At 29.4% G+C, this 121,896-nt stretch overlaps 4 protein-coding genes across 5 annotated transcripts in view; 1 reads left to right on the top strand and 3 right to left on the bottom strand.

The window, feature by feature from the left end:
* Window positions 1–8,793: 8,793 nt before the first annotated feature.
* Window positions 8,794–59,347, bottom strand: LOC129959088 (amine oxidase [flavin-containing] B-like). The gene is made up of 14 exons (XM_056071895.1): window positions 59,187–59,347; window positions 40,395–40,489; window positions 36,199–36,336; window positions 32,309–32,416; window positions 31,324–31,415; window positions 29,231–29,372; window positions 26,350–26,410; window positions 24,370–24,464; window positions 23,430–23,589; window positions 22,926–23,025; window positions 20,139–20,250; window positions 18,132–18,229; window positions 15,842–16,016; window positions 8,794–9,216 (listed from the first exon to the last, which is right to left on the bottom strand). The coding sequence occupies exons 1-14, from the start codon at window positions 59,224–59,226 to the stop codon at window positions 9,055–9,057; spliced, it is 1,578 nt and encodes a 525-aa protein (XP_055927870.1). The 5' UTR covers window positions 59,227–59,347; the 3' UTR covers window positions 8,794–9,054.
* Window positions 59,348–80,117: 20,770 nt separating this feature from the next.
* Window positions 80,118–99,003, bottom strand: LOC129959048 (angiotensin-converting enzyme-like). Its single transcript, XM_056071838.1, has 6 exons — window positions 98,760–99,003; window positions 96,022–96,242; window positions 95,010–95,154; window positions 86,844–86,942; window positions 81,281–81,397; window positions 80,118–80,353 (listed from the first exon to the last, which is right to left on the bottom strand). The coding sequence occupies exons 1-6, from the start codon at window positions 98,879–98,881 to the stop codon at window positions 80,191–80,193; spliced, it is 867 nt and encodes a 288-aa protein (XP_055927813.1). The 5' UTR covers window positions 98,882–99,003; the 3' UTR covers window positions 80,118–80,190.
* A 2,554-nt stretch (window positions 99,004–101,557) lies between these two features.
* LOC129959190 (angiotensin-converting enzyme-like) lies at window positions 101,558–109,452 on the bottom strand. Its single transcript, XM_056072013.1, has 5 exons — window positions 109,384–109,452; window positions 108,242–108,296; window positions 107,800–108,073; window positions 106,065–106,303; window positions 101,558–101,757 (listed from the first exon to the last, which is right to left on the bottom strand). Exons 1-5 carry the CDS (start codon window positions 109,402–109,404, stop codon window positions 101,558–101,560), a joined length of 789 nt encoding a protein of 262 aa, XP_055927988.1. The 5' UTR covers window positions 109,405–109,452.
* An 11,260-nt stretch (window positions 109,453–120,712) lies between these two features.
* LOC129958647 (putative ferric-chelate reductase 1) overlaps window positions 120,713–121,896 on the top strand; it is a 22,478-nt gene continuing 21,294 nt past the window's right edge. Inside the window, exon 1 of one of the 2 annotated variants that reach the window (XM_056071252.1) lies at window positions 120,713–120,833. The gene's annotated coding sequence lies outside the window, so the exon portion shown is untranslated. Of the gene's footprint in view, window positions 120,892–121,896 lie in introns of both variants that reach the window. The other variant, XM_056071250.1, reaches the window with a different exon arrangement.

Raw genomic sequence — 121,896 nt, 5'->3', positions numbered from 1 at the left:
AATATTATATTCATTTTTTTCTCAAATTCTCTAATAGATGGCACCTGATCTCAAAATTCTCTCAAATTCTCTAATAGATCTGATATGAATTCAAAATTTCTTTAAAATTAGCACATTAAGTTCTGGAAAATATTATGATGTAATAGGTTATATTCAATTATACAAAATGACCGAACTATGATAACTCAAAAAGGGAAGAATTGATTACAAATATCCATTTTTACAAGCACGAAACAAGTCATATAATGTTGTGGAAAGAATGTTTGAAAATAAAGCACTTTCTTTTCTTTTTCTTTTTTAAGGAAGAGGGATTTTTTCCCTAAAAATGATAATTTAAAATATTTCACTTTGCATAGAAAGAGATACAATAAATATAAATAGTCGAAGAGTAAATTCTCCTAACGTTGTGTTTCATTAGTAATTTTTAGTAATAAGCCTCAATTTGGATTAGACTTATATTAAAAATAAACATAAATAATAAGCATGATTAAATTCTTAAGTGAACACTCATAATGAAAAAATTAAGATAAATTTATTGAATTCTGTAATCAATAAATCAATTGCAGAAATAATAAGTATGAATAAATTCTTAAGGCTTTTTGAGCATTTTTTTTCTGGAGTATAAAATTAATGCGTTCGATTCTTTTTAAAAAAATTAATTTAAGAAATAAAAATCAGATTGCTACTCAGTCACAGCAAAGTTGAATTAGATTATGCAATTGTTCAGAACATCCACAATCTTATCAAGAATTGCACGGATAGATAAAACGAGTGCATTTACAGAATATATAGCCCAGTAAGATAAGTCATATCACTGACTCTCCGACCCACCCGAAGGCAGACGGATAAAAAAAAGTGAATGACCGAACCACCGCAACAGCAACATCGGCGGGAACTGTGGTTGAGTCCCAAGGGTCATCACCGGCCACGGTACAACCCTTCCCGAAGGAAGTACGTCCCGTCATCGATGGGAGGAGCCAGTTCCCCCACCTATTTATGTATCCACCAGGGTGGCTAGATCTAACCATGATACCGGAATCATCTCATCCTCTTTTCGAGGTGCCCCCTGGGGTCAAGCCCAATAAGATAAGATAAAGTTTCAGCTGTGAAATTTAATCACCGGTTTATTAGTCAGTAGTCGTAGGCTAAGTACGTGAACTTGTCCTACTATTGACGTAACGTGAAAGTTTGGATTAGGTGCTGCCTTGGTCTCTGACTATAGTTCAAAATGACAAGATTCGCTCTACAATAGTTCTTTTATAATAAGTTATAAATATCTGAGATATAAATGGAGGGAGACATTTGCTTGTTCCTTTTTATTAAGAATTAAACAATGTATTGAAACGCAAAATGTTTACCTTGTCTTCATGATATCGCTTTGATAATATGGTGAAACTACTTATCCATTGATCAGCTCTCTTAAATCCTAATTTTTCATTAGATACAATAGCAGCCACAACCAAAATTCCAGTTAAAAACATTTCTGATTCTTTTTAACAATTTTTTTTTTTAATTTTCTCAGTCTCTTCTTTAGCAATAATGGAACTTTTTAAATCACAGTTGTTTATATCTGTAAAAGTTTCATTGGATTCTGTATTATTTTTGTAGTTTTCAACTGATAAATCCTCTTTATGAAAAATGCGGATGGAACTATATTTGCTGTTACATGCCTAACAGCAACAATATAAGAGCTATATTTTTATCTTTTTTATTTCATTTGTGATTATTATTTTTACTATCATTATTTTTTGCAACAATTCTTTTTGTCTGTAGAGTTTAATTTAAAATATGATATTATATTTAAACAATATTTAAAGAAGTGTTTTTCCTTTTTACTTTTTCGTATATGAAGTTTACAAAGAGAAAGTATTGCAATCGTAAAAACATCAGAATTTGAGATTTTGACGAATCTATGTTTTACATATTTTTGGGATTATGTCTGTATGTCTGTCTATATGAGCACAATAGATAAAAATTGCTTTGAATGAAAAAGATAGAATTTGGTATATGGTCTTTACATTAAATTTCTAGATATCTAGATTTTGAACGAAATACATTCAGAGGAAATCTGTTGGTCTGGCTTTCCAAATGCAAGCGAACACAATTATTACAAAACGCAAAAGTCTAGATAAATGAAATAGGGTGCATAGGTTTAACATCTGCATTCTAGGTCCGTATCAAATTTTGAACAAAATCTTTCAATGGGTTGACCGTCTGTATGTTTGTACATTTATATGCATGTAAACCTGATTATTCAAAACACGTTAGGTAAATGAAATTTGGTTCATAATTTTAACATCTAAGCTGAAGATTTTTATCATATTTTAACCAAATTTGTCCAAAGGATGATCGTCTATCGGTCTCTATTTCCTCTGCCATGTAAATGCGATAACGCTCCAAAACATAATTACTTAAATAACTCAGATATGGTACGTGACTACAATCGTAGTTCTTTGTCAAAATTATTGCTGGTATTTGTCTATTAACTTCTGGTATTTGTCAATTTTTCTGGTATTTGTCTATTAACTTTATATTAGAGATTAATCATCTAAAATGTCGCCTAAAATCGCAAGCTAGATTCACAATTAAAATCAATCTTTAGCAAGAAACTACTGCTCGCCAATAACCTACAGTTAATACATAAGTGCTACGAAGCACACAAATCTCATACATGAAAATGAAACTCTGAAAATTTATCAGTATGATATATGATATGCGTAAAATTATTATTTAAAATACTAACAATCATTTTATTTTGGGTAGATCCATGGTAGACGCATGGGTAGATCTGCAATTAGGTTTGTCAGGTGACTTGACTCGATCACGTAATTTATTCACATTTTACATCATTCATTTTACGTTTTCATCATTTACGCTTGTTTTAATTCATTATCATTTATCATTTTTACAAATTTGTCTTATGAGTATCGGAATGAGGGAAAGGTTATTTCAAAATGTTAATATTTTATTCAATCCTAATACAACAATTATTTTCATTCTTTTTATTATTGGACAAAGAGCGCAGAAAGAAACAGATTTATATTTTATTATTTCAAAAAATACTATAGTTTCACTACAAAAGAAAGTAAGTCTATTTCATCTTTTTTCTCAGCACTAAAATCAACTTCCACTATTAAAAAATTCAGATCAATAAAAGAAAGAAGTCTCAGCACAGAAATTCCGTGTTTAAATAGATTAAAATATTTTAAAAAGCCAGCCAAAAAGCTATCTCTTTCAACAAAGACATATGCTAAAATGATTCAGAAAAATCGAGAATGTTTGTTTTAAATAAATTTTTAAAATTAAATTTCTAAAAGAAAAATACTTCAATCTTCCTATCCAATTCATTCTATCATATTCAGACATTCTTTTTATCAACAAAATTTCATGAATTTTAACCCCGTAACTTCATAGACAATGAAAATATAATTATTTGGAAACATTTTTGAGATGTTGACTCTAATTTGCTTTTAGGGATTTCCACTCTATTTTTTGATAATATAATGTCATTATATTATAGATTATGGTCCTTTATAACAAGAAATCAAAAATTTTATTTTATCCACTTAAGATTGCTTATTTTGAAGTTGTAAATCGATACCTCATAGCTGTTTTTGTTTGTTAAAGCAGGGTAAGATAAATATACAACCTAAACTTTGAACAAGCAATTGAATGTGTAAATAATAAAGCAATGAAGTGCTGTTTTCATAAATTGTAACATGATTTGTTTCTGTGCTTGGTACAAAATAATTTATGTCGGTTTATAAAATAGTTAGTTTATAAAACTGAGCCCTTGAGACAGGTCTAAAATTCTTTTTCATCTTTTTTCTTGAGTGCAAACTTTAATTTTTTTATTATTATTTACAATATTACTTTCACGGATTTTAGATATGCAAATTCTTTGGCTTTTATGGCTTTCTTAAATAACAGAGTAGAGCTACTTTTCTTCTGTATCTGCACAATGATTCAATAATATCCTTATCTGCATTCAGCTGAAATCAACTACTTGTTTTCTACTAAATGTCCTTTCATCCAATTTGAATAATACGAATTTGACCTTTGATAACACTTTAAAATGTCTTTGACCTTTTATCATACGTTAAAATGCTTTTGATCTTTTGCCTTACTTTATATTTTCGTTACTTTTATCTAAATATGTAAAATTCGCCAAAGCACAAAAAAATTGTAGCTAGTTTTAAAAATTTCATATTGTCATTTCATTTCATTATTTTCTCTTCAGTACAAATAGTCATAATCTTCGAATTAAAGAACAGCAGTATATGAATGGAAAGCATTAAATAATATAAAATAATGATTCAAAAGGCATGAATTGATTAAATGGGCTCTTCTTTGATCGAGCGAAACGTAGTGGTAATTGAAAAAAAAAAATTCTCAATTAACATTTTATATGGGATACCTTAAATATTAAATTCCTCAAGTTTTTCTTCTTTATTATGGCAAAGTTGCAACTGGCAACCACTAAATGTGAACAACAATATGTATGAGTACCAAACTTCATTCAAATCATTATGATTGATGAGTTATGAATCTAATTTATATATTACTTGACAAATGTGTGTTAAAACAATTTTTATGTATTGAATAATTTTGCAATTCTAAAAGCACTGCTTCCATCTAAATTTGTAACAAACCCTTCTAAATTTAAAAATAAGCATATATATATATTCCACCTGATCTTGTTAGATTCTTCCTAAAATGCTAATTTCGTTTGATATTTCTGTGCAGGAATCGTAAATCAGTGGGGATTGACTGGCCTGTTTGTAAAGTCCAACAGACGATAGCAGATTCAACACTTGATTTCGCCGTATTCGCCGTTGTCAGTGCTAAGTTTATCGAGGTCAAATGATCTTCGGCTTATATGACATACAATAATAAAGAAGGGGTTCAATTATTATCACAGTTTTCTGATCTCGTTTCAAGGCTGTAAAATCAAATAAGCAACTTCCGGTTCTCCAGAATCTTTTCCTAATCATTATTCTACCGATATATTGAAATATTAGAAAATTAAATTTTAAGTAAATTTGCAAATAATAATAATCTTACTAATAATTCTTCAGTAGATAACAATTTATTTAATTTTTTTATCCCTTTTCATTCAAGATCCTTCACAAAAGTGCTCCTTGAATGTCCATAAGATTAAACAATGAACAAAGATAGTGATAAAGTGTGTGAAACATGTGTGCACTGGTTTCTTTTCATAACGAAATATGATTTTTCAGTATTTTTTTACCTACATTCTTTAAGGCCAATGATTCAATTTGCATACACGTGTATTATAAACGATTTGATGTGTTGAAATTCCTAAATAAGCCTCTTTATATCCAGATTAGATACGGCAGAGACGATAAAAAACAATACGAATTACACAGATTATAAAAGACGCAAAGAGAATAGATATGATATTCAACTCTAAATATAAAATTTCCCCACAACTAGACAATTGGGAAACGAGACATTAAAATATTAGGATAAGACCTGAGATAAAAGAACAATGATAACATTGGTAAACAATATAATGTTTAGCAAAAAAACAGAAATTTTGTCAACAATTTTATAACACAAAGAAATTATGATAGAACCTTATATAAGAGAACATAATCTTTCTTTAAAAAAATCCATTCATCAAACTGGAATGCGACGGCAGATTCCATTTATTAGGATATGTTAGGAAAAAGAACATTTCATTCACCCCTGCAATTTCCTCCTATGAGAGTTATAGCTATGAGAATGAAAAAGAAATGACAAGAATATAACTAATGAGATCTTTCCGGAAAAGTGTCACAAGATGGAAATCACTTTTCAACCAATACTCAGATAATTTATACTTTTCAGATAATTAGCATTTTACGTGATTTCCGAATAATAGCTCTAGCTTATCTATGCTTCAATATCAGATTTTAGGTACAAATGTAAACTGACGGCAATGGTCTCCCCGCCACTTTATCGTCTGCTTTCTAATAAATGACTATTATTAATCGCATGCCATTGCCGAATAATAGCTACTAAAAAACCCATTAGTGTGCAATCTCAGGCGATTAATCGCTGAGATGCATTTATTACATAAGCACCAGAACTCCGAATGCATAGTTTGGCACTTTTTTTTCTGATCGATTGAAATCAAATTATGGCATAGATCTTCACTTGTAATCATAAATTTCCTAAATTTCCTAAAACCTAAATTTCCTTTATTTAAGTCATTACGTTTTTCAGTGATCACGTTTACATGCATACAGAAATACAGATCAACAGTGGGTCAATTCCGTGACGAACATGAATCAACATCTGATTTATAATTTAGATGATGAATCTATGTACCTAATTTGATCCATCTTGCTCTTTTCGTTTGATAGTTATCGTATTCTATTCAGACAATTGAACAGATAGACTTCTTCGGTAATGGATTTCTTTTGAAATTTGATAGAAATTTTCAAATTGGGTATACCATTATACCAAAATTCCTCCTTCTAGCTTAAAGTCTTTTTGAGGTTTCGTCTTCAAGACTGGCAGACATAATTCCAAGAATGTTATTTTTGAGTTCAAAGATGTCTGAAACATAAAAATTCGCCAATATCTCGCATTCGGATGCTTTGATGATTATTATACTTCCTCTTTGTATAGATCATATATATGAAAGTAAATATTGGTGATTTAAAGCTATGTCTATTGAAAGTAAATATTGGTAAGATTTAAAGCTATGCCGTAACACATTCCGATATTAAAGTGAATATATGATAATCTGCTTATAGTGAGCACTCAATGCCTTATTCTTATGAGTGTTCCAACTAGATCAAAGGTTTCTTATAATTTTTATTATATTGCTTTTTTATGATGTTGCAAGATTACAAGATACTTATTAAGTTAAAAAGTATTAGCCCCAAAGTAGCATAGAATAAATATTTATTTGTCCTTGAAAAATGGAATGAATTTGTGTTATCGTAGTATTTTTGTAATAGTTATATTTCAGTGCTCTTCTCAGAAACGAGAGTTCTAGCAAAAAATTTATTTTAGAATTCCTTGGAAAATAATAAAAAAGGTTATATGATGTTTAGAATTGATTTATATACGATAAACTTTTATAGGTCCAAAACATAAATGTATCTGTAATAAAAAATGGGTTGAAAAATTCAGGGTTTTGAAAATAATATTATTCGAAAACATAAAATAGTTATTAAAATTATAAAAATTATTAAAAATTAAATTATTTTACTTATTGTTAAAAAGCATTTGATGACCATCAATGTAATATCAAGTATTTTTACAACTCAAGCATTTTTATATCTATGCGTGCAATCTTGTAGATAAATCCTGTCAATAAATTTTCATGGAAATAAATATATATCAGCTCAATCAATATCGTATTTTTCCAAAAATTATTTGATTTCATTGATTTGTTTTATATATTCCCATTTGATTTGTTTAACAATGTCTGATAATGAATATGCTATTGAAATGTACTGAAAAAAATAATTAATCCCCCCCCCATAAAGAAATTTTGCTGAAAAATTTCGAACTTCGTGCTTTTACAGAAATGTAAAAGCACCCAAGGGGAAAAAAAACTAGATAAACCCTCTTTTAAGAGAAATACGTGCATATACGTTTTCTTGAAATTAATTTTCAGAAAATAGGATTTATTGAAAATTGGTGCAAAGTAACCCAGACTAAAGCATCAAAGTCAAAATAAATTCACACATTTGAGATTTTCTGAAATTATAAAAAATAAATACTTTCATAAGCTTGTTTCTAAATGAAAAAAAAAACTTTTGAAAATATCAAAATTTGGTTTTAAAGATACTTTTTAAATAGTTCTACTCAAGAAATCTTAATTAAAACAGTGGGACGATTCTTTAAGCAAAACATTATTTAAAGAAATCATTCACGGAATAAACTAAATAAAAGTAAATTGGGAAAAATAAAATCTACCTTCTATGTATAAAAATGTAATTTGACTTCAGTCATTCCTTCATATAACGCGTTATAGTGGACTTGTTTCAAATTTTGTATAGGTTAAGTATCAAGGGTAAAGACATTATAACACTTCACTTATATAACTTAAAAATAATACTGTCAATTTGACGAGGCCACTGAGTACAATGACTATGAAGTTGAACAGTCTATTGCCTGACGGAAGTTGGGCAATGGCATGGGACAAAGAGTGATCGATTTCAAAACAGAAATAATAAGCAGTCATTTTACATTTAACATTTTTGATGGTTTTCAGTATGTATTATTCAGGAACTTTTATCTTTTAGTTTTAAACATTATGTAATATTTTACACCAATTATCTAAATGAAAACTTGCAGACAAACATATATTTCGTTCAGATTAAATCAACCTGCCCTTAAGAATATTGCAATTTGAGATTCGAGGTATGATATAGAAAAAAAATTTAGATTATAAAAAATAAATAATTTGTGAAAAGATATAAAACTGTTTATATCATGTAAAACTTTTACGTAAAAATATTGATGAAATTAGGTCATGGTTCCGTGACACAATTCAAGAGCAACCCATCGTATAAACTGTAGTATTCATTGAAAATTTTACCTAAAGAGAGATAGGTTAAAAGAAAAGTTATAGAAAATACAGGTTATAGAACAGGAATAGGTTATAGAAAAGATATATGTGGCATTCCCATACAGCATGCAATATTTTCAGTTGCATACTAGATAACATACGCATTTATAGTTGTTATGTGATGTGATGTGTGCCTGACTCTATTTCAACAACTTCTTAACTTGCAGTTGCCTCCCTGAAAGAAAACGGATTTCAAATTAATTTTGTGACATCTTTATTACCATATGAAAAATATTTTTTAAACTTTAGTTACGCATTGAATAATATCTGAATCAAATTATTAGAAAAGTGAATTCAGTTTCCAATATTCCTGAAGATATTTTTTGACTTCATTGTACTTTGATAACAACGGGTTTGATAGACACTAGAAATTAAATTTATAATTATTTTAATCAAAATTTATGAAAAATCTATTATTCATGATGCTTGAGTATTTCCAAGAACTCCGAAGTCAATCTTCATCGTCGGAGGAATCTTTCACAGCCTTTTAAGGGATTTCTCATGGAATATAAAGCCACGGCTCCTACGACAGAAGACGCAGCAACTATCTTGAGGAATCCTGGCACAGATGGTGTATATTTTTCTGCAAATGTTGGGTGAAAAGGTTTGGCAACAACATCCTGCAAAATGCATAGAGTAAAAAATCAATTATGAAAAAGGAAAAAAAAATGATTTATAACTATTTCTGAAATATCACCCTTACTCTGAACACTGATGTACTTTTGTTGTAAAAATTTTCTTGGTTCCAAGAAAAATAATTTTTGGTGCATAAATTATGCTATGTATAACTGCGGCACTCTATTTTTATCGCATAATTTAAACTTCTTCAGATTTCATTTTTGAAACCTTTCTCGGCGTTCGTTTTCGAAGATGGGAACTTTATTATTATTGATCTTACTTTGTACAACAATGCATACGAGTTCCCTTCCATTTTCACTGTGTTGAAGCTTACATGATTCTACGATGAACATCTTCAACAATACATAAGTAGTCATCTTGTCTATAAACTTCAAGCTTTATTCTCAGATTAATAATATTATGTAGTAAGTCGCTTTGCGCGAAGTAAGCAAAATATCGCTATCTTTTGTGCAAAATAATTCTAAATGCTTTTAAAATATTTTGTAATAAAAAAACGTGAAATTTGTAAACTTCCCATACACATGGGAAATGAATTATATTTCGTTTCAGTTAATGTTAATTTTAAATTATTTCTCATACAATTCTGTCACTAATATGTTTAGAATTAAATTATTACTGTTTCGAACTAGAAAACTGCGTAAAGAAGGAATTATAAAAATCACTGCAAGCTGGCCATTTCTATTTCATAGAAAACTTAGATTTCGAACAAGTGAACCGACACTCGAAGTTAGTAAGGAAATTGATTTCAATTAAAAATATTCTTGTCAAGCAGTTGTACTTATTTAGTGATAAACCACAAACAGTTTCAAAAACGCTCATCAAAATTAAAATTTGCTTATATTTTGAAGTTTCTTTTCAATTTATAAATGATTTAAAATTACTAAATAAAATTTATTTTAACAGAGAATGTAAACCGGTACAATCCCTAGTAACTAATTTAATTAGTTTAATTTAGTTAGATTACAATCCCGTTTTGAAATGACGACAGATCTATCTTGGGATAGACTTCATAAACTTGAAGCGCCTCTCTCCTTTCACCAAATTTCCATACCGCTCCAGAGTGAGAACCTAAGACTTTCGAAATCAGATCTAACAGAATCATGTCCGTATAGGTGGTAAACGTTTGGTGGTATCAAGATTCGAATATGAACTTCTCTAGTTCCAAAACCAGTACCTAATCATTGGGCCACCAAGGCCCAAACTGCTAAGTAAATCTTATAATCTTATGACATCACAAGGAAGACTGTCGATTATGGGGAGAGTCTAGACGGCAATTAATAAGTACCTTTGTTTCACTTTTTCTGACCAAATATGGATATAGGAGAAGAAAAATAGGACTATGCCCTTGGAGATATTTGGTCATGTTATCAAAATGGGATACAAACAACAGATTTTTAATTCATAGGTGAATGAGAAATAGATTTTGAAATTTAAGAAAGTTTGAAATTCTTTATAAAATGATAAAAATTAGGAAAACCCCAGTAAATAAAAACACCACTTTCAATTTCCAAGAAACTCCAGTCTATTAAAATTTTAAAAGGCAAATGCAGTTGTAAGTAACGATTCTAAGCATTCTTGCAACTTACAATATTTCTTTTTACCAAATCTTCGAAATAGAAAAAAATAACAAAGAAACAGCTTTAACATTCAAGCTGGAAACTGTGTATTTTTTAAGGATTTAAAAAATAGACGGAATAAGAGACTTCGGTTACATAATTCCATTTATTGCGTGGATTTCACCTGGAAATGAATAACTAGAGGAAGAGACTTATTTTGATTGAATGTGGTTCTTAATTTTCTTTCAAAAGACAACATTCACATAAAACAATCCTTTCTTTTATTTCAGTCTGTCTGCTTAAAATCAATAAACATATTTTATTTGACATATAGAGATAGATATTTATAACCATGACCAAAACAAAACTATAAACTGAGCCAGAAATATTTGCTGTAACTACTTGGTTTGTATTGTTTGAAGGCTGTCTGACTCAATTCGTTAACAATTTCCAGTATATCCGCTATGGAGCGGTCGTGTTTTCTCTTCACGATGTCCAATGTTATCAATGCTATGACAGAAAAATGCAAAGTATTTTCTTGATCAAAAAAATAACCCAAATCAACGTATTCGAAACTCCTTAAATTTCTATATTACAAAGGGTGTTTGTTCAAATGAAAATGTACGAAATGACACTGTGGGTATAAATGAAGACTTTATTCAAAGTATACACCATAGACCTAGGCACAATGATCCCACTGATTAACGAGCCGAAGGATTCCACGTTCCCAGAATTCCTGTAGCCATGACGAGACTCAGTCCTTCAGAGCGTCCTTTAGTTCGCCGCCCGAGTTGAAGCGCTTCCCTTTCACATGTTTTTTTCAGGGGACCAACTGATGAAAATCGCAGGGAGACATGTCCGGGCTGTAGGGCGGATGGTCGAGCTGCTCCCACTTGAACTTGGCCAGTTCCGCGTCTGTGACCCTGGTGACGTGTGACCGCGCGTTATCATGAAACAGATCCACATCCTCCGTGAGTAGCCCCGTTTTTTGTTCTTGATGGACCTGCGTAGTCTCCGGAATGTCTAACAGTACACTAGCAGTCAATGGTTCTTCTGTGCACGAGAAATTCAACAAGTGGCGGACCTTGGATGTCGAAAAAGACGGTGAGCAACACCTTGCCTGCTGATGCCACGGCTTTGGACTTTTTAGGGGGAGGTGACGACGTATGCTTCCAATGCATGCTGTCCCGCTTTGTCTCTGGCCCGTAGTGATGGTACCAGCTCTCATCACCTGTAACGATCCGCTTCAGGAAAACGGGGTCTTCATGATACCGCATCAGATGTTGAAATGTTAGCCCCATACGCAGTTCCTTGTGCTGGTCGATCAGCTGTTTCGGAACCCACTGGGCGCACATCTTCTGATAACGCAATTTGTCTTGAAAATTTGTCCACACTGTTCCAACGCTGACACCCACCTTCACCGCCAACATTCGCAATGTGACACGCCGATCACTTCTCATTAGGTCGTCCACCTTGTCGATGAGATCGGCGTGATGGCTGTGTTTGCCTGATCTGGTCTCGGATCATCAACCAAACTCTCAAGGCCTGCATGAAAACGGGCACTCCATTTTTTCACTGACTTGTCTGACACACAGTCTTCCCCGTATAGAGTGGCCATCCGGCTATGAATAGCGGCCGGTGTAACACCTTCCGCTGTCAGAAATCGGATAACACCGCGCTGCTTCTCAATCATCGAATTTTGAAATGTGAACGCCATCCTGTCTTCACTTGCACTGCCACGTCAATTGGACAGTGCTCTTTATAAGAGCCTCTGCTATATCCTGAGTATACAGGCTCCCGCGTATGCTCCGATCTACGCCGGAGACTCCAATCGTATCCCTAGATGTGTTGTTACGTTCTCCCATAGCGGCATAGGCAAATATGTTAACGGTTATGTTGTTACGACGTTTCGTACCTTTTTGTTTGAACACCCCTTGTAGTTCTCATATTTTAGGATTATATGCGTATATATTTGCGTAAGCTAATATAATTTCAGGTTAGAGTGTAATAATTTTGCAAAAGGCATTTACATTTGTTATATTGCGTCAACTAAATTTAATAATTTTAAGCTGGCTGTATTTAGGCATTTATTTCAGTTAAGATTTTTATTTATTTAGGTTAAAATAGGCAGTTTAATGCAATATGTGAAGTCACCATATGTTGTACAATGAACATCGATAAATGTGATCACGGAAAATATTATCATTTGCTTAATATTATCGAATTCCTTTGGTACCGAGCCGGCAATATATACAAAATGTGATCTCGGAAAGCATTATCATTTGCTTAATATTATCGAATTGTTTTGGTCCCGAGCCGACAATATATACAAAATGTGATCACTCAAAGCATTATCATTTGCTTAATATTATCGAATTCCTTTGGTCTCGAGCCGACATATTCACGTATATATAAAAATATTCGTTTAATGTGATTATTATATTGTTCAATGTTATCAGCTTTGAATTAAAACTTTTCACTCCATTTGTAAAGAAATATCTGAGAATCATTTACCCATGAAAAGTATTCATAATCTTTTATCTGTACTAGAGCGATCTGGATTAATTTGAAAGGATAGCAACACTGTCCATTGAATTACGAAAGTAAAATAGATAAAAAAAAGAACTGAATATTAAAGACGAAATAGAGATTGTTAACAGGCATGAAAGTTTAAATAAAATGAGTCAACACAAAGCTGCATCGCAGCTGAAAAAAGAGTATCTTCTTTGTGAAATTTTAAAAAGCCATTAGTTTTTAGGAAATAAACTAATTAGTAAACGTTGATGATTCCGAAGTGGATGGATGTGTTGGAGAACACCCACCAGAAAACCCCCAAGATGACTCAAGCTCTTGTTATTTACAGCATCGTTAATTTTAAAATTTAAAAAAAAATACATAAAAAATTTTAAACAACAATACTACGAATAGTATATAAGTGAGGAGTAATTGCCGTTATGGACTTTGTTATTTAAAAAATAAATTATAGATAACTCTATGAAAAGTCTTTTGATCTTCTCCCTTGATGTGATGAAAATATAGATGATTTTACCAAATTCCGTTATTGTTATCAGTAGGTTAATCTTATCAAAATTTTTAATTCCCGAAATTATCAGATTAAGCTGTAACTACTGTAAAACGCAATCAAACTGATTGAAATGTCAATATGAAACCATGTGACAGAAAAAGCATGTGACAGTACGTTTAAATATTACTGCAAGGAAAAATGGTAAATAACGTCGAATGTAAAATAATGATAATAGAGAAAGATGATTATGAAACTAAAGTTGACTTTATCTTAGGAGTTCAAAGAACCTGCAACTGAAGTGCTGCCAGTTTTCTGTTTTGAAAAGAAGCATAGTTGTGTACAACAGAAATAATTTAATGCGTTTTTACTGCCATAACTTTTATTTAAATTTTGTTACCTTCTGTTTTATTAGTGACTAGCCGCCTTTGGCGACCAGCCGGTTCACCAATCTTAATGTTCGTTAAAATTTTAATAATAAAATATTTTTTGCAATTCCTACTTTAATAGCTTCTTCATCAAAATATTTTAAAACTTCAAATTTTGATTGTCATATAATTCATTCATAATATTATAAAGGCCTTCAGTTATAACGTAATATGTATCTCTCTAATTTTCTGTTAGCACCCTTAGAATTTATGCTTTAAATTAAAGTGGAAAGAATTAATCTTCAATTAATATAATAATATGTTTTACTGAAACAAAGCATTTTTTTTATAATCTGATTACTGAAAATAGAGTCACTCAGCGTTTAAACTTTATGGGCACTAAAGAATCTTTTTTAATTTATGTAATATCTCAAGAATTTGTCAACAAAATTTTCTTAGATTCATCATGAACAGATCGATTAATTAACAATGTTTTATTTTAAATGAATCAAACACTAAGAAAATAAAACGAATCATTTAAAATAAACGGTTGAAAACAGGTTTTAAAAAACTACTTAAAAAAACGATGTACTTAAAACTATAAGCATATACAAAAAATATATAACTAACATAAATACATTTTAATTACAAAAGCATACAACGAACCTAAAAATAATTTAAATCCAGTCCGCATCTGTTGATAATAATTGTCAACACAATGCGGAATTCAGAACACAATGCGCATGCGTGAATTTTCCACGCCAGTTACGTAACGCAAATACGTGATTTTTTCTACACTAGTTGGGGTAACGCTATGCGGATTAGAAATTTTTAATTTCCTTTATTCTGTTTTATTTTAATTCAAAAGTACTTCAGAATGAATCTGAAAGATCGATTAATTAACAATGTTTAATTTTAAATGCATCAAACATTAAGATAATAAACAGAATCATTTGAAATAATCTGCCGAAAAATATTAACCCTAGCCTCATTACTGTTGGGAGAAAAAAAACTGAAGCCTTACTCATTTGGCGGTGGGGAAAATGGAAGATTTTTTTGGCGGGAAAGTTAGTTTTTAATTAATAATTAAAATTCTAATTAAAAATTCGAAAAATGGAACCCCAGGTGCACATTCCCAACCTCCAAGGTATACATGTACCAAATTTGGTAGCTGCAGGGCAAACGGTCTGGCCTGTACAGCGCCAACACACACACACATTGAGCTTTATTATAAGTATAGATAAATGAAGAAAGTTGGTAATAGATATATTTAAACCTTTTTCCTTATCCGTATCCGTTACTTTTACTATTCTGTAAGTCTCTTTAGTTAAGTGTGATTGACTAAATGCGCATGACGCATACTTTGTTCGTTAGAGATGCTCGCCCAGATGGTTTGAAGATCAAAGAACTCTCAAATGTTGTCCGAGCATATATTTACTTAGTAGTCATTATCTAAGCATGGCCCTCTTTTGTATATCAATCCCTTAAGAACGTAGGCAGTTATTGCGGTTTTTGTGGAGGTTGGGGATTTTATTAATAACCTTCAAGTATTATGAGGTACTAAACTCGAAAGATCTTAGGAATGAGAGGGTTAAGAAATATTTCACAAAACATTAATTCACAAAGGCAGTTTACCAATAAAACATGTTTCCTTGCATACCTGAGAGGGTGGTTCTTTCAGCCAAATTTGATCTCTAGTGATTTTCCCCATTGCATAGAGTATTTCACGAGCAGCTCTTTCTCCGGCTTCTATAGCTCCTTCCATGTATCCAGACCATTTCACTGCTGTTTCAGTACCCGCAAAATACAATCTATCGATTGGAGTTCGCAACGCTCTGCAATAAAAAAACAAAACAGATTCCATTTAAATACCGATAACGAAGCATTTATATATATAATTCTTCTTCAATAGATCGATGAATTTTAAAACCTGCTGAAATCCTTCGTATAGTATTAATTTAATTGCAATAGGGTCCTGTTTTAAAGGTATATTTAGACTATTTTGCGTGGTCAGAAGAAGGCAACGTCACTTGGGCTTGAGGTTTTTTTTCAAACATAAACATCACACTTGAATACAAGTTTAATGTGCACCAGATTTACATTCACAATGAATATGTGAGAGTAAATCTGGTGGAAATGAGTCACGAACTTCCAATCCACCAATTCTGTTTTACGTGACATATTAGGTCAATTTATTTTTGCATGAAATTAGAAATGTTCACTATAAGGTAGAGCATTATACGAGGCTTTTAGAAAGAAATTAAAAAAAATTACTGATGAAACAATATTGACAGACACGACATTTGAAGCATGATGATAAAAATCAAGAAAGTATAGCAAATAAAACATTTCATTAAATTAAATATAAAGAAATTTAGTAGAGCAGATAAAGCTATTTTTTTTTCTAATTGACGAAAATAAGTGGATTTTCTAAGTGCTAATGCCGTGCAAAGAAATTTATAAAGATCTAAAAGCAGCCTAAAATAGCTGCTTTTTACAAAGAGTTTAGCAATGTAAGGCAAGGAAAAAAACATGATTTAATGTACATTCTAGCTGTGCTATAGGAAAGGAAGACTCCCAATAAACACCCTGCAGCCTCACATAAACTTCATCTGATGATTTTATAAATCAAAAATAAAATTCCAATGTATTTGTCGAGTTTCGCATCCATTTTTGTCATTGGTGAAAGTGAAACAATGAGTACTTGACCGACTGCCAAAGCCATAGTAGTTAAGTCAAACCATGAAATATGGGGTATCTATTCTTCACTTATTCCTTCACACATGTAATATTTATTTAATATTTCTTTATGTTTTAAACACTTCTAAAAAAATTACGATCATTTTTTCTTGAGCAGCCCTCGTATATTAGCAAGAACTTTAACATATAGCATTTGCATCACTTATAAAAACCTTAAAAGCGTACTATAATAGACTTTATCAATCATTTTAAAATATCACATAACTTAAAAAACATAAATAAACACATTAAAAAGAGTAACTTGTAAGAAACAACTGTAGACTGTTTATTTTAGGAAATGATACGTTTTCATTCACTAATTTTTCGATCCAAAGTTCTTATAAGAAAATAATCACCATATATGATTTTTACATACTAATTCATAAAAATGTGATGTGACATACTATGGTAGTTTGTCAGAACTCTTTCATATATGTAGAAGAAAGATTGACCTTCTACTTATCCTATTATTGTACACTAATTAAAATGCCATTCCTTTACAATGCATGAAAATGAGAGAGAAATATTTCATAGGCATTTATTCAATTTTCAAAAAAGCTTCAACGATTGCAAATTTTTGAAATTTATTATTGCTTTGTGATTTTATTTATATATATAAAATACTGATATTTATCGTTTCGCTCCGTATAGAATCAATGAAAATTTAAAAATTTTATTTATCTCATTATTTTTCTTAGAATTTTTTTGCCTGTTCATTGATTACCGATTGTTAGTTTATAATGTCGAAATAATATAATAATTTTTTTCCGAATCATATTGCGATTATTTATAGAAGTACGTAATAAGGCCCTATATACAGGTTTATAAAGTATTTTGTCTTTCCATGCATTTTAAGGAAAAATTAAATTATGTGTTTTAAGGTTCCATAAAAATTTATGAATTTTAGCTTTAAATATAGAATTTTATTATACACAATATAGGTAACCAGTTACAGAACGTATTTCTGCTTAAATGAATATATTCCTTTTGAAAATGTGGTCATATTTGGAACTATTTGATTAAGTATAAGGATATAACCCTTTAGCTTTCACCGTTCTATCATCTAATCAACGTTCTATCTTCATTTGACTATACGACGAGTAGATAGAAAGACGTGTTGCTTTCTTCTAAAATGCAGCTATTTTAATTTGTATACTTAGCATAGTAAAATTATTGGATAGCTAATTTTATTTCCTCTCATAAAGAGTTACCTTCCGTATCTAGTGAAAAATCCAGGTGGATACATGGCAGTGTAACAGCCACCAGAATATTGTTCATCCATCCAATTTTTTTCTTCGTAGTGAATGGGCTGAAAGAAAAAAAAACTCGTTTAGTTTCAGCATTTTTACAATTATTTAAAAAAATTATATATCACAGAGAAATCACAACATGGAATAACTTGCATGTAGATTTTCTCAGACTTTTAGAGACATGTTTATATGAAAAATAGAAAGTAAAAGCATTTACAATATGTTAAAAATATTATTTTTTTCAACGTTTGAGCTTTCATCCTATGATTGCATAAAATAACCCAATAAAATAATTTTAGGTCATTAGTTATTCATTTGAGTTAATATACATTTGTTAAAAAATTTAACATGTGAATAAAATTCGAAATCTTAAAAATTAATTCATAAACAAAAAGTGTCAAGAGTGGTATTTTAAAATTATATCAATAACAAAATACAGGAGGTATCACTTCTAAAAAATATTTTTTGTTATTGTTATATGTTACAGTTCCTGAGCCAAATACATTCTAATGCCAAAAATCGAATTTCTACTTCAGAAATGACATAGACCTTGTGTGAAATTCGACACACGTTTAAAATTAAGGCTTTACCAGTGTTTTGAAATTTAAAAAAAAATATGAACTTAAAATTTTATGTTTTGTGTATGCAAAAAAGGTGATTGTTGTTTCGACAAATTTTAACGTACAAATATACAATATTTGCGTGTGGAGAGATCCCAATATTAACAAACAAAGAAATAATAAAATAAAAAAAGAAACACGAAACGATGGGAAGTCTTAATATAGGATTGGATGATCTCTTAAGGTTGCGCATGACTGATTATGACTAAATAAATAATTATTTACTCAATGCTTTTATTTATTTCTTTCGGCAAATATCACCAGTTTCAAAGCAGTCAATTACAATGAAATTCGGGCCTACATTTCCTCAAACTATGCGAAAATAATTTCTTATCTCGCTAGCGAGATGAATTGGTGATGGCATATACATCGAAGACAGATTCTTGACTCACCTTCAAGAAGAAATAAAAGTCACTCATAGTCCTTTCAAGAAAGGCTTTAATAGCCTAAAATGAATCGGAAGATGATTAAATACGGATCAACTAGACATAATTTTTAAAACATTGTTATGAGTGATATATTTCCCTGAATGGCTGCTGTGAACTAACCCCTCCCCCAGAAAAAAAAAGCGATATTCTATATTTCTTTAATAATGTTAGATAGGAGCTCTTGACTATGTAAATCTCGGATGGCCTTGATGAAGTCAATAATACCAGATCCTAGATGAAGAGCCTAGTCTTATGATACTGTTGTCATAATTCTGACAACACTTTAGGGTGAATTTATATTGGAGGAAAATTTAGAATCAACACGTAAATTTGTTATATTAGATAATGAAATTTAGTAGGCATGTTTGCTCATCTGATAAACGATGGTCATTTAAAGTTCGAACCAGAGGAAAAAAGAGTTGGTAAGTCACTATGAACATTCAAATATAAACTAGGGTTTGCTTCAAATACCAACTTAGATATAAGCTTCGCGCACATATCTCGTCGCGTGGGCATGTAACAGCATAGCTTCAAATCGATCCACTCCTAGATATTGAATAGCTGCTGAAACGTATATACCAGAAATAACATTTTCACTTAATCAAAATTAATCTTTTATTAACAACATTGATTTGCAAATAACATGCAAAAATCACAATGATCTTACATTAACTGGTTAAGACTTTCAAAATCATCTATTTCAGCCGATCCCATATGCTTCAAGTTTTTGCATTAAAACTACTTGTATTTATTTCCGTTATGGTAATACGACTTTTGCTAGTGCAATGTATTTTTTTGACTCAAAATAGCATAGGGAGTATAATTTTAGGCATGCATATAGTTCAATTATCCTGTAAATTAGAAAATGTTTTGCTTTAAAAATATAAAGAGAAATGGCATTTAAATTTCTTTTGAAGTACCTTTAGAGCTTCAGAATTGCCAATAACTTCTGCTAAGCTTCGGGCAATTCTATTTTTCCGTTCTTCGGGAGTTAAAACGCACATTCGACGACATTTATCCGCTAGGATGAATCTGTAAGTAGATTTTATGGATCAATATATCAGTACAGCGTAAGTATTTGAAAAAGATAGAGGTTTTTGGAATAGGTACATTATTGCATTAGTTTGTAAAAGATTCGATATTTTTACAATACATGCACATATGCAAAAATCGTCTTTAAATGATTTAATCATATATATAAGATTTCAAACGGTAATTATGTAAAAAACTTTATCATATTGAACAAAAGATAAGTTTTATGGAAAATATGGTACTTATTAATTTTAATTATAATGTCTGGAAGACTGAGCTTCGCTAGGTAATTTGTTTTTCGGAGAAATTATTTAGATACAAATCACATACTGATTACATATGAATATTTTTCAGTCTTACCTACATATGAACGGGTCATTTAAATAAAAAAATCTGCTATATTACAATCAGAGATATTATATATGCGAAACAATCTGCTATATTACAATATTCATTTTACAATTTTAAAATATAAGTAATGATAGAATTACTTATATTTTTGAACTTATACTAAATTTTACCATGGTGAAATCGGGTCCGAGATGGTGCTGTACGACATTGTCAACTTGAGAGCAGATAGAAAAAGGCTTTTTTTATAACTAACAGTTTGTTATTTAAAAAAATACTTTTTGTGTGAAATCTTGTTCTCGTTTTTTGTGTAAAATCTCGTTTTACCTATATAGATAAACTTAGAAAAAATATTAAATGTAAGTGCATATGTAAAAAATAATGCAAAAACTGCGACTCGAACGCAACACACGCATCATTCATGTTGTTGTGATTACCATATTGCACTTCCCACACTTCGAAGCGGAAGTTGAATATACTTATTCTAATAATTAGTTATAAAAAAATTGTGTGTGCAAAAACATGTTTATTGAGGAAAGACACCTATATTGATAAACTTAAAAAGCAAAACCTTATCTAAATAAAAAAATTTGAATTCAATCGTTAGAGCTGTTTACGAGATACCCGAAATAAATTTATATATATACAAGAATTGCTCGTTTAAATTTATAACTCGAGAATCATATTAAAATTAAAGACCAAACTTTTACAGTTTCGAGTAAGAAGTGAAATTTCTAATATCTCCAGTGAAAGCTATTTTATGCATTGCTAATTTAATGATACAATAAGAAAAACATGGATAATTTTATAATTGTGCTTGTAGTACAAACACTGCGATAAGATAAAGACGAAAACAAAAAATAATGTCAGTGAAACGACACGAAAGCAAAGTCTTTCAATTCCTTTATAGAAATGCTACTTTTCATTGCATGATGACATTATGTACGTACATTGGAAATCGTGAGAAATATGAACCATGATAAAGTGAATATAAATTTTATTCCTGCTTATTTGAAAAGGAACATTAAGATTTTTTCGTTCACTGCTATCCAGATCGTGAAAAACAATAAACCACGTCAAAATGATTCTGTTGAATTTCATATCTTATGGCTTCAAATATAGTTTGCGGTTGTGTACACTTTGATTCTAGGTATCTCCAGGCCAGAAATACTTCGATAAAATCAAAGACCAGCAATAATCACGGCAACATGAAATGGCAGGGAATAAATCCCTCATCAGTTACTATGTTAAGAAATGTTTGATAGAAAATCCCACAAGAAGCAGGGCACCATCTTGAATACATATGACGTCAGCTGGAATATCTCTTTTTGTAATTTAGAAATGGCCTAACTCATCATTATAGTTTCCTAGCAGTAAATCATAACCGCATTCCTGGGCTCTAATGGAAGCATACTCTTCAAACAAGAAAATGCGAGAAGAAAGAGTGTTATTTTTTACACTTTAGCCCGTTATCACTCACTATAGTTGAGCAAACGACTTGCTCATTTCTTTTCATTGGTTATTATCTCTCTCTCTCCTTTTTTTTTTTTTTTTTTTTTGTATTTTACATCGACATTTGTCATGCTATAAGTATCATTAAAACGCTATTCATATTTCATCTACTCCGATCACTAAGAAATGTATAAAAGTAGGTAGAAGCAATTGAAACTTCAGTAATTTTGATGCTACGGCTGAAACTGTAATGACTCGCTTTTTATAACTCAACTCAATCTCGAGAAGACATCTTCAAACACAAAAATCAACGCACTTCATTCCCATTCGTGGATCATTGAGAACACTAAGGGGTCCTATATTGACAAAGTTATTTTATGTCCATGTGCATTGTATTTTTTTATTAAATTAATGGCATTTATTTTATTAAATTAATTATATTTATTTTATTTGAATGCCTGAAATCCCAAGCAGTTTTATGGTTTATGAATAAATAAGAAGGGGAAATAATAGAAGTACATTAGATAGCATCTATTAAATCAAACTAAAGTTTTGAAATTCAGTTAGTAGATTCTTTTTAAACTTTCAAGGAATGAAGATATTTGTAAATACAGATATGCGTAAATTTTGCATGTGTGTACAAAATGTAGTATGATGATAAAACAAATTGGGAAATCACTTCAACCTTATATAAATTTGGTGACATTTGTTTTACAATGTATATTTCATATTTTGAAACCTATACATAGTAAAATTCGTGAAAGTATCACCCATCAATTAGATTAGAAAAAAACTTATTAAAAGAGAAAATAAGTTTATGACATTTGTAATACAATAAAAAATTGTAGTGTAATAAAATTCTGTGAATATTTTACCCGATGATTGCAGGATAGCTTCCATCTGGTTTTGTATCATCCAATGCATAGAACATAGGATGTTCATCGCTGCCTTCCATCAACAAGGAACCACAAAGTCCTGAAATTAAATTTCATATATTACAATGAGCATTTAAAAGATAACATGGCAATAAAATTTCCTTTTTCTAAAAATGTGAGAAAAAAATTGAAAATCAAAGTGAGTGCTTAGTTCTTGATGGTCATGGGGGACTCCTCAAGCCATGAGACTTGAGTGCATTATTCCTCCCCTCCCCTCCCTCCACTAAATGGCCATTTCTAGGCTTTGATTTTAAACAAGTCTTCTTTGCACAACAATATCCTGAAAAATTAAATTAGAATTTTTTTTCCAGGAAAGGGTTATATCTTCTTTTCGAAATTTTTGAGGTCAGTTTTACAAATGATGCATATTTAATTAAAACTAGAGCATAGAAATTGATAAAGAATGTTAACACATTATTAAAAATGGATTAAGATGTTTTTTACCCATTTCTTTCCAAAATGCTTTTTTGTAATAAAGAATGACTTTCATAACAGTTCCCATAGGCATTCTTTGCATGAGCTGACTTCGTAGAGGGGGTAATTCTGGAGTAAAATGGATCTTGAGTTGTACCACTGGAGGGCAGGCCAAAATGATGTATTTAGTCTGTCAAAAAAACCAAGCATATAATTACTAGTCTTTATCTAAATCCTAGGTTATCTTTAAATTAAATCTCTGAAATTTCTCTTATATTGATAGGGTGTCAGGAATTATAAAAATAAAAACAGTCTGATACAGTATGTAGCAAAAAAATAATTTGTCGTAAAAGCTAGGTTTGCTGTTTGCTCGAATGAATTAGCTATGAAGAAATACAACACTGAAAACAGGTCATATGCTGAAATGAAATAATCTTTATTCTAAAATGAAACTAATAGCTCTTGGATGTGTTCATGTAGCTAATGGGGTATCCTGAATTATCCAAGGTTTATTACCGTGACAACATTTCATATTACAATTACTGAAATACAAATGAAATTGGAAGCTTCAGGATGCTCCTATTTCCACACTAGTGTGACCAGAAGTGACCAAAACTTATTACGGTCATAACTTCCCCTGATCATGCACATAATCATGCGATACATAGAGAAAATGATACATTCATGGGAAGGCTTGGGCCAGTGATTTGACTTACACGTTCTTCGGCGTTTTTGGACCTACCGCATTTAGTTTCACCTGAGAGCCAATCGAAGCTCAAAATATCAATTGTTTATTTCTCTAATAAAGTACGAACATGCACAAATAATATCCTTTTCTACCAGTGAGGGTAAATTTTGATTCTAGGTTCTATGGTAAACATTATGCGTCTAACTGTGCTCTATGAACAAACTCTTTTCTTGCTAGAGTTCACGAAGACCCTAGATAAAGAATTAGCAACTATGGACTCACTTTATATTCTTTTCCATTTAGAGTTTTCACTAAGACGAAGTCTTTAGATTCTTGATTTATTCCAACAACGGGACTGTTCTTAATCACCACAGAATCTGAAAAGCAAACAGTATCTTTGTTTACAAAATAAATACAAATATTCTTACGGAAATTGTGCAAAAAATGAGTAGAATTTTTTCTAGAAGGAGTTATGAACATGACAATCGGTTAAAAATTAATATTCTATTCTCATGATACTTTTGAAAGTATTTTAAGTCATCACTGTTATGAAAAGTTAGAAAACTTTAGATCACACATTAAAATGTGCAGTCAAAACAAAGAGGATAGGGAAGGTAAAATGCTATCTTCAAATTAATGTTTACTGTGACTTATATTTCAACTATTCTACAGATTATTCAGCTATTATTTTCTGCTAACAGCATATTAACAATGCGTTCTTTTCGTTGCATAATTACATTCTAAAATATCTTCAAGAACTTACATTACTATCCAAAATAACTTTCTTTTTCAGTGTAATCTACAAGAAAGGAATCAAAACAAAACTATTCTCGGATGAAATGAGGAAATCCATAATTTAATATCTAATATTACCTTATGAAATCAAATATGTAGTTTAAGATACGGAAACTACGTAAAAATATTTTTAAACTTTTATCTGGGTCTGAAGAAAGAATCTCAAGTTAATTCATTTCGGTCTCGAGGTATTTTATTGCCAGTTGAAAACAATTTGGAATCAATTTCAACTTTCAGATTTTTGGAATCAATTTTCAACTGGTACTTGGGACAAAAACCAGTTGAAAACAATTTGGAATTGTTTTAGTTCTACTTTTTTCAATTTTTCATAAGCACATAATTTCTCTTTATCAATATATGTATTATTTTATTTCTGTAGAAAAATTTCGGAATTCTGCGATTACTATCACGTATAAAGGATGAATGCTATATAATGAGCTTAATAACAACTAAAACGCAGAAGATTCCATTAAATCAAAGGAAGTGAATGTTTCATTGTATTTCAAAAATCAATTCTTTCGATTCCTAATGCGAGTTATAAAATATGCTAGAGTTTTGACAATTTTAAAAATACCCGTAATGCATAACTTCCACTGAATTTGTTAAACAGATAGAAAACCTTTCATTTTTGCCTTGTATAGTTTATGCAGATAAACATTAGCTATTATTTAACCTTTGTAGATTAGCTTATTTTTAACCAATAAATTAAGGACTAAGCTAAATCACCAATAATCTTTTAAGACGAGGATATAAAGAAAAAATGGAAAGTCGCCTTTTCTGGAATAAAGCTTCCTATAAAGCATTTAGGTGAGCATTCATACCTTAATGATACAATTACTACTATCCGTACCAGAGGAAAAAATCTATTGCTACACAATCTGCATTGATTGCGAACTAATGATTATAAATCATAGGTTGCATTGCTTTCATAATATTTTACATCCAGACTAACTAAAATGTCAGCTTCATGCTGAAAACTAAAACTGCTTATTTTCATATGCACAAATGACGTTAAGTCTTTTGTAATCTGCATCTAATAATGGGTATCAGATTGAAGGATAGTGACTGATCGAATTCTTTTAGATTCACAGTTTTTTTTTTTTTTTTTTTCATTCTAGCATGTCAATCTCCTTGTGAACGCGCTAATTTTCTTTCATAATAATTGAAGAAATCTTAATGAAGAATTGTATAATACTTCAGAGAGTCTTTAAGAAAAATCAAAGCCCTCTATAAGTGACAAAATATTCTCTAAAAGTTAATAAAAAGGGTATTATCACAAAAATACTATTTTGGCTTTCAGAAAATTGAGTTATGCATTTTAATTTTTCTAACAATTTTTTTTCGGGCAGGTAATGGTATAATGGTTGTGAAATGATATATATGCATACATTCAAAGGTGAAGTAAGAATGAAAAGAATTTATTAAATAAGAATTTTATAAATAATTTAGCTCAAAGAGACGATTTACCTCCAAGTTTTTCAGCCACCTTTTCACAAATCTGCTGGGTTCCACCTTTAAACTTTCTTTCCTAATAAAATAGAAATATTTTATTTGATAGATCAAAAGTATAATTTACATGAATCTGCAACGCCGTGGCATTTTATTTCAAATTCTATCTGCAGACTATGATATAAATACTATCATAATACTTTTAGAATGATCAAGCTTCATTTGTTTATTTTTCCCAAACTAAAGAGGGAAGTCAACATTTCGATTCTACTTTTAATCATGCAGCTAATGAAGTCTACTTTCTTGTGTACAAATACAAATAAAAAAATCTTAATTTTTAAATGTCTTTAAAATATATTACATATAGCTAATTATTTTAATTTATTCATACAATATAAAAAAATTCTTGCATGCTATGAATATTATATAGACGTATTCGAAACAAATGTACCGATTACAGAACTTTCTTCTAAAAAATAGTAGTAAGGAAAATGTAAGCACGATACAAAGAAGATGAAAGATTTATCTGCGTTTGTGTTAACTCACTTTGATTGCATGGGCAATACATATGCATTACATGGTAGACGCTATGAAATCTAATCATGAACATTATCGCATGTTCATAGACATCGATGTGCGTTTCATAGCCACATATAATCTAAATTTTGCTTTGCTTGTAAAAAATAAAACGCTTGTTAAATGCAAAAGAAAATGCTTATTAAAATAGTTTTGAATAATTTTCTACTTTCATACTTGATGCATCATATACTTCTCTTCAAGTAATGATCATTCCCTATCGCATTATCCAATAACTCTAAATGGTGAACCGATGATTTAGGCATTTTTTTTCTTTTCATTTTAATAGTTTAGGATAGAGGGTCAGCAAGATAATCTCGGCAAAAAATAAAACCTTGAAAAAAAAATAACATTTCCAACGGTTTTGAAAAATATATTGCATTGTATCATTGTCAGTAATATTATATTTCTGTTGTTTCTCGAATTATCAAACTGGACGAAAGAATTTAAGAAAGATAGGGTTTATCGTATAGCAAGAAAAAATGTATTTGAGCGTTAGAAATGCATGCTAGTATTTTAGGATTTCAGATTAGAGTTTAATTTTTGACATCCATGCGGGTTTTTTTTTTCTTATTATTAGTAAGCATGACCTTAGTACGTACTTAATTTTTTTGCTCAGGCAGGTACGCCGAGGAGCAGCTGAAACGTATTGATATGGAAACGATAGAAACTAGATGTTGAAAACTTGTTCGTAAAATAAACCCTATACTTAAATTTTTATACTTTACCTAATGCTTCATGTGCCTTGCGCTATCGCTATTTACTTTGAAATGCATGCCTACATTGTAGTGATGATGATATCGTGTCCGCGTTACCATGGAAAAGGGGTGCAGTAGCTTCTGAGGGTAAAGACCCCTGAGCACCCGAGGGCAGAAGTCTGACTTCTAGCTCATATGAGGATGAAACTCATACATTCGCTTGCACAACCCCTTTTTACGGGGGGACACATTCACACACTTCACAGATAGAACACAGATGAAGAACAGCCATGCCCGAGCCGGGATTCGAATGCGTGGCGCCCAGATCACGAGGAAGATGCGCTACCCCTACGCCAAGACACAGGTGCCTACACTGTAGTCACCTATTCAAATGGCATTGCTCGAAAATATGGTAGTTCTTTCAGGACAGCTTAACTCCAAATCACTGATTTATTTCCCTGATTTTATTTCTACACAAGGTTAAAAATCTAAGTAGTATGACAACGATGGTTCTATATATACAGATATAAAGTATTCCAAATAGATATAAAAACGTGTGTTTTTATGTATAAAATTATCCTTTTATTTTGAAGTCATGCAGTGTATGGAATGAATGTCAAAATAAGAAGGAAATGAAAAGCATTCAGGCAAGTTTAATAAATATGAAAAAAACTATTACAATAAAATTGATTCCAAATATACATAAAATAAATGAATGAATGTATGGCAAAATAGAGAATTTCAATATTAGCTTTTAATTGATCCTTCTGTATAAAACTTTTGCCTTTATTCACAATCAAAACGTCTTCTCACATAAATCAGTTTCTTAAATACCATCCTTGCACCCAAAAAGAAAAACATGCCATACTTAGAGAATTTCAGAGCAACTACATTAAAATTCAAATTAGAAATAGATAGTTTGCATTTTTGGTTGAGGGTAAGGTTTCTTCGGAACGTGCGATTGCCGTCAATAGCCTTATTTCACAAAGCCATCAAGGCCACTCCAGACGATGAGAAAAAGATGAGTTTACGAGATTCAAAAATCAATAAATATTTTTCGATATCAAGCTTAAATTAGAGCATTTGGAACATTAAAAATCGAATCAAGCACAAATCAATATTCATTGACTACTTTATACTTTTTCATACACGAACTATACAGAGAGAAAATATCGTACTTATCAAAAAAAAAATTCGAACTCGAAATTTCGACGAAACGTACATTTTTAGAATTATATCTGTCTCTGTTAACCAATGAACATGATAACTTAAAAACGCTTTGAGCTAGACGGATGAAATTCGGCATGTGGACTTAATACCAAATTTGTAGATTTCTATCAAGTTTTACGAAATTCATTCACGGAGAAAGACTGTATATGCAGCTGACCGAATACTATAGAATATGGTAAGAAGAAGAAAAAAGAATTTATTCCATAAACGTTCAAACATGTTCTTAAAAATTAATTGTAAAAATTGGATAACTATATGTGCAGCATTTTTAAAGAAGGGTTGCAGTTCTGTGTCATTCGCAGTGCGGTTTTTATGCCAAAATATATATAATAGGTTTATTTCATACATATTTCACTAAATTCTTCCATTAATTCAAAATAAAAAGTGTTCATTACTTGTCCTCCATTTGTAGTCGAAAATATCCTCTTTGTTCCTCCACACTGCTTGATATACCACAAGAAACTCAACAACGATGCCTCGTAGGATTCAGTCGTAACATTAATGTTGACAAAGTTCTTGAAAAATTCTAACCCGCCTCTGGAAAAAAGAGTAATACAACATGTTAAAAAAAATTAAATTACTTTTGAATAGAATATCAGGCTATAATAATTCATAGAAAATTATAAATATATTTATTGTTTCGATAAATCATTGTTCAACTTTGAAGTTCAATATGAAGTTCAACTCTTTGAAGAGAGTTAATTGTAGACGAACTAAATAATTTTGCACCGGTATTAGATGGTAAGGATGATTCTTAAACGGAATATCCCAATTTCAAAACTTCTTTGGAACAACATTTTAAAGATTTCTGAATTAGATGTTAGATTTTAACCCTTTCAGTTGCATAAACAATTCATTTTTTTTCTTCATAAGAACAATGTCAATGAGTCTTAAATGCAGAACAAAATCAGCTTGTGCTGCCATCTGTTGTATTTATTAGATACTAAATATTTATATCTGATTGTAAAATTATGAAATGGCTTGAAAGATTCGTTTAGCTATGGGGGGAAAAAAAGAAAGAGGGAGATCTGCTAAATGTTTAGTGACTCACCTATAAAATTTATCATCAATCAATTAATCACGAGAACGAAACCGAAATCGCTACCAAATCACACTACCTTATTCTAAGTACAATAGCTAATGACCATAAGATAAGCTTACAATAGCATCTAGATACATTGCACTTAATTTAGAGCTAAAAAATAAACATGCTACTGTAATTGAAAAATCAAGTAAGCAAAATATCATTCCATTAGACGTAGTATATTAATCAAAGTAAAGCATATTTTCACATTTGACATGAATAATATAAAAAAAAGCATACATGAGTTAAAAAAAAAAAAAGATTTTAGCAGTCAGTATATCATGAAAGCTTTTAATCTGGAACTAAACGAAGTTCTTCAAATTAGAATGATAGTAACGTATTCGTATGTTCTAGGAAATCATAAATTCATTGCATGTACTCTCGATGATACTATTGCAATCTTTGAACTCTCTTTAGTCGCGTCTGTTTTCTTGGAAGAAACGTTATCATTCGGTTAACATCAATAAAACAGTTTCTTAAAGATACAATTCAAGATTCATAATTTCATCAATGTTTTCTATTATAAATGTATTCCGAATATGCGGAAGTTTCACTGACGTGAAAGCCGCATGTTGCTGTACATAATTTGTCACACTAATTTATGGTTATCCAACAAGCTCTTCGAGTGTTTGACTTGGAAAATTTAAATAGTGGAATGAATGTATATGTTTCGTTTAATATAGTTTAATAAATATCGAGATAAATGTTCATTGTTTGTCAAATATCGTATAATAATCGTATATATCATCTAATATTGTTCATCTATCTTCACCTATTAAATATTAGGATAAATATGCAGTAGCTCGTCTAATAAGTATTGAGATAAATATGTATGATTCTATTCAAGGTCGTCTACATTTCTTCCCTATTTTGTATTATATGCTTCGATGCTGTGAAAATCGATGTTGCCATATATATCTGTCCAGCCGATTTATAGTTATCGAATTGAAACTTAAAGACTGCGGTAGAGTGAGGGTAAAATCTCGGTTTCGAGACCGGAAGGTCTGAAATCCGATTACTCAGAAGAATTGTCGAGAGGCAGGTTCACGACAAATCTATCCTCCCGAATGCCCTTCCGCTGATGAGGCGCAGAAGTTTGGAGAGGGAAACCAACCCAGGCATCACCTTCATCATCCGGCAATGGTTGAGAACTAAATGGCCCGCCCCAACATAGCCCTAGCCTCATAATAATGAAATATTTTATCATTATTATTTGTGTTTTTATATTTTGTTGTGATAGATTAAATAAAAAAATAAAGCCCACAATAATTACATAAAGAAAGTTCGTTTCCTGAAATGCTGAACATTATTTCCTCACATGCTGAAAGAAGTTTATGATTTATCTTTCATTATAAAATAAAATACATTCAATCATTTTTTTATTTTAATAAAACGAATGCTTACTTAGTCCAGCAGTTTTTCTCTAAAAATTCTTTATATGTCATGGTATCCCATTCATCTGCATGATTGGCATTCCAAGGTGCGTCAGCTGGTATCTGTAAACAGTGAATTTATATGATCAATTATAAAACTGGTACAAATATACATGAACATTCAATAGCTATTCCACAATGCAGTTTACATTCAGAGGAAGAAGAAAGATATCTATAAAAAATACTCAAAAAGGCAATGGAGAAAAAATGTTTGAATTTACAAAATAATTATAAGTTAATGATTTAATAGCTTCATTTTATCAATCATGGGAATGAAGATAACAAAGAAACAATAAATGCCGATCATCAGATTGACCATACAGTTTGCCTCAAAAATGTATACACACTTTCGAAGCTGTTACACGAACCTCCATTAATATATATCAAAGCTTTAAATTTGGAATTTATTAATATATAAATGATAATGATATTGTTTTGGAGATTGATGTTAATGGATAAAACAGTAGGTAGCATTTAGTTCCTGTCATGCTCATCTTTTGTGAAAATATATGTTACATAATTTTTATAATTCTGCAGCTACTACAAGTGACGAACTGAATGTATGAAAAAGTACTTGAATTAAAATTGATATGCTTAATAGTTTATACAATTCCTTCCATCAGCATTATGAATAATGCCTTAAATTATAATCCCTGTACTTTCACTGAGATTACATCAATGTACAAATAACTTTCACAACTATAATGCATCCGAAACCAAGCGAAATTTTATTATAAAATTTCATCTTTAGAAACAGGGAACAAATTGTTCGATAAAAGTGTTTAAAAATAAAACTTTTCAGTACATGATATTAAATGCTTATGTAATAGTTATCCTAATTATGTACACTTTTTTGGGGGTACTTGTATTGCAAACAATATTGTAATTTGTGTTTCATTTTGGTGCTTAGTGTTCAAATCATGCCACAGAATATCACACTAAGTCACATTCATTACCTGTTCTCCCATTTTGTCCATGAGATAAAAGATGTTATTGATATCCATGGCAACCAAAGGATTCCTTCGTTTTGGTAATGTGCCAGAACTGAAACGCGTTCGACGTCCCTGAAAGAAAAAGGAAGAGTGAAATGAGTTAAGTTACAGGAATTACCATTTCTCATGAATAAGGATCAAATAATTGTTTAAAAAAAAGGAACTGAGTATCATTTTCCCATTACTTAATGGTAAGAAATTAATTTAAGAGTGCCAGAACAAATAATTTTCTTAAGAGCACTGAATTGCGGATTTACTGAAATGCTTTAAGCTGTCAAAATTACTGCGAAGTTAGGATTAAATTATTTCAATTCAAAGCACAGTTTAAAAAAAATCTAGTGATCATAAGATGAAAAAAGTAAAGATTTGAGGAAGATAAATGAGGAATCCTTAATATGGCGTTAATTCGAGCTTATAATTCCTTATACATATAAACTAGGTATTGTAGGATACATATTAGTGCAATAAATGTTAAAAATTATCATAAGCAACCAATATTAATTTATTCAAACATGTATAGTAAAGATCTTTAGAATAAAAAAATGGTTATTTTCAAAAAGAGTTTCATCTTTCTTTTAATTGCTTATTTCACCATATTTTCAAATGCGTACCACTTGAGATCGCAATATTTACCTAGTTAATCAACAAATTAATTTATCCCTTCGTTAGTAGGATATTTATATCATTCTTATAAGTAGTGATATTATCAAAGTTTGTGTATCATGAGCAATTATTTTTTCTTTCCTATTAAATAAATTGTTTTAATTTAAGAATAAAGTATTGATTATTTTGTAGGGGAAATGTTTTTTTTACAAGATGAACTCCTTCATCGAATCAGGCTTACGAAAGTCATATCATGTCAACTCTTCAGCAGAGAATAAAATCTAAAAAGAATTTATTCTCCGGCTATGAGAATTTACGCTCTTACAACCACTGTAACTATAAAATGAAAGTAGAAAGTAGTTTAAAGAATTTCATTCTTATGTCTTGATACAAAATTAGATTTCATATGCAAAACTGTAAAACTCTGAAAATCGGTTTTTTTTAAACATATATTCACCTAGTTCTTAGTTACAAAGTTATCTCTCCAGCTTTAATTTCTTACCTCTCGAGCCCTTAGCATCGATTTGAATACATTTCGATGTCTGTATGTTTTGAAGTCATTGGAAATGAGGATTAAATTTTTAATTTACAATTTGTGTAAATTTAAAGCATTGTAAACATCATTATCTGTTATAGTTTTTAAATTCAGTTTTCCTTTTTTTGGTTTTGAAATTTTAAAAACACTTATTAATCCAGGTGTCATTGTATTAAATGTATTATTATCAAAAATGAAAACAAAAGGTAGCAAATAATTGACACATGTTTCGTAAACGTGCCAATTCTAAAAAATTGAAATTATATTGCTTTATTCAAAATTACTTTGATGATTGCTCGCTTAGATAGCAAAACACGACTGTATGTAATATTTTTCATTAAGAAAATATTTTAAAATCATCAATTTAGTTATATTTCTCTTTAAAAAACTATTTAAATTGAACTTTAATTATGAAATAAAAAAACGAGAACTTCGGTTAGAAAAAATTCACTTTATTCATAAAGGAAAAGCGATTGATGAAATGAAAAAAAAAAAAAAAAATGGCATTTCTCGAAGAAAACATTCGGTCACTAAAACAGTTTCTCAGAGTATCTTTAATAATGACCATAATCTGCTTGCCAAGTTGAATTTGTAGGATTAGTTTACTTTATCTATATTTATGTGCTGCTTGGAAGTAGCAAAAGGGCTATTTTGGAAGGAACGTCGCAACTTCAAACCGTTAATAAATAGCGAAGCCGACACATGAAACATCATCCCTTCTCCAATATACCACCCCTCACCAGTGAGAGGATTTTCAGCTCCAGCAGACTAAGGATTGAGTAGGAATTGTTTGTACTAAAGGGTCTTCGGAAAAATTTGAGCTGGAACACTCTGGCCTCTGAACAGACACCTTACCAGTACTCTACTGGGGCTCATTGAATTTCTAGGTACTTTTATGATTTGAATTAGTAATTAGCTGGAATTATCAGTATCATCAACTAGTATTTCATCATACTAGAATTGAGAAGTTTCATCATCAACTAATATATATTTCTATATCAGGAAAAATAGCAGCTGTAAACCGATATTCAAAATAGTATATATTTTGTAGCCATTCAAAAATTTCTTATTTATGGGGTATTACGCAGCGAATCTAACAATATTGATAAGACAATATACTGCATAATATGTGAAGTGTAAAGTCACGTTTTGAAATTGTTGATATAACAAATTGCAGAAACTAATCCTTAAAGTAAATTTTTCCATGAACCATAAAGCACCTGTATGTTTTGAGATCACGCTTTAATCTCAATACCTAGAAAAAATAATGCGAATATTTAATGAAGTTAAAGGCAGAATTTTTTTTAAACCAGAAAAATCGCATAGATTAATTCGAATAATCAACAGTAAGTTTTAAAAGAAGAAAATTGATACGCATATATATTCTGTTTTTAAAAAAAATAATTTTTGACGTTACAAAGGGATCAAAATACACATTAAGCACTCTTAAATGCTTCGACCGTAAAGCAGTTCAGATCTTATAAATATATTACTATTTAATACAAGAAATATATTACACGTGGTATGATGTGATATTCATATTAAATTTTCTGTAGGAAAAGTCTGAAATATCAGTAATTAGTTATTTGATGCTGAGCTGATTAATTTTAAGTGGAATATTGAACAGTTTTTTAACATTAACTAAGGGAGGTACGAAGCTGAATAAAATTGAGGACTATCTTTAAACAGTTAAACTTTTAAAGGTGATTACTAACTTTAATTTAACAAAATAAATGAAGTAAAATCATAATTCATTTTGAGTACTAATTTCTTGATAAGTTGTCTGAAATCAGTAATCCTTTCAAAAGGGAAAATTATAAAATGCAAATTGCATGCAACAATAAATGTCCTTATAATAACAATATAAGGAAACAAGAAATTTCCTTATGATAACAATATAAGGAATTTCCTTGTAATAATTTATGTAAAAGATTAAAACCTCGAATTTCAACTTTGTTTTTTAGTTTACATTTTATTGTCAACTAAAAATAATTAAAACTAATATTTTTCATTTAGAGTAATTAATAACCGGAGTTAAAAAGACACCATATAATTTAAAAGACGTAACTGCACGTCATGTATATTTTGTAACGCTGAATTATGAAGTTACATGCTTTTTAATCTAAAAAATTACGCTATGGATTCCAAAATAAACTTATCGAGACACATTTGATGTATATCGCTCGTTACTAGAGATCAACTACAAAAAGGGAATGAAAGATCAAAGAAAGATTTATGGAGAATAATTAAGCAATATTCTTGAAAAGAATTTGGACTTAATTAGATTACTTTAAAAAACAATTCATTTCATTAATAAAGTAAAAATTAATTTCAAGATGAGCATAATGTAGTATGTTGGATGATAAGTAAATTAATATTTTTGGAGATGGTACAAAACATTTTGAGGACCCATTGATCAACTCTGTTTAGTACTTTCATCACTGGCACGTCGTCAGTACGAGGTCAAAAACACGCATCTACAGTCGTAAATAAATATAGTTTGCTCTGTTTTGAATGGCATCAACAACATAAACAAGGATTTCCATTGATCTTTTTAAATTAAAAATCATTTCTAATTAGTAATATTAAAATTTAAAAGCATTTGATCTCTTCTTTGTTAAAAACGAAACGTGCTTATGTATTACAGCGAATATCAGTGCATATGCAAATATAATCCATTTAATAATTGTTATTACTTTTTTAACTTTTTACTTACATTTTTATAGTGCAAGAGGTCTTCAACTTCATTCACTTTATAATTTTCTACGTTGAATTCTTTCGCCATGCGAAGAAGACGGTCTTGAGTAGGTCCGACATAAGCACCTCCAATGTCGACATAGCCTACTTTCGGGTCCTAAAGAACGAGAAGAAAACGTTCATTATTCACTCTATATTCAGTACAAAATATTAAAAAAGAAAAATGACATAATTTTATTTTATGCATTTCACCGTCATTTATGAATTCTGAGGATATCAATTTCAATGTTAGTTCATCTCTCGAACAGCATCACTTTGATTCGACGACAATTTATCCTAAAGTTATTACAAAAGTTGGATATATTGTTTCTAAATATTGTGCTCAGTGAATGAATAAAAAACTACAATGAATATTCTACTATATAATGTTCTATACTAAAAAAAGAAACATGCAACTTTAGATTAGTTAGTTTGAAGAGGAAATAGAAATTTAAAAAAAATATGCGCAGTAATCACTGTTGTCGAGGAGCAAATTACCACATATTTCTTTCCCAGTAGATATACTATTCATTACTGTCTACCTTGGAATGGGAGTGGACACCAAGTATTCATAGAAGTGGAAATTCGATTCTGAGAAAATGGCAAGCCAATTATTCATGGTTCTTTAAACACAATACAGAAATGTATATTTTGCCATCCACAAGGCTTAAATGAGATTATAGTTTTCAAAACAAATCCTTTAACACGTTCACTGCCACGGTTCAAGCCTGATATCCGGGCCTTCTGTTTAATTAGATGATCCCTTCTTTGCTATCTTTTAACTGCAGCAGAAAAGGTGTCATCTAATAATATAGATGGCTTGGTACAATTATATATTATCTGCGATGCACCAGCGCGTCAGTGGCAGCGAATGTGTTAACACATTCGCTGCCACTGACGAATTGATCTGAATTCCATCGAATGCCTTAACACGCGAAATTGCTAATTTTTTTAATCGCGATTTAGATCCAACATTTGAGAATAAATATAAATATGTTTTTAAAAGAAACGAATTATTATTTATAAGCAACTTTAATTAGTATCTAGGATACATTTATAGATACATTTTCATGCTAGTTTTACGTTTTTATGTCTAATTTGCAAACAAATGAAGAAAAAAATATTGCTTTGGGCGATCGCGCTTTAAATAGATATTCATTGAATTTTACCTAATTTTAGCATCAAGAATAATTATAACAACTTTTTTACAAAAACTGCTGCTTTAGAAGAAGAAGAAATGAACTATATTTGTTAGTAAATAAATAAATGCTTAGAGCATCCTTAATTTTACATGTCATACAGAGAAATGTCTGACAATACTGTTATACAATATATAATATTATACTGTCTGTTATTAAATCCATTCAAGAAACAGTTATGTATATCGGAAGCAATCCATAACTTACCTATATATTTACGAACAAATAATTTTTCTATAGGAAAAAATATATATAATGCCAGTTATTAATAATAATCAGTACATGAATGATATGCACTAAATAATGCAAATATTCCTATTTTGCACATATATACTAAATTGTTATTTTTAAATTCACATCTTTTAAATGAAATTCTTCATCGTCATTCGTTTTTTGACTATAAGTTGCTTCTTTGACTTACATAAAATACCGATATGTAATGAATTGCTCTTTTCAGTCAGGATTTTCTTGGTTTATAAAAAAAAGGAAAGAAACGGAACACAAATACTCTTTGAAAGCAAAATAGCTGTGATTTCAACATATTCTTCTGACTTTTTCCGAAGTGCTTATTTTTTTTCTTCTTCTGATAGCTGAAATTGTCTCTCAGTGGAGAGCCTATTTATCTTTTGTAACTAAGAAGTGAATGGCAAAAATTATTACACCATTTTTTGGATTTATGCCAAAAGCAGCGTTGTTCTGAAAGTCTTTTCTTTTTTATCTGGTGTTATTACAGTTTGATTTTATAAGAAAAGTTGTTTATTAAAAAAAACCCATCAGTTATAAGTTGCTAATTTATTTAGGAATTCGGTTTTTATGACGCAACAACGAATCTGAAGCTTCATCTGAAAACTTCGCATTAAATCAGTAATAAGATAATGTATATAAGATCAAGTTTATGCAAAATATCCATTTTAGTCATGTGTAGCACCCAATATCTAAACCATTAAATATAATAACTAAACCATTTCTAAACCATTAATATTCGAATGGGTGCCAATCACTGATTCGGAAGTCTTCCTCGAAACTGCCATTGAAATTCGACTAAACTAATGATATTCAATGCTTCATAACTCAATTACATAAATATTTAGATTTTATAATTTTTAACAGTTCATTTTTTGACACTAAAAACCATAAATACAATTCTGTATTTATTTATTTTCATTTGGAAGTATATGTCTATCAATAATGGTTTAAATATTAATTATTGGATCCTGGTTAGAGTGAGAACTCTGGTTATATGAAGATTAATAATGAGTTTCTATGAATCTAATAATCACCTTTATATCTAGAATTGAGAAATCTGTACAGATTGTGTGAAATTTGAACACTGCAATAATAAAATTTGTGAGATTGGAATTTGCTCAAAAACAGAAAGCTCAGATTCAAAAATAGAAATCTATACATCTACAGTAGGAAAATAATAAGGATGCGGAATGTTGCGAAAATAGTCGGCAAAAGTCTTGAGTCTGAAAATAGTTAATGCGTTGACGAGTGGAATGCGGGCATCCCAAAATATATACTGAATCTATCATTTAGAACACTGGCAGACTATGCAAAAAAATGGAATCTCCTGAAATGGTATCTCCTGATTCATGATATGTGGTGCTTGACACATATCACGAATCACATATGCTTCGTTCTCAATCGAATGAAGATAGCTTATAATTTTCAGTTAGATAAGCCGTTTAGTGGGATTACAGTTTAGAACCCATTTCAGTAAATTTCAGTAACTTAAAAACGTTTTGTTATAATAATAACACAGATATGAGCATTTGCCTCCAACTGCTACAAGCATTGATAGGTAATTGTGTATTTCATTAATGATAGAAAATGTTTTTCAAAATAAATTTGAATTGATAAATCAAAATCTTTATTAAAATATAAAGAATAGTAGATGTTTTCTTAAATTAGTTTTCAATTTTTTTTTTTAAATTTGAATAACAATTCCTCTTCTAATCGTTCTACACAACTTCATATCTCTGTCAGAGTTAAAAGTAAAATCATATTCCAGCTCCCACTCATTATTAACTATGTCTAGACTGCCATTAGGTCACTACCAATCGCTTATATTTCTATGATTGGATAACGAAGTTTTTATTTTTTTGCTTGCGAAATAGAATGGGTTTGTCAGAATTCGTGATATGGAAAGAAAAAAAAAACATTCATTTCGCATTGTTTTCCCTATTCCAGTAAGCACGCATACAATTCGAGTTGGTTTGTTCTTCCTTGGATAGAGGAAAAACATTATTTGATTGGCTATACGTATAATTCAAGGATATATAATATCTTGAAGATACTGAATGAGATATTATTTCCAGGAGGAATTTTTAAGATAAATGTATTCAAATCAATATTAAATAAATTGTAAACCGAAAAGGCTTGAACATGTGCAAGCCTTTATGGCTGCAATATTTCTAATTTTCTAAATGACTTTAGTTAAAAGTACAGAACGATTGGGGCTGTAATTTTCAAGCCTAAGTTTCTAACAATTCGTTCGCCCTTTTTAAATCACAGTGCATAAAATTTTTTTATCTGAAAATTTTATCTTGCAGAAAATAGTTCATATTTTTTTATGTTGAGAATTTAACAAAGATTTGCGTGTTTAAGTAGTTATAAAACGAGTGTTTGTACATCAATAATGCTAATTTATAATTAACTTGAATATTCAATTATAATTTGTTAAAACTGAAAACTATTAAACAATTATACAGTGAATATGGTTTTAGAGGTAGGATATTTTTCAAATTTTATGTTTGTCTTTCACAAATGAAAAACTAAACTAATATTTTATATGAAAACTATTTATTTGAATATTTTTTTTTATATTTCCTTAATCTAAGTTTAAAAAAAGACAAATAATTTCGTTTGTCATCAAAAATTTAGAGAAAAGGAATTCGGAAAAGAAGATGTTATAAGGAAACCAAATAATTCAAGATTACAAGTTGACAATCAAAGGCAATTTTGATATAATTACTCTTTTCGTGAGGGTTCGTCCACCGACACGGTCACGGGCTTCCAAACAGATGACTTTGATTCCAGCCTCGAGCAACCATTTCGTTGCACTGAGTCCTGAAAAAAAAAATTAACTGAATTATTTTCAATAACAAAAGACGCGAGCTGACGAACAATGCAATTATGACAAAAAATTACTAAATAAACTATTAATATTTTTACTTAAAGATATTGAAGCAAATTATTTAAAACTACAAACGTAAATTGTTCGTTTTATGAAAATGTATTAATTTCGAATATACGAAATGAAATGAAAGTAACTTGGGTAAATATGTAGTAAACTATTGAAAATTTGATTATGATCTTTCCCTCTGTATAGCTTGGATTTGATAATTTTAGGTTACAATAAAATGTTTTTTTTTCTATTCAGACATTTTTTTAAAATTTTTTTATAAATATGTACACCAAATTAATTCTCTGGGAATGATTATTTAATGTTTTCCTTTTCGACTCATTCCATTCTGATATTCTAAAAACCTATTTCTGTGACAGAATATCCAATTTTATCTTTTGAACTTATTTTCTTTATCCCTTCTTTATTTATAAATAACTTAACTCAATGAGGAAGATTAATTGCAAATATCATTTCCGTAATATCAGTGGAACACTTAAGCAATGAGGTGAGACCCCCCAAAAATGTTCAGATTCCTTTCCAGAAATTAAAAAAAAGAAGAACAGGATACAAACATTCAGGGATCCTAATTAATTTATTCATTCTACAATAAACTAGCTATTAAATGTGCTGAATTATTATGACTATTATTAAATAAATAGAATAAAATGGTTGTGAATAATCTGAACATTGCTATCAAAAGGGCTAAATGGGCGACAATTATCCAGCAAGGACTGTCAATGTCTGTTTTTGGTTTTTTACTTTTTAACTCTACATTCTCCAGAAGTCATTATGAAGATACTTTTTTATTAATAAACATTAATTTATTCTAAAATAGGATCCTATAAATAGGTTAGGATTGAATTGCACATCGATGTGTATTGACGCATTAACCACATTAGGTTATATAACGCCAAAGACATATTTAATATCCTATAAATAAAGAATTCCAACTTGAACTTTTTTTTTACTATTTTGTTTTAAAATATATATAAAATGCAATGCCTTCTTGCTCACATATTCATAGAGAATTTTATTTTTGTTTCATTATTTGAGGATGGACTTCGAAATTTTGAACCACGGTCAATTACCTAAGCTGGGACCTTTTCCTCCAAGGCTCGACATCACATATGCGGGAAGTTAGTTGACCCACAACAGATTTTAAGAATCGGGTTTTGAGCTTGGACCCACAGATCAGTAATTTAAGCCTTGAGATAACTACTTCGACACTTACACATTGATAATTTATTGTAACTGTCAAAAAATGTCACTGGGACATTTTGATGAATTTGGAGGACGACTCAGACTTCTCTATATCAAAATAAAAACGTAGAAAAATGTCAAATTCAAGACTTTGTATCTCCTTGTGAGATTTGCGTTGGATCTCTTATAAATGCAAAGATCTGCTTTCCTTTGATTTTACATATGGTCCTTAAAGTAAAAGGTTTGTTTTAATTTAAAATTTGGACAATATTTATCAGTGGTAAAAGTACTTTTTCTAAATCAATACTTAAACAAATTCACTGTACAGTAAGACTACACAATAAAATACCATGTTTACAAAAATATTTTACCATGAGCACTGACTCACACATTGAATGTCAATAAATACATTTTTAATTATTGTGTTTATTTAACCAAATTTTGATATTCATGTTTTTGGAAATTATTACATGAAACTTTAGTCATTACATTTATTTTCATGCTCATAGCCACACACTGAATGAAAATATTAGATACATTTATTTAAATGTTATTTAATATTTTAAAATTTTAAATATTGAGGAAAACTGTTGACATTAAAAAGGGTTTGGGAAATCAGAGAAAAATTAAATAATGAAATCAAACTGGCATCAGTCATTTTAGAAAAGAAAATGTACAAATAGCCATTTTTTTTCTTATATTTTCTAAAGTTAAGAAACATCAAAATAGTAAAGTCGGAAAAACTTTAATGTAAAATAGACAGTGGAAAATTTAATGATTTTGGTGTTTTTAATGGCAATAAAAATAAATTTTTAGGTTATAAAATAAATAACCACAGACATTTCTAATCACATGTTTTATCTGGCATTCTTATGAAAATATAGATGAGAAAATGGAGTTTCTGTATTCAAACATGCAGAATTGAATATCCATATAAATATGTTGATTAAAGTCACATAAAATTTCCCTAATAAGGATTATAAATAGGCCAATTTAATACAAATATTCATATTATGTGGAAACAATCATAGAGTAAACAAACGCATTTTCAAATGTTTTAGATAAATTCTCTTACATTAATGTAAAACATTTATTTCAACTTTTTAAAATTATGTAATATATGCAAAAATTCTGGTATTCATAAAATTGATTTTTTTATTGTTGTATGGAATACGATAAAGCAATAATTAAACCTCCTCAGATTGAAAAAAACTGTGTTTTTAATGATTATAACTTCGAAGGTAATTGTTTTTGACGATTTGTCGAGGTTTTAACCTCTTGTTAGCATAAAAGAAAAAAAATATGCTTCAACCCGCAATAAACCTTTCAAGGAAAACCACTAACAATCAAACAATAGAATAATAATCAAGTTAATGATGCCTTTAAATCTTGAATTTTCAAAGGTTGAAAAGTTAACGATCAACGGAAGAAAAAAATATTTAAAATTTCTTCAAGAAATAAAAAAAAAAAACTAATTCTTAAAGATAAACTCACGTGTGTCATTCAATGTATGCGATTCATGCAGCATGGCTTGATGAGCATTTGAATTGAAACATAAACTATGCCGAAACATTCAGACGTATAAGCATCGATGTCTTAATTTTTTTAGAATATTTCGAAAACATATTAATAGACTTTAATAGAGATTTTCAGCTCAAATTTTTATCATTAAATAAGATTTTAAATACACGGTTTTGATTCAGATAGAATTTAAATTTATTTAGTATTTGATAAATATCGTTTGTAATATCAATTTAGCAGACGTCGACTTATTTATTACTTTCAGAATTTGAAGTGATCCAACTATTTTATTTTAATAACTTTTTATATATATTGACTGTGAATGAACGCCTTTCAATTGAATGAATGAAACAGATTCATGTGCATGTCGTACACATAATTTCTGCTGAGCCAACTTACGTAAAACAGGCTTCTCTTATCATATATTATCATCATTTATCGATCGGGATAATGCTAAAAAGAAGTTAGTGTTACGCAGAAAAATTGGAATCTTTCACAGAACAGTATTGCCTCTATAAACAACTGAGAAAATACCAGATGATCATATTCCGCTGTGTATATAAAAATTTAGTCTCTTAAAATTATCCTCAATTTTAACAGTTCATTTCTTTTTAATATGGATCAAGTTAAAAAAAAAAAAAAAAAAAAAAAAAAAAAAAAAAAGAGCATTTGAGACATAAATGTTCAAACCAGCGAATTTTTGTTCTTCGTCAGACACACTAATATAGCTCAAGAAACTTAAAATACAATATTGACATATGTGTTTCATACATTTAAATGTCTAAAATGCATATAAAAATCTAAAATGTATCTCAGAATTTATATAGAAGTTCCAAGAAATGCTTGGAACATATCCTTAAATTATTTGACGTTATTCTGGTTAGAAAATTTATCACCTGACATCATAATAACCAGAGTAAATTTATTAAAATAAGTTTGAAGTCATATTTTTATGTGTATATATATATAAATTGTAACCATTTCGTTTCTGAATAACTCTACCTTAATATGTCTACAACAGCAACAAAACAGATAAAATTTAATTCTAATTCCTATATTATTTATCTCAAATACAGAAACTTATAAACTGTGTCTAAAATTTATATCATAAAACATTGCAATGGACGCTGAAGTTGTATCCAAAAAATTTTACAAGAAGTTTCTTAATACGTCCACTGCAACCATGAGATAATTGTAACTGGCAGATTTGCTTAACAGTGAAAAAATAGGCCTTGAAACTTATCAATTTTTTTAGGAAGCTCATATTTTTCCAATTAATTATATGAATTATTCGAAAGATGTTGCTTAATGGAAAGGGCAGGAATGTAAAGGAAAAAGCTTTTAAAAAATAATTGTGATCTTTTTCCAAATAAAAAAAAACCGATTAATTAAAAGAAGCATGAGTAATAGGCAAATGATAAGCAGATTTAGGGCAAAGATAAATGCATTGTGTTGAAACTAATCAATCACGCGTTCTTTCACGATCCATGAGTTTTAAATGTTTGTTCGGTATAATATTTGCTAATAAAATTCTGTTTTTTTTTATTTTGCTTCTATACCTATAAAAAAACTAATCATATGCAATTATTTAATTGTTATTTCAGCGTAATCCGTGAGAGATTTAGTAATAATTTCCTGGTCAATCCCTTTCTGGAATACTGCGCTCAATCTCAGTTCTTATTATAGGTTTCCTATCATAAAGTGTAAAATTAGATGAGCTAATAAATTCTTGAAATAGCCTACGAAAATTTATTTCGGCTATATTTTCCACAACGTACTATCCTGAAATGAAAGTTTTAACTTTTCCAATTATTTTTCTCTTAAAAGAATCTTTTTCTAAATCAGTTAAAATAAGATAAACAAAACGGCAAAAGAAATACTTTCTATCATTGAAACTGACAGTTACACATTTTTTCTTACCTAGAAATTGTGTAACTTATTGATAATGAAATCTTTTCATGATAAGCACCAAGGTTGAGCTCTTGAACTAGTCATTCATCATTATAAAAAAAGAAAATGTTATCTTAAGGATTTTTGATATGTGATAGCAATTGCATGAACATTTTATCGGGGATTTTTTTTTTCTTTTTTTGTGAATGACTGAAAAAAAAATTAGTTTCAAAGGTTATTTCCTGCTGTGGGATGTGAAACACCAATACAAAATTTTTGCATGTAGATCTTTAGAAGAAATACATTATCACTTAATTTAAATAGTTTTATGATAAAATAAAAACGCTGTTACTCAAAACAAAAGAGGAAGAACGAAATAGAAATTAAACGAATTTAAAATCTTAGAATGAAGAAGAGAAGTTTCATCAAAGAATAATAATTTAAAACTATAAATAACCGATAAAAATGTGTGATAATAAGTTTAAATGGTTAATAATCTTGTTAAATTCACATCAAGCAGTGAAAAATAAACAGTTTGAAAAGTTTTCAAACTCTCAGAGTAGAGTTTCTTTTTCGCATGCCAATATAATGTTTCAGTGCATTTGAGATTCTAAATTAAGAAGCATTATTTCGTCAAAGTAAGTTCAAACAGTTTTAAGTTCAAACCTTCCATATGCGGGACTCAACCATATAAGTGAATAATTTTTTTTAAAATTTAGAAAGCTCGTTCATAAATCCTTTTCCTTTGTCTAATAAAATTGCTCAAATCAAAAATGTATAGGATAAAAGAAATAATATAACAAATTTGAAGTTTTTCAAATAACAAGGTAACCTTAAACTTTTGAAATTATAACACGAGATTAATGATTCAATAGTTTATCATTTACTTCTCAATTTTTGAGTCTTTCTGTTTTGATTTCGAATTTGGAAATAAATCGTGAAGTAGGATCATCTCTAAAATAAATTTCTTATATTTTATAAGTTAAAAATATAAGTTATGACATAATGTTATTCCTTTCTGAAAAAAAACGAAAGAAAGAAAGATCAAATGCATTAAACTAATCGTTTTTCTATGTCAGTTTTCTGTTTTCAAAAAAAAAAAAAGAAGTCTTTTTAATGTATTCATAACCAGTACACGAGGTATATTACAGCATTAACAGACAACTACCATTTCTGAAGCTTTCCATAAAAAGTACTATAGCATTATAGTCTCGGTAATACCTGGCACTAAAGTTTATCTTAAAATGCCTCACCCTAGACTGCTCGCAAAGGTGCCTGCGCACTCATGTTACTGTAAATTGCCTTATTCTCGAGCAGTCTTGTTAAGCCTTACTCTGATTAATTAAGTACATATTAAAATGTTATGAATTAAAAATTCAATAGTCTGGAAGAGAAAAAGTAGCTTGATGAAAATTATCAGGTGTTTGAAAATTAATATAATTTTTTTAAGTAAGAGCAACATAGTTAAAGATATAGAATGTATTGAGGCTCTGGTAATATTGAAAATATTTTAGATATTTCGAAAAACAAAATCCCAATTTTGCATTATGATTGTAAAAAAGTACTAGAAAAACAAATATATCGTTGAATGTTTCCCTTCATAATCAAAATTGATTGCTTGGTTTTAAAGTAACTTTCCTAATTTCATATAAATTCCTGATATGAAATTCATTAAACCTCCTCTATTTCTTCACAATGTTTATCTAAATATTCAAAATAGTGACTCTAGATACACAGATAAACAGTGAAAGTAATCTGTCTGACTGATAACATGCAAACAATGTTATCAATAAAGTTATTTTAAATATTATCAATAGCTGACCTTTATTTAATTGATTTCTTTGGAATCATATTTCATTAAAGAGTAGCAAATTTTATGCTTTAAAGAGAAACTGTGATAAAAAATTGTAGTTACGACGAAATATTTGGCGTACCATATGAAAATATCTAAGATATTTTAATTGTTATCTGACTAGAATTACTCTCGCAGAAAATTATGTTAAGCATGCTTTTTGATTGGTTCAAATTTTTGTTATTCCGACTTCTAAAGGAAAATTTTGTCAAGCCTCCTAACTTGAAAATTAAATTATAAAACGAAACTTTAATGAATGATCAAACACATTAAGTTCAATTTAAGATTGTTTTGCAACAAATCTTTCAAAATCCATTTCAATCAAGATGATTTTTAACAATATGATAATAAATATATAAGAACCTGAAAGACAAAGGGCAGAGAATTTTTTTGCTTAGCCGTTAATTCATAATTCCTCGTAAAGGTATTACTCATAGCATAAGAAAAACTCAATTCAGATGTTTTAGAGCTGGCATGCCACTCTAATTTCTTAAAGTAAATATACGTCTTCTTATCTCCTTGCAGAAGTTAAGTAATGCTGACTCTGCTTAAAATATCTTGTGGTATTGTGACCTACAGTTAAAGAAGAATTGTGCTCAGAAACTCTTGAGATAGATTATCACTTCCATTTCTTAAGTATTAAAGAGGCTGCAAGTCTTCATACACAAAGAATTTCTGTTATGCTGACTCAATAATTATTCATTTTTTCCCTCTTTTTTACAATGAGGTTCTCATGAAACTTAAGCGCCAATTTTTAAAAAAAAATTGAAAAGTAGATAATTGATTAAATTTCAACACCAGCATTAAGTTTTATAGTAGATTTCACAGAATACTTGGGTTCGTTTTATAGTTTAAAAGTTCAATTGTGAGTTCTTTGATTACGAATACCATTTCACAAAAAGTATACATTGTATCTCTGAAAACGATTTTGAGTGAATGGAATTTATTTCGGGAACATGATATATATTTCAAGATAGATATATTATCGTATCAATTCTATATATATTCTATATATAATTCTATATATAATATATTATCGCATCAATTGCAGTATAATTACGAAATCCGATAAAGACTCTACCTAAATATCTGAAATAATATATTCGACAAAAAGTGAAAACTATTTTAATTGCTAGTAAACTCCAATAGAATGTTTGCCTCTCTATTAAAGGTTTTTAAAGTAGTATTTTAGTAGTTACACAAGTTCAAGATAGAAAGTTCTATCTTGTTCAAGAAGAAGATATCAAGTTCAAGACGAAATCTTATCAGAGTCCTGTTGTTCTTCTGTGTTCTATGTGTGAGTGTGCCCCCCCCCTTGCAAAAAGGGGCTGTGCAAGCGAATGTGAAGTATGAAATAGCTAAGTTATACTCTTGGCCCTACGTGGTGCTACTGAAAAAACAAGAAACGATCACTCGGCTTAAATCGCTGGCAGATAACTGTCAGCCGGCTTGTAAAGTACCATAAGTCACAACATAAATCTTATCTGATTCTGTTACAACATAATCATACTCAAGAAAAGTTTTAAATAAATATTTTATCTTCTTACATAATATGCTAAATAAAGCAGATATCAATTTAAATCGCTAAATATAGCCCATTGCTTCCTTATTTCACTCTTCAAGGTTTATAGTGGGCCGTGGTAAGTATATTGGTTAAGAGGCCAGAAGGCTCCAGATTTTATCCCCGATTCTATTAAAGATGCCTAGCCTGTTATTCTTCAAGAGTTTAATTTTACTAAGAGTACTATAAGGCAAGCCTGCTCCAAGGATATTTATCACACAAAAGACATACATGCTGATAACATTTAACGTTTAAATTTTCCACTGATTCTGGGGTCTTTTCACGATCATGGGCAGAGGCTTCCAACACCAAAAATATTACAAATAACTTCTCAGCTTTCCATACCTCTATAAAACTTCTTACATAAAGCCAGGCTTCTTAAATATTCAATTTCGAAAAATATAACAATGCGCTGACTTATTAACAAACAAAGAAAAAAAATCTGCTGTCCAATTCTATTTCTAAAAAGGAGGGGTATTCATAGTAAGAATGCCAAGTTAATTGGCACACAATTTTCCCGATGTTTCAAGTCATTCATTTTCCGCTAATTTATTACTTTTTTCACATCTGAAACATCTGTTCATACGAGCTCCGATTTGATATATCTTTGTTAGGTCAGCCTTTAATTCTTTTCGGAGTTAATTTTCGTTAAAACTTCTTTATCTACTGCTTATTCTTGTTTATGCATGTCAGAAAAAGAATTCGTTATTTTTAACTAATTTCTGCACTTTTCTTATAAAGCGAATCTTTAGAAATTCGGCAAACTACAAATTTAAAAAAAACATATTCGATTTTTCAAAATTACAGTTAAAAATAATTTTTAAAAAATTATATCATTTTCCAAATATCAAATTTATTATTTTGCATGTAATTTAAGAAATATGTCATGTCACATCAAGAAAACGTAATTTTTCCAATAAATATTTTCATCCGCATAGATAAAATGCCCAAAGATTTCATTTCACATAGTTTTCATATTTTTCTATTTATAAAAAAAAATGTTGCCGTTTTAAAGCTGCAATCTCATTCTGTTATTTTAATATGTCATTGCGCTATAATAGATAGAAAATTACTATTTTCTATCAACCATATAAAAAAAGAGGAATGTTGACATCTTAATTATTTTTCAACTAATATACAACCAAGGAATGGTTTGAAGTTATCTAAAACAATTGATTATGCAATGATCCAGAATATTTCTTAAAGAATAATGAAACAAAGTGTGTTTGTCGTCTCAAACTTTAAGCAAATTTTTCACTTTCAATGTATGAACAAAATTGTTTCCAGTGTGATTTTTTTTTTAAATTATAGCTGTTGAAGCAGAAAAAGAGTTTAACACTATTCATGTGATTTGCTATAAGTTTTAAGTACATTTCACCAGTTACGTATGATATGTTGGAAACATTCTATTACATAGAGAAACTGCAGTTACAAAACCAGCAGTTTAAATTTGCTTTAAAAAGAGAATGTCTTTATTTGATGAGTCTAAGCAAAACTGCGCCATTTTTTAAGAATTTGATTAACCTTAATCTGAACTTGGTAATATATATCATACCACTATCTTATTCTACAAATAAAAACATGTTCTTTCAAGAATTTCCCAATTTGCAGAAATACAACGTGTATGCAACTGTTCTATTAAGAATATTTATTTTTATTGCAAGCAAATATGATACGTAAATAACTATCCACACGAAATGACATTCGAAATTTCATGTATTTATCAATACTTCTATGTACGGTGATTGCCCGCAAGAATGTTTTACATTTGCTTCTCTAAGCAGAATATGCCAAACTGATCTCTTGCTTGGAATTTTTCTAAAAAATTTCATTCTCATTTTTTTAAAAAAATTCTGGGACAATATTAGCTTAGTGTTTTATAAACCTAAATATTACAACTTCAGGTGGATTTGAGCCGATAAACGATTGAGATTTTAAAAGGTCGCAAACCTCACGAATAACAAAATTTCTTAACTACACTAATGCTATTCTCAATAATGTAATGTACTCTGAGTTGATAAAAGTCGTGGGAACCTTCTAACGTGTCGGACTTCCTTTTGCCGAGTGTAGCAACTCGACGTGGCATAGACTCAACAAGTCAATGGAAGTCTCCCGCAAAAATATAGACATCCATAAATGCGAAAATGTTACTGGCATAGGATTTTGTATACATACTGACGTCTCAATTATGACTCATAAATGTTCAATGGGATTCATGTCGGGCGATGCAGGTGGCCAAATTATTTGCTGGAATTGTCCAATATATTTTCAACCCAACTGCGAATAATTGTCGCAGGTGACATGGCGCATTAGGATCTATAGAAATCCCATTGTTTTTTGAGTATATGAAGTCCATGAATGGCTGCAAGTGGTATCCAAGTGGTTGAACCATTTCTAGTCAATGATCGGTTCAGTTGGACCAGAGGACCCGGTCCATTCCTTGTAAAATCAGACACGCCATTACAAAGCCACCACCAGCTTACACAGTGCCCTGTTTACTACTTGGGTCCATTGCTTTGTGGGACGTTTTCGTCCATAGTTCGAGTAGCGCCATTCTTGTCAGTCTTCTGCTCCATAGGCAATTAAAGCAAATTTCGCCTCACTTCCTAACGGACTCCTTCCTCCTTCCTGTTGTAGGTCCCACATTGATTTCTGAGGTTATTTCAAATAGTACTGCATATCTCTTAAAACTGTCAATTCTACACATACTTCGCTATTCTCGGTCATCAAGTTCAAACGGTTAATCAAAACATTATCCGTGGGGAAAGTTATGCCTGAAATTCGTAACTCTAGGCACACTTTTGAAGCTGTGGATCTCAGAATTCCCGACAAATTTCCGAAATTGAATGTCTCATGCATCTAGCTCCAACTACCATTCCGCGTTCAGTGACTGTTAATTCCCGTTGTGTTTCGATAATCACGTCAGAAACATTTTCACATGGATCGCTTGAATACAAATAAAAGCCCTGCTAATGCATTGGCCGTTTATATATTTAGTAAGCGATACTATTGATATATGTATATTTGCATACTGATAACCCATGACTTTAGTCACCTCAGTGTAATAGCTAAATAGTCCTCTCAACTTCAAGAAAATTTTATTATAATTTGCTTAGTTGCTAATTTAAATTTAATTTTCTTTTGGATATCATTAATTACTTAATTATTAAATACACTTTCATTTTTTTTTTTTTTTTTTTATTTTGAAGTATTTCCAAATTGCTCTAATAGAGATGGGGTTCACATTTAGAAAAAAATTAAGAAGCTCTACACTAGATTCAAATGAATTTCATTAATAATTTTGTTTTTGAAACTTATTTGCTCTTTTTCTGAACTAATTTGAAGTTTCCCTATACATAATGTTTTCGTTTAACTAAAACCTATTGCAGAGATTTACCTCAAGTTATTAGAATAGTCTTAATATTTAACAATTTTGACTAATGGTTGAAATAATTACATGAATGGTTCTTTGACAAAAATCTAAGTCTTATTAAATGAATACATAAGGCCAAAAAAGATGATTTTTTTAAAAAAAAATCATTTTAAACTTCGATGCTTACGTCTTTGAAGACTATTAAGACAAGTAAGACAGCTGATTAATGATGCAAACGATAATATGAATCATTCACTGGCAAAAACTCCATATCTAACTAACTAAATTAGATCCAAAATTACATTTATTCAATCAGTTTAAATTTCGATATTCACATTTTGGAAGAAAAAGTCAGCAAAATCAAGAATTTGATTCACACATTTATTCTTTGTATTCAGAAAAAAATTTCTCAAATAATTTCTCTGCTTTTTATTTTTATGATAAAATAGATATCTTTAATTACTATATAAATATTTCTTTATTCAGTTTGCTCAATACTCATGAATCCTTTAATTAAGATAATAAACGAAGAAAATACTACAAAAGTTCTGTGATTCTAGAATTTCCTTCTTATCTCGCTCATTATAGAATAAATACGCTAATACAATAGAAGTTACACAAGTTTAACAAGTTTATTGTTCTTGCTCTAGAACCACTTTTGATTAAAAAGGTTAAAATGGAGATATATTTTATCAATCAACAGCAAATAAAAAAACTCACTTTTTTCTACCAAGAAATTATATTCCATAAATAAAAAAATAGTAATGCAGAAGCTGTGTATTTCTTGAATTACAATCTTGTGCTGTCTGTCTCATATTAATCAGAAAGTTGAAGAAAGGAACAGCAAGACAATTGGCAATGAAAAGAATCATGATAAGGTAGATGTAATATGCCTTTTCCTTCATTTGTAATTCATTATTTTTACATAACTATTATGTTTTCAGTTAAGAAGAGAAGCAAAAATTTTTCCACTGCTTTAGAAAATAAATGTCTTTATTAGTCATGTACTATAACTTTTATAATGCAACTGTACTCTGAACATCTCTGAACGAAAGACTGTTTTTTAATTTAAATTTAACTTTCCCCTGTATAAGATAATTTTAAAAGTTAAAGCACATTGCTTGAAGCAAGTTTCTTTTCGAAATTTACTATAAAAAATGGTAACTTAAATTTCTTCAGTTATTCATAAACATAAATCTAACGAAAACGAATTTTAAGAAGACTCTTTTATTGAAGTAAAAAAAAAAAGTAGAATCTTTATTTCAGTAAATTTTTATTCTTTAATATAAAATTCAGCATTAAATAATTATGGTTTAGCATCATTAACATCCTGTTTTCAAGGCAATACTAGAACTATTTTGAGACGCACTTCAAAATCTTGAACTACTGTCCGATGACAAGAAAGGCACCTGAGCTGGCCTCTGCTTCTCCATACTTTTGCACCACACCGGTGAGAGCACATTTGGTCTCGACGCATTTAGAGTTCATGTGGCCCACTTACACAGCGGTTTTCCAGGCATAAAGTGAGAGAAAAATCAATTTCAAAACTCAAACATTACAAATATGAATCAATTCAAGTTAAACAAACGTGCGTAATTGAGTAATTTCTTCCTATTACTTCTTTGCTTTTTAGTATGTAAAATTCCTGTATTATCCCTCTTAAAATTTGCGGATCACAAAGAAAAGATGTATAGAAGCGATTTTCATCTGGTTGAGGTTATTGCTGAATCATTCAGTTCGCTGAAATTTACTTCAAATATACAGGCCATTTAATTCTTGCTATAAGTTCATGTACTCACTAAATATTGTAAAAATCTGTAAACAAAATAATAATCTTATTTTTGTGATTAAATAAAATATTACTACTGTTCATTTTTATTTTTATTTATTTATTTTATTTTGCTTTGTTTCTTTTCCAGAAGATATTATTCCTTTCCGCAACACAGAATATTTTATGAACTCAGCAAAAAAAAATCCAATTCCATTAACGTATTGAATGATTCACTGGTTGAAGCTCTGAGCACAACGCTTCAAGATCAAATTTGGGCATTTTTATCCTCAAACTAGAAGATATACCAGTATAGACTTGCTGTTATCCAATTAATAATATCTCGGGTATACTTACTATAAATTAACTAAAGAAAGTTGTAATAGAAAATCTCATGCTCGTTGGCAGAACGCTTAAGAAAAATATACATATATTATTCGCAGTATACTTAAAACGTAAATATATAGTAATTTTGTTTCCTTATAGAGAGGTCTTCTGTATCCATAACGTTCACGAAAATTCAAATTCAGAGAACTAATTACTAAAATTGGTTTGAAATAAATTAACATTAACAGAAAAAAAGGCAATGCCAAATACGAAATACAAACTTTGTTGAAAGAAAATATTAGCAATAATATCTAACTAAAATAAGAATTTTATGAATCAGCAGACCTCCATGCATTAACCTTTCCTACAATCTAGAATAAAATTGTGAATAAAATGTGGAGTTTACGATCCCATAATTAGTTTTTATTCTCTTGGTTGCCTCAGTCCACCATTGTGCGATTCTCTCACTTTCTAACCTTTGTTTTCTTGCAGTGGGATCATCTCTATGCATAATGTTAACGAACACACAATTGGATCTAATGATTAAAGTCGGATTAACACAGATAATGATCTACTAACAGAAAAAAAAATGTTTTGCCGAACACAAAATAAAAATGTTAAACAGATGAAAAGAAAGAAAGAACTTCCAACTGTCTCTTGAAATGAGGATATAATGAAAATTGCAGACTTCAGTTCATTGATCTTTGCAACAATCCAGCATAAAAATTTAAATAAAAAGTTAAGTTTACGATCCTATAATTAATTATTTTTCATCTTTATTTTTATTCTTACGCATAAACGTCTATAGAAGATGTTGGAATTTTGCATAGACGGGGATGTTTTTAAATTTCACCCAGTGTTATAGATTTTGCTATGTAATTCCATATACTGATTGTTACACAGTCGATATATTTTATATATCATCTTACTGCAAAGGAATATATTTCCATAACAAATATATAATTTTTGAATTCATTTGTTGCGGATGCGTATATAAATTACTCATACTAAAGGAAATACAATGTTATTTTGAATTCCGAAGTTCCGAATGTGAATATAAATTATTCACATGTTTAAATGAAATTCAAGGTTATTTCTGAACATCTTTATTAACTAAGCTAAATATATCAATTTAAAATCAAATCATAATTTTCGCATTCTTAATTTACCTAATAATTTTCTGATTATTCTTAATTATTCTGATAATATTTCGCTACATTCCATTATTTTAGAGATAACATAATTTTTTCGAGTGGCGGCCCTCAAAATTTGATTAACAATTCAATGTAGCCGAGAGTTACAACTTAACTATATAAAGTTGCCATTACGGATTCGCGATCCGAATTCATGATAGATCTACGGTGTCTAATCCATATCATTCTGCAGTCAAGATTCAACTTTATTCACATTGATTTTGTGAAAAAATGAGAATGGAATGTAGTTTCAGACGGCCTCATAAAAGTTTTTGTTATCATGTTTCAATCGCTTTAAATTACAAGGGCTATCTGCGTAATCAACAGGATGATGATCTAGTTAAATGAGAAAACTCAACAATGAAATCTAAGGGGGGGGGGGTATCTAATTTCATATCTCAATATTTGAAATGGTATAAATAAATAAAACAGATATTTAAACAAATTTTTAGTATGATAATTTGGTATGCTTAAGTAAACCCCATGCAAAAGAATAAATTACTAATTTTTATATCAACCTTTTGTTGTTGTTGTTTGGATTGAAAAAATATTGCAATTTGTAAGTTAAGGAGAAAAAAAATCCTTTCAAAATTATAAATGTTCGTGTTTTATCTTAAAATTGATTGAGAAAAATGCATGGAAATACCAATAACAATCACTCATAGATTAATTGCTATCCATCAAGTAATTCAGAACAATGATCCATTAAGAACTTTAAAAAAATGTTTTTACTTAACTGTATTTAAATAGAATTGTTATTTTCCCTGTTTAAAAAATTATCATTGTTTTTTAAGGAAACAAGTTATTTCAAACATACATTTTCCTTGTATAAATTCTAGTTATTAATCAGAAAATATGTGTTCATTTAGTGTTTTGTCTCTTGTAACAGTAAATTTATATCTCTGAGCAGATGAACATTTGAAAGAAAGAAAGTTTTGACTTTTGTTACAAGTAGTTTGTTACTTTCATAGTGCCTTCATAGCCTCCACAGCTATTAATATTATTCATAGAAAATGAGACAAAATAAAGTTTTCTACATTTATGCAGTTAACAAATACCATTTCTTTAAAAATTAAAACCATTGACTATTAAAATCCCCACAAATTTCTATGAAAATACTTTTTTTCTTTATATTATAAATAAAGTATGTTTAAAAAGTGCTTTATTTCTTCTTATTATAAAACTTGACCTTGATAAAGCTTGATCTCAATAAATTTAAATCCATTATGAAAGTTCTAAAATAGTCAATATAAAAGTGGCAAGAAATAGTCAATAAATTGGCAAGAAAGCTTTTTGATATCAAAGGAGTATATGAACATGAATATTCAAGTACATCGCTGACAGTATTTTTTTTTTTTTTTACAATTCTCCACAAAAATATTTTTTTTTAATAAATGAAAAATGATATTAGATAAAAAAAAATCAGATGAGTAAATTTAACTCATAGGGATTTAAAATGCAACCTTCAGAAAAGGTGGCTGTAACATAAAAATATGTTTCATCATTGCAATGGCAGATTAGTAAGTGTCACCCATATTTCATCTCCAAAATATTTTAATATAGCGTTCATAAAATGTTTCACTTCAAACAAACAGAAGAACGAAAGACTTTCATCACCTGGAAGTCTGGATGTAGAAATTAAACACTTGAATAAACAACTGTATCTTGTATCTATCTATTTATCGCACAGCGATTTCCGACGGGAAAAGGAGCAATCTAATAATAAAATATTCTCTATTCGAAGTAGTTTACCACTTTTAATGGAACGCTTAAATAGAACCAATTCACATTGAATCATAGTCACATGACAAACATAACTATGCCAGCCATTTTAAAATATGTTGCTCAGTATTTTACACTATGGAGGGTTATCACGTTCTTTTTTCATCTAACAGGATGCACAACGAATTTCAAATTTAAATTAGCGAAGGATATAGGCAGAGAAAATGAAAGTACCCAGTTTTTATAAGCAATGCTTTAAAAAGGACTACGAATTACAAAATGATCCTGGAATAAATGACAAAATGATTATTGAACTACGATCTTGGAATATTTTTAAGTTAATCATTTTAGAAATGTAACAAAACGTCTATTAAGGCATGTGTAGAAATTTTTCCTTGTGCTTTATAAAGATTTTCCTTTTTGGATAAAATAGATAATCTTGTTGTATTTCCTTAACTCAAAATACTTTCCCTGATCCGATTATTAATTTTAAAGGCTAAATTTATTTATTTATTTATTTTTACATTTGAGATAAGGAAACTTTATTAATAAAAAATTGTCGAATTTTGTCTAGTAATTTAATTGAGCAACAGTTTATGAGATCCTTGCTACTAGTTGTGTCTTATATAAAAAATGACACAATAAAGAGTAGATTAACAGATGTATTTATTTCTTCTTATCTTTAACTTTAATCAATTGAGCAAAATCCATAATTGAAGAATTAATTGAGCTATTATTTCAAAAAAGGCCCGTAGCTAAGTCTACACTATTTCAAAGCGTAAGAAAATCAACATGTAGGAGAAAGGGTTATTTATTTCATATTGTCTTTGTCTTAAATTAATTAAGTTGTTATTTGTAACATACGAACCAGTTCAGTATTCATTTTATAAGAATCTCGTAGCCATGGAAACATCAAAGGTATTAATCAAAGAGCCAGACAGTAAAAATTATGTGATAGGGTTATTACTTTTTTACTACCCTGTTTTATTTCCCTTCAGAATTTAAAAATCCTTAGAAACTCGTTAATTATTTAAAAATTATCTTTTAATTTTCATGAATATTAATTCTAAAAAAATATAAAAAAAACAATGAAAAATGGAAAGAGATGCATATTAAAACACTTAATAAGTAAAGTAACAAAAGATATATCTTGCACACTTTGACTGTTTTATAAAATATTACTTATATCTGCTTAAAAAAGATGTTTGATTTATTAAAAATCCCATAATTTTAAACAATTAAATTCAGAAACTCAAACTGCCCACAGCAGATTCATAGAACTTAAAATTACCTTAAAAGTGGAACAATGTTCTAAATATCCTGATAGTCAGACGAATTTGTACACGTTATATTGTAATATACATATGTCCTTTGCTAGCAACTGAACCATTCACTCCTATTTTTCGTTTCAATTCATTTTAAATCGATCTCTTTATACTTTTTTAAATAAGCCGCATGTCCTAATCTGCATTACTAAACACAAATAAATAATGTGTTATAAGTTTACAACAGTGATTCTCGAAACCTTTGTTGCTCTTTCTTAAACGCGGGGGTAAATGTAAGATTTTAAAAAAAATCCGCAAATATTAATTATTAAAACCAAAATAAATCGGATACTTTTCGTTGATATTAAAATAAAACGTTGTCCTTCAAATACCTAAATACATTTAGCAATACAGTAAGCATTATAATTCAAGTCATTTAAAACTGTACTTCAAGTTTTTTATATTCAATAAAAGGAGAATAATTGATTATAAGGATTGTTGGAAAAAATAATTTTAAATATAATAAAAATAACAGATATTTCCTTCTTAACAATGGTAAATTTACGAAAACATTTTTTGTTTTACTAAAATGTCTTTATCAAAACATCATTCTCTAATTAAACAAAAAATTATTAAATAGATGTTTTTCTTAACCAACTTATTAAATTATTTAACATTAATAGAAAAAAAAAGCAAAGAGAGAGAGAGAAATGCAAATAACCATCATTTTAAAATTTTCATTGCCGTTTCAAATCATTCTGTGGAATAAGATTTAAATTCTGAAATTTATTACAAGGAGGTTGCAATTAAGCTGGTATGGAATTCGGAGTCCGGAATATTTAAAACTTGAAAAATTCTGATTTAAAAAGCAGAAAGGTTCATTAAAGGCGAACTGCAGCATAATTATAAATTCTGAAACCCAAACAAAATTGGGAATAAATTTAAAAATGAAATAATGCCAACATACCGCTGAAACCCCCTCCAACTACGATAACTTCGGAATCCATGGGAGAAGCGTGCGGTTGACGAGGAAAATAGTGGAGTATCAGGAATCGAGTGAGCGCTGCTATCTCCTTTTGATCATTCTACGACGTCGTGATGTAACTCTGTACCCTTTATTCCTGAAGTTTTCCCTCAACACTCGAGTCAGGAGAGTAGAATCGTAAACAGATGAACAAACGTAAGGCTCCTGTTACAAGACGATAAAACCGGTATGCAAATGAGAATGTTGACGAAATTCTGAAAATTGTCTTCAAGAAATTAGCATAAAATGATAACAGATGATACAAATTTCGTCTTTCCCGTTTGGATGCCTTTCCCTTTGGATATAAGAAAGCTGCAGTTGAAATTTGAAGATAATTTATTGATTATGCTTCAGAAAGTTACTACTGTGTTTTCACAATACTCACTTGAATAATGCAAGTAATTTTCTTTAATGAATATAGTAAAAAGTTTGTTATTTTGTAGAGAAATAATAAATAAAAACTAGAATTTAGAAAAATTTTAAAAAGATATTTTCAGGCTTATTTATACAGATAAAAAAGAACTTGTGTCTTGGGAAAAAAAATTCATTCTTTTATAAATAAATAAATAAAAAAAAATACGACACGAGGCAATTTTAGTTAGAATATAGCTCAAACTTATTCAAATGTTTTCAGACTGAAAACTTTGATATCAAACAATTTATTTGTGTTGTTTTCAGGCTTATTTAACAGATAAAAAAAATCTTTGTGTCTTGAAAATAAAAAATAAATTTCGTTCTTTTTTTTTTTTCGAAAAAAAATATTATAAAATAAAGAATATAACATAGACATCTAAAAAATTTTGACATTTGTGAGCATGATGAAATTTTAGTTAGTATAAAGCTCAAAAATTATTCAAATGTATTCAGACTGAACATTTTGGTATCAAAAATTTGTTTTTCTCTGAACTAACAATAAAAAAAAACACCAGAGGATGAGTTTTCCTCTTGACTTCGCTATATACTTTAACAAGACGACACGTTTTTGTGTTAAGCTTCGTCGTACAGGAAAAAGAACCAAATACGTATTTGATCTGCAAATGGTCTAAAATTTGCTTCTTATTCACAATATAATACTTAAATCTCATCCCAACTTGCATTAATTTGCCTGTCGTATATTTGAGTTATCGCATTTAATTATTCAAAGACCAGCAACTATCAAATAGTTACTCCACTGGTGGATATAAGACATTTAATACGTCTTCAGTTGTAGTAATAAAAATACATGTAGAATTTAATTTATCTACAGCTAAGGTAGGAAGTATTCGTACAGCAACAATTTTGGCCCACAGAATTTCCATTTTAAAACATATTAAATTGTGGCAATATTCATTAAATTGTTTCATCCATTTAATATTTTTATAAAGTGCAATATATTCTATTATATTTATTTTATGATTGTAACAAAAAGTGCCTTTTTTTATTTCCACTTAAAACTGACATTAAAATAATTGCACACGAAGATAAAAAATTTACAAAACGAAAAATATGCATCTCTTGTAGTAATGAAAATATTCATATAATAAAGGTACTACTGAATGTTTATATAAATATTTCTAATTAACACACTTCACGATATACTTTAGAAAGAATAAATGCTACAAATTTTCTGAACATAGATTCAGACAAATTTGTTACTTCCGCGGTAGATGTGGAATGCCATTCGTGTTTAAGATCAGTTATTAAATCCTTTTTAATGATCCTTTGCTCGGATTTAACCTTTTGATCAAGAATTTCCTATAAATGTTTAATGGCATTGAGATGACATGACTGAAGCAAAAATTTTAATGAACTTCATTGTCTCAGTATATAAAATGTTCTGAGCTGTAGATTTAGTGCTGTAAACTCAGGATCATTATATAGCATGAAAAAGCAATTACTATTGGAACCCCTTTCGGACCCACTAGATTGCAAATTATTTTTCAAAATATCAGTGTAAAGCTGATGTTTCATAACTATATTAAAAATAATATGTTACTAACATCGGAAGCACTCGCACGACTCCGACCAAGCATGCTTCCTCTTCCATATTTCCTGCCGATAACCAGTATCACAGATATTTATGTATTTTATTTCCTCCAAAACATTCGCCTTCCATCCAATTAAAGAATATAGAAATCGTTTTCATTTCAAAAAATAATGTTTTCCAGAACTTTCAATTTTTATTTACATACTTCTTACCAAATGATAATAACATCTGATTGTTTTCACATCAGAAGAATTTTTATCTTGCAATGAAATTATTTCTGTAAATTCGGAAGCTCTTATTTTCGGACATTTCTTCTGTGAGTGTACAGAAACGCATTCATGAAGAGATGAACCATCAAAATTAGAATCATTTCCCACTATTTTAGAAGCAATGCATGTTGAATTATAGACTACACTGCTGAACTTGATACATAGACTAACTTGTTTTATTGCACAACTACTATTTTTATTCTATTGTTTTCAGTGTTCGCATGCATTCATATTTGGAGAAAAAAAATTTTTTTGTTATTCCCTTTTGATAAAAATTAGATAGAATTACTTTAGCAAAATATTTTCCAGAATTGCACTTGAATAAATAATTTAAACAAGTAGTTCAGTAGTTCAATGTGCTTTTGAGTTAACATGTATATGTGCATGGATAAACAAACAGCGATTTCTCTTTGATGAAATTGGTAGAAAACTTGATAGAAATCAACAACATCAGTACAAAAATTACCTATTGAATTTCTAGTTTGAGATATTTTTGAGTTATCGCAATAATAAACAGGCAAATAAATTCGGAAAACATTCAATGAGAACAAAAAAAAAGTAAATACTAATTTTGCATACGAGTATTTTTTAATATTAAGACTTTATTGACTTTAACATTACACAACATTGTATTATTAAATAATAGCAACCGAGTTTAGCTCTTTGTAAAATTTAAAAAAATTTCAAATGCAAAGAAAATAATTCGTTTCATCGATCTTCATTTTCACGTATCAAAAAAGTAAACAACGACAAGTCATTCTTGCCAACTTTTGAGAATATCATTAATTTTATTTTATAAAATCCTAAAATATTTTAACAATGTCCTTAAAGGAGAACAATCAAATAGAGTTATTCTAAATGCAGGTTCTGTTCTTGCGGTAATTTCTGCAACTTTCTATAAAACACCAAGAAAATTTATTAGGGGGAAATAAACATCGCTACAGACAAGACGATTAATAATAAATTTGAAGAGAAATGGAAACTTAATGCATGAAAAGGAAGAAATCGTTCAAAGACTGGTTAGGAAAAGAAAATCATTGTCATTTCAACAAAGTACATTAAAGATTTTCAGAGAATCATTAGATTGAGACAACTTTCTGATTCGTAAGTGCGAAATGCAGTATGAGTTCAAAGTAAATATAGTTACAAGAACTGTAAAAATGGCGCAAAAGAAAGATAGTAGGTACAAGTAATATAAGTACAAAATCCGACCCTCCCTTAAGCCGAAGCCAAACAGGAAAAAATGGGCCTCCGCAAACCAGCCAATCTGGTAGAAAAATACCATAGGAAACCACAGAACAACAAAGTGCAAAACCGATGACGGGCAACAGGCTCATTTGCAATAAGAAATTCAAAATTCATTCTTTCAGAATGCCAAGTAACAGAGCTAAAAAGTATAATATGAAAAAATAGTAAAATATAAAATTTTAATATAAAGAAGAAGAATATGTGTGAAAAAAAGTGATGTCCGTAGTCATTGTTCACTACGTATCATCAAGTTTCTTTAGTCAATAGATTCTCAACAATCAAAATGGAAGAGTATCTAACAAGTTAGTATTTCATTGAGAATTTGATTTTCCATCCAATCAGAAGGCCACTATTCCCATTCATTATTCCAAAGCTCACACTCCTGGATAAAAATACGAAAGTTGCGGGTGCGATTGAATCTTTCTCACGGGAATATTAATCATCTTTGTCAAAAAGTCTGACTTGATGAGGTTTAAGAGTACCATGAATAGTGAGCAATTTCATTAAAAGAAAAAAACATTCCTTAGGTCTTTTAGTTGTTGACAATATAAAAGAAGACTTTATTCCACTTATCTGTTGTGAATTCTTGTCATCTGTTTTGCCATGAATTCGCCATATTAATCTTGTTTTTAATTTTAATTTGAATACGCGAATTATTGAAATTAATATTAAGCCTTTATGAATATTAGAATATCGTCAACATATGTCTCAAGCCAAACAGCACTCATCTGAGAAGAATGGTCTAGCAGAAGAAACTGAAGAAATACCTATTTTATATTCCCATCGAAATCCATTTAATAATTCAACATTTCTATTTGGAAGAAAACTGTCTATTAATAGAGTAATGTTTTTGGAAATCTTGTATTTTATTTGTCATTGTTTTATCTGGAACCATTTAATCAAGTTGAAAGTGCTAGCAATTTTCCGTTCACCATACGGAAAAGTTTGCCTTCTAATTTGGCAACATTAATTAATTCTATAACATTCTCGATATCACCAATATTAAAATTCTTACTAAATCCATGTTGAATTTTATTTAAAATATTAGAATCTTCCAGGAAATTCACAGTTCGAATTTGTCAAGAGTTTAACTAAGATTTTACCTCCTTAAAAAGCGTACAAATTGGTCTATAACTATTAAAATTTGTTCGATCCTTCCCTTCCTTATAAATTCTAACTATTTCTGCAATTTTTGAGGTACAAAAAAAATACCCCTTCAAAAAATTAATAATATTGAGGTAACAGTTTTGCAGAAAAGACTTTCTCGACAATTTCAAGTGATCACCTATCTAGACCTGGAACCTCATCCTTTTTCGCCAATATAAGGATTGTTTCTTTTCCAATTGTAGCAAAGTGTACTAGTATTATAAAAATATTCTTAATGAATATAAGATACAATGTAAGATTTGGTGTAAGAAACCATTCATTTCCGAAAAATCCAGAATAAGCATCTGCAATTTTCCAGAAAGCACCAAAAGAGAATTTAAACTTTTAGAATAATATTTTATTTAAACATGAAAAGTTTTACAGTTTTTCGCATTAAAAATCAGGCAGAAATATGGAAATCGAAGAATAAATAATGGAGCTATAAGTGGGCAGTTAAAACAACTAAGAAGGTAGAGGAGATCTATTATGGTTCTGGAGACATATGGCGGCAGCGGAAGTCGAGAATTTAGTATGTACCAGTGACTAAAATATGTTTTCCAGCTACCTTGAAAGATATTTTTTTCCTAGATCTGAAAAACTAGAATTATTAGAAACGTAGATCTTGTAATATGATAGCGATTTCAAACACAAATAAAAAAATTAAAGGAATGGTTTTTATGTCAGGCATTTACAAATTTAAAGCATCCCCGTAATCCCTAAGCCTTATTTTAGTTCAACATTTATGTGCATATCTTGATAACTAAGTACATCAAAGAGCCATTTCAAAAAAGTACGAGTCGAGGTATCTATTGTGGAAGAACTTCAAAAAATCTCACCCGAATTGACCAAAAAATTGATGCTATCTAGAGAAGTATTGATAATATCCAAAGGCATGCAAACGAAATATTAATTGGAATTTTTTCATTTTATTTCTCTTATCAGAGTTTTCTATTAATTTTTTTGGCACGTGAAACTGAATACGTATTTATTTAAGTTGAATTAATTCTAGTTGCATCTTGCTTTAATTAAATGTCTTTTATAAGTTGCTAAAATTTACTTGAACAAGATCTTAATATTAGATATTTATTTTAAATTAAAAATCAATAATACATTTGAAATAAAATGTTTTATAAATGAGACATGGATGTGCGTGTATATTCGTTTGCCTATTTCTGTATTTTTTTTAACCCAGTGAAAATTAAAAAAAAAAAAAAAAGGAAAACTTCAAAGTCTTGAAATTGAATTTTTTAACTATTACAAATATTTTACTTCCCCGCATATGAAATATATAAAGAAAACAGACAGTGAAATCTTATAGACAGCAGATAGAGTAAAAAATATTGCTTTATTAAAGAACCAAACATTTACCCGAAAATATTTTTAACGCGTTTCATAAAGGATTGATACGAAAAAGAACTTTATGTTTAGATACCTCATGATTTAGCAGTGGATAAGATAAATTTCAAAATCTTTTTAGTCAAAGATCTATATTTTTATCAGTAAAATAACAAAAGGATGATGATAAAAATGCTACATATTTGCTTTAATTCAATCTTTGTTAAAGGTGAAGAGATTTTTGCTCGACCTAATTTTGTCATAAAGCTGTCAAATATTGTTTGAATCTTGAAAAATGGACTGTTTCCATAACTTGAGCTCAATTGATCAGTTTTATTTCCCTCTTAGTAATGCTTTCATAGGTATTTTTTGATTCAGCATTTTTTACAGTCGCAATGACAATAACAATTAAATTGGAGAGTCATCATCTTTTAATCTAATCTGTTTAATTTAACATTTTGCGCAAAAAAATAATGAAGTATCACATTTATCTTTCTACATAGAAAATAGGCAGAGGCACCGGGAAAATGCTACAAATATTTGAAGCAGAAAATTAGAACTTGAATGCCTATTATTATTTGCTAAGCACCGGAGTATGATTATTAAAAGGAAAAACGGATTTTTGAGTTACGGATTTTGGTATTTACTGAAACTTCCTTTACGGAATAACCATTTAATCTCTCCTATCAATGACGTTGAAAAGTTTTACCGTTACGAGACAAGATAGGGCAAACACGAGACAGAAATTTATTTTATAATCAACTGCTTCGAACTCAATCTAGATCAATTGCCTTCATTACTATAGATTCTTTTGGCAAACGACTTCCATTAGAATAATAAGATTAAATAATCATAGATACTCAAGGCATTGCCTTAAAGAAATTTTTATATCGACGCAATTTTTATAATTACTTTTATAGCAAATTCCATTTTCTCAAATTATGAATGACTAAAATCATTTTTTGGTCTTTAAATTACATTTAAAACTGAATAGTAAACTCCCTCTCCTCCTCCTCCTTTTTTTTTGTCTGTTATTGTCTTTTCCCAATAAATTAAGTTGCAAAATAAAAATCCAACATTTATCGATTGGAAAAAATAATATTGGCCCAGACATTTATTAGCAAAACAGTTTTAAAAACTGTAATGAAAAAGTACTAATAACATCATAAAAATACGAATATCGTGAAATTAAACTGTAAAACTTAGTTGAGTAATATTTGAAACTTCATAATCACATTACAAATATGTGCATCTATAGAACAAGCATGCTCGATACACATCAGCATTTGTTACTAAGAGAACAGCCTGTCATATACTCACACTGCCAAGACTGACAGAGTGTGTCTTTGATATTGTAAGGTTTCCCCACATAGGTTTTCCTCACATAGTAATTGGAATTCCGGCCAGATGTAACATCACCCGTTCCCCCAAATACAGTTAAGTATTTATGGACCACCAGATGGGGATTCTTTTCACTAATAGAGTCATTGTGTCTGGTCATTTGTTGTATCCAAATAAAAGACCACAGATATGTATTTCGTCTTTTTAAATAGATCCATCACATCTGATATGTGTGCCGTCAACTGATATGTGTGCCAGGAATGAAACACTTGTATGTACTGTGCAGAGACGGATGACCGTTTAGAAATAAGCAGTACTACAAAACATATTTCTCAAAAAAAATATCATTTTAATACCATTACGAAACAACTTTGCTTTAATTCGTCAAAAACATTTAAATGTCATTTTCTAAATTGTAATATAGTAAATGTTCGATGTATTTTTTTTTCTCCGATGAGCGACATCATAAGAAGAAAATGAATATTTGTTAACTTAAGTGTTTTTTCATCTGGGTAAAGCAAAAAAGTAAAGCAACGAAACCAACACACACACACACACATTAAGAGAAAGAAGGTGATCTTTGGATGAGAACGGAATAAAATCGCAGTCCGAGTGCCAAATAAAAGCTGCAAAATTCCCTGCTGAATCTATGCTAATTCAAAGGAACAAAATATGGCCTTTAACCTTCCATAAACCTTGAGGGACCAAATTCCTTGGGTCACTCAAAAATTATTGTACTTCAAAGAAACTGATTATATTTCAGACTTAAGAACGACTGATGGTTGTATCGTACCGCATTTTACTGTAAAAACAGGAAGTCGAAATAAAAAAAAATAATATATTTATGTATTCAAATAAATATTTTGCCTATTAATAAAGGAATTTTAAGAAGCCGTTTTACTCATCATCTCTTAAAAATACAAATTTGGATTACATAACGTATTCTTCAAAAAATGCTAACGTCACTACAAAAGCATTTTTGAATAATAAAAAAAATATATGAAATATCAGAATAGATGCATATTCATAATTTATCAGAATGATTATGGACTTTGGTACGATTCTGCAGCATAATCTAACAATAATAAAATTCCTGAAAATTTTGCTGGAAGCAACAAGCATATTCTGGAATGTCCTTAACTGCAAATTATAAGAATGCATTCTGAATAATTCTGAAATCAAATATTTTATGAGTAAGAATGAGCAACTAATTGCTCGTATTTATGCATATATTGGTTTGTCTTTTTCGAGAAACGATATTATATGTGTTACGTCTTAATACAACCTATCACTAACAAATATTACATTTTTCATCCAGGTAAACCACAATAAATGAGATTTGCTTTTAATCTTCTGCTGGAATATAGCGTTGTCGTTCTATTTATATAATTGCAAAGTAATCATAATATTCAGTAATATATTTTCGTCTAGAATTTTTTAGTGAAAACTCTTCTTTAATTTATTCAGGTTTGTTAATATTTAATCTATTCATATTATTAAATGTTGACATTTTTTTTTCAAATATAGTTATTAGTTTGTGATGTAACATTGAGCTAGATCGATATTTTGAATTATTTTAAATAATATTTTGGCTTAAATTTTCGTTTTATTACTTTAATGATGGATAAAAAATGGATGAAGCATATATCTTCTTAACTAATTTATCAAATTAGAAAAATATCTAACTGATAAAGTTATAGTAGCGAAGCTCCTAGTGGCGCATTTTTTATCGGCACAATCCCTATTTGCCTCTAATTTTTTTCAAAGTTTCAACATTCAATGTGTTATTGAAATTTCAGTACCACCGTTAATGAAGTCATGACATATTTTTAAGTTAAATTCTGATCGGTGCTAATTTTAAAAACCAGGATCTGTTAAAATTAGCCATTTGAAACAACACAGAGTGAGATAAACAGCCCAATAGCAAATGTGTCTATAAAATAATAGGAGGTGTTATTATAACAAATGACAATACTAAAGGTTTAGAAAAGATTTTCTTTTCAAAGCGAAATTTGGATTAAACTTTAAATAGTTGATCTTTAGCTGTGATCACTACATTGCACCGCTTAGCAGAGATCTTGTTTTACAACTCGATGCCTTTAAAGAACGCATTGTTAAAAAATATAAAATTCAAAATAATTTATTGTAATTGAAATTCTGCTTCTTTTTTTAAGACTTTTTAAGGCTTAAGGATAATTTAAGGCTTGATCGATTTAACTGACATGGTCTATGCAGTGGCTGAAAAACCACTGGAATTATCTCATATTTACGACTTCTCAATTTATATAGAGACCCAAAATTATTTTGCTGAGAAATAATTTTTTTCCTTTATTGAGAAAATTATATACATCGCACAGTATTATAATAATACTCTCATCATCTTTTCCCACTCACATCATTATTTTAGTGGCATTTATCCTTCTAGCGTCAGACTTAATGTGTTATTAGGTAAATGTGTGCAATTTTAATGGATTTTTAAATTTTTTTGGCAATTTATTTTTTTTCCTTTAAAATGTGGCGGAAATTACTTCACCATTCCATTGTTTAAGCTATATATATATATATATATCTTGATAGATATTTTCACTTAGATTATTTCTTAAGAAACGCATAAAAAACTGAGAAGTTAACGGTATTTAGCAAAAAAGGAAATAGGCTGAAACTTAGATGTTTAGCATCGAATTGTAAGAAATTATGGGCACTAAATTTTTACAATTTCTTGAGCATACGGATTCACAAGAATAAAGGGAAAATAGACTGATGTAAGTGTAATATCAAAGGCTTGACAAAAGAAGCACTGAACTTACCAGGTGAAAAGATGAAAATCAAATCGGAAGTAGGTAATATTATCGTCACATAATTTGTTTCTAATCATTTCATTTCTCTGATCACTTACCTAATTAACACAAGATATTGTATGATATCTCCCCGATGTTGTTCGGTATTTATATGTCGAACAATATAGAGAAGATATCGTAACAGTGTAGTGAATCATTTTCTTGATTTTTTTCTTCTTCCTCTTGTATTATTTCAGATTGACGACTTTTGAAAACGGATTTCAAGTTGAGATCAAAAGAAACTCTACAGTATCAAATCTGGTGATTAGAAGGATCGCAGTATGACAGCCATAATATAACCTGATTTTGGGCCGAAATTCGCGAATAAGGAGTGGTGAGTGTGCAGGTGGAGAATCCTGGTGAAGCCTTCATAGTCTTATTTATCCAAATATTTTCCTACTTAATAGCATTGTTTCTTTTAAACACTTTACAACAGCAAACTAAAATTGATTGTTTGACCTTGTGTAATAAACTCATGATTATTGATTATCTTTAAATTAAAAAGGCAATGAACATCACCTTTGCTTTCGATCAACTATGGAGCTTTATAAAAGTCTTGGTAATGATGTACCTGTGCAGTAATAGAACTACCTTTTTGTTTCAGTGACATTTCCATAAATCCATGTTTTATCACCAAATTATAAAGCAAAACTGATAGTCATACGTTGACTATCCATTTTGTCTGATCATTGAACTCACAAAAGTGCTAGTTTATGCCAAGAATAGGAAAATAGTGACAAAATGATTCACCGGTTCCAGGTAGGCTGAAGCCAAAATTAAACTACAAAACATCTTTACAGTGGAATTGATAGATTGATATATTAACGTTCTAATTTTCCAAAGTTCGGTTTCTTTTTGAAAAAACTCTTCGTAATTAATGATCCTCTTAAAAAATTGGATCTGAGTTCTATTTTCTTTTTATTGCTTTCCATATTATTACAGTTGCCTCAATAAAACAGAACAAAGATCGATTTATCAAATTTGATCACATAGAAATAAATTCATAAAAAAGAAATAATAAAAAAATTAAAATCTTTTTTTGGCATCTGAAATCTCTTTAAACGTGAAATAAGCCTTTCACTTAAACATATGCATACATATGATTACAAAATTACGCCTGAAAATTGTCAATTAAGTAAAAATAGCTATTGTTTGGAAAATGAAACGATGTCTTTTTTTCAATGGTTTTAAATTATATCTGATGGCTTGTGTCATTTTTACCTGCTACGTGTTATATCTACGCCAGTACTGTTAATTATGCTTCTAGGTACTAGCTTTTATTGCTGTAAGCGTCATACCAGTTGCAACTCAACTCCACTCCAAAATGTAATTAATTCAGATTTCGTCTTTCTCGATGTAAATATGCTTTCGAAACTTTGCTATGTAAATAATCGCAAATAAAGTGTTCTCTCATATCACATCCATAGTAATTATTGAAGATATTTTACAAATTGGCGTCCGTGACAGGACTATGGATTATCTAAAACGGGAGAGAACACAACTCAGGCGATTATTTACCAAATCGTTGAAAGAAGTTGAAAATGCTGTGAAAACGGAACCGGTAAGTAAAATTGAATTGATACCGGTATTTAATATTTTAAGTGATAAAGCTGAAAGGTTATTTGTATTAGATGAAAAAATAAGAGTAAAATGGTCCGAAATGGAAAATATTGACGAAGAAGAATTTTCTAATGACCTTGACATAGCGGAAAATTATCGGGATCAGTGGATTGCTTTGAAAACGAAAGTCGATTTTGTTTTGGCTACGAAAGAAGAAAATAGTGATACTTCCTGTGCATTAAATGAAACAAAACGAACTTTTCGCCTTCCCAAGTTGGAATTAAAACGTTTTGACGGCGATATAAAGAACTGGCTCGGATTCTGGGGACAATTTAAAAAAATTCACGATGATGATACTATTGATTCGGATGATAAATTTCAATATCTTTTGCAAGCGACGGAAATTGGTTCATCGGCAAGAGATTTGGTAGAAAGTTTTCCGCCGTCGGGCGCGAATTATACAAAAGCTATTGAACAATTGAAATCGCGTTTTGCTAAAGATGAGTTGTTGATCCAAATTTATGTTCGTGAACTTTTGAATCTTGTTTTAACGCAAGCAAAGAATGGAGAAAATTTCACTTTACGTGCTCTTTATGATAAATTAGAAACCCAGTTAAGAGCATTAGAGACATTAGGAGTGACATCTGAAAAGTACGAAGCAATGCTGTATCCATTAGTAGAGTCAGCTCTTCCAGAAGATCTTATAAAAGAGTGGGAACGAACACGTAGCAGAGTTGAAAATAAAGTCAAGCCGAATATTTTGGGAAACTTGTTAGAATTTCTTCGATCGGAAGTCGAGAGTGGTGAGAGATTACAACTTGCTCGATCCGGTTTTGCGAAGGATCAAGAATTTCAAAGAATTAAACCGAAAGATAAAATTCCTACGGCAGCTTGTATTGTATCTAGTGAAAAGAAAAGAGCAGAAAAAAATGACAAGCAATGCATATTTTGTAATAAGTCATTTCATAATACAACAGAATGCTTTAAAGCTCCTGATATGTCACTGGAAGAGAAAAAAGAAATATTAAAGAAGAAAGGTGCGTGCTTTATTTGTTTGAAACCAGGTCATAATTCGAAGATTTGTAGGGCCTATTTGAAGTGCATTATATGCAAGAAAAAACATCATAGTATTATGTATCCAAATATAAATCAAACAAAACAGAATCCATCACCTGAATTAGAGGCCAAGATTCTCTTGTCACCAAGGAATTCATCTACATTATTGTTAACGGTATTGGTGAAAATCATCAATAAAGACAGATCTTTAATTATCCGAGGATTATTCGATACCGGTGCTCAGAGATCTTTCATAAAAAAAGATATTGTGGATAAACTAGGATTGGAACCAGTAGATCAAGAAATGTTAAGTCATGGACTTTTTGGGGGCAGTGAAACTAAACAAAAGTCCCATAATGTGTATAACATTACATTGCAAAGCTTGTGTTCAAATTTCAGGCACAACATTTCCGTTTTAGATGAAAAGAAAATATGTGGTGCTATTCCTTGTGTAAGTAATCCTGACATTTTTCCCATTTTGAAGAGAAAAAATATAGGATTAAGTGATACAGGGGAAGACACTCCTGAAATAGATTTATTAATAGGAGCAGATTACCTTGGTGTATTGCTGACGGGATCCATTGAACACATTGATAAAAATTTAGTAGCCATAAAAACAAAACTCGGATGGACACTTCAAGGTAAACAAACGAAACAGTCAAAATCTTTGGAAAATATTATTTATGTTGCCAATTTAGATTTGACGGAATTATGGAGTCTAGATGCCATCGGTATACGAGATCCTGTAGAAATTAAATCAAGGCAGGTACCCGATGAAGAAACAGTTGAAATTTTCCGTAAAACTATTAAGAGAAATGAAGACAAGAGATATGAAGTATGTTTGCCATGGAAAAGTGGATATCCAGAGTTAGAAAGCAACAAAGAATTAGCCACTAAGCGTTTGATGTCAACTACAAAAAATCTTATTCGATCAGGACATTTAAGCGAATACGATGATGTGTTTAATGAATGGATTCGAGAGGGAATTATCAAAATTGTAAATGAAGATAAGAATAAAGGACATTATTTACCTCATCATCCTGTAATAAAGACTGGAGATACAACTACAAAGATTCGCCCTGTTTTCGATGCCTCAGCAAAAGACTCTAAAGGAAATTGCTTGAATAATTGCTTAGAAAAGGGTCCAAATTTATTAGAATTAGTACCAAAATTGATAATGCAATTTCGCAAAAATGCTATTGGAATAACATCAGATATTAAAAAGGCCTTCTTACAAATCAGTTTGAACCCAAAGAATAGAGATTATTTTAAGTTTTTATGGTGGAAAGATTTTTCAAGAAGAGAGGAATTGATCACCCTGAGACATTGTCGAGTGGTATTTGGTGCTTCTCCTAGTCCATTTTTACTTGAGGCGACGATAGCTCATCATCTAGAGAATGTCTCAGATGGAAGGAAGGAAACAGCTCGTCAACTTCAAAAATCCTTTTATGAAGATAACTGCATAACTAGTTTAGAAACTAGAGAAGAGGCAGCCAAATTTATTTCTGAAGCTAAAGAACTAATGTCTGCAGCCAAATTTGATTTACGAGGTTGGGTTACTTCTGAAGAAATTGTAGAAGAAACAAAAACGAGATATATTCCAATACTAGGACTTTCCTGGGATACTGAAAATGATGAACTTTCTTGTAACAGTGCTATTAAAATTTCAGAAGAAAATATAACCAAACGAACATTATTATCTATTGCTCAAAGAATTTACGACCCAATAGGATTTACAAGTCCAACTACTCTAATTCCAAAGATCATTCTACAAAAAACATGGAAAAGAAAAATTAATTGGGATGATGTGCTTCCACCAGATATATGTAATGAATTTTTAGCCTGGTACAAACATGTAAATCTGCTAAAAGATTGCAAAATTCCAAGAAGACTAATTTCAAATCCCTTTAAAGATTGTCAGATAAGTCTTCACTGTTTCAGTGACGCCAGTGAAGCCTCTTATGCTGCATGTATTTTTTTAAGTGCTGAATATAACGGGAAAGTTTCAGTTCAATTAGTGGCAAGTAAGTCAAGAGTGTCACCAACAAAGGAAATTACAATTCCTCGATTAGAACTGTTGGGAGCTCTTATATTATCCCGATTATATTGCCAAGTGACAGATGGACTTGAGGTAAATTTTAATGAAGTATACTTTTGGACTGACTCGACTGTTGTATTAACTTGGATTAAACGGGTTAGTTCTTGGAATACATTTGTAAGAAATAGGATAACTGAAATAAGAAAATATACCAATTCTGATAACTGGCATTTCGTGCCAGGTCATATGAATCCAGCAGACCTTCCTTCAAGAGGTTGTGATGCAAAGATTTTATTGAAGAGCAAGTGGTGGGAAGGTCCAGAATGGTTATCAGAGTCACAAGAATATTGGCCTTTGAATGAAAAACAAATTATTGATGAAAATTTAGTTGAATCAGAGAAAAGGAAAACAATAGTCAGTAATGTGGAGCATGAATCAGTTAACTTTACTGACCATCTACTTTATTTCTCGAAATATACTAAGATTTTAAGAATGCTGACTTGGATACTACGTTTTATTAAAAACTGTCGTCTTAAAGAAAAATGTAAGGAAACCGAACTAACCTATGAAGAAGTCCAATCAGCTGAAAACTGTTTGCTAAAGCTAATTCAAAAGGAAAGTTTTGCAGGAAGCAAGATGAAAGCATTGAAAAATATGCAAACTTTCAAAGACGATTCCGACATTCTTAAAGTTAGAACTAAGCTCATACTGGGAGATGAAGAAGAGAATTTTAAGTGCCCTATATTGTTGCCAGGTAACCATGAAATAATTCGTCGATTGATACACCAGAAACATTGTAAGTTGCAGCATGCCGGACTTCGAACTCTCATTTCCAATTTGAGGGAAAATTACTGGATTATTTCTGTCAATAAAATAGCAAAACAAGTAAGCTCTCATTGTATTACTTGCAAAAGATTTAAAGCCAAACCTACGGAGCCACCTTTAGCACCTCTTCCTAAAAATAGAATAAAAGTTGCTGCAGCATTTGAAGTCACAGGGATTGATTTGGCAGGCCCATTGTTTTTGCGTTCTGGAGAAAAGACATGGATTGTCCTTTTTACCTGTGCTATTTATAGGGCTGTTCATCTTGAGTTAGTCAATTCCTTGTCCACGGAAGCCTTTATAATGGCTTTAAGAAGATTTTTTGCTAGGAGAGGTCGAGTTAATATAATCTACACGGATAACGGCACCAACTTCGTTGGTACAAGTAATGCCTTGAAAAATCTAGATTGGGAGAAGATCATGTCGTTTTCCACTATCAAGAAAATTAAATGGAATTTCAACCCTCCAACTGCTGCATGGTGGGGTGGATGGTGGGAGCGGATGATTCGCATGCTAAAAGAAATGCTAAGGAGAATTTTGGGCCGAAAGAGTATTGATTATGAAGAATTGGAAACTCTTATATGTGACTGTGAAGCTACAATAAATTCCAGGCCTCTCACGTATATTGAAGATAATTCAGAAGGTCTAAGGCCATTGACACCTGCTTGTTTCTTGCAAGGCATTCCTAGTAGTGATACAATTGACTTAGACGAAATCGACAGTAAAAGCCTAAATAGAAGATTACGTTTTGTTCAAAAACTACGGCATGATTTAAGAACGAGATTTCGCAACGAATACTTAGCAATGTTAGTGCATAAAGGTCGTCACACCCGAGATGAATCTTTGAATGTTGGAGACATAATTCTCCTTGAAACTGATGGAAAACGCCTTCACTGGCCCTTAGGAATTGTAACTGAAGTCCTCCCTGGAGCAGATGGACATTCAAGAGTCGCCAGAGTAAGAGCAGCTCAAGGGGAAAAATTAAGACCATTCCAGAGACTTTATTCCTTGGAAATCAGAAGTTCTGAAAAATTATCATTCATTGCTCAGCAAAAGGATAAAGACACAAACACTCAACTTCCTGCAACTCCAGCTGTTTCAGATCAAGATTCCAGTGAAGATGATGATTATATAACCAAAGTAACTCCTGATGTTGTCACTAAAGCTGGACGGCGTATTAAAATTCCCAATAGACTCGATTTATAACTTTTGTTGCAATTTTAGGTACTCCATAAAATTGCAAGGTGGGAGATTATGTAAGCGTCATACCAGTTGCAACTCAACTCCACTCCAAAATGTAATTAATTCAGATTTCGTCTTTCTCGATGTAAATATGCTTTCGAAACTTTGCTATGTAAATAATCGCAAATAAAGTGTTCTCTCATATCACATCCATAGTAATTATTGAAGATATTTTACAATTGCTATGGAGAAATATTTGTAACTAGTTAATAATTTTTGTCCATTATTAATTAATAATTTAAATTTTTGAATGTTACTGAATGCATTGTAAGCAATAAAGATGCGTTCCGAAGTATAAAATTTTGAAAAATATATATTTTCGCAAAACATTTGAAAAGGGCGAATGCTGCATTTTTCTAAAATTTTATTATTGTATTATCAATACAAATTGTACAGCTTGCGAAATTAATTCACTTTTTATAATAATATGCCATTGAAACACAAATCAATTCAGTTTGGCATTACAAACTGCAAGATCTTAGAAACAGTTTAAAATAGTGATTCTAAAATCAACCATAATTAGATCCTCATTTCAAAACTGTGTCGACTTGTCACCTTCCATCTCAAAAACAAAATGTTACAGTAAAAAGGGTAATTGAATCGTGGCGCCATCTGTTGGAAATTTGTGTAGGTTAAAGTCTCTTGAACAAATTCACATGGAATAATGAAAGTTTTAAGACGCTTTTAATTATTTCCTCTAAATTGCAAACAATTTCATGACGAAATGGTATGGAATTTCGTAGTAGGTTTAGAATGTGACTCTAAAAGTTATAAAAATCTAAAATTCATAACTATCATAAATCAGCACTTCGTTTACACATAATCATTCTTTTTAATACTGTTAATTTATTTTGTAGGATTTTGTAATTTAGAAATAGTAAAGAAATAATTCGGTATTCATTTGAATAACTTTTTATTTATTTGCTTATTTTCTAAATTAATGATATCTTACAATTAATTACACAATTTTTTCTCGACCTTTAATACCAGTTACTCACTTTGTAACGATAGTAACATGTAGATCTGTGACCATGAGTCATGAGTCTCTCTCGTTTTACTGATTCTGACTGCCATAATTACGCCATTTACTGCCAATTTCAGTTAGTTAATAGTAAAACTAATGACTTTTAAACGAAATGATAAATACAATATAGGGCCAGATTGTCAACCATGCAATGTACGCATCTGCCTAGGTCTCTCCTGCATTTAAGAGGGCCCTATTATCATAAAAATGTGTTTGTAGTGTTTTCAGGAAATTTAATTTTGTCTTTCGTTAAATTTATAATAGTCATTTGCGCAAAATTAATCAAACTGGTATCAAGTATAGTTTAAACTTCAGAACATTGCTTGAATTGTATTTTTTCTTCTTTTCAATTCCGCTTGCATATTGGTTTGGTACAATTTTTTTATTTTGAGTTGACCAGTTGATTCATGAGTCAAAGTACCAGCAAAATGCATATTAGGGTATTTAGCTTGTGCTTAAAAATTGTAATTTTTTAAAAATTATTTTTAAATTTAATTTTTTTTTAGATGCAAAATACTAAAACTAAATCTTTTGAAAGTAATCCATAATCAAATGTTTTATTGATCATGGTTGGTATAATATTGGCCATTTAAAAACTCCTTTTATGAAAAAAAACTATCAAAAATATCTAGTTTTGAATCTGATGAAAGATAAGAGCTCTCCCGAAAATTGCATTGTCTGTGAATCAACCGGGCTTAATCTGGGTCTGCTGAGACCACTACAAAATATTTGAATTTTCGGTTCTTTTTCTTTTTGCATCATGATGGTACGTAATTGATTTCAAATAAAATTCTATTGAAAATGCGTACAATAATAGTTTTACTATACAGTATGTCTTCATGCATAATTTATTTATTTTTCATTTCGCAATTTAAGGGAAAACTACGATATAAAAAATATTAGTTCTGATTCAAATTTGATATCTACTTAATAATTTGTCAAAAACTTATTCAAGAAACATACATAAGATAAATAATTTTTTATTCCCTAAAGTTTTCAATGGACGAAAAAGGATTAATAATTTGAATTAAATTAATTTCTAATTCTTTAAAAATTTGATTGATTTGTCTGTTTCGAAATACACCATAAGCTCTTAAAATGTTAAATCAGCAAGATAGGTTCAATGATTTTTCCATTTAAATGGATTTTGTTTGTTATTCATTTCGCTTTATTTTTATCCAAACGCCCTTTTAACTCTCCCTTTAAGAATTGGCCATGGGTAGAACTTGAAAATAATTTGACTAACGAGTTATAATATGGATAAACTTCCTGTTGGAAGTTTTGTCAAGTGGAAACAAAATTGAGAAAGAATTAAAATTATAAATTATTTCTTTTTTTAACTAAGAAATTATCATCTCAGAAATTTGTACTTGAAGAATTTATATTTGTCTGAATGCTTCTGAATGACATTCATTATCGTTTGAATTAATTGAATGAAAGAATTGAATGAATATCGTTTGAATTAATTGAATGAATTGAAAATATTGAATTGAATGAATGAAATTAAAAAATGTATATTTAAGATCGTATTAGAATAACTTCTGAACAACTTTTAATATAAATTCATAACTTTTATTATTTTGCACGAAACTGAATAGAAGTTTTGTGAATAATTAGGCTAAATCCTTAAAAAATAAATAAGGTCGTGTCTAATAAGGTAAAGTCTAATCGTGTTTAAGCGATACATTTTAACAAATTTCAGAGCTTCACTTCTCGATTCTCAAAATGTATGATTTTTCGGTGGCATAAACTCACATGTAAATAAAAAATTTTTAACATCTGTACTCATAATTTTTTCTCACAGTTAATGGCTGCCATGAACTGCAACTCAAACACTGCTTCTTCTTCTTCTTCTTTTTTTTTTCTTTTTTTTTTTTTCATTAGAGATGGAGCTACATGAAATATAACGCAGCTTAGAATATTGCAGAATACAATTAACACGTGAGTTTAATTGTATTAGCATCACATGATATATAATGAACTTTCTCATCATCTGTTTGCTCAACAAGAAATTAATCATGGGATCTGGCATCCAAAACTGCAACTTGATTGATGATTATTGTGGTATAAAAAAATTATTTTTGTTGTTGTGAAGATCAACAAAGTTCTGGGAGTTATTTAACATTTTTTGTGTCTTAAATTGAATAAAATTTTATATCAGATTGATTTAAGAAACATTTTCAGATTTATCTTTCATACAGATAACCTAAGCTTGTACAGGGCTTCTTAAATAGTTGTTTGGATTTCAAAACAGCAACCACCTATCAAAATAGCAGAAGGTCAAAAATTTTACCAGAACTTTCTTTCCATAGATTTATAATTAAAAAATATTTAACCCTCTCCACATTAAATTATTATTTGTTAGGAAAAAATTATCCAATGAAAAAAAAATTAAAAATACTTCATATTTATAAAATTATTCATTTCGTCATTAATAGGCGTTATAAATTTGTATCCTAATCATATTGTCATCTAGGAACATCTAAGTGTAATACGAGTATAGGTGGTGACATCTGTTGATTATTAAAAGTAGATAATTCTGGTGATATCATCCGGGCCGAAAAGGTTAAAAAAGTACTCTTCATTAAAAAAATTTCACGAAAATTTTGTAAATAACTGTTAGTGATAGAATTTTTTTTTTGAGGATCTCTAATAAATACTTCATTTTTATTATTGGTTTTCAGAGTCGCGGTAAAATTTTTCTGACTGAAAATGGGACAGTCGCGAATGTGAAAAGTTTTAAGTCCCTCTAGTACACATAATCATTTTCCTGTCGATACTGTCTCGTACAATGGAGGCGGGGGCTGTACAAAGAAAAAAAAGTACACACAATCAATTCTTTCCACGCTCCTCTTGCCAGATTCAGTGATAAAATGAATTATAGTAATTTATTGAACATGACACTTTGCAGATGTTATTATATTTTATTGGTTTACCAAATGAATAATTTTGAAGTTATTTAGCTTTTTGCCATATGTATTTCCGTCTGTATTTATTTAAACTTAAAAAATAATGAAAACCAATCCAAATTTTACACAGAGATATGTGTTGCTTATTCTACAATTACCAATTTACACTAATATTGTTGTTATGATTATAATCAATGAGCCACTTGTACAATGGCTCATAGTAATTCAAGAGCGGCTTCGTTGACAGTTTTCTTTGGCCAGTCAGTACTTCAAGCGCATCTTTCCAAGATACAGATGCACCAAGAGAAAGCATAAATCTGTAAGGTAATAAAAAGAGCAAGATCAGGTATAAAAGAAGCATTTCCAAGAAATAAAAAATGGGAAAATTCTCATTTTATTTATAGAATTTTGCTAAAATGAACTAAAAAACCAAATAGGACTGAATAAGCATATATTTTCAGAGTAAAAAAAAATCCAAATGCATCAATATATTTGTGATTATTAGGTTGTCTTATGTGGAAGCAAGTTGTTTCACGATAATGACTATAATAGAGGCCGGGAATGATTGAATCATCTATTTTAGTTTTTTTTTTTTTCGGGGGGGGGGGGTATGTGTTTCTTCTTAAGAAAATGTATGAACTGGATAGTCATTTTTTTTAAGGGTGAATCGGAAATGAATGTAAATGATTTGTGCTTCCCACAATATATGTTGAAAGAGAAGCAAGAATTTTTCTCAGAGATATAAGGTTAATTTCCTCCTCTATTCTGTTAAATTAAATTAAATTTAATTAATTAAATTTCGGTGCACTGATGTTACTCAAACTATGTTAAATAACACTTTCTACTATATATTTATATCAAAATGAATTTTAAGTGTTATGGTCAAAATTTGTTTTTTTAGTCAAATTTAGTCAAATTTTTTTATACTCCGGATTGTATAAAAATATTTGTGTCGCTCAACTCCAACTAAATAACAGCAATAATTCATATTCAAAATAAAATGAAACCGCTACATGCATACAATGAATATTGTATCCTGTTTGAGTGACTATAAAATGTATAAACATATTTAAACGTAAGTGGAAGTCTAATTTTCAAAATCTAAGAGAATTATCAAAATCAATCTTCTTACTACTAGTATTTGGATTCAGATTTTCATGACAAATGATATCATTCCCAAACATAATACCATTTATAGTTAATTTCCTATAAACTATCTTATTTAAGAATTGCTTCATATTTACTTCAGTCTCTTTCCACCTTCCTTGCTTGTTATAAAACAACAGGAATGAAGATCTTCCCCAGCAAATCTGCACATGGCTTCTAGAAATTGATGCTCCAAGAATCGACTCAAAAAGTACCTTACAAAGAGATATATAATGATATCCAGTAAAAAAGCAGTAATATAAAATTGATAAAATAACAATGTCAGTCCAATCTAAAAAGAAAATTTTAGAATAGATCGAATGTCTGGTAAAAAGACATTCAGCTTACAAACAAATTTTCCGAACACGAAACTGTTGTGTTTTAAATGCAAACCAGCAGTTCAAAATCAAAATCATTAATAATTCATAATAAAAATGGCTAACATTTACTAAGAAATAAGTTGATTAACAATTAACAGCGAAAGAAGTTAATGTTTCTAAAATGTAGAATAAATTGTTCCAAGAATGATTGCGTGAAATGTTAAACTATTACCTCAGCCCTTTATAGTGGCACAGAGCATCATTGTATTTTCACATTAATTCAACCTACCATAATTTGAATTAATAATTCCAAAAAAGTGAAAAGCTTCAGATGCATTTATAAAGTTTTGATAAATGTAATAAATCATTCAGAACCTTTCATAATTAGAATAAGGTCTAAATTATTGCATTGTCACCTTGCATGAAATAACTTTCATTCATAAGAATAAAACACAATTTTCATACATTGTAAAAATTTTGGATTTTACAGCCTAAAATATAAACTATATTCAACCATCGTGTATTAATGATGAAGTGGCTTTCCATGGGTTATTTTGGATGGATTATTTTAATAGCCTATTTTAAGTAAAATAGTTAATGAATAAAATTTGACCTATTATCAAAGCGAGTGAGTGTCTAAAATAAAATACATTCTGGTCATAGCCAAAAACTAATTATTGAAATTAATTTGATGATATATTGCAGCTTATGAACGATTGTACTCTATAAAATCGGAAATTGTTTTCTGTATTGTAATATTTTTACAATAAATGATTATGCTATCATATAATCTTTATTTAATGAGCTATGAAAATTTTTGTTTCCGCTCCATAAATATCTAATTTAACATTTCGCATAAACAAAACAGAAACTCGAGATTATCTTTAAAATCTTTCTTATCATTATTTAAAAATTCACTGATTAATTTGCGAAACAGTTTTAATGCTTTTAATTCTCATTTTCGATATAGATAAACAAATAGCTGTGAAGTAAGTTACAAAGCTGCTAAAAAAAAAGAGTTCAGCAGTTGTTAAAACAATGAAATGAAGAAAATCGCATAGATGAGGAAATACAATTAAATGTTGTAATTGCAATTATTCATTTATTTTTATTTCCTAATAAGCATTTTAAAAATGTATTTAAAAACAAAATGGAAATGTAAGAAAGCAATCAATTGTTTCTTGATATTAAGCAATCACGTTTCTTTTTCTCATCATCTTTGCCTTTTAAATGTTTTATTTCGTTTGAATCCCGAGAGAGGCATGCGCTTTGTCATAAAAATAACCTTATGCCATTGTGAATGCTTTTTTTAAAAGAAACCTTTACGTTAAGTCGCCTATCAATACTGAAAGAATAAACACTTATTAATCAAATTTGGTTGTATTTATAATACAAATTTCCAGTGTATTACAAGCGGCTTCACACTGTTGCCTGAAATACACGAAGTCGTTTTAAACATTGCATTGCATTAAGGACTCAGTCGAAGGCAATTTGAAATGGAAACCAAAGAGAATGGTCTCTTCGAAACTTTTTCGTATATTCTCTAATAATTGGACTAGCTTATAGCGAACGTCGAACAGTAGCTACGAAACAACCTTTTTACTTGCTTTGTTGGCTGATTGGGGGGGGGGGGTCGATTAATCGCTGGAATGCGGTTAATACACAAGCATCGAAATTTCGGATGCTTATTTTGGACGTCTTGATCTACTTCAATTCTGCAATATCATAGGAAAAACACAACTGTAAATGCCATCTAACATCTAAGTGCAAGTTCTCTTACGCTGCACTTACATTTTACATCGTTTTCGTCATATTAAATAAAGAAATGATTTTGAATTACATCAGGATGGCGCAATTACTGTGTCAGTTGATCATGAATTGCCTTCATTACTATAGATTCTTTTGGCAAACGACTTCCATTAGAATAATAAGATTAAATAATCATAGATACTCAAGGCATTGCTTTAAAGAAATTTTTATATCGACGCAATTTTTATAATTACTTTTATATCAAATTCCATTTTATCAAATTATGAATGACTAAAATCATTTTTTGGTCTTTAAATTACATTTAAAACTGAATAGTAAACTTCCTCTCCTCCTCCTCCTTTTTTTTTGTCTGTTATTGTCTTTTCCCAATAAATTAAGTTGCAAAATAAAAATCCAACATTTATCGATTGGAAAAAATAATATTGGCCCAGACATTTATTAGCAAAACAGTTTTAAAAACTGTAATGAAAAAGTACTAATAACATCATAAAAATACGAATATCGTGAAATTAAACTGAAAAACTTAGTTGAGTAATATTTGAAACTTCATAATCACATTACAAATATGATTATAAACAATTAAAAAACACATTAATTTAAAGACGATCCTCATATCAAAACAATAATTTTTTATTGAAAAAGATAAGCACGCATCTCTTTATTTGATGAACAATATCATAACTATTATTATCATGCATTCACGTATTTCAAGCTCTAGAAACGAGAAATTGCTTGTTACATCTGAATACTAATTTTTTGCTTCGTAGCAAATACCAGAAGAGTAGGCCACCCCCAGTTTTCTTTTATGAACCAATATACGGAATTCATGTTGAAATACGAGTCTGAGAGTGGTTGTAGTTTCCTGTTCACTAAGACACAACTCTTTATGAGCATTATGGCTTCCTTCTTCCTTTCGCAATTGTATTCAAACATCGTCACGACACGTGTGTTCATTTCTTTGTTCTTGACTGGAGTAATCTGGTGACCTTCGAAATGACTAAGTCTCCGAATACTTTACATTAGAAAAGAGATACCTATTGTTTTCATTTTAATTTTTGTACGATAGAAGAAAAAGTTGTTTAATTGTGTACTGGAATCATTTATCAATGAGAGAGATGATTCAGTTGAATAAATATAGAAAACTCAGTATTCGTTGTGGAATACGTTTACTGTTGGACGAGATAACTGTAGCAGAACGGATTTATACGGATAGAAGTAAAGTTCATATCGAAGGTTATAAACGATTGCAAAGGTTTTATAGAATTTTAGCGATAGACGCGATTTTACTAAATAAAGACAGAAGAAATTTAATTTATTAAAAAATATATGTAATATATCCTTTCCAATCGCACTTTTCAAATAAAAATATTATAACTGACTTTCTGTCTTAGTCAGTCGACACATACCATTAACTAACTATTTCTAATATAAATTAAGGCACGTGATTACGTCAGTTTCACTTTTTTTTTGAAAAACGTTGTAAAATAGTTACGTTTTTGAATTTTTGCTTAAAATAAATTGAAAAATCACCTATGAGATCAAACTGAATCAGTTAAATGAAAAGTTTTAGAAAATTGGATTTTTTCTTAACTAAAAAGAAATATAAAGTGAAAATCTTCTAGTTTAGAAGTTTATCATATGATTTTTTCAAATCCGGTAGACAGCTTATAATAACGATGGAATATATTATCTAATTCCTGAACTAAAAAGTAAACTGCTTTTCTGTCCAATCTTTAAATATTGGAATTCAGCTGATAAATAATATAAAAATTTCAATTTTTTCGCATTGTGTGTGCATACATCAATATGAAAAGATTGCTTAGTCTCTAATTCAGGAATTGCGGAACATATTGAGAAATTACTTTATCCAATTTGAACAAAAAATATGCATTAAATTTTAATTTATTATCAAATATGGGTTTTATCAGCAGGTGGCTACTAAAAGTGGGGACATATATCCCCACTTTTAGTAGTCAAAGAGTTAAAATGTGCATTATGTTAATATAAAAATCAATATAACTTCTCAAATAAGGAGTTTAGAGCTAAATTTAAATGTTTTTATGAAGATTACTGTTCAGAAACTAAAAATATTGAATTTAAAACAATTTTTGTTAGTTTGATAAAAACTCGAATATTCAACGTATAATGTTCAACGTAGTAACTAGAGTATTTTTTTGAAGTTATAAAAAGCAATTTAAATAATAACTAATTTGAAGATATCTTTCAATGATTTGGGATTTTACGGGTCTTCTCTAACGTCTTCCGCCTCATCATTACGATATAATCATGAATTGGAACATTTAAATTTTCACTAAAAAACGCTTAATCTAACACCTTGAAATTTTAAATCTTATGCTCGAAGACCAATATAAAAAGACTTTCAATCGCTTTGGAGTGATTGTGATTCCTTTTCAATATGCCTATGATGGAGTGTCCATATATATATTTTGAGACTTTTACACAAAAATAGAAGGCATTAAATGATTATGGCTTATTTCACATATTAAAAATATCTTGAGAAATACGGAAATTTGATTTTCTGCTCGCATGTTAAAAAAAATTATAATTATTTCTCATTTTCATTTTAAAACAAATAAAAATGGGTTTACCATGTAAAAAATAAAACAAACCACTTTATTACGCCATAGTAAAGAGTATGTATGTTGTTTTCCAGATCCGAACTTCAAAAAAAAAAAAAATAATAAGATTTACAAGGAAAGATAACGCTTTTTTTATCCTGGTACTTAATCTCAATATATCAAATGCTTATACGTCACATTTTTATTCATTATTGAATTTATTTAAAATAATCATAGAATACTACTATAAATTGATGTGATAGTATCTATAAAATGTTGAATTTGAAATGAATCTTCTTTCAGACAAAATGATCTTAACAGAATTCAAACACTAGAAGGACGATTTGAAGAAGTTTGAAAAATTAACACTATTGATTATTTTTCACTTGTTTCCCTGAAAAAAAAATGAATTCAGTAAAACTTTTCTCAGACCTTCAGGATATTTCCAAATATAGAAGATAATAAAAATAAAAGATAATAAAAATAAAAGTCATAATAATAAATCGCACGAAGAAAAGTTATACTGGTTCATTTATTTCATTGTTTAAGTCCACTATTCCGTTTTGACCCTTTATACACTACAATAAAAAATCGAATTGCCTGTGGAACTAGTAGTAATAATGCGCTACCTACCTAATAGATTACTAAGTTTTAATTGTAGAATATCGTTTTAAGATAATAGGGGGGGGGTAAAAAGAGATGAAAGAGTAAGACATAAAGCATTAATACTTTTAGAAATGGAAAAAGATAATATAAGGCTAAAAGTCTATATTTTTTTTAGATTAAATTTAACAAGTATTCATAACTGTCATTAAAATTATTTGTCTTGCATTTTGCAGAAATAAAATTTGCTGAAACATTAATAAACATTGTAAAATAAGACAAAGAATTATTAGTTAAAAATAGTGATCTTTCTCAAAAACACACAATTTTCTGCGATATTTTTATAAACATTTTGATTACAATTTATAAAAGATTAAAAAATTACATACCTCATATATGGAATGTGGAGGAGCACATGGTATTTTGACCCTGGATCAAATAATGAAGCACTCTCGATGTCAGGTGGTTCAATCCCTTGAAACTGTTTTCTACATGGAATTTAAAGTTATAAGATTAAACAAAATTTTTCAGAAACCAATTGTACCTTTATAAGTGTAATTTAGAAAATGAAAGCAAAAATATTTAAGATTTTCTCAAACTGTAAAGAATAATAATAAAAGATAATATTCTATGAAAAAACAAATTTCGCAACGACCTGTATTGAAAATATTAACTTGTTAGTAAAATTGACAGCATTTAATTTAAAAGAACGTGTAGTGCATTGCTATACAAAATGTCAAGATTTAAATAAAATGGTTAAATCAAATATTAATTAATATATAAGAACTAATGAATCACTTACAACTTTATTCAAATTTTTAATTAGAATATTGAAAAATTAATATTTTTTTTTAATTTTCCAATTTAAAGTTATTTGCGCAGAAAAACTTTAAACTTACTCTCGATTTTAAATTATTAATTATCCTCTTTTTTTCATCCTGACAATATACATGGGAATTTTTCAATTGAATTTCACATTACTCTTTTCCATTTTTTAATATTTACACAAATTTATATAGCTTACACACGGTTTAGACAAATTTTTTGTTAAATTAAGATAAATAGTATTTTTATATAAATAAGGAGGAAAATGTAGGTAAGTATGTCTAAAAAATGTATCAATTTCTCATGATTTCAGTCACAAGTCTTCGTTGACATTTTAATTCAACTCTGATTTTTTAATTAATTACTTCCGTAGTTCTTGTTTTTAATATAATTATTTAAATTATTTGTCTTGAAATCTAAAATTTCATTCATTTGTAAAATTTTTAAGACTAGCTGGTGTAATCACTGGGTATGTGAAGCAAAATATTTGTTTTAACACAAAGCGTAAATTCAGTTTTTGTTTTAAGAAAACATGCATGCTAGTTCACAACATGCAAAGCACAAGAAAAATATATTTAAACAGTTAATAAAAGGCATATAATAAAAAATGGATAAAACTTATGTTTGAAATATCATTCCAACTACCCACATACAATATTTTATTTATTTTTTTATGTTTCATTTCTTATAAAGTTTTAGAATTTTTAAAAGAACTGAAGATTTCCTTTGAGAACCATCTACTGTTTTTATTGAATATACTTATTTTAGAACGCTTAATGCATTAAACTATATTAACTAATAAATACTTAATAACTTTCGACTACTAAAAAAGATTTTTAATCCAAATTTGCATTTAAGGGGAAAAGTGCAGAGCTTCCTAAAAGTCAGCGTTAGAGTGTTTAGGGTTAATGGATAATTTTACGTTTAAAAAATAAGCCATTTACTGCAAAAAAAAACTGTAATTTAAGATTATGTGGTTTATAAAATGAATCAATAAAAAAGGAAGAAAATATGCTATAAAGAATGTGTTAAAAGTTGCTTCATTTTTGCTTATATTAGTATTAGTATTTTAGTATTATTAGTATATTAGTATTAGTATTTTTTACATTAAAAAGCAAAGCTGTGTGATAAAAAGTATTATTTCTTTAATATCAAGTAATATTCATTTGTAAAATAGCTTTTTTTACTGTATAATGTATAAAACTCAAGATTGTGCTATTTGTTGAGAAAATTATTTTATTGCTTATCTCTTTTGTTTATAAAATAGTTTGCTACATCAGTTTAACTAAACTATAGAGTAGGAAAATAATATTTTGCGAAGCAACTTCAAGTACAAAGCAAACATTTTTTATTTCACTTTTGCTTGCAAGTTATCCGTTCTTCGAAAATCACTTTTTTCCTTTTATTTTCATAGCTTCGAGACCGCGTCCTTCAAAAAGATTACGTTTATTGAACGCTGTTTTTGATTTGTTTAAAAGTAGGTTGGTTTCGATGATTAATTACTCAATTAGTTTACATTCCATTCTTCAGGTGGTGCATTTTTAACTGTTTACCGAGGCTCCTTTTTCAAGTGATAGGTATCACAAAGCATATTCTCCAGGAGATTTATAGAGGAAGAGCGAAGTTGTTATCAGTTTAAAGTAGGGCAGGTAAAGATTTCTTCCTATCAGAGGAGCGTGTTTCGCTAAGATATGGTGTAACTTCACGCTTTGTCAGTTTGGGAGCCTTTTATCACCACCTTAAATAGATTCTTCTAAAAATATTGAAGCTTCAAGGATGACACGCTCGTGTTTAATCTCTCTTGGCTAAAAAAGAAATGGACACCTTGAAATTCTCATTAACTTAAAGAGTATCAAAGGCGGACTTTTATTTCCCAAATACACAAATAATTTGTGATCTATGATTCGATTAAACAGGCATGTAATTTTACTAATATTTGATGTAAAAGACTATTAATTCTGTAATGTATCGACCATAAAAAATATTAAAAGTTAATTTGTTAACCCGCGAATTACGAAAAAAAAAATTAATTATTTGAAATTACTTTCCAGTATACTATTGATTATAGATTCAGCAATATATAAATATCACTTTACTAATTCTTCAAAGTGTCTATCAAATGCCTCGAGGTATTTTATGTTACAAAAAGAAATTCCGCCTGCAAAGTCTTGTTTCAGAAATAAGATAACATTTAAAAAATCATAATTTCTCAATTATTTCATTAAATCTACAATTTTGAAGCAATTTTGTTACAACTTCATGTTCAGTTATTTTTATTAACACTCCGTTTTGAAAGGCTGTTTTAGGACGAACGTTAGAATTATGAACCATGTTTTGATGAGAAGGGAGATGTCAGATTTTAGATATTCCAGATGTGGTGATTTAGGGCCATATTAACCTTAGAAAGGGAAAGTCTATCACGTGTCTTCGCTATCCCATGGAAGATTCATTCAGCATGGATTAAAACAAGGTCGAATGAGAATAGAATTAGTAATAGCTTATTTAAAGTAGATCTGAAATTATTACCTTTATGAGCCTAATGTTTTTATATAATGAATCCGTAATCTGTGTTCGTAAAATATTTGAAAGGCACAAAAAGATTATTATTAGGAAAGCGCACCAAGAGAAATATATTTAATAATATAAATCCACGTAAGCAGCGAAAATTTAAAAAAAAACCCTAGGTTTTAAACTAGGAATCCATGGATTCCGAGATGAGAACTTACCATCAATCTATCGCAACTCAACCAAAGCAAATTCATAGAAATCGCCAGTATTTTTTTTTTTTTTGCTTTACTTTACTCGTGCATCATCCTCGAATTCCCATTCTATCCTAGAATTTCCATTCCCATCCCATTCAGTTATTTAATCATACTTACGTATGATTAAATAACTGAATTACATATAATATGCTTGCTTAAGAATTGAAAGTCTACCAAGAAGGAAAAGTAAATTATGTTTAGTTTTTTTATCACTGCACCGCAATGCTATCAATGTTTAAAAGAAAGGTTATATAAAATAATAATAAGGTAATAAAATTCGTATGAATGAAACAAAAAGCAGAGTCGTAGAAATAAAATTTAGCAATAAATGTCATCGAGAAAAACTACTTTCATTCCCGTTTATATTCTTAGACTTTACTTTTGCCCTTCATTTTTTGTTAGTCCTTCTTCTACTCGTGTAAAAAAATAAAAAAGTAGTATTGGAGTGACTATTTAATATATTATGCCACTTGGAAATATAAATGATCATTGGTTTAAATTAGTGTCGACAGTGGGGAGAGCTTTTGCTTTCCAGATGCATACACAATTAATGTAAACGTATAATTTGACTATGTATAAATACTACTTTACAAAAACGTCTGTTATAAAGTAGTATTAATACAATAATGCTTCTTCCTCCGAGGGGTGGGTCATCTCGAGAACGAAGAAGAGGAGTTTCCATTGTGTATATCTAAGCACATTCGTTGTTCCCTTGACGCTACAATCATAATGGTGTTGATTGGTAAACAGTCCCAACGCAGATGAAGGGATGCACTTTCTTGTGAGGGTTTCGTACATGTAAGATTCGTAATGGGATATATTATACGCCATTCGCATTATGGTCTTATGGTCTGAGGCAATCCGGCCATTCAGCTTTACCAAATGTCTTAGTGTCTAGACGAGTTACTCCTTGTGATACTATAATACTTCTGTCTTCAAAATTGTGAAGTTTAATTCATAACAAAAGAAGTTAGAAAAATGAACTATTGAAGTTTCAAGTTACAATTACAGCTTCGTCAAATAGGAATTATAGGCTATTTAATTTCTCAAATATATCAATAAGTTCTTACGTGCCGTTCAATAAATAGTATATTTGATTTTATTAATACTTGTATAAAAATGTTAATAATGTAATGGTGAGTAAAAAAACACATCCAAATGCTGAGAATAAACTTTTTTCTGAAAATAAAAAACGATTTTTTTTTTCTGCAGCAAAACATACGTTAAATAATAATTAAATTTCTGTTACGAAAATAAAAATATTTTTATATTCCGAAATTTGTTTAATTTTTTTTTCTGATTTGAAATAAATAATACTTACTAGAAAATCTACTATTGCAAGAAAAGAAAAGCCCCTGCGTCATATATAATTGGATACTTCATTCAATGCAACATTTACTTTGACAATCTGAAATCGTTTTTTTAAAGTTTCCACTTACAGAGTAGAATAAACTATAGAAAAAAAAGTGAATGAAAGAAGGTTTTCAAATACTTTTATTTCCATCAGAAAGCGAAAAACTAATAACAACTCAAGGAATCATAATAAAATTGAACATCATTACAAACATTATTTAAATAATGTTTATGAAAAGAATATAGACAACCGTTACTTTCAAAGGTTTTTTTCCCAACACTTTATTATCTTCAATGAGAAGCTCGTCTAAGTTTTTTTTCAAAATAAACGAACGCCTAGCCTTAATATCAGATGTTCTAAAAATTTACAAACAGCTAGAATAATTATTGCATAATCAAATAATTGAATATATATAAAAGTTCCACAACTAAAACCAATTTACGAAATTGTAAAATTTTAGTATTTATCAGAAGTATTTTGATATATCTCTAATTACCGAATGTTATCTTGAAGTGCTGCAAATAAAGCATATCATTAAACTATAAATGATGTTTAGCTATGACAGTTGTGCATATTTGGTTTGAATGGTTGCTCTTAGTTTGTTGATTGGAGCTGATCTTTGATAAGAATCATTATATTTTATATTTCCTCGAAAAACGGAATCCCTCATGCTGATTTCCAATGAGTGGAAGAAGGTGAAATGGGGCCAGGACAGCGCCAAATTGATCCTAAGCCCTAGGTAGAATTGCTAAAGCAGTGCCTTACTACTTACAGCATTTTTGTCAATTTGTCAGCACTTCTATGATCCCCTCACTCCAGTAAACTACATTCCAGTATTTTTTACATATATATAGCCTATTATATAAGTTTGTAAATACGTTTAATAAAAATTATGTATTCTTGAAAAAATAAGTAGTTTAATAAATTTTACTGGTCATAAAATCTGTACATAAAAAAATTATAGGCATCATTGCAATAAACAAATTGCAGATGGATCATATTTTCTAGAAGTTGTTTTTATGCCCCGATAGTTTTTAATCAGTCACAAAAAGTTGAACTTGAGTTCTTTTTTTTTTCACAGCAGATTACTCCAAACTAACTCCTGAACTTTGCTTTTTATACTGATTTTTGCCCACGCACCCCATCCTAAAATGAGCCTTAGTCAGGGGCCCAATCTTGGTTTGAAGGGGGAGTTCAACACCAGTTCTTGGTCTAAAGCATCTGCTGATTAGAATTCATTTAAAATAATACCTCAAGTCCCCGTAATAATATGGAAATGCACCCTCTTGCTTAAAATACTATTATTATTCATTCTCAAATACTGCTTGAATGTGTGACAAAACACATTCCTGCTACAAGCATTACTACTTTGTTAATCACTGAGGTTTCAACTCTATAGAAGTTCGGTCAGTGGGGCGTGGCCTAAGTCTCATACACTCCATCTTACCATGATTCAAAATTAAGAAGGTTGTCCAAAAATAAGTCATGAAATTGATTACTGTCCTTTGCAGTTAAGAACGTTTTCCAATAAGAGCAAGAATTGAAACGAAAAAAAAAAAAAAAAAAAATAGGAATTTAAAAAATCAAAACTAAGATTAATTGACACAAATTTACGGAATTAAACCAATACTTAAAAAAAATCTGGATATTTTATGTCATCTAGAAAATTTTGGGAATGAAAAGATCTAGGATTTTCATTTTCCTTAATATTTTTGCACCGTTTTTATTGAAATGGGTTTTCCCGGTTTACACGTGCTGATATTTTATTTGCTCAGAAGGGTAATGAACTATAATAAGGAAGTTTATCCTTAATTTGAGTAACCTTACCGAAATGCTTTAACACGTTGGCTGCCGCGTGACTCACTGGTAATTCACATCTACTATATAATTAGTTTACACTTTCTATCTAATTAAATTATTCCTTCTCTACTGCAGTTCAGTGATAGCAAAGAAGAGTTCTAATTAGATAGATGATCCGAATCCCAAGCGTAAATGAATCGAATTATGGAATAAAATTAATGTAAACGTGATAAAACAGTTTAAGCTAAAACACGATACGACACCACCAGACATAATATTTGATAAGCATAACACATCATGAAGTAAATAGCATAATTGAATGGAAGCTCATTATTAAGTTAATTTCATTGTAAATCAGAAGTCTGGATAGTATTTGAGAACCAACAATTTTTTTCAGGCTCATTTTAAAAAATTATAAAATCAACCATCTAAACGTTTTCTCAGTATTATCATTTTGTACTAGCATCAAACAATAAGGAAAGTATTATCCTATAGCATTGGAAAATAATGAAATAACTGTCGACTGTGCCAGTTTCAATAAATGATCAGAAACAATACGCATTTATAAATATTAAATCCATCATCAGCATATTACTGTATCATGAAAAATGAATGAAATTATTGCCAGCCACTGGAAATTAATAAACTTATAATTAATCGATAAAAAAAGGAAACAGTCTATAAAGATATGCAAACTAAATAGTGATGGAGAATGAAAATTAGTACACATTTTAAAGAGGATGTTTATTTTTAATTTCATTAAACTCTGAGTTTTCATTAATGTATCTAAATGGAATAAATGCTTAGGATTGTTTGCTAGGCTATAAACTTTCTATCAAAAATTTATATTTTTAGAAATTTGCACGATTCCTCAAATTTACATACCAATTATCAAATGCTTCGGTTTTCAGAAAATCGTACATGACCGCATAAAATTTAACATGATTTAGTATAGTTTCAAATTTATTTTCAGTTAAGTTATTTTCATACTTCCAATTGTAATTATACTGATTATAATATTGGTAATAATAGAAATAATTTTCTTTTTAATTAATGTGCTATGTATTTAAAGAAATAAGGAGTTGTATTGTTTCCCAAACTTGTTTTGGTTATGAGATCCGTTCTAAAATGCATAGAAAATCAATTTATCTCAAAAGTAAAAGTATGTGTTGCAAAAAGATGTTTCATTTTTGCAGACAGATGTTTGATACAATCACTTCTGAATTGTCTTAAAGGATTAGAGAAGTCGTAATAAACTCAGAAATTTAAAGAAATTAATATGTCAAATGTATGAGAAATTAGTTTCTCTGCCTCGAAAAGAAAATTAGCCGCTGAAAATAAAAGTGCTTCATTCTTGTGGATAGAAATTATACATAGTAGTTCCAAATTGTTTTGAACACTTTCAACGCTACCGACGAGATATCTCGTCTATCAGATACTTCCAATTACAGATTTCTGTGGTGAAATTTTTTATGCAAAAAATAAATGAAAAAAGTAAAGGTATTCTTCAGATATGTATTAAAATGTTCAACCTATTTAAACTGGCATAAGAGACAAATTTTGGCCCACAGAAACTTGTAATTGGAAGTATCTGAAAGACGAGATATCTCGTCGGTAGCGTTGAAAGTGTTAATTAGTAACACAATCGTAATTAACTCATAAAATTTTTTAACTTAAATGTTTAATAATATGCAATGAGAAGATGACATTTTTTCTTCTATGTATTTATGTTGATTCTCTATTTATCGCTATTTTCATCATATAAAAATTTTAATCAATATATTGAAACAACAGTTGTAAAATACAATGAATACCTGAGCTCCCACCACGCGATCATCATATCTTCTTCCTTGATTTCACCAGCGAAAAGTCCGTATCGCCAGATTTCTATTGTTAAAGCCCAGGGTAGCAGAACAAATTTAGAGAGAGCTTGCTTCATGAGGATATTCTCTAAAAGTTCTAAAAAAATATTTTAAAATCCGTCTCGTTACTTTTAAAGTTGCAAAAATAGTAAAATTAGCAGAAATCAATTCATTTTAATCAAAATACTGTGATTTCACAAATTGTGTCTATTATTTCACAAAGTCTAGTTTCTTTTAATTCAAAATAATTTCTTGTATTATTCTAGGTTGTAAAAATGCATTGGATTTGTTCTTATTTTCTATGAAATGCCTCATACTGTCTTCTTTTCCCTTATAAAAAATTATTTCCAGTAAAAAAAAAAATCAAATTACATAAATTAAGTATAATTGAAATATAAGCTTCTAAAGAATTATCCTTCCTAATTCTTACTATATAGAAAAAAATATAATAAAAATCATAATCGCCCTCATTTAGAAAATAATGAGGCTCCAATATCTTTAATATTTTGAATATTATTAAATCCACTTTCTGATGATTCCTGCTATCATAAATGTGTATGTCAAAGTAATAAGATATCTCGGATTAGGTAATCTTTATTTTCGATTAGTTGTTCCAGTTTAACGTATAATGGATTAAATTTAAAAACTATAAACATTTCATCCAAGTTAATTTTAAATGTAAAAGAAAATTTAAGAAATATGCATTGGTTTCCATATATCGAATCTCTTTTTAGCAAAAAAAAATTTCTACAGATTGCCTCCAAAAGTAAAGAAAATCTAAATCTGAAAATTGACATTTTCGACTTCAAAAATAAAAAAGAAAGCTGTTTTTCTTTTCTTTGTTTCGTTTATTTTAAATTTGAAAACATTGATAAGTAACACTGATCAAAGTATGGCTTATAGCTTGAGCTTTCAATCGCAAAAACAACCAATGCATCAACCAGTTAGTTTATTTTCATTTTACCTTTTGGCATATCAGCAGATCGAAGGTTTAATTTTTGTAGACATTTTGGACTTTGAGCCGCGTAAACCATAGTTTCTCCGATCGCTTCATGGAATGCGGAATTGGCGCCATTTCTGTAAATCATTGGGAGTTTGTGATAGGCCATGAAATATTGTATATGTCCCATCTCATGAACAGCTTCTAGAAAACTCTGTTCTTTCACTTCCGCGCATACTCGCATTCTGAAAAATGTAAACATTTATTAATAGGTCTTGGTCATGTAGTGAAGTTACAAAACCTATTTGTAAATGCATCATATCACTACAATATTATTTATCGCATAAAGTAATAAAATCTTGTAAGTTGATTAGTTGATGAAATATTTTCTGAAAATTCAAAAATTTTCTGTTTAAAATCTTCACTCGCAAACTTGAAAGAAATGTTCTACTTTGCATAGATTGTTTACATCCACTAATTGAAAATAAAACGAGCTTTCTGGAGCAGCATTTTCAAAGCCCATGTCTTTTGTTTGATAGCCTCTAATGAATTAACGCTTAGAATTCACATTAGTTAATAGATTTATTATTAAAACCTATCTTTAAACACTGAGCGTCTACTTTAAATGTTTAACATTTAATTTCTCAACCTTTAGCCATGTGCTGCATTTAGAAAAAATACGTTAAATGACGTAAATAATTATATTTTACGTTGTTTGATTCAATATATAATTTGCTGAAAGCATTATGACGTATAAATTTGTTTTCAGACTTTTAGTTTTGTTTGTAATATTTTTATCACACAAACATTCTAAAAAGAATTTGTAACCTTCAGTTTCTAGAACTGGCCTAATTATGAGATTTTGAATTTCATTACTTTAGGCTTATCAACGGTCGTCTTTAGAAAACTCTGGACGTTGATTGGTAGGCAGATCTTTCTTGAGGCAGCCATTAAAATGTTCTAAAATCATATAAAATAGTTATAAGGTCAAAACTCGGTCAGTTTAAGACACAGAGGAGTACAACTTTTTATTCAAAATGGCAGTTTCTCAAGAATATTTTATTATATATGGCTAATAGGATGAGGGATTGCATAAAAATTAAATTATATATATTTTTTTACAGAAGTATATTTATTGATTCAAACAACATAAAATATTATTCTTTATATAACTTAAAAGGTATTTTTCCAAGCAAAAATATATGCTTAATTGTTTAAAAATTAGTCAAAATTTAAGAGCGTAAAACTTCTCATTATCTGTTTAAGTTTTCACGTCAGAAACAGTTTCCATACATAGTCAGCCTTTCCAAAAATTGTTTTAATTTCTAAGAATTAATTGTTAATTTATTTATTTGTCAGCACCAAGCTATACAGAGCTATGACAAAGCTATACAGAGAGCTTTGCAAAAACAATGAGTTTCTGTGGATGAACGAGTTATTAAATAGAAAGTAACTCAGTGGATTCTCGGATATAAACATTGGCAGTTAATGAGATCTCCACCCTCCGTTTATTCAGGATTATTTTCAGAAAACTATCAATGAAAATGCATTTACTCCTCTTCTTTATTAAATAATCGTTTTCTATAAATTTTACATTTAAATGAAATTAATTGTTAGCTCAAAAATTCGGAATGGGGCGTGATATTTCGTTTATTTAAATAAGCTGTTCTACTCAATAATCCATGATTTCAAAAGGTTTGATTTTAATTTCTAATTTTTTACACACGATAAACAAAAGTTTGTTCTCGTTTGTGTTTGATATTGATCGAACCATTTCGCGTGATTTTATTTTTATTGCAAAAACTAAATGCTAGCCTTGAGGCTAGTCCTTGAGTTAAGACAAGATTATTGGTCAAGGATAAAAATATTATTTAATTCGAACAATACTTGACTTACATTCTTAGGTCAACTATGTTAGATTAAATGATAGATTTCCGTGTATTTGATCATTTATCGTTTAGTCCGTTCCATTCAAACACTTTACAATTTTATAAATTGTACGTCCAAGTGAATACGGAATGCAGTTTTAAACTGAATTACTAGGTCATTTATTTACCTCACACCTAAGCAAAATATTGGTTAATTTTATTAGTTTAAATTTAATGCTCAAAAATTGATTTTTTTCAATCTCCTTTTTATAAATTATGCAATTTCAACAGTAACGTTTGCTCTTAATATTACAGCTATTTTTTGAGAACTAATTGGTTGACGAATTCGTATTTGAGAAGCGATATTAAGTTCTGAATAATCTTAATGAAACGAAATAAATGTAAATAAAAAGCAGATAGAATCTGCTCTTTAAGGCGTTCATCATTGATTTGTACATAAAGCCAATGATCTTATAACTAAGTAAATAATTAGGTCTTAGAAACTCTCTTATAACTTAATTAATCAGAGTATAACCTCTTAGTTGAAGTCTCAAATTATTAGCAATTTTCGCTACTGAATGCATTAATAGTAGTATAGAATGTATTAATAGTAGTAATCAATTCAAATCTTCGTTATAATTTCATGGAAAGACTAACTAATGTCTCAAAAATTAGTAAAAATGTTTTATTAAATACATCCATTAACTACTAAAGACTTCTTATCTAATTATAAAATTAAATAGATGATTTATATATTGCTTCATTTTTCATTAAGTTTAATATAATTTTCATAACCTCTTCAAAAAGTTGTAGGATTTCTTTTATCTACAACAATGAATTTAAATTATTAAATCTTTCATTCATCTTGTGATCTATAATTCTTAAATTAATCACCTGTAATCTTCACCTAAGGCAAAATCGTAAGAAACTGCATGACAATCTACGAAACGGCCATCGGTTGGTTGCACAAACATTGATTTGCTCCAAAACTTCGGCTTCATAGAATCCAATCCCATTGTTGTGTAAAACTCTTCAGCCTTTCTGATAAGATCAATAACAGAAAATCCTTTTGATAACAATACTGCTGTCACATTCGTTGAAGTTTCGGGATATGGTAACAAGACATCACTCAACCCACTCCAATTTTCTCCCCATAAACTGCCTGTAAAATTTGAGAAAAAAAATTAAATTTCCAGGCATACCGTTATTGTCAATTCCTTCTCATTATGAATTTAAAATATAAAATCTCATAATTGGTGAAAAGCGGTGTAAGATTTCCAATTAGGCAGACTAGTCAGTTTCCTGGTGTCTCTGGACCGAAAGGGTGCCGCAACCGAATCGATAAAAGAAATTAACCTAATTGTCAAATAAATAAATTTTAAGACATACAATTTTTTAAATGACAAAATATTAGTATTACTGTGTGTGTACATAAATAATTGATTTTTATAATGAAATATCAATCATTCATTAAATGATCATGCTATATTCCAATTGAAAGCTGCAGTAAAATAGTAATTTTATATTTATTTGATATTTATTGTCCCTTTACTAATCCTTCATAAAATTTACATGCTGTTATTTGAAAGTAAGGAAATCAATAATTAAGATAATCAGGGTCAATTTTCCAAGAATTTTATTCTTAATTACTTTTTGTAAAATATATGTTTAAGAAATAAATTAATTAAAGCAATGTATTTTAACAAAATTATTAAGATAAAATGATTGGTCAAAATAAACCGTTAATAGAAGTTAATCATTAAAATAAATTACAAATGCATTGAAATGTGAAATAAAATTATCCATGGTTCTCATAATGTATCTTGTTTAGGGCCGCAAAATAGCTAAATACATTACTCAACCAATTCCAATTTTGGTTTTTATTGCATTTCCATTATACTAAAAAAAATGCCTTAAATATACGAGACGTTAATTGAATAGAACGTCTCCGTCTAAATATTGAATAGCCGTCTAAATATTAAAAAATTATCTTTACATTCACAGTTCAAGTTAACCGCTGTATTAAGTTTCTTTTCTTTTCTTTATTTTTCGCTTCTAGAAATGCATAAATGAATACTATCGTATATTTCATTCTGGAATAGATATTAAAGTAGGTTTCCGGTTTGAAAGGGATACATTCCTGACGTCTTCGTTGAGCATTTGAGATTTTCATATACTCGGAATAAAGGAAAATTAAAAAACCAAAAATAAACTTCTTATGCAGTAAGCAAAGCATATTCTGGCCAAGACAATAAAATGGCAATTAGTGTAACTACGAAAGTCTCCGCTTGTTATGATTAATCGGTTGCACTGATCAAAATAGCGAGGAACGGATCATTCCACATAAAAATTGCATAGAAAATCTTCTTTCCAATTGATCAGCATTTCACTTGTTAAGATCAATTTCGATGTCCAAGCGATTTGATATGATGGTTTTACTTAGACCAAGCAAACCTTTCTGAAAAAGAATATGAGGTCTGGTTCAACGTTGGCGTAAATTGGGAGAACACTAAGAAAAGCTATAGATGAGAGTCATAGACAGATGAATCGAAGAGATGACAGTTTACAACATGAGGGCAATGATGATGAAGAGGAGTCAGAAGAGAAACCACTATCAGCCCACGAAACTCTGCAAGACTTTCGATCCTTAAAGTTAGTCTAATACTGTGCTGAATTTTTCGCTGAAAATTAATCGTAGGATAGATTGATCCAACGACTTCTGTTAACCCAAAAGTCACGATAATTTATTAAAACTCTTTTTAAAAGAAATAATAACATAAAAAAATAATTAATTCATTAAAAGTAATTATGAACAATATTTAATGACGTTGTTTCAGCATTTGATTTACTTTGCATACTATACTTTCAGCTCTAAATGAATTGCGACCGTTTATATTATTGTAAAAACTGTATATCTTGTTGTATATTACAATCTCTCTTTTATAGTGCTCTTTGTGGAGTATACAAACATCTTTTATGCGAAATGTTACTTTAAATATTATTATACCATTTTGTTGTATCACTTTAGAAAGTCAGCACCTTTTCTCCACATTCTTTTTAGTCACCCTTAAATTCCATTTAACACTAAAGATTCCTTAGGCTTTTTTTGTTGAAACAATTCTGATGAAACAGAGAGCCTAAATGCTGATTTTACCACAGCAGATGTTAAATATAGTTAATTTTCACTTTAAAGATGAAGTTATGACATCAAAATAGATTTTTCAATAATGAATGGAAATTATAATTAAGATAGTATTCAAAGACAAAGAAAGCTTTCGTAATACTTTGTTTGTTGTTTGGAGAAAAGTGTTCTTCCATTCGACTGCTTCAGATGCACAAAGATAATAATATTTTGAAATGCTTTAATTTTGTAATTATAATAAAAACTCGATACTGGGGGATATTTTATTTGAAATCATTTTTTAAATAAAAGTGCATGGTGTATAGATTTTTTTAATTAATTGCATTATTTTCCCCAGATGAAATATTGTAGCACTTCCTCTTGTGTTACCACTTGACTTATTAGAATGGCTTACTTGACTTATTAGAAAGAATATGAGTTATTAATAATTTTTACTCATGCGAAATAGATTTGATCATTGGATAAACAATCCTGCAATATATTAAAATTCTGAACTAAATACCATCAGTTTTAAAATAATCATAAAAACTAACTGAAACAAAGGCATTAATTACTTAACTAATAAATGTGCAGGAATCCAAGGATTAACTCCAACATGCTTATCTCCGTAATATAAACGTAATTTGTGTTTTACGTATGCATGTAGTTCCTTGTAAAAATCCTTTACTTCGTCCCATAGAACTAAAACTTCTGATATCACGTCGTCCAAGCCTAATTCTTCTTTCCAAGTTTCACCAATATCAGTATAACCTGAAAAGAAGAAGAATCTCATTTTTTACCATTTAAAGTTACAGCTTCTGAAACAATCATCTGTGGATTATTCAAAGTAGTAAAAGAAAAATAATTAAGTAAATACCAATCATCATCATATTTCACAGCGTGGACGCCACCACAACAGATTATATTTTGTAAAATATTTGAATTTCATGTAAGAACTGGATAAATAGAAAAATGCAATTTTATAACCATTCTATAAATATTTATTAAAATATCTATTATACATGAATATATCCTCTTTAAAAGAATAATAATAATAAAAAAGAAATAATTGTTTCAGAATAAATCTTACAAAACTTCATTCAGTATAAATTCCTATTTATTAAAGTAAATGATTTTAAAAAGCCTTAATTAAATATTTTTGGTTATACTCAATTTTTTCAAAGTCTAAATGAAGATCAAAATGCATAGATTGGTATACAACGCAATAGAGAAATCCACAGTATGTATAAATATATATTGTTAATATATATTTTTACCAATATGTATATTTTCATTTACAAATTTTTTATGCTTAGAGCATTTTTCTCTTAATCAATATAATGAATAATTTAAATAATAAATAAAAATACTTTTGAAAAAGTTCTGAAAATTTGGAAAGTTTTTAATTTTTTCATAAAGGTTTGACAAGCTAACCAACTTCTAATATAAAAGGAATGCATCAGTATACGACATAGAAATGTAAACACCTTGTACAATTGAATCAGTAGTTTCTAGAACAGAACTGGAGACATTAAATTGAAACACGTATAGAAGCAGGAAACGTATGGTATCGTACGGGCATCCATTGCAAGTTGCTAAAAAAGGACGAAAATCAATAAGTAAACCACTGATGTAAATAATCTGATACAAAAATGTTATAAAAAATAAGAAATTAGAAGAGGATTTTTTTTTATTTATTTATTTGTTTATTTTTTATTTCCACAAGAAAACAGTTTGGGGATACGTTCCCTTCTTCAAACTGCTGGTTCAACCGATCGCTGCTAAGCCAACGTTGATCAAGTGCAAAGATTTCTGCTTCAGGTTTCTGTAGGGTGTAGAGGCCTAATGCAACTTAAATCTTTCATCAATGGCGTTTGTGTGGAGTGAAATTTTAGAGAACAGTACGATCTTAGATGTCAAGCTCGCCATTTGAATGTATTCAAAATCAAGAGCACCGTCCCAATATAGTTTTAGCTTAACATAAAAAAAAGAATGCTAATCAATGTTTTAACTCCTTTTACAGTCGAATGGACTCTTGAATTGTTATTAAATATGAAATAAGAAGTAATTACCGAAGAAATCTGTTTAATTAAAAATAGTATTTGTTTTGATTTCTAAAAGACCTCTTATTTAGCTGTTAATATTCGTCTAATCAATAATTTATCACAACAATTTTTTAATTGAAAACAAGTTGAATACAGTAAGAAAGTGCATTATTCGTTTCTTTTATGCCTAAGAAATGGGTTTAAAATCAACAGATCATAAGAAAAAAATCAATTAACATTTTCTACGTTTATTTATAAAAAAATCCTTAAAATTTTCTAACTAAAGATATTTCAACTACTTTACCTCAAATGAAATAATAGAGTATATTATTGACTTACTAATCATTGATTTGAAGAATGTGTTTTGAATTTACTATTACAGCTCACTTTTGGAGTAAAGAGATATGTAACATTTCTGCTAATATCATTTGAATTTAAAAAATATTATTAATAGCTGCTTTCATGATATCGGGATATCTATGTTTTTCAGTTTGCTTTTGTGAAATTTGCAGTCTAAGTTAATAACTTTTGTAAAAATTACGCATATATCTTTCTTTTTTTTACAGTGTAGAAACATTTTTCAAAATAAGACATATGCTTTTATGAACATTTGAAACTCTCTACTCTGCTCTGTTGATGAAGTTCTCTGATGATGAAAGCCACGTGTTTTTGACAGTCATCCGAAAAGAAATGCTGATCACCAAAAAGATTTTTCAAACTCGCAAATTGTTGATATTCATTTCACTCCACGCTAAACCTAAACGTGACAAGAGTGACAGATTTAGGCTGAATGCTAGCGCAAGTGGGTTTGCTGCTCTTAATCTTTTATCTCACGTTTAGTTTTATCTGAATTTGACGAACGCCTGTCGGTTTCGAATTTCACCCGTTTCAAAAGCGGATAACTGAACGTTTTGAATGAACGTTAACTGAATGAATGAAAACAACTTAAAATCTGTCGTGTATATTCATTGTTGAGCGTATAATGTAGAATTTCTAGAATTTATTGAATTAGCAAAATTATAACTATTTCCCCCCTTTCATTACAAATTTAGATACATCTTTTCAGTGGATTTCTGCATTTTTTAAGAAAGGTCAAGATTGAGTATTTATGTTAATTGGTCTCACTAATTCATTTTTCATTAATATGTTATATGCATTATGCATGTTAAGTATAGTATAAGTTTGTTGTCTTCTGAAATGTAAGATTAATAATTAATCTATTAAATGAACATCTAATATTTTTTTTCTGCGTCAGCTCCTACTGTAAAATTATTTCTATTACCTTTGTGTAAATGAGTTATAGAGTTCCAGAAATTAAATTCAGTGTGGTATACTTACATCGAATTGCCTAGAGCCATTTTTCCACTTGTCTCAAAAAGATGTGATGGGTTTATAGCCGAATATCGATATAAATGTCAGTTAGAGAATTATTAGATCAAGACTTGATTCCGCGAAAACTGCACTTATGTGTATTTTGGTGATCTTCACATCTGTCATCATGAGTGAAACGTCTTCGCATCAACCAATTTAAAAAGTGAAATGCCGTTTCAAAGTGTTATTCTCGTCACCTGGCATTTCAAATTATCAACATTACCTTTAAATAACCCTCATGTATTTTAAGTATGGGAGTGAATCTTAATAAAAGAAAATAAGCGGCTTATTATGGTGCGTGTGATACACTTGTAATATAAACGATACTTTCTGCGTAAATATTGTTTAAATGCCATCAGTTATTGTTATACAAAAATTTGATTCAATTCTTTACAACATCTTTGTGCTGAAACAAACACTACACTCTTTTTTTCCCTATTTTTTTCATTCTTTGTACCGTTTTATAAAATAATCACAATCAGAAAAATCATATTATCACACAGAAATCACATTTTAGATAAGAAGAAAATTTGTAAATTTTTTTGCGCATTAATATCTACCTTTATATCTACTCTTTCTCTATCATATGTTAAATTTTAGAAGTAAGACATTTGTAAATGTAAGATGTATAAAGGAGTGTCAAAAGTCTAATAATACTTGCTTAATGATAGCTAAATTCAAGAGCATTGTATTAAAAAATATTATGAAAATCGACCATATTTATTTAAAATACTTTCAAGACGATTTATTAAAACATGACTTAATATTTTAAAAAAAGATTTAATCTAATCTTTACAAATGACATCAATTTTGAAGACTTTTAAATATAAATATCTTTCCTATTAATATTTTGGAGTAATAGAAATGACAAAATTATTGAAAACAGAAGAAAATAAATGCAAAAATTTCATGTAAGTGCTATATAAATTATTTTAAGGATGGGATTTTACTGATAATTATCAACCATATCTAAAAATATAAATAGCATTAAAATTGAATATAACAGATGGCAGTTTATACATATATTTATAATGTATTTAGATATTTATATTTACAAGCTATAAGAACAATATATTTATATTAATAAAATAAAGGTGAAAATATCTTAAAAGAATTTTCTATTAAAATGTGATTTCTCAAAATATAATTACAAAATATTTTTTTCTGTGATAATCAATTGAACAATATTCAATATCTAAATAACAAGTGTTTGAGAGCTTTCCTATGAAAAAGACTATCTTCAATTTAGCTTGCTTCTAAGCATATTTTTTAAGATTTAAAGAAAAAATTATATCTGAGAAATTGAAAGTTGTTCATTTTTCTTATGCTAGAAAAATCTTATACATTCATTTTTTTCCCAACGTAAGCATCACAAAAGAGATTTCTTTTTCTTTCATATGCATCAAAATGTTCTCTGTTTTTTAATGAAAAAATATGAAGGAAATTTTTCTTATGAAGTTTGGAATTATTTCTCTAATGGAAAATAATTTATATTCTCCTTTCCTACCTCAAAATGCCTGAACCAAAATTTCAAACCGACTACGTTTTTAAATAATAAGCACGTCGATTTTTTAAGATTTAGTAAGTAAATTTACTGTTAACAAAATAAGTTCTACTTACACGTGAAAATAAATCATTGAAGATTATTTTTAAAGTCTTTACCGTTTTCTTGGGCTTCTTTATTCGTGAGCTGCATAAGTTGCAAAAAAGAAGATTTTCCCTTCTCTCCGACTTGTTTTCGCCAAGATTTCCAAACTTTTTTCAAGATATCTGGGTTTCGAAGATGTTCTACAAGAGATATGACTTCACTTTCGCCTTGGGCAGTTCCATTTAGTTCTGGAAGTGCTATGTTTGCTGAGGTGTATATTTCCGTTAAATAGGATTTCAACTCTGTAATCAATCTAAGAAAAGAAATTTTTGAACATTACTAATAAACCTAAAATATATGCTGAAGTATTTGCTTTCTCTTTTGTCATGCTAATAAGACAAATAATAAACGTAAATTTAACATTTCAATAATGCCATTTTTTTTTCTTCAGCAAGGACGGTCACAGATTCCAAAATTAAAGCGACATGGTATTTTTACCCGAGTCATGTGAGCAAGATGCCAAAATGGACCGCATTTTATAACTTTGAACAATAAATTTACAGAAGTTTAAACATTCGCATATTTATTGTGACAGCTGCACTTTTTTAAATGCTAGAAGATAAGAGAGAAAAACAAATGAATAAAGAAATTTAAATGGGAAATATGCAATTCTATATTTATTACCTTATATTTATAATATCTTTAAAGAATTTCATTGTCTTTTTAATTCTATTTAACTTAATCAAATAAAACTTCCATTGAAAAAGGTAAATTTTTCTCAAATTGATGTAATTTGGTTACTAATGCCATCGCCTCAAAGCAGTTTAATTTTTTCAAATTAATATGAAATGCCAAAAGCATTGCACTTAAGGAATTATTATATCTGGGATTACCAGGAGTTAAAATTCTTTCTTGTGCAATGTTTTTAATTCCTTTGGTATAAAATATCCTAATATAAAAGTCTTTTTCTAAGCTTTGTATTTAAATTAAAGAGAAATTTTAAATAATAGTGAAAAAATATTTTAAAGTTTTAACGATATCCAGAAAAATAGTGTCTACTTACAAATTTCCTTATTTCAAAATCATCTGCGTTAAAATTTCTAAAGAATTAATAAAGTTTGAAAGAAAAATTGCTCAAAAATGAAATCGTTATCGCTGAAAAAAGTAATTTTTTTAAGTTAATGGGTATGTAAACTTTTTAGGATCAATTTCCCCCGAAATTTCTGTGGAAAAAGGCAAATTATTGGTTGATTTCTTACAGCTTGAAGCAGATACTATCGACGTGCATCTGTTTCATTTGTTCACAATGGCTTTACGTTTCTTTCCTCGCTTTAGTTACAGACTTATGTTCATATTTAAGCATTGTAGAATTATATTTAAAAAATGAAAATCTGGAAAAAATATATACATTAAAATAAAACAGAGATTTAACAAATAATGGCAGAGTTATTCAAGGTTAACATTAACAACTGATTTACAACAACAAATTAATAACAACCGAAAGAAATGTCATGAAAAAATGAAATTGATATAATTGAAAAAGTGAAATGTTGACTTTCAAGGCAATATTAAAATATTTTTGTAGCATTATTTGTTTGGAAGTTATTGCATAAAAACGGCAAAATTTCGATTAAATTCTAATTAATTAACTTTTGCACTTCGAAAAGTTGACAGAATTCTTTATCTTGAATTAAAAAATTAATCTGCAAAATTTAGTTGAAATCGGATCAGTCGTTTAGAAGATGTGAAGCATGCATGCATATATACCCATAATGATTTTTATTTATAATAAGGAGTCATTTCTTTTACCTGGCATTATAAGAGTTCATAAAAACCACACCAGATGCCATGATTTTAACGATCTGTTTTTCATCAGATGGAAGATCTTCACAACTTAGCTGTCTAGCCCATAATTTCCAATCTTTCATCCAGTCGCTGTAAAGTACGGATGCAAATTGACGAGCAGATGTTGTCGCTTTAGAAACATTGGTGCTGTAGTTCCAGTCTGCTGACTGACGGAGCCACCACATGGATTGGAACTCTTTATCAAATTGTTCCAGCCTTTTGGTGACATTTTCACAATCTGCAGTTATAGGAGAAATATTGTTATCAAGCATTTAAAGTGGAAATTCTGCATTTCATTTTAAACTATGAGAAAAAAATTTTAGTAAAAAGGATCAATAAGTAAAAAAATTACTTTCTTTCATAAAGATAAATAAAGAAATGATTTTTTTTATTTTTTTTACTTTACCTGAAATAAGCAAAACGGAAGGAACGAAATGGATTGAAATTATGATGAACTCAATCTGTAAGAAAAAATACTCATTCAAGTAAAAGGTGAATATTATTCAAGGTTTAAATCGAAATAATAAAATTATTTGATAAGAAATAAATCTTTCAAAAGTTATTCAATGATACTTTGGATGCAATGACATAGCACTTCCGTACACATATCTATACCTATAATACAAATTATAAAAGAAATTATTGGTTTAAAACTGTCCTATTTAAGCTTTGCACTAAAAAATTGCCTGAACATGAAGACATCTAGAAGAAAGGAAATGAGACTGAAGATCACTGAATTTTATCATGGCACAAGCATTCGCACTTTAAACCGCTGTGGTAAAATAGAGAATAGGATATTTACTCTCTATTCACGATTCTACGGTTCAAAGCCACTGTCAATACTATCACTACTATTAATAATCCTGTGAATATATTCCCTATGGCGTGTAAATTAAATTATCAGATCCAATAATAATTTCTTTTCATTCATATGTAATTTTTCTAGATTTAAAAGTTATCAGTTTAGTTCTTAAAAAAATCTGCTTTCAAGAATTTAGAACAATATTAAAGAACATCAGACAGCTTTATATCTATTTCCTCTACAAATATCTACCATTAAAAAATAGACTAGCCTTCTGTAACACGGGTTTTTTTCCATGTTATATTGAATTAAGCATTAGGAACGATGTAGTAATGCCATGTTTTATTTAAATTACACTATTTCTGCATGATGTTATATGGAAATCGTATTTTTAGAATTAACTACAATAGGATACATGTTACAAATTTCGCTTTATATTTTATAAAACAATGCTCGATTAACAAATAGCAGGGTAGTCGCAATTTTTATCATCATTTTATAAGCAGGTTGGTTCTACATCAAAAAGACCATTGCAATATATTTTTCTACATTTCTGCATCAAAATAATGCGTCAGTTCAAAAGAAAAATAATCCATAGCTATTCCATATTTCATGTTCAAAAATTAAAATAAGAGGGATAAAATATTAAAATTTACATGTCATTAAAAACTTTTAATTTCAATTCTCTCAAATAAACAGAGGGAAATATATTAATACTTCAGCAGTACTAATACAGTACAACTTACCATAAAGATTTTGAACAGCATGGTTAATTCATGACACTTTCTTAGCGAAAGTATGGAGTTAGTGAACGATAAGAGGCTAAAGCCTGCAGCGCTCCATGCGGTTACAGCACAGAAGAGGTATCAGGTATCTTGACATTTTAGAGAAAATCGCTTCAATTATAAATTCTTGGAATTCGAGACTTAATTACCATAAACTATGCACCAGAATCAACAACAGAACGATCGAGAGAAGAATATCAATGAAGGGTCTTCAAGAATTAGTTTTTCGAGGATTTTAAAGTCTGTTTAATTTTCTTTTCGGTAAACTTGATACTAAATGAATATTTTTTACTTGAAAGCGAAGACTTTCCTAGCGAACATTTATTGCAGTGACAGATTTGGGGGTAATTAACTGATGTTTTGTCTTTTTGAAAATATGCGGAAACAACATGGAATAACTTATTAAAATTCTTCTAATTTAATGTTGTATGAAAAAAAATGCGTGCTATATTATATTATTTAACCATCTAATTAAATAATTTAATCATTTTAATTAAAAGGCAGTTTTATTAAATAAAAAAAAACTAAAGTATAATGTAGCATCCGTAACTATGCGTACATTTTTCAATTGAATCATTTTTTCAGAAACATATTGATTTTTATGCTTGTCTTAGTAAAATCAATACATATATTTTTATCTTCAAACTAAATGATAAAGTAAAATAATATGCAATAAAAATAATTTTCTTTAAAGGCTGATGCGAGTTGGAACATCTGAGTTATCTTGAAATATATTGTTATTTGTTCGAATGAAGATTGAAGATTTAAAAATTCAAACTTTAGATTAGTACTGAATTTTATATGGCATATTTTAATTAAATACAATTTCATAAAAAAAAATTGCTCCTCGAAAGTTTATTTGTACGTACTCCAAATTACTTTCCAGTACACCAAATATACAAACAGAACATATTGTATTGTAAGTACGGTTGTCTGAAAAATAATTTTTTGGTTTTATATATACATCTGTCTCAAAAAAAAATTTAAGTTTGACGCATGAAATTTGGTACGGGATTTTTATACAAAATATGTAGATTATTATCAAAGTTAGAACAATCTTTTTAGAAGTAGTTCATCAGTCTATCTGCCAGTGTACAAGTGAATACGATAACTACAAACTTAAAGATCTATATGTATAAAATTTGGCATACAGTTTTGGCATTTAAAGTGAAGATCCGTACCAAATTTTGAATCAGATTTGTAAGCTTTGTTGATCTGCACATTCAGATATGTAAAGGCTATAATTCAAAAAACAGAATGACTTAAATAAATGAAATTTTATATCTGATCTTTTTTATTAAAAGTGCAGTTCTTTGTGAAATTGGGGTTTAAATCGATCCATAAAGAAATATTTATGTACAATACATATTCGACTTTCTTCCCTATGCTGTAACGCTGCTCATGTGCGGAACTCTGGAAATAAAAATCTGAGGACTCGTGACTTACACTGCCTTGCCCATGATCAGCAATTTTATGCTAGGAGGGGATCACTAATCTACTTATGATGAGACCACTTCCACTCAGGTTTTTGTTTTTGTTGTTTTTCATACGTTTTTACATTTTTCAAAATAATAATTGTAGAAATAAATAGTAGCGAAAATTCAAGCTGACAGTTCGTAGAAGGTTAAAGTGATTAAACCAAGGATGAACATGTTTATGTTACACATGTTTCTGTGAGTCGTAGAGCTACAAAATGCCAGAGAAATGTGGCAATTGCCTAAGCGAGGATCGAACCTGCGGCGCTTGGCTCCGTAGCCTGGTAACATAACCACTTGACAAAAGCGATCGCCATTGCCTAGCGCCTGTTAACTGGCTCATGAAGCTAGCGCCACAATGAGTGGTCTCGGAATTTTTTTCGCATACTCTCCAATAAAGTTGGTATCGCTCTCCTCCACCCCCGCACAAAATTTAGGACCTAGATTAAGGACGCGAATGCTTCGCATGGCATTGGCAAATATTAGTTACCAAAATACTCATCTTTAGCTTGTACCCAACATTTTATCGAAATCTATCGTACGAATATGTATTTCGGACGTTTTTGTTTCCCGGCAGATTGTAATCAAAATGTGACTCGGAACTACAGTTGTACTCAAAAGATCACATGACAAATTTCATTTATTTAATTCATTGCGTCAATGAGTTATTGCGCTCACATGCATGCAGAAATACAGACCGAACTTATGGTCAACCCTTTGGCTTAAATTTTATTAGAATCTACATTTTACAATTTAAACCTTTGATCTAATTTTATTTATCTAGATCCACGTTTTCAAATTATCAAATTCCCTTGTATTTGGGTAGCCATACAAACAGATTTTTTCTGAGTTGGTTTAGTACAAAATTTGATAGAAATTTAGATCTTGGTCTTAAGTTTGTGTACCAAGTTTCATTCGTCTGGCTCAAATCATTTTTAAATATTGCGTTCACAGGCAGTTAGACATAATGCCAAAAATATGTTTTTCGAATTCAGAAAGTCTGAAACCTAAAAGTTCGTCAAAAACTCGAATTCGAATTTTTTGGCGATTACAATATTTTCTCTACATTTCGTACACGAGAAAATAAAAGGCTTCTCGAAAGTAAACAACTTTCACTTCAAATATAGACCATGCAATACTGATTACCACTATATTCACACCATGCAATATTGATTGCCGCTATATTCACACCATGCAATATTGATTGCCGCAATTCAGTATACAAATTAATTTTTGAATTATTTCAGTCGTTTCCAGGATTGATTGGGTGCAATGATACATCTCTCCTTCTTCCCCATATTGCCAACTTCAGTTGGAAATCGCACAATGGATTACGTAAGTTTTAATCGAATAAAAATATGCCTGAATACAGCAGAATCCTTATCTCTTTTACCTCAGAAGAGATAGGAATTCAGAAATTAGGTCAAGATGTAAGCTCGTGGGAAATATTTTTCTGTAGTTGTTTCAAAGGCAACTCAATCCTTAAGAATAATTTCTCAACAAATGAGAGAAAAACGCAAACTTTATGAAAATGTATTTCATGTTAGAAGATAATAAATTTCTGTCGTTTATTATTCCTAAAATCGACTTGTTTCGTGACTGGCCTGATGCTCTACTGTAAAGCGAAAAAAGGGATAAATATTTGACATATTTTGAAGCCTTTTTTTTTTTTTTTTGCTTTTGTTTAAGTGTAACTGATTTATTTGTTTCTCGTTAACAAAGTATACAGAAAATAATCTAATCTTTAAAAACATACTAGCTCGAGATTTCAGCGGAATCTCTACATTTCAGACCTCTCTGAGTTCAAAAAACACATTTTTTGACATTATGTCCGTCTGTCTGCGAACACGATAACTCAAGAACGCTTTGAGCTAGACAGATGAAATTTTATATATGAATTTTACATTAAATTTTTAGATTTCTTTCAAATATTGAAGAATATCAATGTAAAATGAGTCTGTCTGTCTGGCTGGCTGTTCGAGTACAAGTCAACTCGATAACTAGGAAATGTAAAGCACTACATAGATAAAAATTCGTTATATAACTTTAGTACCTAAAGTGTAGACTCTTAGAGAATTTCGAACCAAATCTGCCAAAGAGTTGACCGTCTGTAGATCGTTCCTTTTGTTTGTATGTAAATGCTATAACTCATAAACGCGATGCCTTAAATATGCAAAATTCGGTATGTGATCGTGTAATTTCAACTGTAGCTCTGTATGTAATTCGAGTTTCAATCAACCGGAAAAAGACGTTCCAAAATACAGATTCAGTAAAAATGCTAGATTTAACGCCAAATATTTTTATTTCAAAACTTTCATTTGCCAATGCCAAGGAAGGCATTCGCACCTAAAGCTCACAATTTTATGCCAGGGGGAATGAATAAGAATTTTATTGAAAATATACAACCAATTTTAAGATACGACCAGGAATCATCATTGTTTTACTGCTTTCATTTTCAATTAAGAAACGTCTATTATGAAATCCCGTGAAATAACTGACGGTAGCCATTTAATTTTGTATTTGTAATCAATCAAAACAGTAATTAAAAATTAACATAATATTCTGGATAATGTGTTGGAAGCATAAGATATAAGAATAACCTTTCTTTAAAAAGTTGAATCAGAAGCACTGTCCGATAATCATGTTGTAAAATCATTCAGTAAGATTCATCTTTGTTTCCAATTGCATGTGAGATTCTAACTGTTCAAGACTTGTTTTACAAATAAGAAAAATTTTATTCACTTGAGAAAATTGCATTTTAATGAAAAGTGTGTTAAAGAAAGCACGAATCTCAAATGTTTTTTTCAAACATTGCGTGTTCCCGTCTGTGTGATTTCTTCGCTTTAAGAAAACTTTTTACATGTCTAATCTTAAGTTAATGATGCAATCAAAGAGATCACTGGAGCAAGAAACAAGTAAGCAGAAATGCTTTGTTGCCTCTTACCCTTCATTTGAACTATGATCAGGAAAGCTGTTTTCACGAGAAGAAAATTTCATTTCATATAAATGTAAATGTATCATGAATTTAATTCTTTAAAGAAAATTTCATTCGATTATACTTAGAATTAATTAATTTAATATTAAAGTATCGAAACAGAATGCATAATCTTTATTTTCTAAATTGCCCATTTTTGTTGGGGAAAAAAGGAAAACGTGTCTGTTTATAACTATCGTATACCTTTTTCTTTATTTTATCCATTCATCATTGCTTGATTTGATTTCTGTACCATTAAATTCAATCAACTGGCCAATTAGTTTATTTTTTTCTTCACAATAATTTTGTTTCCTGAATTTTAATGAGCCATTTCAACACCATTATTCAGTTTATATTCAAAGAACGGTTTGTTAGCATTTCATGAAAATAATAAAAGTCGACTGTTAGATCAAACCATTAGTATGGTGTTTGGCAAATCCGTTCTTTATTTTCAATAAACGACTTTGCTTCGTTTTTCGAATATAAGAGAAAGGCCCAAATTTAAAATCCTTTTAAAATATCCCCGATTTTAATAATCATGGATCTTTCAAAAGTTCTTAAATTTCATTTATTCTACCAGTTTCTAAGAAACTTCATTTTTCTATTGTATGACCTCTATGAAGCTAAATCAAAAAATTTCATTTCAAGTATTTCATACAATCTAATAATAAAATGGGGAGTTGAACTTCTTTCAGACATGCTTCATATTTCTCATTCGCAGACTTTATATCTGAGATAATTTTCGTTTTTGACTTATTATTACAACATGAAGGATAAAAACACTATTTTATATGAGAGTAATAATTGCGACATAACAACTGCAGCATCTTCAGTAATTCACTTACGTTAAATATGATGTCGCCTACTAAGGTGAGGTGTCCAATTACAATGTTCAATGGCGTCCTAAGAATCCATCTATTTTAGTTTGCTTAATGACTTGGGTTAGTAGTTGGATTGATTTGCACATCTTATATTTCAAATACGAACTGATCTCAAAAATATTTTTTATAACTTTATCTAATATATAATTATGTTATTTTTTTTAAATTTCGTTCCACAACTTTCGCATATTCCAGAAGTGTAAGACTGGATATTTATTTGGTTAACAATTTAAGAATGTTTGAAAAAAATCAGGAAATACATTCAATTAATTGTTATCTAATAACAGATAATATTTTGTTTCTAAGAAAGTATTTTTTCGTATAATTAGTAACGAACCATAAGGCGATATGCGAATTAATTTTTAGTTTTAATAGAATACATATAATTTTTTAAAAATGCACAAATAGGTTTTTCTTATATCTTGGCATTGCCCTTATATATAAAATTATTAAAAGTAAAATTTAATATCCGTGAAGAAATTACAACTAATAAAAAATGGGCTGTGGTAACTATCTCGAAATAAATGATTAATAAAGACATTTATCTAATTTAAAAGGTCGGAGATATATTATTCTAATTACTTTTTGAACGATATCTACTGAATGAAATTCTGAATAATTGAGACAAGGGTGTAAGTTAGTCCGCACTTAGTCAAGAAAATTTAGAATTCAATTAAAAGGACAAAAAGAATGAAAAGGAAATCATGTGAGTTGAAAACACGTTCGATAAAGGAAATGTGCTGGTTCGGTTACGCAAAGTTTTTTTATGAATGTAACTCATAAATCAGGCTCTCTTTCAAAAGAAAATCTTCCTTAATTCTAAATTATTGTAACGTGTCAGATAAAACTTGAAGGCTTAGAAGACAATCTTATAATGTGTGATTAAAATAATTTTTGTTTGTTTGTTTGTTTTCGTGGGTGTTAAAGATGGAACTAAAACCATGTTCAAGGAAAACTTGCGTACTGTTAAAGGAAAACAATTTAACGAACTGCGTATCTTAATAGATTTTTAAATGCAAAAACTGTAGCGAATATAAATTTCTCATGTTATTCTTTTATAATTTGCTTAATGTCTTAGTTTAAATTCAGATGGATTTTTAATTAAGAGATGTTTGTCGAGGTGAAAATTTTATTTTCATCTACCATTGACTGCGATAGTGTTGGTAGATTGCATTTTGGTCTTTCGCATCATGATACTTTATATTTCATAAAAACAATTTAAATCCTCGTGATTTAGTGAGAAAAACGCTAGAAAAGTGATACAAAAATTTAATTCCGAGACTAATTTTTAATTAAAATCCATAGTTAAATTTAATAATCTAATTTTTAAAAAAAATTCTAATTATTTCTTTGAAAATTTGTTTATCTTCACATGAAAAATATTTTAATAAAATAATTTATTAATCAGCAATTAAATTAATACAAAAAACTGTTTAAATGCAAAAATGGTAAGAAGTAGTAATTAATTGATTAGTAAAAACTAACACTAAACAAAATATTATTTCAGTTATTGACTAAAAGTATTGAAAAGAAAAAGGACCAAACAAATATCTGGAAATTTTTTCGGTAGTCACAAATCTTTGTGTATTTTGATATCTCGTGCTTAAGTTAGAACACAGCAAATAAACAAGTACGGGAATGTTTTCACACCAAATCGTTCTAGTCAAGTAAAGATACGAATTTAAATGTTTTCACAAAACTACGTATTCCCGAAATGTTGTTGATGGCGCTCTCCAAATTCCTTAAATGATAGTATAATAACGGAAGGATACGCTTTCACACAATTACTTCTGCTAGACGATCGTCAACGAATTTTTTTTTATTTTCCATATTGGCACATGGTAATAATCAACGCACACTCTCAATGAAGTAATATCACAATTGATTAAGTATTACTTTATTGAAATCGTCAATTTTTGATATCCATTGCTTTTAATATCTTTTAAAAATTAGACAATCTTTGAAACATATTGTAAATTTCACTTATATAGATTTGTCAACAATCCTATGAAACATTACTTCTGATTAGACTTTAAAAAATTTACGTCCCAAAGCAAAAGAAAGAAGCTTCTGAATATCTTAAATGGTGCTTTTAAAGGGTTTAATGGCTTTTGCTTCATTCTCATTTTGGCCCATTTTGCAGCGAGCACGTGAAAGTATGTCTTTTCCTTGGAATGTAGACTGAAAAAATGCAACGGAAATTGTACTGCATTTAATATAAATTTGACGTCGTAGGTATTTGTGAAAAGATGAAAACCTGGAAAAATATTTCTTTAGCAGCAGAATATAAATTTGGAGATTTTAAAATATTCTCTGTGACCAGACTTTCTGTTGACTTTTATTTCCCAACACCATAAAAAAGTGCTAATAGAAAATAAGCTCTAAAACATTTTTTCATACGCAGATAATAATTAATACTTTAACTCTTTCAAGTCTGTTGATAAGTCTTACGAACCGCCCTATTCGTTTACTGTTATTTGCTGGTTAGTATAATTTTGTGCTACAATTTAAAATAGTTGTAAATAAGTTTTATTATTTATTTCTAAAATCTGACCTTAGGGAAATGCACTATACTAGAAAGAATTAAGCACTGAACAGTTAATTATGCATCAATTACTATTACTAGATAATTTCCTGAAAGCCCCTTCATTATCTCCGTTGCTTTTGTTTTCCCTGAATTTACAGTCTCAAATCTATTTCCTTTTAGCTCTGCCTTAATTCTAGGAAATAAAAAAAATCAACAAAATCTGTACTTTGTCAGAAATGTCTTTACATGGAATAAATTGTAAGTTACAGCATTGTTCTGAGTTAGTTAGTTACTGCTTTAGAGCAGTGAAGAAGCCGTTATTAGTTTTTTTTTCACAAATCATGTTTTCTCAGCACATATTCTCGAAAAGTAGAATAATAAGGATTATTTGTGCAAATATTGTTAGTTGCCTGTTTGACTTTCAGATACCCCATTAATCTGTACAATCCCTCTGAAGTCGAAAAAACTGGTAGACATTGGCCACCAACCAGGACGTATACTGTCACCAATCTGTTTTCGGCGCATTTTAAGTTTTTAAAACAGGTAAAACGTTATGAATATGACAAGCACTCATCTTCCTACACTTATAACAGTTTATATGTTTTGTCTCAGATTTCATACATTAAAAGAAGAATTTCACATCAATCAATACTTTAATCTTTCTGAACACTTAGCATTTTTTTCTCTCATGGCGCACATGTACAAATTCTCTCTAACCAATGTTGCAACTGAACAAAAGAAACGTGAAAATAAAACTTTATGGGTGGTAAAAGGTACGGGAGTATATGCGCGACATAACCATGCGTCGTTTGCCCTGGACTTGCATGTCTTACAGTTTTTTTTTTTTTTTTTTTTTTTTGCCAAAACCCTGTGTTTTGAATTCCAAATTTTATTTCGTATTTATAAATAATTTTTAATTTTCTGCAATTTTCTATTTAAAAAAATCAATAAATTCGACACTATATTTCATTAGAATTTAAATTCACTTTCTGTTCTTAACTTCAATCATCAGTCTTAAAGGCTCCCATTCGCTTCGTAATCTGTGGAATCTTTGGAACGTCTAATTGGATTAAAGAAATATTATTGCTTTCAGATGAAATATACAAAATAGCAACTGAATTTTTATTAAGGTCAATTTTAAAAAAGAAATTCAATTTATTTTTCTACCACTGCTTGGAATCAATACATCTTTCATAGTTCCTCCGAATATACATCAGTTGCAGAATAGTGAAATAAAAATGGTATCTCAATTTAGGGAAATTTAGCTCAGTGATCAAAATATCAGATGACGGATTCTATAAAAGGATTTTTATGATCCGGGATGAAATTATAAGTACAAATGATAAACGAATATGTTTGATGTAAAATGTAATCATTTTGTCATGCGATTCAATTAATAGTGGACTTATAAAAATATACTCAAATTTTTAAAATAATGAAAGTGCAAAAATCTATACGTGGATTTCAATAAGGAAAATAAGTTCTTCGAAACTTTGACATCAAAGTCTTAAATAAAAATTTAATTTAGTAGAGAAATTTTACAGTTTTGTTTATAATGCGAAGGAGATTTATAGTTTAAATATGACTAAGCATTTTACCGTGTATTATCTCACAATGAAATAAGAACGATTCTCTAAAACATTTCCAAAAAAAAAAATTAAGTGAAAAATAAACATATTAAATTGTCTTTCAGGGGTACTTAAAATATTTATTGAAGTTTAAAATATTTTAAATGCATGATGAGTTTCGGAAAACGAATGTTAAATATATCAAAAATAAACATTAAAGATTTTGAAACACAAAAAATTAATGCTCTGATGCTTATTACATTCATCTAAGTTTATGACGTCAGTCAACTTATAAAAAGATAAAAGAAAAAAATCATATCCATGCTCCATTTCTCACAAGATTACATCTAAGCTCTTTTATTCTATTGTTTTATTTGACTATTTTGAAGGCCAAAGTGAGTTTTCTTTCACAGAAATGCATATTTATGACTTTTATTATAAGATCAATTCATTCAAAAATTTATTTGAGGTTATTGCTGAGTTTTTTTGAATGGAAAGAAAAAAATCTTGCTTACATTTTTCTCCAGTTATTCTTCAGATCGAGAAAAGAAATATTATCGTTGTAATAAGCATGTTTTTTACTTTTTTGATTTGGTGTCATAACATATTTGTGTTTTATATTGTGTCTCTCAGAAAATTCTACATAATTTCTAGGGTAAGATATATTTAAAATAAGATGAGTAATTTGCATTCTTATTAGGAATAAAAGGACATGCATACTAAGAAACTTTTTTTTTTGGGGGGGGGGGGGGAGTAGCTTTTCTTCTAGCCGTGATGGCATTTTTGTTTTCTTGTTTTTTGAATGTTTAAATGTAAAAAGTTATGTTATAACCTTTCGAAAAATATAAAAACTCATATCTTATTATTCAGTTGCTGTAAATGAAATCAACATTCAAGATTTGTTTTTATTTTTAAATGAATTTTTAGCCTAAATTTTAATAGATCAATTCAATTCCTTTTAGAAGCGAAATATCTATGGCAAAAAGATGCAAAAACGCTAGCAGGGAGGACGTCATCTAATTCATTTGGACAAATCTTTGCTATTTCTATGTATGCATTGAATTAGAATTATATTAAATATGACTTTCTCTCAAATCTTCTATTGCTGAACCTTCAATAAAGGTGGGTGGACGGTTCACCCCTTTTCTTCCAAGCTTGTGATTTTCCGCTGCCTAATAGGTTCAAGTTATATTACTTTATAATTGAATCTAAAGAGCGTTTGAAAATAATCGAGCTTGGTGGTTTAAAGTTTACAATGCGGTAGAAGAAGAGCAACATTTTTTTTTTTCTTTCGCGAAAAAGCATACCCCTGGTATAAGTAAAAATGTATGAGAAAAAGAAGTAAATAAAACTTTAAATTTAAAAACTAACTTTTGCTTTTTTTTGTTTATTTGCAGCATATATTTAATATATGAGCTCGCATTTAATAGAACCAATGATTTTGAAAAAAAAAAAAAAAATCCCCGTATATTCTGCATATTCTAAAATTGCATTCATAAGGAAGCCATCAACTTGCTTTCATGTAATCATTTATCGTTGTACTGACGACAGACAGAAAGTAATGGGCCATTTTTTTAAAACTTCATGGAGAAAATCCCCCCCCCCTCCATTGGCTGGATAACTGGTATGATCACTTGTAATCACGGAAGACTTATCCCATGCATCATCCGTACAGTTTATTGTAATTTTCTTCTCCCTTGCTCGATCCTAATTACGCATTGCTGAAACGTACAACTTTTTCATTGAAGTTAGCGGGGTGGTGATTATATTCCGAAATCTGTCCAATAGCGTGTAAAACCTGTGTTCTTCTAAGGGTGACGCAATGCCCTTGCAAATTGTTGAGCGTCGGCTACATCACCCTACTGGCCGATCTACTCTTTGTGAAAGAGTTCCAAAATGGGTCAGTTCGACAACAGTGACACCTATCATTGGTTATAGCTGGTACAACGACCCTGCGAAGTAGTCCGGCATATATAGTGAAGGCAGGTACTCATTTCAAACTTCTCCACTTTGCTTGCTGTAACCCACTCTATCAACAACAACCGTAAGTTGAGTTGCATTTTCTTTATTCACTTCTTGATCACGCCTTAGGCTTGCTTCTCTCCGGCCTAGAAAGCGTGTTGTTATTGGGAAATTGGAGGCACACTCAATACAATTAGTTGTTTTTCTTGTAGACTTTAAATATTTAATTGTTTATCCATTCTTTTAAACTCAGTTAATTCGCAATTGAAATGAAATGTAGTATCTCAGCTGAATTAATCAACTCATTTAACTTTTTCATTTTTGTTTATTTATTGCTGTTAGATAAGATTTGTTATTTGTTTTAAAAAATGCTAAAAGCCTGCTTATGAAAATTCTTTTTAATATTAAATTAAAATATTTTTAGTATATCTTGATGGGAATAATTAACATTTAATTTTATATTTTGTAAAATAAAATAATTAAATCCGCTACTTGTATTTGTTTGATATGCGATTCGAAAATGCCATGATTATTTGAAATTGCCATTTAATACCTTTTAAGAACTAAAACAATTATCTACGCATATTCGAGACTACTTAACAGATTAACTTGTGCGTTAAATATGATGTAACAACAAATGATTGTAACTTTAAATTTACAAATTAAAACTTATTCACTGATAGAAGTTATAAATCGATACAAGAATCTATGAATTACTAGGAATCTATGAATATCTGAAATGTTCTATGAACTTTTAGTTGAATTAATACAACACATTCCCAGTAAAAATATAGTCATCCATTTAGATAGTTGAAAAAGCAAAAAATCAGATGTATAAATTATGTTAGTTTGGTACAATCAACCTGCATTAAACAAACCGTTTAATTTCAAAATTAATTAGCGCTCAAGTTGGATTCTTCAGTTTCTTTTAGAAATCTTTAATGGAATGTGTTTCTAACTTGCATTATAAAGCAAGCAACAGCTGATTATGGATATTTAAACATTGATTTAAAAGTATAGTCACAATGTTTGATTAAATTATTATTCGGATACCGAAATTAAGGTGAATTATTTTTTTATTATTGCG

This window comes from Argiope bruennichi, chromosome X1, assembly GCF_947563725.1.
Source record: "Argiope bruennichi chromosome X1, qqArgBrue1.1, whole genome shotgun sequence".
Taxonomy (NCBI): Eukaryota; Metazoa; Arthropoda; class Arachnida; order Araneae; family Araneidae; genus Argiope; species Argiope bruennichi.
Note: the sequence above shows the minus strand (reverse complement) of the source record. Positions and strands in the feature narration are given on the sequence as shown.

Excerpts from the sequence above, each read along its gene's own strand:
- LOC129959048 (XM_056071838.1), bottom strand. The coding sequence starts at position 98,881 with ATGGGATTGGATTCTATGAAGCCGAAGTTTTGGAGCAAATCAATGTTT. Across the intron at positions 96,243-98,759 it reads GCCTTAGGTGAAGATTACAG|AATGCGAGTATGCGCGGAAG; the intron begins GTGATTAATTTA and ends TACATTTTTCAG. Across the intron at positions 86,943-95,009 it reads ATCGCGTGGTGGGAGCTCAG|AAAACAGTTTCAAGGGATTG; the intron begins GTATTCATTGTA and ends AATTCCATGTAG.
- LOC129959190 (XM_056072013.1), bottom strand. The coding sequence starts at position 109,404 with ATGCTGTTCAAAATCTTTATG. Across the intron at positions 106,304-107,799 it reads ATGAACTCTTATAATGCCAG|ATTGATTACAGAGTTGAAAT; the intron begins GTAAAAGAAATG and ends TTCTTTTCTTAG. Across the intron at positions 101,758-106,064 it reads TAAAGAAGCCCAAGAAAACG|GTTATACTGATATTGGTGAA; the intron begins GTAAAGACTTTA and ends TCTTCTTTTCAG.
- LOC129959088 (XM_056071895.1), bottom strand. The coding sequence starts at position 59,226 with ATGGATTCCGAAGTTATCGTAGTTGGAGGGGGTTTCAGCG. Across the intron at positions 36,337-40,394 it reads GACGAACCCTCACGAAAAGA|GACCCGAAAGTAGGCTATGT; the intron begins GTAATTATATCA and ends CTCGTTCTTTAG. Across the intron at positions 31,416-32,308 it reads TGGACAAAATGGGAGAACAG|ATACCAGCTGACGCACCTTG; the intron begins GTAATGAATGTG and ends CACTGTTTACAG.